Source organism: Prionailurus bengalensis, chromosome A1 (genome assembly GCF_016509475.1).
Source record: "Prionailurus bengalensis isolate Pbe53 chromosome A1, Fcat_Pben_1.1_paternal_pri, whole genome shotgun sequence".
Taxonomy (NCBI): Eukaryota; Metazoa; Chordata; class Mammalia; order Carnivora; family Felidae; genus Prionailurus; species Prionailurus bengalensis.
In genome coordinates this window covers 88,474,926-88,593,629 of record NC_057343.1, presented here as the reverse complement: position 1 = coordinate 88,593,629, position 118,704 = coordinate 88,474,926, and the positions used below count along the sequence as shown (strand labels likewise).

The 118,704-nt window shown below is 57.5% G+C and overlaps 6 protein-coding genes across 14 annotated transcripts; 4 read left to right on the top strand and 2 right to left on the bottom strand.

Moving 5' to 3' along the window:
• The first annotated feature begins 16,836 nt into the window (after positions 1-16,836).
• WNT3A (Wnt family member 3A) lies at positions 16,837-58,176 on the top strand. 2 transcript variants are annotated; one of them, XM_043584665.1, is made up of 4 exons: positions 16,837-17,023; positions 31,269-31,510; positions 50,885-51,150; positions 57,692-58,176. In XM_043584665.1, the coding sequence occupies exons 1-4, from the start codon at positions 16,953-16,955 to the stop codon at positions 58,169-58,171; spliced, it is 1,059 nt and encodes a 352-aa protein (XP_043440600.1). In that variant the 5' UTR covers positions 16,837-16,952; the 3' UTR covers positions 58,172-58,176. The 2 variants fall into 2 exon arrangements, with proteins under 2 accessions (XP_043440600.1, XP_043440593.1); XM_043584658.1 differs by lacking the exon at positions 16,837-17,023 and having other exon boundaries at positions 29,863-31,510.
• An 18,435-nt stretch (positions 58,177-76,611) lies between these two features.
• On the top strand, positions 76,612-92,322 carry ARF1 (ADP ribosylation factor 1). Of its 3 annotated transcripts, none has more exons than XM_043584601.1 (5): positions 76,612-77,114; positions 90,476-90,660; positions 90,763-90,873; positions 90,950-91,074; positions 91,175-92,322. In XM_043584601.1, the coding sequence occupies exons 2-5, from the start codon at positions 90,513-90,515 to the stop codon at positions 91,334-91,336; spliced, it is 546 nt and encodes a 181-aa protein (XP_043440536.1). In that variant the 5' UTR covers positions 76,612-77,114; positions 90,476-90,512; the 3' UTR covers positions 91,337-92,322. The 3 variants fall into 3 exon arrangements, with proteins under 3 accessions (XP_043440536.1, XP_043440527.1, XP_043440547.1); XM_043584612.1 differs by lacking the exon at positions 76,612-77,114 and adding an exon at positions 80,191-80,367; XM_043584592.1 differs by having other exon boundaries at positions 76,985-77,114; positions 90,476-90,873.
• An 861-nt stretch (positions 92,323-93,183) lies between these two features.
• On the bottom strand, positions 93,184-95,419 carry CA1H1orf35 (chromosome A1 C1orf35 homolog). The gene is made up of 8 exons (XM_043584548.1): positions 95,176-95,419; positions 94,874-95,024; positions 94,710-94,755; positions 94,541-94,623; positions 94,357-94,429; positions 94,102-94,190; positions 93,575-93,703; positions 93,184-93,479 (listed from the first exon to the last, which is right to left on the bottom strand). The coding sequence occupies exons 1-8, from the start codon at positions 95,267-95,269 to the stop codon at positions 93,395-93,397; spliced, it is 750 nt and encodes a 249-aa protein (XP_043440483.1). The 5' UTR covers positions 95,270-95,419; the 3' UTR covers positions 93,184-93,394.
• Positions 95,420-97,269: 1,850 nt separating this feature from the next.
• MRPL55 (mitochondrial ribosomal protein L55) lies at positions 97,270-101,074 on the bottom strand. 4 transcript variants are annotated; one of them, XM_043584623.1, is made up of 4 exons: positions 100,926-101,074; positions 99,759-99,949; positions 97,853-98,054; positions 97,270-97,502 (listed from the first exon to the last, which is right to left on the bottom strand). In XM_043584623.1, the coding sequence occupies exons 2-4, from the start codon at positions 99,818-99,820 to the stop codon at positions 97,350-97,352; spliced, it is 417 nt and encodes a 138-aa protein (XP_043440558.1). In that variant the 5' UTR covers positions 99,821-99,949; positions 100,926-101,074; the 3' UTR covers positions 97,270-97,349. The 4 variants fall into 4 exon arrangements, with proteins under 4 accessions (XP_043440558.1, XP_043440578.1, XP_043440551.1 ...); XM_043584643.1 differs by having other exon boundaries at positions 99,858-99,949; positions 100,926-101,071; XM_043584616.1 differs by having other exon boundaries at positions 99,759-99,946; positions 100,926-101,061.
• An 83-nt stretch (positions 101,075-101,157) lies between these two features.
• Positions 101,158-108,407, top strand: GUK1 (guanylate kinase 1). Of its 3 annotated transcripts, XM_043584572.1 has the most exons (9): positions 101,186-101,313; positions 101,656-101,809; positions 105,517-105,630; positions 105,919-105,960; positions 106,769-106,865; positions 107,590-107,728; positions 107,815-107,899; positions 108,016-108,101; positions 108,214-108,407. In XM_043584572.1, the coding sequence occupies exons 2-9, from the start codon at positions 101,764-101,766 to the stop codon at positions 108,247-108,249; spliced, it is 645 nt and encodes a 214-aa protein (XP_043440507.1). In that variant the 5' UTR covers positions 101,186-101,313; positions 101,656-101,763; the 3' UTR covers positions 108,250-108,407. The 3 variants fall into 3 exon arrangements, with proteins under 3 accessions (XP_043440496.1, XP_043440507.1, XP_043440515.1); XM_043584561.1 differs by lacking the exon at positions 101,656-101,809 and having other exon boundaries at positions 101,158-101,313; XM_043584580.1 differs by lacking the exons at positions 101,186-101,313; positions 101,656-101,809 and adding an exon at positions 101,823-101,974.
• Positions 108,408-109,083: 676 nt separating this feature from the next.
• Positions 109,084-117,941, top strand: GJC2 (gap junction protein gamma 2). Its single transcript, XM_043584533.1, is given in 3 exon segments — positions 109,084-109,494; positions 116,538-117,741; positions 117,744-117,941. Coding segments are annotated over 2 exon segments (1,269 nt in total). The 5' UTR covers positions 109,084-109,494; positions 116,538-116,555; the 3' UTR covers positions 117,827-117,941.
• Positions 117,942-118,704: the final 763 nt, after the last annotated feature.

Genomic DNA, 118,704 nt, shown 5'->3' with positions numbered 1-118,704 from the left:
CAACCACGTGGATGGAACTGGAGGGTATTATGCTAAGTCAAATTAGTCAGTCAGAGAAAGACAAATATCATATGACTTCACTCATATGAGGACTTTAAGATACAAAACAGATAAACATAAGGGAAGGGAAGAAAAAACATAAAAACAGGGAAGGGGACAAAACAGAAGAGACTCATAAATATGGAGAACAAACTGAGGGTTACTGGAGGGGGTGTGGGAGGGGGGATGGACTAAATGGGTAAGGGGCATTAAGGAATCTACTCTTGAAATCATTGTTGCACTATACGCTAACTAATTTGGATATAAATTTAAAAAATTAAAAAAATTTTTTTAACTATGATGTCTACATTTTGATGAGAAAGATGTCCTTCAGTGAGGACTGGTGTGGCTGTCCCAGAGCCCATGAGGGAGGCTGTTGGTCGTGTCACTGTTGTCACAACAGCAGGACTGTCCTGACATGACGGTCGTCCCTGTGAGCCTTACCCAGCAGGCGGTCCACCCGGCTGTCCAGCCGGTCCAACCCCAGGGCTGTCTGTGGTCCTGCATTCAGCCAGCTGGAGGAGGGAGGACCCATAAGCGTCCAGCAGAGGGCAGTGCTGAACGAAACCCAATTTACAGGGAATGAATGAGGTGCCTGGGTAGCTCAGGCAGTTAAGCATTGGACCTGTGATCTCACAGTTCATAAGTTTGAGCCCTGCATGGGGCTCTGCACTGACAGCATGGAGCCTGCTTGGGATTCTCTCTCTTTCTGCCCCTCACCTGCTCATGTGTGCCCATGCTCTTTCTCTCTCTCACAATAAAAAATAAACTTAAAAACTTAAAAAAAAAAAAACACTTGAAGATCCTGGAATTGAAGTAAATAAGTAAATAAATAAAAGGAAGGAATTAACTACTTGAAAAAGAGAAAGTCACATCCCCATAAACAATGCTTAGAAGGTATAAGAAAATATAACCCAGTGAGAGTGAAATACACACCTTTCTGTTGATTTCAGGGTGAGAAAGCCCTTCTTAAGCATAAGAAGAAAACGTCAGTGGTCCCAGAGCAAAATGTTGCATGTGTCTGTAGGGCATCTGGCAATAGACCTCCGAAGTCTCAGCCTCGTCAAAGCATTGGCCCAGGTTCTAGGCATTTATGCTAGAAAAATAACAGACATGCACACTCTGGACAGATATGGTGGCTGAAGCAGTACTCGCAATGGTACAAAATTACAAGCATTATAAATGTCCCCCAGAGGAGATCTGTGTTCAGACAATGTTTCCAGGAAATTTTAACTGTTTAGAGATACAAGGAAACTTCTCGTTAAAAACAAAACAAAACAAAACAAACAAAACAAAAAAAATAGCCTTGGAGCTCACACATCGATTTGTTCCTCCCCCAGACCTCACTAAAATATCATAAATGAATGAGAACATATAAGGCCCAAGGGACAGTCTTCAGGAGAAGCCGGGCAGAGATTACAGCAGACTTCTGGAAGAAAGAAAACAGATGAGGGAGTCCGGGGTTCTAGAGAGTAGTCAGGGTGGGGTCCAGCAGACCCCCCAGCTGAGAACACAGCTGGAGTCCACAGAGGCAGCCGTGGGCTGGATCGTTGCCCCAATATCCATATGTGGGCGCCTCAACTCCCAGGACCTCAGAGTATGACCATGTTTGGAGACAGCCTATAAAGAGGTGATTTGGGTAAACTGAGGCCACTGAGGGGCCCTGATCCAAGGGAGGAAGGTGGAGGGGGCACAGCCCAGGCCACACACTCTGCTGCATCTGTCCGTAGGCGTGGAGGCCTCACCTGCCCACCTGCAAAGCGTGAAGCCTGGGCGTCTGAGCTGACATTCTGAGGTTCTCTATTACACGGCATGCCAGGAGGGTAAGACGCAGACGGGTTGTCCGCCCGCCAGCATCGGGAATGTGTGGAGACCGCTCTTCTCTGAGCCTGCGCTCTGATGGAAAGTCCTGGAAGCCACAGCCCTGCCAAGCATCTCCATGCTGTGGCTTTCTTATCTCACCAAAGCCAGCTGAGGGTGCCTGTGCTTGGACCCGGGACCTCAGACCTCAGGGACAGAGATCTCTGGACACCTCACTCAGCTGAGGCTCAGCAATCCCACACTTGGCAGTGTCCTGTGCACCTGTCACAAGCCATACATGGGCCCCAGAAGCCTGACAGGTGTACCCACGGTGCCCACAAAGCTTGGGGTTTCCACCAGGTTTGCATGTGACAACACAGGAGATGAAGTGCCCTCCTGCAGGGCTGGGAAGGAGTCCAGGCAGTCCATGTGTGGGCTACCAGCAGAGCTGAATCCCAAGGGGTAATGGCAAAAAAGTGCTGGCATGTGCTTTGTGGTGGGACAGTGCTGGCATGACCTTCGTGGTGACACTGGGCCTTCAGTAGGTGCTGCTTACCCACCACGTCTCCACCAAACACCTTCAAGCTGGCAGGTGGCTACCTAAATGCAAGCCAAAATTAATTAAAATTAGCTACCACGAAGTGCTGAGGTCCTCAGCTGCCCCAGCCGCATCTCAGGTGCAAAGAAGCTGATGCAGCCAACAGCTCCTCCAGTGGGCAGCACATGCACAGAGCATGCCCATCAGGGCCTCCCTCTGGTCAGTGCTGCTTCAGATGCATTCGTTCACTTCATTGACCAAGATTTATCACACACTAAGGGCTGCGAGCTCTGCCAGGTACCGGTGATAGAGCAGGGAACAGGCAGGCAAAATTTTGCCCTTTTGAAACTTACATTCTACTACAGGAAGACAGATAATAAATCAGATAGGTGGACAGACAGACAGGAGGTAGGTAGTTAAGTGACAGATGATAGACAGATCAATAGGTGATAGATAAATGACAGGTAGATAGGTTGACAAATGATAGAGAGAGAGACAGACGATAGACAATATAGATATGTTAGAGAGATAGATAATATAGATAGATTAGATAGATAATAAATACATAGATACATAGATGATAGGTAGAAATATATAGATACATAGATACATAGAAAATAGAAAATAGATAGATGATGGATGATAGAAATATAATAGATATATAGATACATAGATATAGATAATATAGATAGATTGATAGGTGATAGATTAGATAGATAGATGATATAGATAGATAGATAGATAGATAATATAGATTGATAGATGATAGATCAGATAGACAGATAGATAATACATGATGGATGGATAGATAGATAATATAGAAGGATAGATGATAGATTAGATAGATACATAGATAATATACATACATTAGATAGAATAGATAGATAAGATAGATTGATAGATTAAACACATAGTTGATAGATTAAATAGATACATAGATGATAGATTATGGATGGGTGGATGGATGGATGGATGGATAGATAATATAGAATGATAGATGATAGATTAGATAGATGATTGATTAGATAGATACATAGATGATCGATTAGATACATAGATACATGATGGATGGATAGATAGATAGATGATGGATGGATAGATAGATACATAGACAGATGATAGATAATAGAAGATAGGTGATAGGCAGACAGATCCATAGATGAGCATACAGACTGACGGGCAGGTACTCGAATGACAGGGAGGGGGAGAGCCCAAGTGGCAATGGCACAGGACACTTAAATCAGGGAAAAGTCATCAGGGGTCCAGGGGGAGCCAGGTTAGAGACAGCTTCACTGGGACAGTGGCATGTGCTCCAGCCCAGAAGATGGTGAGGGCTGAGCTCTGAGCAGCCTTGGGGTGGGGCACACAGCATGCTGGAGGTCAGCGGGGAGGTGAGTGAGGCTGGGGCAAGGAGCGAGTCAGACACCAAGAAGGCAGAGCAGGCATGCACTTCAGGGGCCTAAGGTGGGGTCGTTCAGGCTGTCACACTAAGATCGGACTGCAGTGCAAGCAGGGAAGAAGGAACCGGGGAGGCTCCAGCCAGACCTGCAGGGATGCAGAGAGCCAGGTGGCCCCAGGGCTGGGCTGCCCTTGCTTGGCTCAGATGGGAGCACCAGCAATGTGATGCGTGAGGTGTCGCGCTGGTCACTGGCATCAAGGATAGAACTGACAGAAAACAGTCGCTGGCATGGCAGATTAGAATGGGCTGCAACCCCCATCTTGCAAAGTCAGCCCTGGATTCCAGACACCAAGGACACCAGTAACAGACAGACAACGCACTGCACAGCAGCCACAGAACCCCACCAGGATAGGCACACATGGACGCGGCAGTACTAAGGGAGAGGCCACCGTGAGCCTGTGGATCTGCATGTCCATGCACAGGCGGACCTGCTCTGAGAAGCCTTGCCCCCCAAACTCATAGAAACTGGGACCTCACAGTCTGAAACCACCACTCTCTCTTGCCTAAGAGACTGAAGCCCCATGCATCGCTCTGACCCAGGCAAGCAGCATTGGTTTCCAAACCCAGAGTTGTAGGCAGTGTTCCAGGGTGTCTCCGAGATTCCCAAGTCTGGATGTGCACCCCTTGCAGAAACCCCAACCCTTCAGTCAGGGTGAACCTGTGAGTGTAATGGGGTCAGGTTACTGACCAGCTGACTTTGAAAAGGCTGAATAGGGGCGCCTGGGTGGCTTGGTCGGTTAAGCGTCCGACTTCGGCTCAGGTCATGATCTCACGGTTTGTGAGTTCAAGCCCCGTGTCAGGCTCTGTGCTGACTGCTCAGAGCCTGGAGCCTGTTTCGGATTCTGTGTCTCCCTCTCTCTCTGCCCCTCCCCTGTTGATTCTCTGTCTCTCTCTGTCTCAAAAATAAATAAACGTTAAAAAAATTTTTTTTTAATGAAAAGGCTGAATATCCAGGTGGGCCTGGCTCAATGAGGTGACCCTGTACCTGGGACCTCTCCTCCTGGAGGTCACAGATATTGGAGGAGTGTCAGAGGCCAGGAGCACAAGGACACAAGGATGGTTCTTAGCTCCTGAGAGCAGTCCCCGGCCAACAGCAGTGAGACAACAGGGACCTCAGCCCTAGAACCACAAAGACACAGTTCTGCCAATGATGCAGGGGGATTCAGGGCAGCTCCTTCCCCAGTCCAGCCCCCAGATGAAGACATAGGCTGCCCACGTCCTTGGTTTTGCCTGGTGAGATGCAGAGCAGAGGACCTAGCCACACTGTGCCCAGACTCCATCTACAGACTGATGTGATACATTAGCCTGGTGATTGGCTGGCCTTGTGCTGATTTGTTACATGCCAACAGAAAATTCACACACCTGAGCCAAGCTTCGGTCAAGGGGTTCCTTCACAACTTGACTTTCCATGATGATTTTCACTTAGGGTTCCCACAGACAGAGGCCTTGGGAAGAAGGTTTATCCCCAGACTGCACTGCCCACCTCCAAGAGACCAGCACTTGAGGACCACTCCCTCCCTCCAGCCCCCACCCTGCCCCACCCCCACGAAGACTTCCAGGGCCCCAGTTACTGATGGCTCATGACCCAGAGCTGCTCTGTCTCACAGATGCTCTCAGAATCACCCAGCACAGTACCAGGTGCCCCTGCTTCCTCCTGTGCTCTGCATAGGTAAGCCAATGCACTCAAGGATGTCTTGCTATATAAGGGTGCCAGTGGTGGTCTTATATATTGGGTTTTATCCTCAGTAGGAGGATCACTTCTTATGTCTGATCTTGGCTCCGCCCATTTCTCAACCTGCCCCTTAGACACAGACACCAGTTGTGAATCCTGACCCTGGTTCTGGTGTCTCTATATAACTAATCTCAGGGCCACCTGAAAGCTCTGGTGGGGAAGATACAAACATGGTGGGTTGGCCCAGGGACCTCAGCAGGGGCCCCTGGTCTTGCGTTTCCCTGAGTGTCAATTCCTGCCACACCAGAGTATGGAGTGACAGCAGGAACAGTGGCTCACAGAGTTTTGTGGGCCCTGGGCCTAGTGCTCTGGGGCTCAATCTATGCCATCTTCTTAGACTCATGGATCGACCCAGACCAGAGATGGTTCTGGCCTCCCCAGTTCATCTGACTCAACAGGGAGCTTGCACCCCCAAAGGAGCACAGACCTGAAATGCCAGACATCTCACAACAAAAGCCACCAGACACCATCACCAACTGAAGCAGAAGTAGCAGGACACGCTGTGTAAGAAGATGATATGGAAGATTAGTGCCCGGGGAGTTATGAGCCCCCACTTCATCCCTGAGGTGCAGGGGGAGCGTGGTGAGGTGCTAAGTCTGTCCCCTGGGATCAGTGAGGTGGTGCCTCCCCTTCCCCACTGGCTGGTGTCACAGCAGACCTGCACAACAGACTTCAATGTGACACCCTATACTCATGCTGCCAAGAACCAGGAAATCCTCCACCTGAATGATAATCAATGGACATTGAAATGACACAGGCATTGAACTTATCTGACAAGGAATTTAATGAAGCCATCAGAAAAATGGTTCACAAGCAATTACAAATACACTCAAAATAAATGGGAGGAAAAGAAATTGTCAGACAAAACATAGGAGATATAAACAAGAACCAAATAGAAATTTTAGAACTGAAAAATGCAACTAAATAAAAATATCAAAGTGTGGGCTTCACAGCTGAATGGAGAGGAAAGATAAAAGACTCAGGGAATGCGAAGACAGCACAATGGAAACCACCCAATCTGAACATCAGAAAGAAAAGAAAAGAGCAGAGCCAAAGGACCCGTGGACGGCAGAAGGTCTCCTGTGTCACTGGAATCCTGGAAGGACAGGAGAAAGATGGCCAGGGTGGGAAAGATTTCCCAAAGTTGGTAAAAGACTTAAACCTACAGGGGCGCCTGGGTGGCTCAGTTGGTTGGGTAGCAGACTTTGGCTCAGGTCATGATCTCACAGCTCATGTGTTAGATACCCGCGTTGGGCTCTGCACTGACAACTCAGAGCCTGGATCCTGCTTCAGATTCTGTGTCTCCCTCTCTCTCTGCCTCTCCCCAACTCATTCTCTCTCTCTCTCTCTCTCTCTCTCTCTCTCTCTCTCTCTCTCCCTCTCTCTCTCTCTCTCTCTCTGTGTCTCTCTCTCTCCCTCCCTCCCTCCCTCCCTCCCTCCCTCTCTCAAACATTAAAAAAAACTTTTTTTAAAGACTTAAACCTACAGATTCAAGAAGCTGAGCAAGATTAATGGGAAGAATGCACAGCAGGACCCGTCACGGTCAAACTTGAGAAAACTGAAGACAAAGAAAAAATCTTGAAAAGATCAAGAGGAAAGCGACACCTTACTGACCAGGGAAAACCATTCGAATTGTGGTGTATTTATCATCAGAAACCATGGAAACCAAAGGAAGTGGCATATTTTTCAAAAGAAAGAATTGTCAACCTCGAATTCTATGGTCAGCCAAAGAATTCTCCTGTAATGAAGAGAGACTGAAGTCAATCCAGGGGGAGGAAAATAAAGAGAATGTGTCCCCATTACACCTGCTCTGAAAGGATAGTTAAAAGAAGTTCATGGAGGGGTGCCTGGGTGGCTCAGTCATCTGACTTCAGCTCAGGTCGTGATCTTGCAGTGGGTGAGTTCAAGCCCAGTGTCAGACTCTGTGTTGACAGCTCAGAGCCTGGAGCCTGCCTCAGATTCTGTGTCTCCCTCTCTCTCTGTCCCTCCCCTGCTCATGCTCTGTCTCTCTCTCAAAAATAAATAAAGATTAAAAAATTAAAAAAAAAGAAGTTCATGGAACAGAAAGACTAAAAATGTAGGTAAATACAATAGGATTCCCTCCCCCTCTTAAGTTTTTTAAATTGTGTTTGATGGTTTAAGCAAAAATTAGAACACTGTTTTGTGCGATTCTCACAGTCTGTAGAAGGAAATGTTTAAGATGATGATGTTATAAATGAAAGATGACGAAAGGATGTTCTTGAACTGGTAAAATATCTGGCAAAGAGATGGAAGTTTTCTACCTTGTACTCAAACTCCAGTAGACTGTGTGTTACATACATAAAATATAATACGTAGACCAACCAGTAAAAAAGCTTTACAAAGTCATAAGTAAAGCTCTACTCAAAAGCACAGTAGAGAATATGATTTTTAAAACTCATTTGTATTTGGTTTTATTAGCAAGACTCATTTTACTCATATGTGAAATAACTGTATTAAAATTCTAAATTATTTCAAAAACACACAAAAAAACACAAAAGCACTGTAGATAAACTAAAGTGGAATTCTAAAATGTGTTCAAGTAGCCCACAGGAATGTATGTAAAAGAAAACAGAGACACAGAGGGAACAAACAGGAAATGAAAAATAAAATGTCAGATATAAGCCACAACATATCAACAATTACATTAAATATAAATGGCTTACTTTATTTGTAATAGTTAAAATAACAACCAAAATATCTAGGTGAATGCCTAATCAATCTCTAGCACACCCATTAAAGGTAGTACCTACCAATACAAAAATAAAATAACATTTGGTCCACACAACAACTAAGATGGATCTCAAGGACATTATGCTGAGTGAAAAAGCCAATCTGAACAGGTCACATTCTGTATGATTTTATGTGTACAACCTTTGTGAAATGACAAAATTATAGAGATGAAAAATAGATGCATGGTGCCAGGGTAAGAATTTGAGGGCAGGGGTGGATGACTCTCTAAATAGGTAACCTGAGGGAGAGCTCTATGGTGGTGGAAGAGGTCCATAGCTTGGTTGTGGTGGCAGTAAATGACATGTAGAGGAGAAAAGCCATAAACACACATCATACCAATGCCAATTCCATGCTTTTGACATTGTACTGTAATTATGTAACATATACCAAGGAGGGAAAGCAAGTGAAGGTACATGGAAACTTTATGTATTTTTGTGTGTGTGGATCTAGTTATTTTTAAATACAAAGTATTTTTTAATGGGTAAGAGATTTGAGAACATACATCACCAAAGAGGATGCACAAAAGGTAAAGTGATCCATGAAAAGATGCTCACCAACATCAGCCATTGGAAAATGAATATGAAGACCACAGTAGACAATCATTACATACCCATTAACTATTAAGTCAGCTAAGATTTAAAAAAAAGTCCCCGCCAATAAAATGCAAAGTGTTAACAAGAATGTGGAGTATCCGAATTTCTATGTTGCTGGTGAGACATATATGTGTCATTATATGCAAAATGGCGCAGCCAGTCTGTAAAACTCCTAGATATTTATTCCTGGGAGAAACAAAACTTTTGTTCACACAAAAAACATGCAGACTAAAGTTAATAGCATCCCTACTCATGATTGCCAAACACTGGTAAAAACCCAGATGTCCTTTAACAAGAGAATGGGTAAATGGGTCAACAAACATGGTGCCTCCTTATGTTGGAATACTCCCTAGTAGCAGAAAGGAATGAACTATTGATAAATTCAACAATGTGAATGAAGCTCAAAAACATTATGCCGTGTGAAAGAAAACAGTCTCAAAGAGTCACATGCCATATGATTCCATTTATAGGACATTCTCAGAAGGACAACGTTATTGAGAACGGAGAATACATCAGTGGTCTCCAGGGGTTATGGACAAAAGGAATCATATAGGGAGTTTTTTGAGGTGGTAGAGTAGTTTCATAATATTATAGTGGTAGTTCTACACTGTGGGAAAATTTCATGAAACCACACACACACACACACACACACACACACACACACACAGGACTTGCATCCATGATGTATAAAGGACTTCTACAAACAAAAAAGAAGGCAAAAATATCAATGAGACCATGTGTAAAACACCCAGATACCTCAAAGTAAGAAGGTACATAAATGTCTAGAAAAAATCCAGATGAAAACCAAATGAGTCAAGATGACTGACACGAAGACTTTTGCTTCTATCTGACACAGAGGAATAGGGAATGGACTTGCCTTCCTATATAAAACAACCACAACAAAGAACAGAAAAGTGATGAGAAAAATATGTGAAACTACAGAGAGTGAGAGTCAAAACATGATGAGCAGTTATCCCTAAAAGAGGGGAAACAACAAGCTGAGCCCTACAAGTGCCAGGCCAACTGGGGAGAGTCCCCACTGCCAGAGGGAGGATGACCCAGCAGGAGTCCTCAGACTTCGTGGAGCTAAGGGGACACAGTTGGGAGTGGAGGAATACAGATTGGCTGGAGTTCACAAGACAGAGCAGCAGAGATGACAGAACTGTGTGGACACCACTCCCATGGTCTGCAGAGTGCTCCCTCAAATCATCCCTGAGTGTTGATCAGCATGTTTTACCAAATATTCAAGGAAAATACTAACAATTCTCCACAAACTCTTCTAGAACACTAATGAGTTTGTAATATTCATGAATAGTCCATGTGGCCAGAATTATCCTGATTCCAAACTCATATATTATAAGAAAAGAAAATACCACACCAATATCCCTCATGAACACAGATTCAAAAAACCTTAACTAAGGTTTGATTGAACAATATATAAAGAGGACAGTACATCACAAGCAAATGGAATTTATTCAAGGAATGCAAGGTTGGTTTGATATTTAAATATCAATTAATGCAATTTGGTATTTTAACAGACCAAAATAATACAAAGTATCAATTGTCTCAACAGATGCAGAAAATCAACTGACAAATTCTGACATTTGGATAAAAACTCAGCCCACTAAGAAGACAAGGGAACTTCCTCAACCTGATAAAGGGCATCTATACATACATATATATATATATATATATATATATATATATATATATAAACTACCATTGACATCATACTTAAATGAAACACTGCACGCTTGTGCCCCAAAATCAAGAACAAAACTAGGTATTGACCCTCACCACTTTAATTCAGCACTGTTATGGCATTTCTAGCCAATGTAATAAGGCAAGAAAAAGAAATGAAATATATCCAGAGTTGAAAGTGAGATGTAAAAGGGTCTCTATTGACAGATGACAGCATGTCTGTCTAGAAAACCCTACAGAATCTATGGAGGTGGGAGGGAAACTACTAGAACTAGCAAGTGAGTTTAGGAAGGGTGGAAGTTCAATGTAGTAAAATCAGTATTATTTCTACATAGTAGCCACAAGGAATGGAAGTGGAAATGCGAAAACATAGTTCCACTTGAGGTAGCATCTAGCCTGTAGCCTAAGAGGAAGGAGCTGGGCTGTAGGGCAGGTGGAAGATTCAGAGACAGGAGATGGTTGTGGGGTCAGGACATGGGAACACAGGCTTTGCTGACTCTCCTGGGCCAGCTGGACTGGTGGAAACGCTATCCCCTAGAGCAGGAGAGAAGCTACTTGATGGGGAAGCTGGGGAGGCGGGGGGGGGGGGGGGCGGGGGGCGAGTGGGCTGCAGAGCAGGAAGGCAGGGATGGAGCTTTGCAGGATACACGGCACCACATACCAATGCAGCAAAATGGAAGGAGTGGCCAGTGGAGACCCTGCCCTGCCCTGCTCACCCCTTCTGACCCACAGTGCCCACTAGAGAGGTGTGGGGAGGTGACATCTGGCCTCTTCAGACCAGGGAGGAGCGTGGAGGGGTGCATGCTTCCCCCTGCTTTTGCTGATGGAACCGGAGGTGGCACTGAGGGTGCACAGAAGGAGTGAGGGTCTTGGTGTCAAGGGAATCACAGACCGTGGGCAGGTCATGGGCAGCACAGGAAGGGTGCCACTAACAAGGCCCTGACACTCTGAACGCCCACCCCAAGAGCTTCAATCTTGACCCCTGGGGCCTGAGCTGTGACTCATGCCCTGAGGGTTAGTGACACCACATCTGGTTGTCTGGGAATCAAGCAGTTTTCCCGCTGCACCCAATGCAGACTAGCCAGGGCTGTGGGCACTGGTTACCAGGAGGAGAGTGATCTGCACTCGAGGGGGGTGGGGGAGGCAGGAATGCTGAGGACTGAGGAGGGGCTGGGCCTGCCCCACCCACAGCTGAGCCCAGAGGCCTGCAGGCGGGGGATCCGCAAGCGACCCCTGGTTTCCGGACCACACTATCTCGCTTAGCGTTTCCACATGGTGGCGCTGTCGGCCCAGAAGCGCGGCTGTGCAAACCAGTAGCACCCTGGACAGGAAGGCTGGGCTAAATTCGGCATCTGGCAGGTGAGTGAGACCCCAGAGAGGTCCAGACCCCAGGGCAGCTGACTTACAGCACGCACAGTGGTGATGACAGCACTGCCATGCTTATTTGTACCCCCACATTCTGTTTTTTTTTTTTCAACGTTTATTTATTTTTGGGACAGAGAGAGACAGAGCATGAACGGGGAAGGGGCAGAGAGAGAAGGAGACACAGAATCGGAAACAGGCTCCAGGCTCTGAGCCATCAGCCCAGAGCCCATCGCCGGGCTCGAACTCACGGACCGCGAGATCGTGACCTGGCTGAAGTCGGACGCTTAACCGACTGCGCCACCCAGGCGCCCCTTTAATTCTGTTTTTTTATGGGTCTAAGACTCTCCAGCTGTGGCTCCCTGCTTTGGGAATCATATGATGCCAGGATCCAATGGCTCTATTTCCAGCTGCTCTGGGCCTCATGACTTTGTGGCTGGGAGACACCAGCACATCAGGAGCAAATGTACTCCTTCACGGAGAATTCACAGCGTGGCTACTTGGGGACCTAGAACTTGGGGCCCCGCTTCTATGACTCCAGGATTCCACCCTTCCCCCCACCCTTGCCCTCCAAATTCCAACATCATGAGGCCACTTCTGTCTGTCAGAGTGACCGGGGACAGTGGACTCAAGAATAACGCAAGCTTTGGCAAGCACAGTGTCAGCCACGCCTGCTAGGTGGCCATGTCCTAAGTGGAGCAGAGGCAGGAGTCTGGGGTGACCATGGAGTAAGACGCATGAGCTAGGGCTGCACACCCCAGAATGCACAGGGGGGTCTGGGCTGTGGGGGACACACATTCTCTGAGCCTGATGGCGGCCTTCCATGGAACGCCCCAGAGGTGCAGGCTGGTGATCCCCCAGCAGAAAGGCATTGGAGGTGTCTGGAGGAGGGGTCCAGACACCCCTGGGTCCCCTGTCACTGCCCTGAGCCCGGTTCCTCTGTGCAAGAAGGGGCTGACCCAGGGCTCCAGTGTCGGCTGGGGTGGAGTGCCCACTGTGGAGGGTAACTTGAGACAGATGGGTGGGTTCTCAGAAGGTCTGCCCCATCTCCCAGGAGCCCAGGCACAGAGACAAGCCCCAGGGACCATGGGTGCTCCCCGCAAGAACACGCCCCACCACCCCCTCTCCACCCCATCCTGGCTTCTCTCCCCGCCTCGAGGCCCTGAGTCCCACCACTGGCATTCAGATCTGGAGGGCCTTACTTTTGTGGCATATGTAATCCACAGAGAGCCCTGACCTGCCTGGAGTCCTTCTGGAGCATAGGGGAAGTTGGTGGTACACCGCCCTGAGCCTCCTTGGGGTCCCTTCCCGGGACAGTGGGGGACCAGGGCCCCAGAGCATGTGGCATCATCACTGTACTCAGTCTCAGACAAGTCATCTGATGTGACAGCTTACCTTTACAGGGACCTTCTGGAAACCAAGAGGGAGTGAACATTTGACTCGGATCTGGGCTGGGGAGGAAAGGCTCTTAGAACACAACATAAGAAGGAAACTGTGGGCCAGTGGTGACAACGGACCTCCCCCTCCCCCTGCCCCCGCTGCTGTCAGTAGAGCCCTGTTCCCAAACTGTGTGCCAAGGCACCCAGGGGTGTGCCAGCAAATCCCCGAGGGTGTTGGGGTGGGGGGTGTTTTCCATGCTCACAGACACACAGCAGTAGCCTCATCTGTGGGAGAGATACGTACTGCCTCCGCTGGGTTCCTGGCTGCTACTGTGATAAAGAGGAGGTGCTGGTGACATGAGGGGCCTCGCCTCCTCCCCACATAACTGCAGTCATGGGAGAATGACTTACAAACCGTACTTTTTTCAAAGACCTACCGATTACTACGTTTGTTATCTGGACCAAGTCGCTTGCTAAGCCACACCATCAGGTTGTTCTCTTGGCCTGGGTTCTGTAAATGGTGATGAGGGACAGAAAGTCTCCACCTGGCAAGCAGCTGTCCCTGGGTGACCCGTGCATGGGGCAGGATCCCAGGTCCTCCTGATCTCACAACCACAGGCTCCAGGGCTCCAGGAAGCAAGTAAGCAGGTCTGCAGCCTGATCCTCCCCTCCGAGGACAGGAAGGACTGACACCTGACACAGGGGGTTCAAATACCACCACTGACAGGGAGCTCACTACCTCACTAAGCAAACTGCCCTCTCAGCTGGCCTCCCAGACCTCCTGGGACAGTGCCTTCTTCCCCTGGGGGCTTACCCTGGGGCTTCTGAGAGCCCACCATGGGATCCTTCCTACTGGGTCATCCCTGAGTGGGGAATACTTCGACAGCCCTGTGGCGGGGGTCTGCCAAGGAAGTTCCCTCTGCATGACAGCAGGGGGCACTGCCAGGAAACCGTCCTCAGCCACAGAGGGCTCCTGGAGGCCTGGAGCCAGCGGGCCCCTGGCAGGCGCCACAGAACCCCCCAGCACAGAGCAAAGACCTGTCAGGCTGGACTCTACCCTCATGCCAAGATGCAGAATTTCCTGCTGAAAGTCAGGGAGTGGGAAAGAACGCCACCCCACCCCCATGCTTCTGGGGTCTCAGGAAACAGACTCCGGAGCATGGAAGATGCCCACTCCCCCTCTGTGGTGTCTCCCAGGATCCCTGGAGGGCTGGTGGCCCCCTGCCATCCAGACCCAGGAGGCCAAGCCAGGCAAGCCTTCCCTCCAAGGTCTCTGCATGCAAAGACCACAGGTGGGTAAGGAAGGGCTCTCGAAGCCCCCAGCCCAGGGCCACCATCAAGCTGCTCAGCCAGGCTGCAGCCTGCCCAGAGGCTTGCCAAGATGCACATCCTCAGAGGAACTCCCCCACTTTCTCCCCCTGCATCAGAAAGCGCTGCCCAGCTCACTCTCCCCTGCACTCACCTGCACAGCAGAGGGAAGAGGCAAAGGAGGGAGAAACCAGTGGCCAAGGGAGCCCAGAGGGGCCTGGCAGATGAGAAGACTGTGTCCACCAGCTCCATCCCCTCTGTGTGTGCAGAGCCAGCAGCCTCTGGGGGCTCCCCATTAGTACTCTAATCCCCTGGTCCCACAGCTGCGAGGGGGAGCAGGAGCTGCCTCGGCAGGGCCCCCACCCCACTCCCACAGCCCAGGCCCCCGGTAATGCGATAATTGGGTGGGATTTTCACTGAGACAGAGGGGAAGTCCAGAGGCGGGTGAGCCAGCTCCCCTCCCACCCACCCTACTTCATTCCAGAATCTTCCTCCTTGCCTCCGCAGGTGGGGGGCTTGCGGTGACTGGAGGTGAGGGGAGGGGTGCAGTAGAGGGTCCGGGCATGCATAGACTTAACTGGATCCCAAAGGCAGTGTGCAGGAAAGTTTCCTTGAAAGAGAAGGGCTCTCGCTCCATACATGGGAAAAGACTCCTGACGCATCACCCAGGTGACCCACCCCTGGGGCTGACTCTTTTCCCAGATGTGGAAACCAAGGTGGGTGGGGGCAGCAAGCAGTGGGTGTGGCCTGCCTCTGTTTCTCACTGGGGCACCTGGAGGGACGCTAAGGCACCTCTGCCCAGAGAAAAGGCCACATGCACACCCCATGGTCTCTCCATGGGGCCCCCACACTGCAGGCCAGGTGGTGAGGCACGGCTGGAGAGGACTCATGGGAGAAGCAGGTGACGCACAAGAAAAGAGACATCAAAGAGCCCGGAGTTGGGATTTCTACCCACAGGTTGCTCCCCTAAACTCCACAGCAGTGACATGAATTCCTATCATAGAGACTTACAGGTCTCCCACAGGGCGCTTGGCAGGCACAGGCCCTCTCACCTGTTACCAGCTTCCCCAGGGGAAGCTGGGGAGACATGGAACCGGGTCTTCCCCTCCCAAATAAAAGTTCCCTGGTGTCTTTCTGGCATACCCCAGAATATGCAAGGAGGGCTTTGCAGTGGACTATCCGGTGGGTACTGGCTAGCTGCTCCTGGACACTTCGGATAGGTCTCTTTACTCTCTGGTCTGCCCTTTCCCCATCAGCTAAGTCATAAAGCTTACCTAGGTCGTCAGAAATCCCTTCTGGGGAAGACTAGGAGCTCTGGGCCGCCCCAGAGGTTGGAGGTCCCAGGGCGAGAGATGCCCGGCTGCACTGCCTGCCCTCGCTAGGAAGCGCCCGGGACTGGACGTCTTCTTTCCTGGTGGGGTGCGGAGAACAAAGTGGAGGCGTCAACACCTACGCTCCAGACAGCCCGTGTACCAGTGCTGACCTTCAGACAGGGGCCCGTGCCCTGGCCGCCCACCCAGCCACTGTCCCCAGGGCAGGCCGCCTTCATCACCGCGGGTCTCCGCAGCCGAGCTGCGCGGTCAGCTCGGTTCCCAGTGGACCAGCGGGGAGCGGCTCCAGGGACTGGCCTCGGACGAAGAGACCCCCCTGGCGAGGAGATGGAAGAAAGGAAGAGCAGACCCGCCACTTGGAGAGCAGAGACAGAGCGCACTACAGAGCAGGAGCAGGAGCGAGAGCCGGACCGTGCGTCACACGGAGAGCGCAGGGCGCGCAGGGCTCCACACCGCAGAGCGGCCCTGGAGTGCCGGGCAGGCACAGCCCTAGGGCTGGGAGGGGCGCCTGTGGACCACCATCCTGAGCCCCCGCCGGCCGCCCGACCAGCGGCCCATCTGGCACAGCGCGGCCCTGGGAGCTGGCGCGCCCCGCGCGCCTTGCGCGCCCCGCGGCCACGGGAGGGGCCGCCGCCGCCCCAGCTCCAGGGCCCCGCCCGCCCGCCCCCTGCCCGCCCCGCCCCGGCCCTGGCCCGGGCCCCGGCGGGCGCCCCCCGCGGCGCTGCCCCGCCCCCGCCGGCCCGCGCCGCCCCGGGCCCCGGCCCGCCGCCCGGCCGCCGGCCCACCTGGCGCAGCGCCGCCCTCGGAGCCCGCGCACCGGCGCACACCCGCGCACCCCGCGCACCTCGCGGCCGCAGGAGGGCCCAGCACCGCCGCCCGCCAGCTCCCAGGGCCCGGCCCGCCCCGGCGCCCGTGCTCTCGGGGCGGACTCCCGGCCCTCCGCGCTCTCCCGCCCGGCGATGGCCCTGCTCGTATACTTCTTATTCCTCTACGGCCTGAAGCAGGCGCTGGGCAGTTACCCGATCTGGTGGTGAGTGAGCGGCCCCAAGCCGCCGCCGTCCCCTCGGGCAGGGCCCCGCGGTGGCCCGGAGCCCGCGCCCTGCCCCTGCGGCTCCACGGGGCACTGGCGGGTTGTTTTCCTTGGCGGCCACTTTCGACCTGTTCGGGCCAGGGCTGGGACGCGGGTGTCGGAGCTTCCGGGGACAGTGGTGTTCCGGGCCTAGAGGGGCCCCCGGCGTCGGAAAGGGCGCAGTGGCTGGGGAGAGGCGGGAACACTGTCTGCGCAGATGGCACCAACAGCCAGGCAGCGCGAAGCCGAAGCAGCTGGGCGGGCGAGCTGGGCGCAGCGCGGGGGACAAGGACACGTTCCTTACAGACCCGGTCTTACGCGCACGCACACCTTCAAACAAAGTCGGTGAGACCAGACCCAACAGCTTGGGGCAGCAGCGCAGTTAAGTAAAGACAGCGGGACCTGCCCGGAGTGGCGAGCCAGGACCCTGGGGCCAGCACCAGCCTTGGCCTCTCAGGCTCGGGGGAGTGCGGGGGGCGCGACCCTAGGGGTTTCTTCGTGAGCCCCTGTCTGAACCGGGAAGGAAAGAGGGGCCGCTGGGGCTCTCTCTGCATGGTCCTCCCGTCGGAGGCACATTTCAGTTAGACCTTCCTCAATCTGACGATGGAAATGTAGACGAACCAAAGGAAAGGTCCCGAGTGTCTACTGCACAGATATGGTGTGGGGGGGGGGGGGAGGGGGGGATTACTGTTACCATCCCTTCGGGATCTGATTTGGCAGAGCCCCCACCGGGAGGGTCGCCGGCGGTAGGGAAAGGGGGAAGGCAGTATGCGGCGTTGTGCTCTGAGAAGCCCAAGATTTGAGGGTCACAAGTGGGGCATGAGACCAGAAGACCCGGGGTTCCAGAGAAGGTTCCCCACACCCATGCTTGCGGGCGGGCGGGCGCGCGCGCGCGCGCACACACACACACACACACACGAACCTTCTCCGACGGCTTGCCTGGAATTATAATAATTACGCCGAGGGGAAGGGGTGGGGGGAACCAAGCGAGCCGAAGTACATCTAATCCGATAATAATTTTTCTCTTCGAGATGGTTCAGGAGCAGGGGCGCCTGGCTGGGGACGCGGGTCCAGGCGCAGCCAGGCGGGGCGGGGCGGGGTGGGAGGGGAGGCCCGGGCCAGTCCAGGGACCTGGGAGAGGCTGCTGGGCTGCTCTTCGGGGACCCGGGGCGTCCCTCACCGGCGCGCGCCGCACCTGCAGCGCCCTGTGGCCTTGGAGCGTGGGCTGCGGCCTCGGGGACCCTGACGCCCGCCTCGCCGGCCGCGGGGAGCTGGGGGGCACGTCCGAGAGAGCCCCGAGGCCGCCCGCTCCAGCGCAAGCTTCTAATTAGAACCCGCCGCCGCATTCCTGGGCACAGGAGGAAGCGCCCTTCGCCCCCGCGCTCCTCCCGAAAGGAAGGGCCCTGTCACCAGCCTCCTGGCCACCCCACACCTCGGTATCTTTGTCCTGTTGGCCCTGAGGCTCCCTGGCCTTACCACCCCCCCCCAAACACAGGTATGCCCCCCTTTCCACCCCGACCACATGTGTTCCATGTGAGCGCACCCGCACTTGCTCGGGACCCTGCGCTTCCCAGGTCAGCGGGAGAGGCCCTTCCTCCGGGCAATCCACCCCAGCAAGATTCTGGAGCAGCCCTTGGCCCCAGAGAGAAGGGTGCCCCCGGACCCCAACTCTGTTCCTGGTGGGATTCTCACGCTTGGGGATTCTGCTTCTTGAGGAGAAGCATCTGTGGTGGACACAGTCTCAGGGTTCCCTGGGGACAGCGGATTTACCCTCCTGCGTCCTTTCTGCCCCGGCCAGCCGCAGGGGACGGAGCTGTACCCCCACAGGCTCCCAGGCCAAGTAGACCGGAAGGACGGCTCCCAGGGAGAGACTCAGGGTTTTCTAGCTGGGGAAAGCTTTCCTGTCTGCACGCCCTACCTGGAGGACCTTCCCCCCGTGGCCCCTCCTCTCCCCAGCCCTCCCTCCCCCCAGTGCGGCTGAGGGACCCTCTCTTTATAACTTCTCACCTTCACGCTCAGCCTCCCCTAATTGGTTGTTCCGTTTCTCCCTCCCTCCCCCAGCGAAGCTACGGCAACCCCCCCTTCTCCCCACACCTTGCATATAAAAGTGAAAGTAACGGGGGCTTTCTCACCTGCGGGGACGCTGAGGAAACAGCCCAAATCAGGAGTAATTAGGCTTTTGAAGTTGGTGTGGCTCCTGGTGGGAGGGTGGAGGAGCTGGCCGCCGCCCTGCAGGGAATCCCAAAGCCACCGCTCCCCAGTGCGGGGAGGAAGCGCCCCTCACCCGGCCCTCACCCTCGGTGCCAGGGGCAGGTCCCTGCGGAGCCCAGACCCGGTCACAGTCCCAGGACCTGAACATTGAGAGCGTGCCTTGTGGGCTCCTTATGCGATCCTGTGACAGATGGGGGGGGGGGGGCTCCCAGGGAAGGAACCAGAGAGGTGACAGGGCTGCACCACTCCTCTGAGCAGACAGGAGTGTCATGGAATTAGAACTAAGCAAACACAGGATGCTCGGAACACGGAGAACAGTACTCTGTAGGCACCAGAGCTCTGTGCCATGCTCTGAGCCCCTTCCTCCTGTGTCCCTGAGTCTGGGCTGCAGGCATCTTGTAAGCCCCCTGAGCCTAACCTGGGCCCCTAGCAGAGGCCAGGCCCCCCACTGCCCCCACCAGGCTGTTCTGCCCCATTCCCACCGTGTCCTGCCTGTTCTGGCCAGCCTGCCCTCTGCCGTCCACCTCACTCCCTCACTGCCCTGCAGTGACAGCCCCAGTGGCCAGCAGCTAGCTGCCTTGTCTTCATCAGCACAAAAAGCCTCACCCGTCTGAGTCAGACCCTGTGTTCCACAGCCTCTGTGCTGGGAGCAGATGCCACCCGGGCTGACCCAGGACATTCCCCTGTGAAGCCACCGGGGTCAGATCTGTGGCCTGGGACGTGCTCCCACTGCAGTGCTCCCTGGTTCTCCCCCCACCACCAGAGTCGTCTCACCGTCCCTAACCACTGCCCCCACACAGATTTCCTGGCAAGGGACTCCCAGCTAAAAGCGAGTATCTGGCCCCTATGCCTTGTTTGCCACCTGGAAGGCCAACTAAGCAACAAGCCTGCCCACCTCCCAGAGCTTCTTCTGCATGCCCCTGTCCCGTGCCACCCCTCGGGCCCCCACATGGGTATCCTCTGTGTTTGTGGGGTGCAGGTGCACTTGAGGTCAGAGAGGGTAGCCAGCCAGGAGCATTCTGGAGGCGCCACTATGGCCCCAGGGGTGAGCCACCAGGGTGAGGGGTGGCCTGTGTCAGATGACTTGGGACCTGAGGGCTCACCTGCTCAGACAGCAGGGTCCACACACAAGCCTTCCCGGAGCTGCCTTGCCTCTGGTGACTCTGCACCCCTGCGCCCCTCCCCAGGGCACCCCTGCCGCTCATTTCTCCAGTCTGCCTGCCGCTATGTATCTGTCTCTGTCTCTCTCTGTCTCTCTGTCTCTCCCTGTCTCTGTCTCTCCCTATCTCTCCCTATCTCTATCTCTCTGTCTCTCGCTGTCTCTGTCTCTCCTAGTTTCTATCTCTCTCTGTCTCTTGTTGTCTCTGTTTCTCTCTGTCTCTCTGTCTCTCCCTGTCTCTGTCTCTCCCTGTCTCTGTCTCTCTCCCTCTTTCTCTGCCTCTCTCTTTAGCCCTGAGGCTGGTGAGGACAGTAGTGAGGTCATAAGATCAGAGGAATCCAGACACCAGATGGTGTCACTCCTCTGGTGTTGTAGGATCTCAGGGTGCAGGGAGCCCACCAGTGGCCATCCTTATATCAAGGGGCCACGTGAGAAATGGCCACAGGTGAAACACGCATGGTCAGAACCACCAGGTCCACATCTGCACCCCCACCTGGGGCTCCCCTGACTTGACCGCCCACACACTCAAGACTGTCTCTCCCACCCAGGGTGTCCCCTGTGTCTCACTGGGCTCGCTGTTTTAGAAGACGATTTTCTGTTTTATTTGCATAAACCTGCTAGAATCCTTTGTGGCAGGCAATACAATGGAGGAGGAGATGGAGGAAATGGTCTTAGTTAGAGAAAAGCTGTAAAGCTGTGCTTCCCTCCCAGCTCCCGGGTGCAGATCTCCAGCCCCCAGGGGCCGGCGGGCGTGGCCCAGGACAGGAGCCTCAATGAAAGGAGCAGTCATGCTGCAAGTGGCCCCCGGGGCCCATCCTGGGACAGTTGTCCGTGAAGAAATAAGAACAGAAATGGAAGACAGGGGACGCTTGGGGATGTCCTGGCTGTTGTGACCTGTTGGGTTTTGTATTATGTACTGTTCTCATGAAGCATTTCTGTGCACTTTGTAATAGTGGGTTGGACACTTGAAAAACCCCAAACCCAAGTTGTTAGGTCAGGGAACACCTTCTACGTTGCCCGGCAGGCCTGGGTGGGGGATCCTGCCTGTGGACCAGCATCCCTCCACAGTCAGCCACCCGGCACTGTCCACATGCGAGAGTTTGCGTCTGCTCCTTCCAAGCCCGGGTGAAGGGCTCAGAAGTCTCCAGAGGCGGAGTGGCTCCAGATGGGCTTGCTGAAAGTGACAGTCGTGCCCACACGGTGCTGGGAGGTGGTGAGCTGCACTTCATGGGGAGCAGGAGTGGAAGCCCAGGAAGGCAGAGCCCGCCGGCCCGGAGACCTGACACCCCCCCCCTCCAGAGTGAATGATGGATCTTTCCTGTGAAAAACAGAAGCCCCTTGGCTGGGCTCCTCCCGGGACACCTCTTGGCTGACTTCCCAGCTCTGGGGCCGGACCCCCACAGCACAACTTCCCAGCTCTGGGGCCGGACCCCCACAGCACGCTGGGCAGCGCTGCCTCGGTCTCCCTCACAGCCTCCCCAGGTGACACCCTGGAGGTGTCTCACGCTTTGGTGCCTCTGCATTCCTTCCCCAACAAAACGTGCTGCAGCCGCCCAGGGAAGCGGGCAAATGCATGGCCGTGGGCACAGGAGTCTCTGCCCGCCTGCCAGGACTTGTTCAAAGTATGTGTCAGTAATCCTGGCTCAGCCGGCGGGGCTGGGGGGGGTGCTGCAGGCAGGGAGGGGACCCAGCACGGACCAGGGTCCTGCAGCAACCCTCCACGGGCCCTCCCAGTGCCCAAGTTGCACAAACTCCCACAGGGGTCTTCTAGGCAGAAGAGGGCAGGAGCGTGGAGGCAAGTAGGGGTCTCCCAGTGGTCCCCAGTGCATGGAGGGTGCAGAGAGAATGCCCTTGGAGGAGTCCATGGCCCCTGTGGCTCCCAGACGGCTCCATACAGACAGGACAGACCCCTTTCGTCTTCTAGGGAGCCCTCAGGGCTCGGCGAGACCTCACACCTTGTCCCCAAGACAGAGAGCCATGGGACCAGCCAGAGCCCACCTGGGCAGAGACCCACAGGGAGAGTGTGGGCCCCCGACCTCCTTGCTCCCCCGGGGCCCATGTGCAGCTCTGTGTCCTCGAAGGACAAGAGAAGACGTTGCCGGCTTCTGCGGGGCCTGGAGAAGGGGGCCAGCAGGGCGGGGGCCACAGAGCGCTTCCTCAAGAAGGTGCAGATGGACATGCCACCCCACTGCTCAGAGCCCCTTCTGGAGCCTCAGGCAGATGTGGTCCCACAGTCCTTGGGAACTTCACAAAGTCTCTGCTCACCCCGGAGCACACAGGGCCACAGGCAAGGATGGAGCGGAGCCCACAGCCCACAGGCACCCTGTGCCTGCTGAGATTTACTGCAGGAAGAAACCCAGCCAGGTTCACAGACACATAAGAGGCTGCCGCCCCACCAGACCTGCAGGGACAGTGCACAGGTGCCTCCTGCGTCTGTGGGGCGAGTGGGGCTCCTCTGCCCAGAGCTGCTTCTGTGCCCTCCACCCCCGCTGCACCATCGCGATATAAGCCCGCGGGTGACGGCCATCAGCCCATCCCTCCCCTGCGTGTTACAGCCAGCGCCTCCGCTCCACCCTGAGCAGGATGGCCTGGCAAGGCGCCCAGACTTCCACAGCGCTGCCCTCCTGGGAGGGAGAAAACCATTAACGCTGGCGGGCGGCAGGCGCGGCTCACGTGGCCCCAGCCACAGGCTGGGACTGGAGTCCAGGGGCCGCTTTCCAGGCTGCACGCATGTGCGCTCTGGGTTGAAGGTGACATCCCCCGGTTCCTGAGAAACAAGCTATCGCTAAACTGTTAAGCAACCATGTGTTCCCCGGACCCTGGAACACTCCCTAGTGGGCCACCTTCCATTTGAGTGCCTCACACATCTCCCAGGATTGTGGGGGCGCCGTGTCTGCTCTGCCTGAGCCGGCCTCTCCACCACATGTGGTCTGCAGCTCAGGGACCCTGTCCCAGGTCCAAGGCGGGGCCACCGCCACCTGCTCCTGGACGTTGGCCCCTCAGCCGTGTGGACAGCCCTGCAGAAAGTCTCTCAGGGCTGGGACTCCAGGGAGAGGCTCAGAGGAGGAGGACCGTGTCTCAGGGTCAGGGGACTCTGGGTTTGAGGGGCCTTCAGGGTATTGGGCGTGACAACCGGCCAGGCAGCCGGGTGTGGGCACCTTCTGGGACGGCTCCCTGCACTGTGGAGAAGTGCTCTCATTCCTCACAGGCTGAATCACGGCACCAGGTGCAGGGTGAAGGAAGTAGTAGGGTCGGGGCCTTACTGTGACCCAGACAGAGGGACAGAGGTATAAGTGAAAGACGGCTGGCTGCACCCCCACCCCTCCCATCCCTCTCTGGAGCCATTTACACACCTGTAACAGCTGTGAGGCCGAGGGCAAGATGAGGGTTTAACCCAAAGCCCCGACACCCAGTGACAGCTCAGCGTGGTGCCTGAGGGTTGTGAGGCTAGGTCCTGGGCCCCCTCACAGTGCGGGGCAGAGACCCCAGGTTCACCTCCTTGGGACCTGGAGCTGGGTGGCCCCTGTGCTGACATCAGGAGAGACAGCTGCATACCTGCGTGTCAGCAGAGGAAACTGAGGCACAGTGGGTCCTAACGCAGCTGGCTGGGGGCAGGCACAGGCTGCCAGTCACGTCACCCTTCTGTGACCATCCTGCAGGGGACACAGGGCTGAGTGGGGCCCCAGAGACTAGTGGTGCTGAGGGTCTTTAGTGCTGGCTGTGTGTTGCGACATATATCTGACTTGTCACAGACCCATGTTCACACCCACCCCCCCAGATTCATGCATGAGCCCAGGTGACAGTGTTAGGAAGGGGGACCCGTGACAGGCTTCATGTCCTCATAAGGAGAACAAGAGCCCAGGGCTCTCTCTGTCCCCACCACGTGAGGATCTCAAGGAGCCCAGGAAGGGGGTCCCCACAGACCCCGAATGTGCTAGCACCTGGATGTTGGAGGTCCAGCCTCAGACCTGTGAGGGATACATGTGTTTTGTGTAAGCCCCCTGGTCCATGGTGTTCATTGGGGCAGCCTACACTGCCTGAGACTCTGGTCCCTAAATGCTATTCAGCAAGCCTGGAGTTCAATGCATTTTAAGGGCATCGGAGTATGGGGAGAAAGGGGCCCTTAGGAGCTATCCAGTCATATTAACACATGGATGCCAGACAGGTGTCTTCATCTGGGCCGAGATTCCCGGTCCAGGAGGTCCCAGAGTGCCATCCACAAGGTTGTGAGGGTCACAGGGAGTCACGCACTGGGCCAGCCAAGTGCAAGGCCACACAGGTGACATGATGGTGCCAGTGGGGCCTATGGGGGGATAGGAAGGGTCAGGAGAGACCACAAAGGCCAAGGTGCCCAGGTGATGAGGCCCTTCGACTGCTTGGGGAAGTTCTGTCCCCTGGTTGTGAGCAGCTTGTGGGGACAGGTAGCAGACAGTAGGCCCCCTTTGCCGCTTACAAGTAGCCAGACTCCACAGCTTCAAACGGCACACAGTGGCACTCAGCAGGTGGCACATCTGGGTGGCTCATCTGTGGCCCCCACTGTGGTCTCTGGAGCCTCACTCACAGTGCTAGCTCGTCTGGGGGAGAGTGAGCTCCTGACCTCGCCCACTGTCACGTGTGGGTCCTTGGGCTCGGGGGACCCAGTCCCCACGTGCTGGCGACTGCCAGCCAGATCGTTCTAGCTCCTGGGGCGGGGGTGCCTCTCTGGTCCAGGGACGTGGGCTCCTGGCACAGAGCCAGCAGCTGCTCTGGATGCCCCAACATCTCTGACCTCTCCTCCTGGACAGAGGCTGTGCTTTGAAAGCACGTGTGAGATAGGTGATCCTGATTTACGTCTGTAAGTGTGGCCTGGCATCCTGGCTATGGTCACGGTCCCGATGGCACGGCAGCGGGGTGGGGCCTCTGGGGGCCCCTCAGTGTCTGGGCCCGGAGGGAGTGCCTCCTTCCCAGGGTGCACAGCCACGCAGCCCCTCCTAGAAGCTCGGGGTGTGGGACCCCCGGACGGGGAAATGATATCGGTATTTGCACCCACCGTGAACAGCAACCAGACTTGCCTCTGACGAAGGGCAGCAGTGATGGGCCTGGGATCCAATGTCACCAGGAGAAAGCAGATATGACAGCCAGGCATTGATCAACCACCGGGTGGGCTCGCTCGCTTACCCTGTGCTGAGACTCAGTCCCGTTTCTGGCTCCTCTGCTTGGTCAACAGAACCACGGAGAGTCCACCCGAACTCACCCCTGCACTGAAAGCACCATGGAGATCTTCATCCGTCTGTCCCACCCCTACCCACCCCGGCACTGACAGCACCACCGAGAGCCTGCCCCTACCCATCCCTTCATGCTCGCATCGCTCTCATCACAGGGTGGAGTGACCACCGGTGCCTTACTATCAGCCAGCGCAGGCTGACATCACCACCTTCCCAGGATGTCCTTTCCTCCGGGATATGACTCAGGAGTTCAGAGTGCATTCAGTGCCCTTGCATTTTATTGTGCTCAGAGAACTTGGGGGAACAAAAGGCACGGGGATGGTGGTGCCCTCTACCTCTCAGTGCTGCCTCCAGCCCCTGGCAAGGCCCTCGGACAGGCCAGTACATCACCATCCCCTGGAGGCAGCCACTGCATGGCTCGGAGCCTCTCCCTGCCCTCCTGTTCTGCCCCTGGCCTCACCCCAAGCGCCCTGCTTCCTCCCAGGAGGGTGTGGGAGGAGGGACTTAGAGATTGCGGTTTCCCAAGTGTTGATGGATGGAGGACATCTACCTTCCCTGTATATGAGGAATTTGGATCCGGGAGTATGGGGGGATAGTGCACATCCACTGTGGATGTTCTCTCTACCTTTATGGAGACATAACTGACAGATAACACTGTGTGAGGTTAAGGTGTACAACATGATGATGTGATACATGTATATATTATGAAATGATCACCACACTAAGGTTCGTGAACACCAGCTAAATTTTTAATGTGATTTTTTTTAATGACTGGGTTTTGCCTTCGAGGCCAAGCCACAATCCGGTGTCCCGCCAAGCCCCCCTGACCACTTCTCACCCACAATGCCAGCCCCCTTCTGTGTGGGACCGGCAGCTCCCAGCTCTCCACCCTCCCCTGGCCACCTCTGGGGCAGAGGAAACTTTCTGGAAGCAGTCCAAGGGGCATCGGGCATGGGGTCCGGTGTGGGTGTGAGAAGAACCCAGACAGGGCTTGGGGGTGGGGGTGGGGCAGAGGGCTGGAACAGCTGGAGCGGCATCTGGGCTGGCACCCTGGCCTTGATGCCTGGCTCCAGGATGTGGCGAGCTGGGGCCTGCCCTGGAAGGGGGGTGGGGGGGCAGGAGCTGACTCAGCACCCCGGAACCAGGCTGCTGCCAGAAGCTGTGAGCTGGGAAGTCCCGGCTCTGCTCTCCCCAAGGCATGGCCTGGGGGGCATAAGGGAAGCCTGATGGAAGGCAGGCTCTGACCTGGGAGCTGAGGGGTCCTGGGGGGGGGCAGGCTCTGGGCTCTCTGTCCCCCTCCCAGCCTCCACCCGGCATGAGTCCTGGCTCTGGCATCTGGCCAGGAGGCCAGCACCACAGGCCTGACGGAGTGTGTCTGAACTAAGGGGTGCCTTTCTTTTCCACGCGTCCCAAGTCTCCAAGTAAAGAAGAGAGAAATGGAGTGAGTGAGTTTCCTCCTGGCAGACCCTCCCCACCCCTCCTCACTGAAGCAAGGCTGTGACCACAGAGGACAAGCTGGAGGAAGCCAGCCCCCATCGGAAAGCCCCGCACCAGACCGTGACGTCAGACCTTCCAAGTGTTGCCTGTGGAGAACGGCCCACGGTTGGAATGGTTGCGGGAACATCTGTGTGCCCACAGCCCCGGGCTATTCTGCCTGGCTGTCCCGCTGCTGACCACTGCCTCCACGCACCCATCTGTTCATCTCACATTTTCATTTTGACCGCGAGCACGCGGGCCGGCTCATCAGTAGCGAGAGGTCCACATCTGTGTGAAATCACGGCCTGTGTGGTCCTGCATCAGTGACGCATCCTGGTTCATGGAGTGCAGGGGCAAGGGCAACCTCACTGGGGGTGACCAGCTGAGCTTACAGTCCTGGGGAAACTGGGACAGTTGGTCCCCAGCCTCGCCCACCAACTGGCCCCCAAGGCACCTCTCCTGGGCTCCTGGATACTCCAAGGTGCATGGATAGAAAATCATCAGCCTGGCTCCCACGGTCACCTCCCTGGCCAGGACCAGCCACAGCAGTCCTATCTCAGTCGGAGGCAGAAAGGAGCCTCGTGGGTGACCAGCCAGGCCTCCCCCAGAGGGAGACAGAGGTGGACTCCTGTATGGGAGGGCCGTAGAGGCTGAAGAAGGATCCTGAAAGAGTACCCCACCACCCCCACTCAGGTCCCGCCCTGTGTTATTTCCAGCTGTGTCCTCACAAGGCCTGGCTACTTGCTTCTCCGGAACCCTCCCCCTGGGTCCCTCCACTCATTCGGGAGGGTGTCACCTCAACAGTTCCTGCTGACATCCGGTGGTGCAGAGGGGGAAGGGCATGTGACCTCTCCTGGAGCGTGCTGCATGCGTGTGGACGGTGGGAACACGAGGAGGGTTCACTTCAAGACATACCTCACAGTGGAGGCAGACAGCTGACATTAGGCAGGTGTGGGCAGAGCCACCCTCGCGCGGTACACGCACTGACCCAGGCTGGGGTCCCTGGGGCTAGGACAGAGGCAGCATGGTGGGTGGGTGGGAGGCATAGGACCTGGCAGGAATGGCCTGGACATGCAGTGCTGGTGGCAATGTTCTGAAGGAGCACAGGCTGGGGGAGTTCGCCCTGTATTTACAGATTCTCTATGCAAGCTTGAGTAGTGGAGGGAACACAGGACAGATGCCGCCTGTCTCTCCCCACACCGTCCCCCTGCGCCCCCTGGCCTCTCTGCCCGCTTCCTGTGCTCCAGCCTGGCCAGGCCCATCTTGTCAGCCTAGAGGCCTTGCTTGCACCCACAGGCTGAGGGTCCTTCCCCGAGGGCAGAGAACACTGACGTTGGCCTGCATGCCACCGGTCAGCCCACGAGCCAAGCTCTCCTCCCATCCCACCGCCCACCTGCTCTGCCAGCCCCCTGGGATGCTCATGGCCCAGGTTGGCGCAGGGGTCCCCATGGGAGTGGCCCCTGCCTCTGGTCTCCCTTCCCAGATGTCCGTGCAGGCCAGGGTGCTGGAGAGCCAGGCCCAGATCACAGGACACTTTCTGGGGAAGAAAGACCACACAGGGGTGAGGCAGATGGTTGGGCTTTCTGGAAACTTTGAGGTTCTCAGGACTGTGGGGTGGGTGTGGAAGAAAGATGGCCGGGCAACTGGCACTCAGTAGGGTCTGTGTGTAATGAAGGAATGAGTGAGGGAACGAGCCAGCCCTGCTGCCCCATTCCCCCCAAGCAATGACCCGGCCCCACCATCCCAGGCCAGGCCAGGGACACAGACATACTTGAGAATGGTGTGGCCTGCGGTGTCTGGCACGGGGTCCTGGCCGGTTTGCTCATCAAGGCACTAGGGTGAGGACAGACAGGACCAGTGGGGAGCACGCCAAGGGAGGGCCGTCAGATACTAGGGCTCGAAAGTGGAAGGGACCCAAGACACTGAGGGCATGGAAGATCAGGGACACAGGACCCGCTGCCTGTAGCAGGGAAGCGTGGCTCAGGCATCTGGCTGCAGAGAGATAGGTTTTAGTTCTCAGGAGATGTTCTTGGGGAGGAGGGGGGGAGGTGAGGACAGGGTGAATATGGTGGTCCACCCAGGAATGTGGGGGAGCACACGCTGTCGGGAGTTGGCCAGGGGAGCACGAGTGGAGGTGGGACTTCCAGGGCCAGTGGCCTGCTCCCCAGCTGGCTTCCTAAATGAGGCAGAGGTGCTGCACAGGGAGCCCAGGAGGGTGACCCACACAGGGGCAGTGGAGGGCCTGCTGGAGGCAGGGAGGCCAATGTGACTGCACAAGGCCCACAGGCTGTGTGGGGAGAGCAGACAGATCTGGATCGGGCAGGACAGCACTGAGGAAGCTTCTCTCTGCAGCCAGGAGGCAGCCTAGGTGCTGGAGGGCTGGGCTGGTGCCTACTGGCAAGGAGGCCTTGAAGGTTTGGGAAAGGAGGGAAGGACGGGTGGGGGGGAGGGGGCGGGTGGGAGGCGGGCGGGAGGATCTGCTGTGTATTTCCAGAGTCTTTCCAGGGGGGAGGATTGTTTCTCTGACAGTGAGTCCCTGCTTCCTATGGCTCTCACCACAGCTGGTTGGAACCGGGTTAGACTCCACGTAGGACATCTGGAACATCGGTGTCATCATGCAGGGATGTGGACGGCTCAGACATACAGAAGCCTCCCACCTGCCTTCTCTCTGGGTGCTGGGTCCCCACCCCCCCAGACGCAAACAAGAAGAGCCTCTGGGGATTCAGCTGAGGCGTCTCCCCCTCCAAACAAAGGAGAGTCAGGCCTTCCCGCCGGGAGCCCACCAGAGTAAATTACCAGATAAGCAGGGGCCTCCCTGCCAGGCCAGGGGCTGCTCTAGATCTTCATTCCAGGCGTGGGACGCAGCATACCCAGCAGCCCAGAGGAAGCAGAGAGATGGGCTCCCGAGGTGGGAGTGGAGAGCACGTGGGAGACCGTGAACAGGCAGCAGGATCGGCTGGGGTACTGGGCCGAGGAGTATACAGGTGGCAGGATCCAGTGTTCCCCACAGGACTGGGCCGACGTGTCCACAGGTGGTGGGATCCAGCGTCCCCCACGGGTCCGGGCAGGTGTTTCAACTTGTCACCCATACAATTGTAGAAGCTCTTTCTGCTCTGCCCCCAAAAGGACCTGACAGTTCTTTCTTTGAAATCAAGATGCAAGTCCATACAGTAAAACAGACATGGTTTAGTCAGCCTCGAGACATAAACGCGTGTGTAACCAACACAGAGCACTTCCATCGCCCCAGGCTGGTGCTGTCTGATAGAACTTTCCACAGGGACCAAAATGTCCCTTATCTGACCGTCCAGCTCGGTAGCCACAGCTGTGTGCAGCTGGTGGGACTGGAAAGCCAAAATTCCCTCTCTTTTGTTGTTCAACTTAACTTAAATTTCATAGGTGCACAGTGAGTGGGAACCATCCCCGAGACATTCCCTCTGCACCTCCGCTCAGGGGGGTACTCCCACAGGAATTCAGGAGGAACCGCAGCCCTGGTTTATGTCCTCATCTACAACTGCTCATGGCCACGGCCACAGTCGGAGGTGCAGGCACACACTGGCCGAGCCAGGTGTCCCCTTGGCACCTGCTACCTGTCAGAAGCACGCTGGGCTGCATTTCTGAGAGGGAGTGAACAGCAGCTGTTCACCCTTGCGCCCCGTGGGTGCAGACTCAAGTGGCTCCATCCTAATCACAGCGCTGTGAATGTCCGTGGGCACGTGGCATGGAGGGCACATGGCCTTCTGTCTGTTGGGTAAATAGCCAAGAGCAGCTGTCACGCGGGCGTGAGTGCAGGATGATTTTCACCCCAAGGATCAGCCGCTGCTGTGCCCTGTCTGGCCGCCAGCACCCCCTCCTCTGGGCAGCCCCCTGGGGTTGACCGGTCGCACACTGTGCTCCCCACATTTCCAAAGCTCCGCTGCCCTGCTACCCCCACCCTGACAGAAGAGCCCCTATACTTGTGCAGAGCACCAGGCAGGCTTGCACTCTCCATTTCCTTGGTTGCTTTCCCACCACGCTTCATGCACGTCTGGACGATGTTTGGTACCATCCAGGTACAGGGTGCAGACGCTCTTCCTTCATGCAGAATGGCCGCGTGCGCACTGAGGAGCGCGGGCAGGGCGGCTGCACCACTGATCAGGCCTCCTCCCCTCCTCCCCAGGTCCTTGGCCATCGGGCCCCAGTACTCATCCCTGGGCACTCAGCCCATCCTGTGTGCCAGCATCCCGGGCCTGGTGCCCAAGCAGCTGCGGTTCTGCCGGAACTACGTGGAGATTATGCCCAGCGTGGCGGAGGGCATCAAGATAAGCATTCAGGAGTGCCAGCACCAGTTCCGTGGCCGCCGCTGGAACTGCACCACCGTCAACAACAGCCTGGCCATCTTCGGCCCCGTGCTGGACAAAGGTACGCAGGCCCCCATCTTGGCCTTCAGGTGGACGTGGTAGGTCCTTGCAGCTCCTCTTCAGTGCCAGGAGCCGCTCTGCCCTGACCCACCTCAGTGTCTCCCCTGTGCTCAGCATAGGAGCGGCGCCTCCGGCGGGCGGGCAGTGCCCTGCAGACCTCAGCCTCTTAGGGGGCTCCTGCAGCTCCAAAAGGAGTAGGGTAATGCAGAGATCTCTCCTGCTTCCCCTTCCCCAAGGCAAATTGTATGGTCTCAGGAGGACGAGATTAACCGTCGCAGGCTTCCCACAGGAGCCAGGCCTTCAGGGGGGTCTTGGAGAGAAAATAACAAAATTTGTATTAAAACAATAAAACATAGGGAGGGGAGGAGGGGTTGGGGGCCACAGAGGCACACCGGGGGAGTTATCCTGGGTCCCGGGGCCAGGAAGGAGAAGAAGATGAGGGTTGGGTGTTGGTTAACTTTTGGGGAAGAGCAAATTTTCACCAAACATAGTGGTTTATGCAGTAATAACCATGTGCCATATGTCCCGACACCTGCAAATCAGAGGTCAACAGTGCTGCATCTCAGCTGGTCCCTGGTCTGGGACACGTCTGGCAGCTGAGGCTATGCTCAGCAACAACACCCAAAAGTGGCCTCTGCAATATGGTGGCTGGGCCCCACAGACAGGTGGGGAGGGAGAGAGGTGCCTTTCACTCAGCATAATGTTTTCAAGATTCGTCCACACTGCGTGTGTCAGCACTTTAGGCCTTGTTAGGGGTGAGTAATAGCTCTCTGTGCAGATAGACCACATTTTATTATGCATTGGTCGCTGATGCACATTTGGGTGATTTCTACCTTTTGGCTCTTGTGAACAGCGCTGCTGTGAACATTTTTGTATAAGTATCTGTTTAAATACCTGTTTTTGAATCTTTTGCATGTATTCTCAGGCATGGAATTGTTCTGTGTAAGTTCTGGGGGAAACACCACACTGTTTTCCACAGGGGCTGCACCATCTCACGTTCCCACCAGCAGTGCACGAGGGTTCCAGTTCCACATCCTTACCACCCTTGTTATTCTGTGTCTTCCCTTCAGCCATCCGAGTGGGTGCAAAGTGGTATCTCATTGTGGTTTTTCTTTGCGTGTCCCCAATGCCTAATGATGTTGAGCATCTTTTCATGGGCTTGTGGGTCATCGGTATGTCTTCTTTGGGGAATTCCTATTCAAGTTCTTTGCCCAATTTTTAATTGGAGTGCTTGTCTTTTTGTTGTTGGGTTCTCAGAGCTCTTTATATATTCTAGACAATGGATTCTTATCAGATCTATGATCTGCAAATCTTTTCCCAGTTGTATAGGTTGTCCTTTCATTGTTGTAGCCGTGTCCTGTAATGCACAATAGTTTTAAATTTTGGTGAAGTCCAACTTATCTATTGAAATGTCATATCAAAGTAAGCATTGCCTAATCTAAGGTTACAAACATTTACACCTGTATTTTCTTCTAAGAGTTTTATAGTTTCATCTCTTATATTTACTCTTTGATCTATAATGAGTAAATGTTTGTGTGTGGTGTGAGGTAGGGGTCCAGCTTTATTCTTTTGCATGTGGAAATCCAGTTACTCCAGCCCCATCAGTTGTTGAACAGATTATTTTTTTCCCCATTGAATGGTCTTGGCCCCCCATCAAAAATCAATTGACCACGGATGTTCGGATTTATTTCTGGACTCTCAATTCCATTCCTTTGGTCTATACGACTCCCCTTTTGCTAGTTCCACACTATTTTCATGGATTTACCTTTGTGGTGTGTTTTGAAGTCAGGAAGTACAAATCATCCAGTCTGTTTTTCTTTTACAAAATTGCTTTGGCAATTGGGTGCCTTGAAATTCCATATGAATTTTAGGATTAGCTTCTCCATGTCTGTGAAAAAGGTTTTGGGGATTTTGATGGGCAATACATTCAGTCTGGAGATTATTTGGGAGAGTATTGTCATCCTAACAATGTTAAGCCTTCTGATCCATGAACATGGGATGCCTTCCTGTGTATTTAGGTCTTCCTTGGTTTCTTCCAGCAACAATTTGTAGTTTTTGGTGTACAAGTCTTGTACCTCCCTCATTAATGCATTCCTAAGTATTTTATCTTTTTTGATGTAATTGTAATTGGAATTATTCTCTTAATTTCCTTTTTGGATTGTTCATTGCTACTATATAGAAATATAACTAATTTTTGTGTTTTGATTCTATATCTTGCAACTTTGCTTCATTTGTCTTGTAGCTCTGAGAGGTTTTTTGTAGGTTCCTTAGATTTTCTTTTTTTTTATTTTTTAATGTTTATTTTTGAGAGAGAGAGAGAGAGAGAGAGAGAGAGAGAGAGACAGAATCCAAAGCAGAATCCAGGCTCTGAGCTGTCAGCACAGAGCCCAACCCAAGGCTCAAAACCCATGGACCACAAGATCATGACCTGAGCTGAGGTTGGACGCTTAACCAACTGAGCCACCCAGGCACCCCTAGGATTTTCTATATATAGGATTATATCACTTATTAATGGTGACAGTTTTACTTTTTTCTGTCTGATTTGTATACCTTTGATTTCTTCTTCTTGCCTAATTGCTCTGTCCAGCACTGCCACACTATGTCATGTAGCAATGACGACAGCGGGCAAGCTTGTCTCATTCCTGATCTTAGGGAGAAGCACTTAAGTCTTTCACCATCGAGTAAGAGGTTAGCTGTGGATTTTCCATAACTTCCTTTTATCAGGTTGAGGAAATTCACTTCCATTCCTCATCTGTTGCGTTTTCATATCATGAAAGGGTGTTGGATTATATCAAATGCTTTTTCTGCTCCAATTAAGATGCCCATGCGGTTTTGTTCCTTCATTCTCTTAGTGTAATGTGTTATTATTGGTTGATTTTTCTACACTGAAGCACCCTTGCATTCTTGGGATAAATCCCCATTGGTCATGGTCAATAATCCCTTTAACATGCTGGAGGATTTGGTTTGCAAGTATTTTGTTGAGGATTTCTGCATCAATATGTACAAGAGGCATTGGTCTGTAGTTCTCTTTCCCTGTAGTGTCTTTGTCTGGCTTTGGTATTAGGGCAACACTGGCCTCAGAGAATGAGTTAGGAAGTGTTCCCTCCTCTTCTATTTTCTGTAAGAGCTTGAGAAGGATTGGTGTTGATTGATTCTTCTTTAATTGATAGAGTCCACAAGCGAAGCTTTGCTTTTTGGGGATGTTTTAAATTATTGATTTGATCTTATTACTTGTTATTTAGGTCTGTTCAGATGTTCTATTTCTTCTTGAGTCAGTTCTGGTATTTGTGTGTGTCTAAGAATGTATCCATTTCATCTAGGTTAATCTTTCATTTTTGAAGAATAGTCTTGCCAGATGTAGAATTCTTGGTTGACACTGTTTTCCTTCAGTACCTTAAATATATCATCCCACTGCCTTCTGACTCTGGTTTCTGATGAGAAATTGGTTATTAATCTCATGGAGGACTCTTTGTACACAATGAGATGCTTCTCTCTTGCTGCTTAAAGATTTTCTTTATCCCTGTCTTTTGATAGCTAATTAAAATATGTATCAGTGTGGATCTCTATGTTTATCCAAGTTGAAATTTGTTGAACTTCCTGGATATATTGATTCAAGTTCCTTATCAAATTTGAAACATTTTGGCCATTGTTTCTTCAAATATTCTTTCTGCCCCTTTCTCTCTGTCCTCTCTTGGGACTCCCACAATGTGGTGTTTGTTGCTACATTTGATGGTGTCCCACAGGTCTGTTCATTTTTCTTCATTCTTATTTCATTCTGTTCCTCAGACTGCATTATTGCAATTGAATTATCTTCAGGGTCACTGATTCTTTCTTTTGCCTGCTCAGCTGTGCTGTTGAAAACCTCTAGCAAATATTCTGTTTCAGTTATCATGCTTGTCAGCCCCACAATTTCTATTTCATTGCTTTTGTAATTTCTCTCTATTTACTGAAATTCTCTCTTTGTTGAGACCGTGTTCTCCTGGTTTCTTTTATCCTTTTGAGCAGACTTAGGATAGTTGATTCAGAGTCTTCGTCCACTATATCCAATATTTGTGCTTCCTTGAGATACCCTCTGTTAACTTCCTTTTTCCTATGAAGGACCTGTACTTCCTTGTATCTTTGCATGCCTTGAAACTTTTTGTTGGAATCTGTACCTTGTGATTATCATAAATGGTCACTCAGGAGATCAAATTATTTCCCCTCCACAGAGTTCAGTGTGCTTATTGTGGGTTGTGCTAGCTTGTTTCATTACCGACTCTTCTTTAGCTTGTGGTTTGGCAAAAATTTCCTTTGCCTTGGAGGAAATAAAAAGGGAAACAAAGCGAAGAAAGAATACTCCTCTGGTCTCTGCAGATTGGCTGTGTTGTGCAGGCCTTCAACCTCAGCTAGTCTGCTCACTGCTCTGCCTTAGCCTTCGCTTCCTGCATGCACTGAGCAGATCAGCACAGGTGGAAGCTGAAGGTCTCTCTTGAGTATGCATTCTGCCCTTGGTTTGCACGTGGGCTTTAGGTCTCCTGGTCCACAGGAGATTTGCAAACCCTTCACTCCCCAAAGCAGCTCTCCCCCACCTTTCCCCCCAGGCGATCAGTATGTCTATTGTTGGCCCCAACTATAATTTTTTGCTTCACAGGCAGCAGCTTGTTCATTTCATTTTCAGTGTTTTCCAGGAATACCCCTTGCTTAACCACTGTTACACCCCAAGAGAGTTCTGAGGTGGGCATCAGTTTTTCAGGGAACCCCCAGACAGGTCAAATCAGACAAATTCTTCCAGAGAACATCTACTCTCCTCCCTCTGGAACCATCCACCTACGTGGGATCAGTGCATTTGGCCATCTTAAGACCTCTCTTTGCTGAGGGTGGCAGGCTGTGTAACCTTTTCAGAGATACCTTTTCCTGGAGTCAGCATTTGCCTGGTTGCTAACCACCTTGAACCCCTTTTCAGGGCTCTGATGACATTGGCTCTGACAGTTTTTGCTTCACTTTCTTCCATGTTTCTCTGGAGGGTTGGGCCCTGGGAGCTTCTCACTCTGCCATTTTGCTGATGTGACTCCATACCACCTTTTGATAACTGGCCTCAGAGGCCATGCAGCACTACATTCTGTTGCCCAAGACAGTTACAAAGGCCCACCTGGGTTCTAAGATAGGGGGCACAGACCCCATCCCTCAGTGGCATGTTGAGGTCCCCTAGGGAGAACATCCACCAGTGAAGCTGCCTCTGGTATGCCGAGGAAGGCAGGACAAGAGACATTTGAGCCCTGGGACCACTGGTGTGCATGGAGAGCTGAAGGGTTTTCTGAGAGTGCAACCCAACATTCATGAAGGGTTGGTTGTGCTGGATGGCATTTGTTCAAGGGCCTGAGGCTCCACGACTTCAAGTGGCTGTGGCCATGCCCAGGGGCCATGTAGGGGAGGGGGATCACACCATGTGACTTGACTGGTGAGTCAGCTGGCTTCCTTGAGTGTCAGCGTCCCTGTCTATAAAATGGGAGACTAATTGCCACTCAGCTGACTTCACAGAACTGCTGGTTGGGGTAATTACATGGTCATCCCCATAGGGACAGCTGCTGCCATGTGTGGGAGGAGTCAGGGTCACAGGACGCTGTGGCGCATCAGCCATGTGGGGGCATGTGTGGTGGGTGGGTGTGCCTATGTGTGCGTGAGTATGTACATGTATGTGTGTGTGCCTGTGTAAGCACACATGTGTGGTGTGGTTGCCACCCACACAGGTTCTATGGTGTCCTGTGGCCAGGGGTGTTGTGGCCTGAGAAGGCATGTCCAGCAGGTCCCTAGACACCCCCCGGATGGTTCCAGCTGCCCAGGTGAGAAGGAATGTCAGGAAGAAGAGAGGAGCCTGACCTACCTGGAGAAGCTACCCCCTGGGTGGTGGAGGAAGGCAGTGTGAGGCTGGGTCAGACCCCACCAGAAGGCCAGAGAAGGAAGTGTAGGTTGACTTCTGGCCTCTATTCTACCCCATGGTCTACATGTCTGTTCTCTGCTGGTTCTGTCATATGGTTAGAAAGCAGTGTGAGTCCACCAACTTTGCTCTGCTTTTTCAAGACTGCTCAATTATCCAGGACCCCTTATCATTCTGTATGGATTTCAGGATCAGCTTGTCAATTTCTGCAAAAAAGAAAAAGAAAACACCTCGAATTTTTAAGGATTGGGTTGACTCTGCAGATCGCTCTGGGGAGCATTGCCATTTTGATGTTAAGACAATCCATGAACATGGAATGTCTCTCCATATACTTAGGCCTCCTTCAGTTTCTTTCAGGGACATGGGGCAGTTTTCAGCACACAAACCTTACAGTTATTCTGTTTCATTTATTCCAAAGTATTTTACTCTTTTTGATGCTGTTGTAAGTGGAAACGTTTTCTTAATCTCACCTTTGGGTTATTTGTGGCTGTGCATGGAAAGGGATGATTGGTTTCCAATATCAACCTCATGTTCTGTAATGTTGTTGATGGTCTATCCGTTCTGATAGAGGTGTTATGCATTCCATAGGGTTTCCATACCATTTAGTAACAGGAACAGTTTTCCTTCCTCCCGCCAATCTGGATACGCTTTATTTCTTTTTCTTGCTCCTAGCCCTGGCTGGAGCCTCCGGAACAATGTGGGGCGGCAGTGAGCAGAATGAGCACCCCAATTTCCTCCTGATCTCAGGGGCAGCTTTCCATCTTCAACCACTGGGCAACCTGTTCTTAAATGTTAAAGATCCAGGTGTGAGGTTCCTCATTCACACAAAAGAATAGGTAACACAGGAGAGTTTTGCTATGATGCATCTCTCGATTCTCTGAATTTTTCCTGAGTTATGTGTGACAAAAATCACATAGTGATCTATTATCAAGAAGTTTTAAAAATCTGTCAGCTCATGGCTCGGTTGGGTCTGCCTTTCACTGTGGAGAGCAAGGAGTTGGATGTACCTGATCTGCACAGAGCTCCAGGGCCTGGAAGCCTGGGAGGGAGTCCCCTCCTGGGACAAGCTGAGGATGGTGGGTTTAAGGGGGCAGGCAGAGAGGAAGTGAGGATGCCTTGGGAGCACCCATGTGATCCAAGGATCCTGGCCTGTTTCCATGCCCCCCCACCCCCAGCAATACATGGACCTGCCTGGCAGACCCCTGGGGTAAGCCGTCATTCTGCTTGGACACAGCATCACTGCCCCCACTGCCCCCCGCGATACATGGACCTGCCTGGGAGATCCCTGGGGTAAGCCGCATTCCTCTGGGATGCAGCATCACTCTCCCTGGCCACGAGCTCTATCCCTTTCAGACATGTGCATACATCAGGTTACATCATTTCAGGGCAAACCCACAACCCGCCGGTTATGCTCAGACATGCCTGCAAACTCTTCAGGCAGGGTGGCCTCTGAGGGTCCTTGGCCCCTGCACCCATTCCCCGCTGCTCTGCCCTGCATTACCACCACCTCCTCCCCAGCCCTCTCCTTGGGACTTATCCACTCCCCACCCCTTTGGACTGCCGCTACACACAGGCTTTCCTGCCCATGAGACCTGCCTGTGCACCTTGTCCTCACTGCTCCCTGCTCCCTGCAGTCTGAAAGCGGCTCAGCTCCGTCCTCATGGTCTTCAGCTCCATTTCCTCCTTCACCCTCTGCCCAGGCCCCCACAGCTGCTCCACGTTTCCTGACTCTGTCCCCACCATCACGGTCCCAGGACAAGCACCAGGCACTGCGGGGTGCTCTCAGTACACCGTGGGTCCCCCGTCACACACAGCAGATGCTCACGCAGCACGCAAGCAGGGAAGACACTGGGGCAGTGCCAAGCACACAGTTGGTGCTACAGAAGGAAGTGCTGAGTGGTTGGGTGGGCTTCCCAGAGGAGGTGTTACCTGAGCTGGAGAAAAGGGGCATGTTTACAGTGCCTTCTAGGGGCATGCTAAATGTTCGCACATGGAGGGAGGACTTGAATCCAACCCTTATCTGGTGAATGGCGGCTCTGGTCACAAGTGAGGACACTGAGGAGTGGTGCAGGGCCAGGCCAGGACTCCTGAGGACACCCTAGCCTGTGGAGGGGGCTGCAGGGTGCCGAGAATACCTGCCAGGGGTCTGGGATGACAGCAGAGCTCTCTCCAGGGGAGAGCAGGCCCCCAGTGCCCAGGGAGCAGGGACCCAAGAACCACACAAGCCCCCGGCTTCTGGGCTTTAGCCCCAGGGAGCCCCATCCTCACCTGTACCCCCTTGCTTTCTTGAAAGCCTGTGTCCTGGCACCTCTCCTATAAAATGTCCACTTATACCTATGTCTCCCATGTCCCGTCCCCATATCCTCTCCCCATGTCCCCTCCTTGTGTCCACCTCCATCCACTGCCCACATCCACTCCTCCGTGACCCCCATGTCTCCTGCCCATGTCCACACTCCTTTCTCTGCCCTCTGCTCTCCTGCCCCCTCCCGTCTGCCCCTTCTGCCTCCACCCTTCCTCCATTTCTGCTGCAGGAAAATTGTCTCAGCCCCCAGGCCCTCACCACTTGGCTTTGATGGAAATAGAAAGCCCCCTCTCCCCCTTGCCCTCCACGGGGCTGAGAAATGGCGGAATTCATTGTGGCCACAGAGCTGAATGGCCCTCAAGGAGGGAGCTGCCAGGTGCCCCAGAGAGAGGCCAGCTCTGGGAGGCCATTGTGGAGGCCCCAGCCTGCCTGCCTGACCGCTCCTGCAGTAATCAATCTGATTGGATTAGGGTCAGGGCGACCCTAATCGTGTCAGAGGTCACCCAGGCTTTGTGGCGGGGTCCACGGGGCGCCTGGCCACCCCTGCTGAGGCGGCCTCTTGAACGGGGCTTAACGCCGCCCAGCCAGCTGAGGAGAGGGGCCGGGCCCTGTGTGGACGTGTGCGAGCATGTGCATGTGTGTGTGAGCACGTGTGTGCATGCGGGGCTGGGGGCCGGGTGGGCCGGCCGGGCCCCCAAAAGCTGCCTGCACAGAACCTGGGCTTGGGCACTCGAAGTGAGCCCAGGCTGGGCAGAACCGCCCTCTGCTCACCCCAGAAGGGACTTGTGTCCTGGGGCAGAAAGCATGTGAAGAATGTCGAGTGCACGGCCGCTATCTGTGCCTCCAGGCAGGCCCCCAGGCACCTGAAGGACCAGCTCTCCTCAGAGAGCTGGCCAACACCTCCTCTTGACCCCCAAGGAGGTGAGGGGGCCATCCCAGGGCTCAGTGCCCCAGCACACAGGCTGGCTGCCAGCCTGAAGGAGGCCCAGCCAGGACAGGCCCCTGGGGGATCTCGGTGGCCACAGTGGCTCAGGTCCAGGCCTGTGGGCTTTCGGGTAGCATGTGACTTTGCAGAGAAAGGGGCCAGGGGCCTTGATGCCTGTCCCATCAGCACCCCAGCACTGCAGTGCACAGGCATGGTGCGGGCAGGACCCCGAGCCCCAGCTTGCACATCCACTCAGAGCCCCGGTGCCCTGGGGCCGCACTCCCCGGCTCCCCTGGGGTGTCAGGGCCACAGGCGAGCTAGGCCTGCTCCTCAGCATCAGGGAGCAGATGTCCCCAGCAGTACATGGGGAGGGAATTTCACTGCCCATGCAGAGGTGGGCTGACCCTACTGTGGGGTCTGCAGCTGGACCTCACCCATTAGGCAGCTGAGTTGGGGGCACCTGGGCTGATCCCTTACAGGATCGAGTGGTCAGTTCTCTAGGAGCTTCTGGGCGGGGTCCACAGGTGTCCATCACGTTTTCTGCAAGGGCAGTGCCCTCCCTCCGCTGATGCCCACCTTCCTGTTGTCTCCCTGAGGGTCTGGGGATGTGTCTGCCCCGTCTCCAACAGGAGCAGCCCCTCCCCCCGTCCTGGGTCAGGCTCCAGCGGGTGGTCCATCCGCGCACTGTGTGTCCAGGCCAGCGCACAGGCACGGGGCCCGGCACAAGCCGCAGGGCCCAGGAGGGGCCTGGGGAAGAGACTGAGGCCCCTGGGGGGCGGGGGGGGAAGACGCGTCCCGAATCCAGGTTGCGACCCCTGACCCGCATCGGAAAGTGTTTCGGTTGGCGGTGGCTTGGGGGGGAGCCGGCGGGTCTCCGCGGCCTCCCCTGTATATCATTAACTCTGCGCAGCGGGGGCGCGTAGAGGGTCCAGGAGAGACCCCGGCGACGCCCCGCCGCGCCCGGCTCGGAACACAATGTCCCCACGACGAGGACAAGATTAAGCACAAGGCAGAGAGCAATGCTGCGGGCGATTCACACGCCCTCGGAGCGCTGTGTTAAAGCGTGTGAATAGCGCGCTCCCCTCGCGCCGCCGGCCCCTCGGCCGCGCATACCTCCCGGTTGCTATGACTGGCTGGCTATGGCCTAATCGCCGACGAGGGGGAAATTCATATAAAATATCGCGGGCCATTGTGGGCCTAACGCGGCGTGACAGTGGCTCACAAAGCCAGATTCATTAGCCCCAGCAGGTAATCGGGACGCCGGCCGCGCTGCCGGCCGGGCGGTGTCAGGGGCCGCGGCCGCGGTGGGGCGCGGGCACATTCCGCTCTCAGGTGCCCCCTCCTTTGTGCGGCCGCCTTCGCGACACCCCCTCCCGCGGGCCAAGGCCGGTGGGCGTCGTCGGAGGGGCGCACCTGCTGGCCCGGGGCTCTGGCAGGCCTCCCGACCGTCTGGCGGCCCCGCGGAGCCGCAGTCCCCTCCTGGTGCTGGAGCGTCGGTGGGCGGAGGAGGCGCCAGCGCACTCAGTGCTCTGGGGGAGCCTTGGGGGCCCGCGCTGGCCAGAGGGAGGGAGACGGGAGCGTCTGCTGGCCTGTGCCCCCGCTCAGGCGTGGCAGGAAAGGGGCAGGGTACCCTGACCTGCCCTTCTGTGTCCTCCCCTCCCCCGGGCCTCACCTGCCAGGTGGCCAGGGCCCTGGGAGGCCCCAGAGAGGGAGAGAGCTCAGTAAGGCCTGCACCTTGTTTATGCTGGGGGTGCCACATGCACCCCATGTTCTCCCAGATGCTCCAGGCCCTCACCGAGGCTGGGTACCCCCATCCTAGGCTCTGGGAAGGCCCATCAGCTGTGGGCACCATAGATACCACAAGGGATGTGCTCTCCTCATCCAGAGCATCGGGAGGACTCATGGTGGGTGCAGGCTGGGCAGTGCTGGTATGTAGAATGGGGGTTCACCCCACACACCTGGTGGGAGGGAAGCCGCAGCGGGGTGTGCTCAGGGAGCCTCCTTGCAAGGTGGTCGAGTGCTGGGGCTGAGGACTGGGAACCCCTGCCCTGGCCAGGGCCACTGTGGTTGCAGGCAGTGTCCTGGGGGGCTCCATAGAGACAGGAGAGCCCTCCCCCCACCCCCACTGCACTCCTCTGCACACATGTGAGCAGCACTAACCTTGGTGCTTTGGGGGTCTTGCCTCAAGGTCAGCCCTCCTGCCCAGGGGAGAAACACAGCCCGGTGTCCCAAAGGGTCTTAGGGAAGTGAGCTCACCTGAGGGAGGGCCCTTCCTCTGCCTCTGGTCAGCCAAGAAAAGTTCTGATAGGCCCTGTAGCTCTCAGGGGCACTCATACCTACCCTGCCCTGGGCCCAGGTCCCTCCCTGCAGCCATCTGACAGGAGACAGACCCCTAAGTCCCAAAGGCTGGCAATCAGGAGCCAGGCTTCATGTGGGGGCCAGACAGAATGTCTGCCGCACATGCAGGAAGGGGGGATGTCAGAAATCCCCCATATCAGCCCCCTCATGTGCTTCTGATGAGGGAGGTGTCAGAGCCCCCCATATCAGCCCCCCAAGCCCCTCTGATGGGGAAGGTGTCATAGACCTCCATTTTGGCCCCCTCAAGTCCCTCTGATGGGGGATGTCAGAGATCCCCCATATCAGCCCTCTCTTGTGCTTCTGATGGGGGAGGTGTCAGAGCCCTGCATATCAGCCCCCAAGTCCCTCTGATGGAGGTGTCAGAGCCCCTGTTTTTAGCCCCCCATGTCCCTCTGATGGGGGGAAAGCGTCAAAGCCCCTGTTATTAGCGCCCCCCCCCCCCCACTGACGTTCCTCTGATGGGCAAGTATCAGAACCCTCCATGCTAGGCCCCTGCACATCCCTGTTAAGGAGGTGGTATCAGAAATCCCCTCCCCCTTCCCCATGCTCCCTCCCTTCTCCTGGCTGGGTGCCATTTGGGGGCCTCCCTCCACAGGGACACATGCTGGGTCTGGCCACCATCTTGAGGAGGGGGTGAATTTGCGAGTCATGGAGCCCTAGGGTATAATAGAGCCTGTGGGCTCAGCGCAGGGTTTCATCAGAATCACCTGGGGACCCTTTAGAGAAATAGGTGTCCTTCCAAGAACTGTGGCCCGGGGCCCACAGGTGTCTGCACTGATACACTGACTGGAGTGACTGGTGCTGGGGCAGCCCCCAGGCCGTCCTCTCTGCAGTGCTTCCTGAGGGGTCCACCCAGGCAGACACAGAATGTTCCAGAAGCTTCACCTCATCCATCAGTGGTCACATCTGAGCCACAGCCCCCTTCCGGGACCTTCTGCTGCCAGAGGTCACATTTGTTTCTTAGAAAAGCCCTCCCAGTGCACCCTCGGGCTAATAGTCTCATCACAAGAGCATATATGAGTGTCCATATCCTCTCATCCAGTGTAAGCTCCCACAGCCTTCCCCCAGGAGAGGACAGGTGAGCCCAGCCACCTCGAGGCTGCAGCCACCGAAACGGCCTGGTGCAGGAGCCTTACTGGGGGTGCAGGAGCCTCTCCCTCCACCCTGTCTGGGCTCAGCACTCACTACTGTGCAGCCCAGGGTCTGTGGCTGACCCACTCTGAGCCTCTGCATGCTTGGGCTGAAGGGGCCTGCAGAACCTGTGATAGCAGCGGGCAAAGAGGAGTGCCCCTCCTCCTGCCTGAGCCGGTTCTCTCAGCCCCAATAAAAGGATTTGCCAGAGTCAAGGCAGGGTGGCCTGTTGGTCCCTGGTGAAACAGCCCCCCAAGGGGACCTCCCCACAGGAAGGTCAGCTCCAGAACAGAGGCTGCAGCCTTCTTGTCCACTTAAAACACAGTCAATGCTCAATTAACGGTTGCTAACTGCTAGCTACATGGTGAAATGTGCAAGATGAACTTTCTTCAATATAAAGTACTCTGAAAAAACACCCCTTTTTTTCTGTTAAATGTTCTTTCCTGAAATTATGATAGTTAAGCTTGTCTTATCCTCTCATGAAATAGTAAAAGTAACAACACTTGGCAATCTTGATTCAGTCCTCAAATGATCTCTGATACTTGACAAGCCCATGGAACCCAAATCTGGAAGAAAGAATTTGTTAAGGTGCCTAGTTCTAAAGTTCTGGGGGCGCCTGGGTGGCGCAGTCGGTTAAGCGTCCGACTTCAGCCAGGTCACGATCTCGCGGTCCGTGAGTTCGAGCCCCGCGTCAGGCTCTGGGCTGATGGCTCAGAGCCTGGAGCCTGTTTCCAATTCTGTGTCTCCCTCTCTCTCTGCCCCTCCCCCGTTCATGCTCTGTCTCTCTCTGTCCCAAAAATAAATAAACATTGAAAAAAAAATTTTTAAGTTCTGAAACCCAGGGAAGCAAAGTAACTGCCGAAGCCGATCTCACAGGTGACACCTAGTGCCCCACTAACCTAGCTGTGATGGAGCCAGTTGGACATCTCTCCCTGCCCTCTGCTAGACACCCACCTCTCACCACATGGGACTCCCTCAGCTGCCCCAGACATTAACCATCCATCTGTCTATATCCATCCACCCATCCATAAATCCATCCATCCATAAATCCATCCATCCACCATCCATCCATTCATTCACCATCCTTCCATCCACCCATCCATCCATCCATCCATCCACCCATACATCATCCATCCAATATATATCCCCACCCACTCATCCATCCACATACCCATCCATCCATCCATCCACCCATCCATCCAACCATCTACACACTCATTACCCACCACCCTCCATCCATCCATCCACCCATCCACCCACCCACCCACTCACCCATCCATCCTTCTAATATTCATCTGTCCACCATCCATCATCCATCCATCCATCCATCCATCCACTCATCTACCCATCTATCCATCCATCCATCCTTCTACTACCCATCTACCCACCCACCCATTCATCCAGCCAGGCAGCCAGCCACTCACTCACCAGTTAATCTACCCATCCATCCATCCATCCCAAGCCTGCCCCAGAGTTCACACTGCCACTGTGTGTCATTGTTTCCTCTATTCTATTCCTCATAAACTGTAAGATCCCAAAGGCAGGTGACTTAGCACAGCCCAAAGCAAAGAACCTGATCCACAACAGTAGAGTCTCTCACTAAAGGCAGGATTCCCCTGGTTCACCCTCCGCCTTGCCAATGCAGGGATTCCTTCCACTTGATAGTGGGTCATCCAGCTTCTACTTAATTAATGATTAGATGGGTAATTCCTTGAACTTTAAAAATCCTGGGCTGTTAGAAATCTCATCAGAGAGAGCAGCAATCACTATCTTACAGATTTCTTACCATGGTTCTTGAGAATGGGCACCTTACATCTTACTCACCTCATATTCCTAGTTCTGAGCCTAGTGTGTAGCTTCTTATAGACTCTCAGATCCTGGAGGGGTAAATGGCTGGCTGGCTGGTTGGATGGATGGATGGATGGATGGAAGGATGGTGGATGGACGGACGGATGGATGGATGGATGGATGGAAGGGTGGTGGATAGATGGATGGATGATTTGATGAATAAATTGATGGTGGATGGATGAATAAATGGATGGTGATGGATGGATGGATGTTTTGATGTATGTATACATGGATGCTGGATGGGTGAATAGATGGTTGGATGGATGGATGGATGGTTTGATGGATAAATTGATGGTGGATGGATGGAGGGATGGATGGATAAATGGATGGTGGATGGGTACATGGATAGATAAATGGATGGTGGATGGATACATGAATAGTGGATGGGTGGAAGAATGGATAAATGGATGGATGGGTGGATGGATGGATGGATGGTTTGATGGATAAATTGATGGTGGATGGGTGGATGGATGGATAAATGGATGGTGGATGGATACATGGATAGTGGATGGATGGACAGATGGATGGATGGATGGATGGATGGATGGATAAATGGATAGATGGTAGATGAATGGAAGGAAGAATAGATCATTGATACTTTGCATGAACTCCGTAACTAATTAGTAATGAAACAATGGCAAATTTCTGGCAAAGATGGTTTTCCGCATGGAGGATGCTTAACTCACAGAATGACTTTTCCACTAAATTCCCTTTCTTCTTCCTTTTTCCAACCCTGACCTCACCTCCAAAATTATGATAGTCATTTTTCACATATCTTATACTCTCATGGAAAAGCAACAAGCCTTGGCAGTCCTAATTCAGTCCTCAAATGATCTCTGGTGTTTGACAAGCCTGCGAAATCCGAGTCTGGAAGCAAGATGGGTATAGTCCTGAAGTTCTGAGACCCAGGGAGGCAGAGCCCATCTCACGGGTGTGAAGAAGAATCCTGGGGCCAGCAGGGCAGTCCTGAGCAGCTCCAAAGGCTCATGCAGGCTCTGTCCCAGGGACTTGGCAAACTGGCAGCATTGGCCCTTTGGCTTCCCTCCCAGGGGTCTATGCCCCCTCTTCTTCTCTTGACCTGCCGCAGCCCATTGCCAGTGACAGTGACATGATGGAGGTGTCTCCAATCTCATTCCAAAGATGTGATTCCCTTCCCACGGTGTGATGGCTCCCCTCCCACTCCCTAGCTGCCTCTGTTGTGTAAACAGAAGCAGAAATGTCTGACAAAGCAGCTGTCAGTGGCTAAGAACTTTCCTGTGACTGGGGTGGCTGCCAGGGCTCCAGACCCTGGTCGGAGTCCTCACTGTGTCCTCCCCACGCACAGCCTCAGGGGAGCCCTGTCCTACCTCCTCCTACTCCAGCCAGTAGGCTCATGACCTGTGGAAATCTGATAAAAGCAATGGGCTCTCTATCCAACACACACACACACACACACACACACACACACACACACACTTTCCGGCATGCCCTGTGATTCCTGCCCCAGTGAAGCCTAATCCCACACCCCTGGGTCAGATGTCCCTGCTACTGTGAGGTGTCACCTGGACATGCTGGGGGTCTTCCTTCTCCATGACCTCAGCATGTCTTTTAACTTTTTCTTTAGAAAGAATTGTAGACATACAGAAATGTGGCAAGAGCGATGTTCAGGGTCCATGTCCGCTCCCAGACATCCCCAATGCTAGCAAAGCCAGCTGCATCCATCAGCACAAAGATCCGTCCATGATAACTACACTCCCAGGTTTCTCCCATTCTCCCACCCATCTGGTATCCCATCCTGGGTATGCCTGGCCCTGGCCCTTCGTGCCCACAAGACTAGGAGGAACCAGGTCAGGCCTCTTGCGTCTATCTGACGTTTCCTGATTCTTTGCTGAGAAGGCCTCCATGGTGTCCCTGGAGCATCTTCTCAGGAGGCACATTGTGTCAGCCACCTGTCCACTGCTGTGGTCCCCGCAGCCCCAACCCCTCAGGTAAGGTGGGGTGGGCCAGGCGTCTGCAAAGTCAGGGCACGGCCGTCCCAAAGTGCTTGGAGGCTGTGACTTCTGTTTCTAAGCAGACTCTCTTTGCCAGAACAAGCTCTCATGGTTTTCTGGCCATGGGTCTTGTGGCCTCTCCTTAGAGGCTTCCTTTCCTCATGAACAAGTTGGAGGCAGGCTACAAGGTAGCGTCAGCCTTCAGGACCTCATGTGTGATGAGCCCCTTCCTTACTGGGTAGGGGAGATTGAGGCCCACAGGGGAGGGAGGCCAGGGCTGGGTCACACAGCCAGCTGGTGAGAGAGCAGGGCAGGACTGAATTCTTCCTCCAAGTTCAAGGGAGACCCCTCCCCCTGGCCTGAGCACGCCCTTCCCCTCGAGTGTGTCTGGTGACCTGGCCCCTCCTGGCCCCTCTGCCTGAGCCTGTTAAGCGGCCACACCCTTGTTCAAGGAAGGTGCAAGGCCCCAGGCTCGCTGGCTCTCTGCTTATCTCAGAGGAGGGGAGGCATGTTCTCCAGGAGGAGCAGTTCTGGCCCCCTGGGCAGGAGTTGGTACCCAGGGCCTGGAGAAGGGCCACCAGGGGCCCTCAGCCAGCTGGAAGCAGCAAGAGGGCGGAAGGCACCCGGCTGTGTGCACTGAGATCCAGGAATACCTAGGAAACACCTGCCTGGCCCAGCAGCCCACATGCCCTGCCTGGAGGACAGGAGCAGCCCCAGGCCTGGGTTCTGGAGGGGTGAGGACCCAAGGAGCCAAGCCCACCCTCAGGGAAGGCAAAACAAAGGCGTGGCTCCGCTGGAGTGCAGGGACAGAAGGGCAGGGGGTCTACAACCAGGGCACACTGGCCTTTATTCACCATGCCTTGGGCCCATAGAAGGCCACTCCATGCCTGCTCGAGAACTGCTGGCCGTATTATGGAAGCAAAGTGAGGCCAAGGCATCAAGCATCTGGGGGAGGTGGCCGCTGGCTGGCCGTTGGGAAAAGGGGCAGGGAAGGATGCTGAGTGGGCAGGGGTGGAGATCCAGTCTCATGGCACAGGCCTGTCCAGAGTAGGCTCTGGCCCTGCTGGGCCTCCCCGTCCATCCCAGGGCCCGGCCCTCTGCTTAGACCGGGCCCTCGCTCCCCACCCACCATCTACAGGAATTGGAAACCAAAAATGAACGAAACACAGCCCCCCACCCCAGGGAGCTTGCATGCTGGGGAGAGGACTGAAGAGAGAGCTTCCTGGGCCAGGCACCGACCGCACCGGGACTGCAAGGCCCGTACCCTGAAGAGCAGACAAGGGACAGGGCAGGTGCATGTGACCAGAGGAGCAGTGGAAATAGCCTGAGGGAAGGACGAGGGCTGAGTGTGGGGGAGGCCCATGTGCAGGTGAAGCAAGGACATAAGGCCAGGAACTCCAAAGGGACCAAGCACAGCCCATGTGTGCATACGTATGTGCATGTGTGTTTGCCTGCATGGCTGTGCATGCGTGTGCATGTGCATGTGTGTGTGTGTGTGTGTGCAACATATGTGGCACATGCATGTGGATGGGGGAAGCTGCAGGCTGGGAGTGCAGGTTCCAACCAGGAGCCTCTGATGGTGCAGCTGGCTGATGCTGAAAGCTGGACTCACAGGGAAGGGGGGGGCAGTGCCAGATGAATAAATGTGGGATTTTCAGTGACAGGTGTGCTGGGTGCTGAGTGAGTCTCAGTGTGTGCATGCTCCTGGCTGGAACCCTCACTGCTCCCCTGCCTCCACCTGCCTGGGCTTTGGGGCAGGCAAGCCTGAGGAAGAGTGAGGGGTAGCCTACAGCCTCTGCTGGTTCCCCAGGGTGAAGCCCCCACCATCCCCCTCCCAGGACCAAAGTCCCCCCCCCGCCCACCCCCCTCCCAGGGTAAAGTCCCCCCACCCATCCCCCTCCTGGGACGAAAGCCCCCCTGCCCATCCCCCTCCCAGGACAAAGTCCCCCATCTGCCCATCCCCCTCCCAGGGTGAAGCCTCCCTGCCCAACCCCCTCCCAGGACCAAAGTCCCCTGGGTACTGATGTGGGTCAGGAGGCAGCAGCATCCCCGTGACTGTGACAGGAGCCATTGGGAGCCCCAGCACCGTCCAAGCCTGCTGCCCAGGATGGATGCGGGGACACAGCAGGGCACACGCCCCATGCCCGGCATGGAAGGCCAGGTCGGGCCCACCCCCACATGCACGTGTATATACTGCAAAACGATCACCAAAATGATTGTCTGGTGACTACGCATCACGCACAGCCTGGTTACAGTTGTTTCTCTTGTGACCGGAACACGTAAGACTTCTTAGCAAGTTTCAAGCACACAACACAGTATTGCTGACAAGTCACCGTGTGGTGCATCATGTCCCCGGACTTACTGATTTAGTGCCACAGTTTTCTGTCCATTCACCTGTTGATGGACATTTGGAAGCTTCCAGGTTGAGGCTATTACAAATAAAGTAACCATGATGTTTGCTCCCTGGTCTCTGTGACCACCTCATTTCCTCAAGGGGTGAATACCCAGCTGAGTGGCCTGGTCACCTGGTACACATAGGGTTGCAAGAAGCCATCAAACTGCTTTCCTAGATGCAGCAGCAAGTTCCCCAGCAGTGCACAGGGCTCAGATTCTGCACATCCTCTCCGGCACTGGCTCTGATCTGACCTTCATATTACAGGGGTCCCTGTGGCTCTTCGCGGGGAGTGATGTCCAGCATCTCTCCTGGGGCCCGTAGGCCCTCCAAGTACTTTTTCCCAATACCCACCCTCCTCCTTGGGTCCTATGCACAGGGCACCCCTCTCCCCTGCAGCCCTGCCTGGCCTCCAGCACCCATGTCCACCCCAGGTGCCCAGAGCCCTGCCCTGAAAGGGGCAGCGATGCCCAGGGCTCGGCTTCACCACCCCAGCCCTGCCAGGTCCTACCCACCCTGTTGCCTCTCTCCACAGCCACCCGGGAGTCCGCCTTTGTGCATGCCATTGCCTCTGCCGGCGTGGCCTTTGCCGTGACGCGCTCCTGTGCTGAGGGCTCCGCCACCATCTGTGGCTGCAGCAGCCGCCACCAGGGCTCCCCGGGTGAGGGCTGGAAGTGGGGCGGCTGCAGCGAGGACATCGAGTTTGGTGGCATGGTGTCTCGGGAGTTTGCAGACGCACGGGAGAACCGGCCAGATGCCCGCTCTGCAATGAACCGCCACAACAATGAGGCTGGACGCCAGGTATGTTGACAGCTCCTGGCTCGTCCTGGGGGAGCATGGGGCAGTGGCTGTGACCATGACCCTGCACACTCTGGGGTGCACAGGGGGTCATCCATCCAGGCCCAGTGCATCCTGGGGGTAGAGTGGGGAGGCATCCTACCATGGGCCTGTGGGGTCTGGGGGATGCACTGGGAAACCCCTCTGGCCACGTTCCTGAGGCCCCAGAGAAATAGAAGCTTTCTGGGCAGGATGTGTGACCTGGTTCCCTGCAGGGTATGGTTTGTTGGGAGTATTGTGGGAGGACTGACTGGGGTGGCAAGGCCATCTGAAACAGCCCGGTGCAGTTAAGGCCACTGGAAGGCAGGGGGGATAAGGGTCTGCCCTGCAGGAATGCCCACAAGTCCAGGGAGGAAGACAGCGAGGCCACTACAGCACAGCGTGGGGAAGTTCTGTGATAAGGAAATGCACATTCTCAAGGTGACTCAGGCACTGCAGAGGGGCCACACTCCAGGCTGGCATCTCAGAAAAAGCCTCCTGCTGGCAGTAGCATTGAGAGGAAATGTGCAAAGTAACCAGCAGTTATCTAGGTTGGAGGGAGGCCAGGAGAGCCTCAGGCAGCCTACAGTGTAGGACAGGACTGCAAGTGAGGTTGTCTGGAAGAACAGAACACGGAAAGCAGAGGAGGGACAGAGAAACAGGGACCAAGCCGTGAAGGGCTCTGTAAGCCCTGTTCGAAAGGACTGGGCCCAAAGGACTGACCGCCTATGCGAGGGGATCCATGTGGGGACCTGGAGGGCTCCAGCAGATTGATCACCACAAAGATGGTGCTGGCCTTGGAACCAGCGGCTTCACCTGCCAGCAACAGAAAACAAGATGAGTGACTCATCTTCATGTTGGGCACAAAGCACACCGTCAGATGTGAAAGTGCCCTGTTAAAAGCATAGGAAGCCCACCAGTATACAGTCCCCTGACTTATCCCAAGGACAATGAGTCCAGTGCAGACAAAAAAATAGTCTCTTTTCAATAAATGGTGCTCAGTGAATTGGATAACGATATGGTGGAAAAAATTAACCTGACTCCTACTTCACACCATATAGAAAGCCAATTACAAACCCAAATGCAAAAGGTAAAACAAAATGAAACAAAAATGTTAGGAAGAAAACATGAAAGAACATCTCTGTGACCTTGGAGTAGGCAAAGATTTCTTTTTTCTTTCTTTTTTTTTTAAGTTTATTTTCTTTGAGAGAAAGAGACAGAGAGAGTGGGGGGGGGGGGCAGAAGGAGAGGGAGAGATAGAATCCCAAGCAGGCTCCATGCTGTCAGTGCAGAGCCCAACATGGGGCTCAATCCAAGAAACCATGAGATCATGACCTGACCCAAGATCAAGACTCAGACACTTAATCGACTGAGCCCCAAAGGGGCTCATCAAGGGTGCTATCTCTAGGACATCACTCCTCAGTTTAGCCTGGGATCCTGAGGACTAAAGGAAAACCAGAAGTAGCCCAGCCCTTGTACACATGTGCAGGCTAGAAAAATCCCAAGATCTGAGAACAAATTATGGTGATTCCAAATTGCTGGTTTTCCCATGCACCTGGAAAAAGGCAGACAAATCCTCTTTGGAGGATGATAACCTTATTCAATGTTTAAAAAATGTTACTACAAATAATTTTTCAACCACAGTGTCCAGCACATAATCAAAGATAACCTATCACATGAGCTGGTGACAGAATGAGTGATCATCAGCAAAAATCACAGAAATGAGTCCACAGGGACTCCAGATACTACAATTACGAGACACAGATTGTGAAAAAATATACATGCTTATTTGGGTTTACAAAGCCAAAATGCGAGTCTGAATGTTTCAGCAGAGAACTGGAAACTATAAAAAGCATAGAATATATTTAGGAAACAATCACATCGCAATTGTAGAACTGAAAGATGTATGAGAAATCCCAGCGAAAGACAACAAAGTGAACATAAGCATTTCCCTCTGCGACCTCCCAGAACCCCACTAAAATGATAACAAATGAATGCCATAACATATAAATTCATGATAACTCCTGAAAACGTGGAAAGCAGTACCTAACAATGGCAGCCAGAGTTTGCAAACTGAGAAGCAGATCCATGAATAACTGGGTCTTAGGAGAAAGCAGAATCCTCAACCAGTAGAGGAGAACTCTGACAGCCAACCCAGGAACTACTAGTAACAGGTGTCTTGAAAAGTATAGACAGGGGCGCCTGGGTGGCGCAGTCGGTTAAGCGTCCGACTTCAGCCAGGTCACGATCTCGCGGTCCGTGAGTTCGAGCCCCACGTCGGGCTCTGGGCTGATGGCTCAGAGCCTGGAGCCTGTTTCCGATTCTTGTCTCCCTCTCTCTCTGCCCCTCCCCTGTTCATGCTCTGTCTCTCTCTGTCCCAAAAATAAATAAACGTTGAAAAAAAAAATTAAAAAAAAAAAAGAAAAGTATAGACAAATACTGGGTCTAAAAACAGGAAATGGATTGATCATCTATTTTAAAAGCAATTCGGAACCCACCAGGTTTTCTGTCCATCTCCTTACATCCAGGAAACACCCGTCCTTTACAATGGCAGAAGTCTGGGTATGTAGTCTCTGAAAAGGGCAAAGCACAGTGTGTCTGGACTGAGGGACACCAAGCACAGCCTGGTTTCCCAAGTGAAAGTAGTCCCCATCTACACATGCATTTCTCTTCCTAGTCTCAATATGCCAAGGTGAAGCTTGACCCTCCAGACAGGAGTCGAAGATTCTCCCCTGGGAATTGGACCAACCCAAGAGGAGACTTAAAGATACCTACCTGGGACTCCCCCATGGTCACAGCCAGGTCACACTGTAGTGAGGGCCCATGCTGACAAGTCTCCACCAAGCACATGAGCTTCCAACAAGATGTTTAGTGTCCTGCTTTTATTTTATTTTTTAATGTCTATTTATTTTTGAGAAAGAGAGAGACAGAGCATGAGTGGGGGAGGGCAGAGAAAGAGGGAGACAAAAAACCCAAAGCAGGCTCCAGGCTCTGAGCTGTCAGCACAGAGCCCAACACGGGGCTTGAACACACAAGCTGTGATCATGACTTGAGCCAAATCAGGTGCTTAACCAACTAAGCCACCTAGGGGCCCCTGGTATCCTGCTTTTAAATATGAGCAGACATCCAAGGATCACAGGACATCTGAGGAAGGACTCCTGTAACCACAAAGTTAAAGACCAAAACAAACAAAAACAAAACTTATGGGAAAGAGACATTGTAAAGAGAGATGAAAACTTCAAAACTACCACTATTTCAGGCACCTGGCTGGCTCAGTCGGTAAGGCATGCAACTCTTGATCTCAGGGTCATGAGTCCGAGCTCCATGTTGGGTGAGAAGATTATATATTTTCTATTTAACTTATTTTTTTTAATTTACATCCAAGTTAGTTAGCATATAGTGCAACAGTGATTTCAGGAGTAGATTCCTTAATGCCCCTTACCCATTTAGCCCATCCCCCCCCCACAACCCCTCAAGTAACCCTCTATTTATTCTCCATATTTAAGAGTCTCTTATGTTTTGTCCCCCTCCCTGTTTTTATATTTTAAAAATTAAAAAAAAAAAATTGAAACAATTTTAGGGACACCTGGGTGGCTCAGTCGGTTAAGTGTCTGACTCTTGATTTTGGCTCAGGTCATGACCTCAGGATCATGTTGTGGGATTGAGCCCTGAGTCAGCCTCTACACTGAACATGGAGCCTGCTTGGCATTCTCTCTCTCCCTCTCTCTCTGCCCCTCCCTCACTTGCACTCTCTCTCTCTTTCTCCTAATAAATAAATAAACACTGTTTTAAAAAAGAAAGAAAAGAGTTAAAAAAAAACCACTATACCCAGAGATATAAAATACTGTCCCATAAAATTGGAACAGGATGTTAAATTAAAAGAATATTCAGAGAAGGAAAAAATGCCACTAGAAATTGAAAGTAGGATAGCAGAAACAAATCTCCCAGCAGAAAGGTTGGCAGTTACTTGAGACACCCTTCTATAAAGTAGAGGAAAATAACAAAGAGATGGAAAATAGGAAAGAATGGAGAATATGGAGGTTCTGTCAGAGACAGTCAATGGTGAACATGAAGAAGAAATCAGCAAAGAAGGCAGGAAGGTTCCCAGGACTGAAGATCACAAGTTTCAGACCAAACACCCCAAATAAGTGACTGGCATATGAAAGAGGAGACCCATACCAAGACCTAGCATTATGAAGTTCACAGCCCATGACAGAGAAGCCCTCCAAGCCTTGGGTTTCATGCAAAGGATTGGGAATCAAAATGGCATCGGAATTTCCAAGAACAACAATGGAAGCTGGAATAAAAATGGAGTGCTGCTTTCAGAGTTCAGAAGGGAAATAATATTGTAAACCAAGAATTTTATACCCAGCTAAACCATCCTGTCAACTTTTCAAGTAGAAAAACTGTGTCTTCAGACATGTACATTTCACAAAATTTACCAGAAGGTCTCTCAAAGAGATGTCTCCGAGAAGCTGAAATCTTAGAATACATGATATGTTTGAACATCTTGAAGAGAATATTTACACAGTTTGGGGAAAGTCTGAGTCTGAATCCGTGATAAGTACATTAAAAAACAGCAACAAGAAAGTTTTGTAGGAAAGAAAAAGTAATCATGCCCTATAACAGGGCTCAGCTGGGTATGACATTGAACACAGTTCCAATAGCATCAGCACTCGATATCCATGTAACTGGATTCTGCTTTAGTTTTTTGGGGTGGAGAGGGCTGGGGAGATGTGCATTGGCATGTTTGGGTTGATGATAAAGAGCTGACTTCCCACCCTCCATGGTGAGAGGGGAGACATTGCCGAACCCCCCAAACTCAAGGAGTAGCAAGCAAACATTCTATTAGAGATGCAAGATGCACAAGTTGTTGCCTTGGCCGGTCAGTCAGGTGCTGTGTGTGCATGGTCATGGGAGCAAGTCTCAGGAACTCTTGGTCTCTTTAAAGTATATGCATGTATAACTTTGACAAAAGTAAAATTAAAGAGACTGAAGAGGTCTCTGGAGAAAAGAAGAAAATGGAGATGAGACAGAAATTAACTGAGAGGAGGGATGCAGTCATTACAGATACCCCCGGAAAGGGCCAGTATGAGAGGGAAGTGTAGGTGAGGGGGACGGGGTGCAGGCAGCATCTGGACACAGAGCTCACCTTACACTGCCCAACAGGAATATAATGGGACTCATGTACAGACACAGAGCCCACCTTACACTGTCCAGCAGGAGTATAATGGGACTCGCGTATGGACACAGAGCCCACCCTACACTGTCCGACAGGAGTATAACAGGACTCGCGTACGAACACAGAGCCCACCTTACACTGTCCAACAGGAGTATGATGGGACTCACATACATACTTACGCATTTTCTAGTAGCCACATTTAAAGAGGAAGCAAGTGGCATTAGTTTTACCATGAAATTTTATTAAGGCCAGTATATCAACCAATGTGTTATCAGTGCCATAATGGTCACAATCAATATTAAAATAGTGAAGGGGATATTTTATGTACTTTTCTTGCATGAAGCCTGGGGACTCTGTGCAAGCCAGCATCTGGTTTGTACATACAGCACACCACACTGTGGACTGGCCACATCTCAAGGGGTCACAGGTGGCAGGTGCCCACCACAGTGGGCAGTGCAACCTTAGTTCGGATTAAGTCACAGGCCCCTTCACCCCCAATCCCATCCCTTCCCTCAAAGACAGAAGGAAAGAGGGGCACCTGGGTGGCTCAGTCGGTTAAGTAAGCGACTCTTGGTTTTGGCTCAGGTCATAATCTCATGGTTGGTGAGTTCGAGCCCCACATGGGGCTGTACACTGACAATGTGGAGCCAGCTTGGGATCTCTCTCTCCCTCTCTCTGCCCCTCCCCTGTTCGTTCTCTCTGTCTCTCAAATAAATAAATACACTTAAAAATTTTTTAATAAAAATAAAAAGAGAGAAGGAAAGAAACACATTCCTCAAGACCCCAAGATCCCCCAGCCTTGTCCCCCTGCACTACCTCCCTCCTCTTCCTATTCCCTTACAGCCCCATAAATTCAGTTTTCTGGGCCCTGAAGGGGCTCTGCTCAAGCCACCCCCATTATCCGCGCTCAGTTCAGCCCCCAGCTTTGCCACCAGGCCATGTACACATCCTCTTGGCTGCGGTTTTGGGTTCTCCAGGTCAGAATTAATGTCCTCCCTCCTGCATGCCTGAACCTGATCATTACTCTCCGTCCCTTCCCTCCCTCCCTCCCCCAGTCATAAGACACAGCCAAGGAGAGAGGTGAAGCTGTCAGGCACCGGAGGTGCCCTCCGGTGATCTTGGGTCGGCCAGGGGAGGCATTGGCTCAAGAGGTGGCACTGGTGACGCATGGAGAGGGGACTTTATGGAACAGACAGGTTGCACTGAGTTTGCCAGGAGAACATGGGGCGGGGGGACCACAGGCAAGAGCACAGCCCCCGGGAAGGGGGGGAGAGCCCTCCTCCCCCCGCACATACTAGCTGCACTGGGCGGGCCCTGATGCCCCTCATTGGCGCGCTCCTGCAGGCCATCGCCAGCCACATGCACCTCAAGTGCAAGTGTCACGGGCTGTCGGGCAGCTGCGAGGTGAAGACCTGCTGGTGGTCGCAGCCCGACTTCCGCGCCATTGGCGACTTCCTCAAAGACAAGTACGACAGCGCCTCGGAGATGGTGGTGGAGAAGCACCGCGAGTCGCGCGGGTGGGTGGAGACCCTGCGGCCGCGCTACACCTACTTCAAGGTGCCCACGGACCGCGACCTAGTCTACTACGAGGCCTCGCCCAACTTCTGCGAGCCCAACCCCGAGACCGGCTCATTCGGTACCCGCGACCGCACCTGCAACGTGAGCTCGCACGGCATCGACGGCTGCGACCTGCTGTGCTGCGGCCGCGGCCACAACGCGCGCACCGAGCGGCGCCGCGAGAAGTGCCACTGCGTCTTCCACTGGTGTTGCTATGTGAGCTGCCAGGAGTGCTCGCGTGTCTACGACGTGCACACCTGCAAGTAGCGCGCCCGCCCCGCGTGCGGCTCCTGCAGGGGGCGAGCTGCTCCCTGGATAGGGCGGGGGCGGGGCTCCTGTCTGGGGGCGGGGCTCCCATCTGGGAGTCCCGGATGGGGGAGGACTCCTCCCCGGATAGGTCGGGGGCGGGCTCCTCTCTGGGGGCGGTCTCCTCCCTGGATAGGGTGTTGCGGGTGGGGATTGGGCTACTGAATCGGGAAGGCTCCTGCCTGGATAGGGGTGGGCCCCCAACTGAGAGTTCTGAATGGAGGCGGGCTTCTTCCCTGATAGGGCGGGGGCGGGGCTCCAATCTGGATAGGGCAGGGCTCCCAACTAGGGCTCTTGGATGGGTGCCGGACCTTCCCCGCCCCGTCCCTAGTAGGGCGGAAATGAGGGTCCCTGGGAGGGGACTGGGCCACCCTACAAGTGCAGATTTTCTCCCTGAATGGGGCAGGGCTCCTCTCTGGGGGCGGGCCTCCGAGTGGGGCTCCTGGATGGGGGTGGGCTCCTCCCTAGAAGGGTGGAAATAGGGATCCCTGGATAGGGGCGGGGTCCTTCGACTGGTTCTGGTTTCTTCCTTCGATGGGGCGGGGCTTCTCTAGGGAGGCGGGGCCCCAGGACTAGGACTCCCCTGGATGGGATCAGGGTAACCTGTGGTAGGGCAAGGGTGAGGTGCCTGAGTGGAGTGGGGTTCTCCTACACAGGTGCGGGCTTCCTGGATGGGGACGGGGCAGGGTGGAGCTACCCCTGGAAGGGCGGGGTCCGTGGGTGGAGCACGGACGGTAGGGTGGGGAGGGGTCATCTCTGGGGGCGGGGCTCCCGTGCTGCCCCCCTCCTCCCCACCGGCCTACCTGTAAGGTTCCGCTACACCTCGCCCGAGAGAGGTGCAGCTTCTCAGGGCGGAACTCGCCGCGTGGACCCCGTGGGGTGGCATCCGGCCCTCCCACCCCTTCCTATGGGCCCTGGAGTCCACCCTCCAAGTCTGGTGCTCTGCAACAATTCAGGCGACTGGAGGTCTTGTGACACCCCTCCCTCACCCTGGCATCTGCCACAGCTCGCAACCAGGAACCTACCGGGAAGACGCTCACCCTGCTGAGCCCCAAGAACTGGGGAAAAGACAAGGAGTCCTGTAGCAGAGGGGCCTGGCCCCCAAGGCCTAGCTGTGCCCTGGCTGCTATGTGCTCCTGCCTCAGACCGCCCCCGGGCCATCTTCCCAGGAACCCAGGCTGCAGTCAGACCTGATGAGCTGGGACCTCTACTATGCAGACTGCCTGGCCCACCGTCCTCCCTGTCCTCACATCTCACATCCACCGGAGAGGAGCAAAGCTGGAACTGGAAACTTCCAGCCCCACCCTGTCTCCCTCTGAGCTTCTGGACCTCCCTGCACCTCCCTGGTCCACTGCCCTTGTAAGAGGAAGGCAGGAAGGGGGCCAGACTGCCCCAGCAACTCATCTCTGCTGCTGTCCAGGCCCTGCCCTGCCAGACTCCATACCCTGCCTCAGATGCTCACTTGGATTTGGGCTGCATTGTTTGGGAGTTTTGAGGAGGATGGGTCCACACCCATGCTGCAGGCAAAGGACCCACAGCCCCCAGAAGGGTGGTCTTCCCTCCCCTTGCCCCCCACCCCCGCCGTGGCCAGGACTGACCCCAGCTCCTGCTGCTGTGTGCCTGACCTGGCTGCCACTAGCCATTGTTCTGGAGCCTCCCCCTGACTCATCTGCCCTGCCTGGGAACCAGAGGCTGATGGACCCTTGGCCACTGCCCACAGGGACCTCCCACCAGGAGACCTGTCCCCACCCAGCCTCTGCCACTGTGAAATGTGCCCCAGCCCCTGGCCCTGAGGGCCCGCACCCAGGCAAGGTGCCTGGCACACCTCTGAGGACACAACCTCCCTCTGCCTTGAATTGTGCATTTTTGATTTTAATTTTATTTCCGATGCTGCTATATCCACCATACACTGGAGCTAGACAAACAGATGTGTTGTTGTTGTTGTCGGTTTCCTTTTCTTTCTATGAAAGAAACTATTTTAGTCATAGCTTGTGAGTTTTGAACCATGGGGAAAGTAAAAAACAAACAAAAAAAAAAAGAAGAACTAAATGAGCCTGGATTGTACTGGATTTTTGGCAATGGGTTGGCGAGGCACAGGGGCTGGATTGGCGGTGGTCCTCTGGGAGGGGAGATGTCTGAAGGCCATGACAGAGGAGCATGCCTCAGGGACCCCTGGGGCCTCTGCTGTGGTCTCCACAGGCCGGAAGTCCAGGACAAGGAAGAGGGATGGCCACCAAGGAAAAGAGGTGGCCCTGAGTCCTGGGGCAGGGCAGACTGCAGACAGACAGAAGGGGTGCAGAGGGGTGGGGAAGGCCTGCCTGCCTCCGGGGATGTGCGGTGCAGCGCGAAGACCTCACACAAATCAGTGGTGCCGTGGGTCTTCCCCCAGGTCAACTGTAAGCCCCACATGTCCCCAAATATCCATAGTACGCTTCACTCAGTAAACATTCCTGGAGGTCCCCATCATGGCCCAGTCACGGGGTTTTCCAGCAGCCTGGCCTGGCTGGGAGGCAAGAAAGACCACCTCAATTCAAGGCTCGCCAGCTGAGACAGAGCCTGAAAATCAGGGTGCCTCTCTTGGGCCTGGCCTCTCCTGCCTCTGGCCAAGGCCAACTTAGACACCACAGCTCACCTGGCTGGACTCCAGCCTGGAGGCCATGAGGAACATCTCATGCTGGCAGAGAGCCACTGCACGAGGCCCGGATCCCCCAGGGGCCCCCACCTGTTCATGTCCACGTCAGGCCAGGGGCCAGAGCTGACCCTGGGTGCCTGGCCTCCCCTCTGTGGCAGGACACAGCTCAAGTGTGCAAGGCTTGGCAGGGGTCAGCAGCTTCTAAGTGTATGGTGGGCTGCGTCCCAGCACCATGCTCAAGACCTGGGGATGAGGATGGGGTGACCCTGCCTTTGGGGCCCCCTACCTCCTTTCAGGCCAGGCAGGGAGAGCCCCAGGGGAAGCGAGGCATCCTTTTGGACAGAGTCCCACTTGGTCTCTCCGTGGCTATTGCCCACCCACGTCCACTCTACTCGGGGTATGTGGGGTCTGCAGGGTTGAACAGCAGTGGGGGCTGGGGCTTTCCCAAGGCCACACATTCACCTCTCCAAGCCAGGTGCAGGATCCCTCTTCCTGTCTCTGCCCTACTGTGCCCCATTTGTGTGCCGTGCCAGACCAATGCACAGGGAGGGAAAAAGCAGAGGGGTCAGGGGTGGGGGCACAGGCTGGGATGGGTGAGGGATGGGAGAGAGATGATAGGAAGCTAAGAGCTGAAGACCCAGCCCCCACCCTCTTAGAGGTCAGGACCAGCACAGCCACCCTGCAGGGGCCATTTGCTGGAAGGGAGGGGGCTGGGGCAGACTGGAGGAGGCCTCACCAGGGCAGACGGAGAGAAGCCCTGTGCCCGCCAGCTCAGTATCTGGAGTGTCTGGGCCTCAGGGCATCCCTGAGGGCACAGGGGCGAAGAGCTGTTCTCTGCAGAAAGGCCACAGCTGGCTGGACAAGGGCCCTGGACAGGGATGTGCAGACCCAGGGAAGGCAAGGGATCCTGGACAAGGTGGGGGTGCAGATCAAGGGCAAGAAGGCGGTCCCAGACAAGGGGGTGTAGACCCAGGGCAGGCAGGGGATCCCAGGCAGGAAGGTACAGACCCAGGGCAGGAAGGGGTCCTGGACAAGGGGGTGCTGACCCAGGGCAGGCAGGGGTACAGACACAGGAAGGTACAGACACAGGGCAGGAAGGGGATCTTGGACAAGGGGATGCAGACCCGGGGCAGGAAGAGGATTCTGGACAGGGATTCACAGACCCAGGGCAGGCAGGAGTATGCAATCCAACAGAGCCCTGTAGGATTAGAGGGAGGGCCATTAGAGATATGCTGGGGGTGGGGAGTCATGGCCTTATCCCATAGGACAGAACCTATGGGGCCAGGTGGGGCAGTGGGGCAGGACACAGACCCTGCCCTGAACTCCCAGTACTCCTCCCGCCACACCTCACCGGGCTGGCCCTCCCATGTCCCACCCCAAGGCCATGGCCTCCTGCTGGCTGTGCTGCCACCAGGTGTACTGCAGGCTGGGTTGCCCCTGCTCCAGGGCTGCAGCTGACTACTGGGGATCCCCAGCTGGGGCCCCGGGGGGTCCCCTGGGCCAGGTGGGCTGCAGGCCGATGCTCTAATAAGAAGGAGCCGGTGGTTAAGTGCACAGGGCCCAGGCCGAGGCAGGAGCATAGGCAGCCAGCCTCCTCCACAGGGTGAGTCCAGAGCAGGGTAGTCTGAACGCAGCCCGAAGGCCATCCTGGGCCATAAAGCTGGATCAGACACTCGGCACAGTGTCAGGCCCTGGAGGTAGGGGGTGACAGGTGCCCTACTCCAGCCACCCTTGGGCTCCATCCACCACACACAGACATCGTGGCCACACAGCACCTCTGAGTCAGGGCCCAGGCAGGAGCCGCCCTAATTGGCACCTGCTGGGTACCAGGTGCTGGGGGCTCCACAGATGAAAGGGTTGGAGAGGCGGGTGGGGTGGGGGGCAATGCGTGGGCATGGCCACAAGGTCACAAGGGAGAATGCAGGGGCAGGGCCACCCTCAGGGGTCGACCAGACCAGGCTCTGTCCCCCAGGGACCCATAGAGGGCAAGGTGCTGACCTGAGAACACACAGCATATCAGGGACCTGGGCAGGCTCTGGCCTCTGGGTGCTGAGTGTGAGGCCCCCTTGTAGGCCTGGGAGCAAGACCACTGTGGAGATGGTCTCAGCTCTCCCTGGCTTCAGGGCAGAGAGAGGAGAACCCCACCAGAAGGGGGCCAGGATGGGCTGACCCTGTCCCAAGGGGCCGCAGAGCAGGCCTGGTGTTTGGGCGAGGGGGGTGGGGAAGAAGAGCCTGAGTGAATGAGGAGGCAAAACCCTCAACTCTGCTAGCTGGCCTCAGTTTCCCTCCAGTGCAAGAGGAAGTGGGATGAGAGGTCTCCCCAGGGCCTCTCTGCTCCTGGCTTTTGCGGGTGTGGGATATTCCATCCAGAGCCCTGTCTGAAGCCTGGCCCAGCCCTGCCCTGACCCCCACTCAGGAGGGCAGAGCCGGGCAACCAGGCCTGGCCTCTCGGCCTTTCTGCCTCTCCCCCTCTCCAGGGAGTTGACAGCCCCTCCCGAAGCCCTGGAGAGGGCAGGAAATGGGCCGGGTGGGCCTGTTCGCAGGTAGTTGAGACAGGAGAGGAATAACCATATTAAAGGCCCGGAGGTGGTGGGGCCTCACCCCACCAGGCCCCCCTTGGCTCAGCCCCCTGCAAATCTCACACTCCCAGGCCAGTGCTTTGAAGTCCTGGAAGGGGTGTGGCCAGCCCCCTCCTCTGAGCCCCCACCAGCTCTCCCTCCCCCAGATTCCCAGACTCCCAGTTTCCTCAAGCCACCTCCCCATCCTGTGCTGAACCAGATCCTCCCAGTGCTGGGACCCCCAGGGCAGCAGGTGCAGGGCCAGCCCTGGGTCCCCCAGCCTGGCACCGAGTGCTGAGCCCACCCCCCTTACACACACACACCCTGTCCCCAGGCCCTACATGGTGTGACCCCCTGCCCTGCATTGCAGCCTGGGCTGAATGGGCTCCAAGGACCCCCTGGCCAGGTCTTTGCCCCTGCTCTATGGTCTGGTCTGGGGCACACAGTCCTGCCCTGGGGCTTGGGGGACACAGCCCTGGGATCCTGTCTGGGGATCATGACTCTGCCGCGGGGTCTGTTCTGGGGGACACGGCCCTGCCCTGCAGTCTGGTCTGGGCACACAGCCCTGCCCTGGGGTCTCATCTGGGGGATGCTGCCCTGCCCTGTGGTCTAGTCTGGGGGACATGGCCCCGCCCTGGGGTCCAGTCTGGCAGGACATGGTCTTGCCCTAGGGTCTGGTCTGGGGCACATGGCCCTATTCTGGGGTCTGGGGGACACAGCCCTGCCCTGGGATCTAGTCTGGGGATCATGATTCTGCCCCAGGGTCCCGTCTGGGGGACACAACCCTGCCCCGGGGCCCAGTCCAGGAGACACAGCCCTGCTCTGGGGCCTCGTCTGGGGAACGTGGCCTTGCCCTGGGGTCTCATCTGGGGAACACGGCTCTGTTCTGGGTCTTGTCTGGGGATCATGACTCTGGTCTGGGGATCATGACTCTGCCCTGGGGTCTGGTCTGGGGGACATGGCTCTGCTCTAGGGTCTGGGGGACACAGCCCTGCTCTGGGGTCTGGAGGACACAGCCCTGTCCTGGGTTCCAGTCTGGGGGACAGAGCCCTGCCCTGGGGTCTGGGGCATATGGCCCTGCCCTGGGACTCGGTCTGGGATGACCTGGAGTGACCTCACTCCCTCTGCTCCCCCTTACCCCAAGCCCCAGGTCCTCCCCAACCTGCTGATCCCTCTTGACATCCGTTTCCCTGTTGGAACCCCATCTGCCTTTATGAAACCTTCCTGTTATCCTAAGGACAGGGTATTGTGAGGTCTCGGGCTGGCAGTCAACAGCTTCCTCTCTGGAAGCCCCTTGGCCTCTGGCTAAAACGGGAACAGAGTACCTGACCTGTCTATGCCACCCTCCAACCTGGATAAGCTCAGTGTGGACTGTACATGATCCCCAAGGACAACATCCAAGGTTTGAGGAGATTGGGACAGTGCCTCTCCCATCCCACCTGGGTGGGGGCACTGCCAGCCCTAGTGTTCATAGGCACCAATGGGTAAACTGAGGCATGCTGGATGAGGGCGCTCTCCCCTGTGTGAGTGCATGAGGGCCAGGCCACCCCCATGTCCCTCCATAAAGTGGGGGAGATGGGAGCACACTCCCACCTGGCCCAGTGACCTTGGCCCTGGAGGGTTAGGTGGTGATGGCCCCTTCGCTACCTTGTGGGTCACCTGGAAAGGCTTCCAGGAGGACGTGAACATGGGGCACACTTTCTATGGCTCTTTCATCCTCTCCCAGGCCCCTGAGGCCCCCTCCACTTGTGGGAGTCCATCCCTGTAGCTGCCAGGACCAGGCGGGGTGCCCAGGGCACCAGGGAAGCCCTGGGAGGGCCCCAGCCAGGGAGCCGCCACCGCCCGCCTGGCAGCTGGGACAGGAGCTAGTCAGAAGGTGCTAATAGACGTTTAGCTGCAGGCTGGCACCTCAATCACGTCTCTCTCTCTCTCCCTTTTTTATTTGAGTCTCTGGAGTGCACGGTAAACAGTCATTTGGCTCTTGGGGCCCTGCAAATTGGTGTTTATGGTGTGAGGACCAGGACTCGTCCACCAAACAGCCCAGCTGGCAGGAACGGCATCGTCTGCCACCCTCCCCACCCCCCACTGTGGAGGCCCAGCTCTAGGGGTGTCTCATCCCCCCCCAACTCTAAAGGACGAGGCTGTCCTGCTTCCCACAGCCCATCTAAGTGGGAGGGTTGGCACATTGCAGTCAATCCTGGAGGGGCTTCCAGGAGGAGGTGAGACTTCCATGGCAGAAAGACCCCTCCAGAGAGGAAGTCTGTGGGCTCCAGCTTCCCCAGGGGTGCCCGGCATCCAAGCCCAGTCCCTGTCACCTAACAAGCCTCCTCCAAGTCCCAATGGCAAATGTCAGGACCCCCCTCCCCCCCACACACACACCCCTTCCCAGCCCCACAGCCATCTGCACAGCAGACGGCAGGAATGTGGGAAGGCTGGAGCCTCAGTGCACAAGGCTTGTGGGACAAGGGCACTGCCTTCCTGTCTGTCCCTCGCCTGAGAACTGGGTGCAGAGAAGCAGGCAGGCCCGTGCAGAGCCTCCAGAGCATCTGAACACCCCCTCTGTCCACAGTCCACACGGTTCTTGCTAGACCAGTCCCTGCCAGCCTGTAGCCTGCAGTCTGCAGAGAGGCAAGGCGGAAAGTGAGTAGGGCCACTTGAGGTCTGCAGCCCTGTAAGTCACTCTTCCTTGAGTGTGCTTTTAAGTCCCAGGCCTGGGCCAGAACCTTGGGAACTGAGGCGGGGGGCCACACCACCTTCCTGGCCACAGCCCGGAGCTAGCTCCTCCTCTGCTCCAGAACTTTCCATAGCTCCCCAGTGCCCACAGGATGGTGTTTGTGTCTCAGCTTGCACCTGCTGCGATCTGCCATCTGCGATCTGGTCCCACTCTGAGCTGAAGGGGGTCCTCTGATTCATGTCGGAGAGACTGACAGCAGGTAGGGCATGGCTTGCCCACAGGTACTTGGCAGAGTCTCAGGGGAAGCAGAGCCCTTAAGTCATACCCACCCCCCATGCCTTCTTTCACCCTTGCCTCCACCGCTTCAGCCACAGGGAGGCCTGAACAGCTCTGCATGTGTGTGCATGTGCCTTGGTGGCCAGGGGAGGGCTCTGATGCCAAGCCCTTCCTTGCCTTCTCCCTCGAGCTACAGACCAGAGCCTCCAAAGGAGCCCTTCCTGGCTCTAGGGCCCAGCTCTCTGCCTACCGGCAGACCCAGCTCCCAACAGGTCTACCCTCCCCAGCCCCAGCCCCAGGCCTTAGGCAGGCCAGGCTGGATGAGCCACATTAATGTCCCTGTTGGGCCACTGGCGAGCCACCCAGTACTGCCCCAGCGGCCCATATCCCTGCCAGCACTCCTGGAGATGGGGGTGAGGTGGGATGGGGGGAGCAGATGTTTCCTCCCAGTTAGGGAGGACAGATGGCTGATGTGGGGAAGCCGGTGGGGCTGGGGCCCAGCAACCAGCTTGGACCAGCAGACAGCTCAGCCCGGACCTGGGGGCCTCGACTTCCCCTCCAAGCACTGGGACTGCAGCCTGGTTCCAGACAGCTGTGAGGGTAACAGGTATGGTGGGGACTCTGATGGAGGGGGGTGCTGCAGGCGGGGGACTCCCCACCTGTCCCTGTCACAGGGCCTGTCACATGTTTCGTTCCTGGCTCCAGGCCAAGCCCCTCCCCTGGACAGACCCTCCACCATGAGCTGACCCAGTCCCACAGGTCAGGTGCCTGCATCCTCAGCCAGAGGAGGGATGTGTTGGCTTCCTGTGTGCCCTGCCCTGGGGGCTCTGAGCAGGCCCTTGGGGACATACCTGTGCCGGGAAACCAACCAGGGCCTCCCCAGGGCTCCCTCTGCAGCCCTCAGGCAGCAGCCCCAGCAAGATCTCGGCACACCTGTGGCCTCAAGCACTGGCTGTGTTCCACTGTCAGGTGTCATGAGGGATAATTTCTCTCTGGCCATAAACACCACCAGACCTCCCAACGGGACCTGGATGCCGGCTCAGGCTCCCCCAGTCCCAGCCCTGCTCTTCTGGGCAACCCGGCACACTGCCTGGAGGCCCAGATGCTGGGGGTGTGGGCAGCAGCATGATGCTGTGACCTTCTCTCCTCCCATCCGTGGCCAAACAAGGCCAGCTTTTGTCAGGGCCTTGGCCTTTCATGGCCTGTGTCTCCCTCTCTGCAGCCAGGCCTGGGGATATGAAGTCTTTGAAGGTTTGGCTCACAGACCCCAGGGTCACCGGCTTCTCACCTGGTGGGCCTCAGATCCTCTCATCTCCCCATGCCAGCTGCCCTCAGAGAGAACCCACAGCCCTGAACCAGCTGGGGAGCCAGGAGCCCGTCTGCGGCCAGTTCTGGTCTCTTCCTCACAGATATCCTAACAGGGTGGTGGGAAGAGGCTTGAGACCTCCCTCCCCTAGAAAAGGGGCTCCTCAGGTTCTGGTGCACAGCTGGGCCTGTGGGTAGAGGATCTGGGCTGCAGAAGACAGGCCAGCCCACCCCGGCCTGGGAGCCAGAAGCAGTGCCTGGACCCCAGGGCTGGACAGAACCTAACTCAGGCCATGTCCCCCACCCCTTGGTGGGGCCAGAAACTCAGGATCTCTGAGGGGCAAGGTGTGAGGAGGTGGACTCAGGGGCCCAGGTGGGGCGACAGTCTAGGGGGTGGCCCTCAGGGGATGGGGGTGGGGGGGGAGGCGGGTTGGGCGCGGGCAGGCGCTGGCGGCAGATGCCAGGACACCGCGATGCCTTCAACTGGGCTTTTTAATTAACCTCGGCCCCTCTGAAGGGCCCCAATTAAGTGGAGAATGTGATGGCAGAGTGGGGTCAGGCGGAGGGGCGGGCTTTAATTAAAGCATGGAGAGTTCCCAGCCCGGTGGCAGTGGCCTGTGCAGGAGCGCCCCCACCTGACCGTCTCCGCCCGGATCTCCTCGGATCTCTCTCCTCTGTCCCCAAGAGCCAGAGCCACTGTGACCACCAGGTGGCCTTCCACCCAGCAGATCCCAGCATGGCCCCAGGCCCCTCTCTGAGCCTGCTGGCTGCCCCTGAGACCCACCCTGCTCTCCTGTCAGTCATCTGCCCAGGAACAATTGACAAGCACTTAGTGAGTGTCTATATAGTGTGTCCATGCAAATGTCCTGCCTGTCACTGAGGGACAAAAACAGTAAAACAAATAAATGCATCAAATGTGTCGTGTGTAGTAGAAGAAAGCAGAGGTAGGGGCAGAGAGAAGCAGGAGGGGGAGAGCACAGGTACACAAAGGGAGGGAGGGAGCTTACCTGGGGTGGGCAGCCAGTGCAAAGGCCCTGGGGCAGGAGCCTGGACAGAGCTGAGGAGCTACAGGGCCCGGAGGACCTGAGGCCTGTGAACTGGAATGAGCTGGGGGGAAGAGGGCATCAGATGGCAGAGGCCATGGGCACAGAGAGGGGGAGGCTGTTAGCTTCACTTGGTGCCTCTGACCGGGCCACTCACTAGGTATCCGACCCCCGTGGCACCCCTCTCTGCTTGTTGTCCAGGTGCCTGGGCTTTGCATGATGGGATGGTCAGTGAGACGTGTCTGCAGCCCTGAGAGAGCCCATGCATCTTGACATGTGCTCCAGGCCTGGGCCTGCAGCCTGGGTGGGGAGGGTGGCCAGCAGGCAAGGGAGCCCTGCCCCACAGCGGCCCGTCTTTCCCCAGGTAGTTGGCTGAGGCTTGCAGGACCGACATTCTACATGCCTGGCTTCCTGCAGACATGGGGCTTTGGGGGTGACAAGTGAGGGAAGCAGGGTGAGGGGTTGCTCTCTGGTAAGCTAATGCCAGGCCTGCTCTGCTGGTGGGAGCGGGGTGCAGGGCAGGGGATGCCCAGGAGGGGACTGCTCTGTCCCCAAGAGCCAGAGCCACTGTGACCACTAGGTGGCCCTGAGCCCCACAGCCGACTGCCTGCCCAGCGGCAAGAAGTGGGCCACCCTGTGGCTGCTGTGTGCAGGCAGCACCAGGACAGACACAAAGAAGGGACACGGTGTCCACGGGGTCCCCATCCTTCCAGCCCGTGTACCAGCTCAGTGAGTACAGAAGGCTGCCCAAGGCCCTGGGTCTGCTAATGAAGTACCACAAACGGGGGGCCTAGGACAAACCCCCAGGTCTAGAGGCCAGGAGACTGAAGTCAAGGTGTCACAGGGCCTCACTCAGAAGGCTCCAGGAGGGTTCCTCCTGCCTCTCCCGGCTGCCAGGGCCCCAGGCGTTCTGGGCTTGTGGCCATGTCTCCCCAATATCTGCCTCTGTCACCACGTGGCCATCTCAAACCCCCCTCCCTTGTCTCATAAGGACCCACCCTGATCCAGGATGCTCTCACCTCGAGATACCCCACCTTGATCACCTCTGCAAAGACCCCATTTCCACATGAGCCCACATTCTGTGGTCCTGGACCACCGGGAATTTGGGTGACACAGCTCCATCCATTGTAGAACCTGTGGGGTAAACACAGGCACTGTGGCCATCTCCTGCACCTCATGCAAGACCTCAGGCCAGTACATGTCCCCGAGATGCTCCAGGTCCTGAGCCCCAGAATGATGAGATATCATGTATGAAGACTCATCTGAAGCTTTGTGGAGCTTGTGGCCAGGCCACAGAACCAGAACAGGGACCATACAGGCAGGTGGGGGGCCTCGCCTGGGGTCCTGGACACCCTTGCATGTGCAGCAGCAGCGGGCTAGCCCACAATCCACAGCAGAGTCCCTCAGCTCCAAGTCCTCCACCCAGCGGAGCACTGGGCACCTACTGGGCCATCAGGAAGCTGCCCAGTGGCCCACGGCCCCACTTGACAGCTACTTTGGGCTGGGGGCAGTGCAGTCTGGGGTGTGGTCTGTGGGATGTGGCCCTACCTTGGGGGTCTGAAGACTCCAGGAGGGTCCTCCCCACCTCTCACAGCTGCCAGTGCCCCACATTCCTGGGCTCATGGCCAGGGATTCCAGAAGCCAGAATGCGTTCTGTGTCCCCCAGACTCTGTGGGGTCCCTCCCTCCCACTGTCCTCTGTCCGGGTCCTGAAAGAGGGAGAGGGAGCAGAGACAGGGACACAGACACCATCCCCCCTCACCCTTGATGGGTGGACCTCAAGAGAACAGCTTCATCCAGGTGGAGCCTGGGACTGTACCCACAATCTGTGTCCCCCTGCACGACCTGTGGGGGCTCAACTCCTTCCTCCGTCCCCCCACCACCACCTCACTGGGTGCCAGGCCCTCCCCAGCCACACCTCAGGTCCCCATATAAGGTCTTTCACCCACCCCAACTGACCACATCACGAAGGGACCCCTACCCCTTTACCTACGTTGCTCTCCCCCCAACAGGGTATAATATACTCAGATGTTCTCCAAGGACAAAAGGAAGACCCTCTAGTCTAGCTGTTCTCATCATCACATGCCTCTCCCACCTTTGACTTACTTCTACTCAAGAAATAATGGAATCTTAGCTCTAGCTCACCTTGAGCAAGCCTTACCTGATGCCTCCTGTGTTGAAAAACCATTCAGCCTCCTCTGGCATGCCACCAGCAACAGTAGTTCACTCGTGTTGTCCCAACCTATGGAGCTGTTCTCTGCTCTGTGCTGGCCCCTTGCCAACCTGGCTGCACCGCCAGCCCCTGAACATTCCCAGAGAACTCTAACTCAAGCAGGCCCCAGTGCCAACCCCCCAGAGCAGAGCAGCTCCATGTACTCAGCCGTGTTCCCTGATAGGACACTGCAAACCTGGTTCCCAGGAGCTCTGAGTTCAGATACAGGCCCTGCTGGTGGCCACCAGCAGGGTGACCCACTCAGAACCCAGGTAAGAGTCCCATTGGTCTCTTTGCAGGATCCGAGGGAGGATTCCTTCAGAAATGGGAGGGCCCCTCTCTCCTCCCTGGGCCCCCAAGGAGAGAGGCAGGCTTGGGCTTTATTTCAGGTGAGAGGGCAGAGAGCAGGGGTGCCACAGGAGAGGACCAGGACCATCTGACCCCAACAAGGACATTAGGGGGCAAGAAAAGGAGGTGTCCTGTGGACGGTGGGGCCAAGGAGGCCAGGGAAGACCCAGGTCTGAGACCTCCCCCCCCAGGAGAGGAGCCCAGCCTGGCCAGGCCATTGTGAGTATTCACCCCGTCCCCTCTGCTGGGGGGTGCAGCCACATGCACAGCTGCTCCGGAAAGCTGGTCCCAGCATAAAGGGACTGCTGCGCACACACCAGCAACCCCACTCCGGGCACTGTGGAAGTGAAAGCATTTCCCACAGTGCCACATGAGGGTGTTCCTTGCAGCTGTGTTCACAGCTCCCTCTGGACTGGCAACAGCCCCTTCGGTGGGATGCAGCAGCCGGGGATGAGGTGCATGGCAGCTGGAAGATGCTGCGGGGGTGAGCGTGATCTGCACCTTTGTTGGGGTGTGGGTGTTACGGGGTACACACAGATGTGTCCACGTCCCCAGGCTCACTGAATATCTGTGTGTGCCAATTTAAAAGAGAAAAACTCGGCAGAGCATCAGGACTGGGACTCCAGAGACCCCACTGGTCACCACGGCCACTGGTCCTGTCCTCAGGCCTTGGTGTCCTCTTGTGTGGAGGTGGAGGAGGTGGGTGAGTCCTAGGACTCTAAGACAAGCTGACTGTCCCCAGCAGAATGGGAGCAAAGACTGGTTCCCCCTCCCCCGCCCCACCTGGGCTCCTGGGGAAGTGGGTGCCCAACAGACAGGCACCCTGGCCACTCTCCATGGGCATGGCCAGAGGCTGGGGGTGCAATGTGCCCCGGGATCAGGTAGAGTACCCCCCAAATCGGGGCGGGGGAGCCACAGAGCCAGGCCCAGGCATGGATGGGCTGGGGGTGCAAGGGGGCTCTTCCCAGAGTGCAGACTCCTGAAACGCACTGGCAGTCTGCATCCCCATGCATGCCAGACAGCAGGTGCACAGGCAGACACTTGCCAGCGGAAACCGAAATCCAAGAGCTTTGGGGCTGCAGTCTGTAGGTGTGGCACTGCCCTGTGTCACCCACCCTGGCCTCCTGCCAAAAAGGGCCCCTGGGCCAGAAGCAGGGAACCTGTTAGCAGGTTCTTGGACCGCACCCAGCCCTGCAGAGATGGTTAACCTTGCGTCATGTTGACCAGGCTGAGGGCTGCCTGGATGGCCAGGAACATGTCATTCCTGGGTGTGTGTCTGTGAGGGCATTCCAGAGACAGGAGCATCAGAAGCTGTGGACTGAGCAAAGATTGTCCTCACCAAAGCACATGGGTTTCCTCCAATACCCCGGGTTTGAATAGAATGAAAGGCAGAGGAAGGGGAATTCTTTTGCTGCCTGAGTGACACCTCCTTCATCTCCTACCCCCAGACACCAGTGCCCCTGGTTCTCAGCGATTACGATGACACCAGGCTCTCTGGGGTCTCCAGCTTGTGGATAGCGGAGTCTTGGAATTCCTGGGCTCCGGAACCATGGGAGCGAATCCCCATAATAAATCTTGTCTCATCTAGATCTCTGCATGTCCCTATGGTTCCCCTTCTCCGCAGAACCCAGACCGATACATCCGTGGGACCTGGAGGTCCAGCCATGCCCCAAGTGGTTCAGATGAACTGCAGCCTGGGGTGCACGTGTCCACACAGCCTGGCAACAAAACTGACCCCCTGCTAGCTCCCGGTTTCCTCTCCAGCTGGCGGGAGGCATGCTTTTACCTGGTGGATCTAAAACCTTCTGGCTCCTGGGTGGCTCAGTCGGTTAAGTGTCTGATTCTTGATTTCGGCTCAGGTCATGATCTCACCATTCGTGAGGTCAAGCCCTGTGTCAGGCTCTGTGCTGACCACATGGAACCTGCTGGGGATTCTCTCTCCCCCACTCTCTCTGCCCCTCCCCTGCTTGTGCTCTGTCCCTCTCTCTCTCTCAGAATAAATCAACTTTAAAAAAGGAAGCACTAAGTCCTTCTGGCTACAGATTCAGCTGTGCGATCCAGCAAATACACCCATTGCTGGCTGGGGTGGGAGCTAGGGCCAGGTCAACCACAGAGACCCCATTCTAACTACCATGAGGGAGTGGTGCAGGTGGTGGGGCTGATACTGGAACAGGCAGACTACTTGCCACCGTCTCACGAGCGGAAGGGGCATCTGAGACCCGCAGATGTTGGGGGCCACTGTCAGTCTAGAGTGGGGAGGCTGTGTGTGCCGGGGCCCCCTGACAGCCTGGTGAAATGGGCCCTGTGTCAGAATGAGGTTTGATCAGTGCCTAGAATAAATGATGCACCATTTCAAAAGGAACAGATCCAGTTACTGAAAGCTGACAAACATCTGGGGCACGTGACTTTACGGGTGGGATTGTATGGACAGGACGCCAGATCCCAAAATGCAGTAAGGGCGGTCAGAACCTTCCAGACCAACCTCCCAGACCCAACACCTGCAGGGGGTCCTGCTGGCTGCATTCCAACTGCACCCCCAGAAAGCCAGGAGTCACGACAGTGAAGGGCCTCATGGAAGGGGCATGGCATGCAGGACTGCTGTGCCTGGTGGCCTCGGTTAGCAGCACCAGGTGCAGCTGACGCCCTCCCTGGCTTCAGTGGTGTGGGAGCAGAAACATTCCCCCTGCTCCTGCAACAGCTACAATGTGACATCAAAGTATCTGAGGTTTCTGTGGCAAGTCCTGTGCGCACTGCTGTTTGGGAGTGACGCCCACATTCAAAAGGGCAGGAGATGCGAAATGTCAAGCAGAGGGTCCTAAGGGTACCCCCCCCACCCCCTGTGGTGTCTGCTGAGCAGGGCTGAGAACCAGGCTGGAAACAGCCCTGCCCGGTGGAGCTGGCCTGCCAGGGAGAACCAACCACCCCAGCACAGAAGGGAGCACGGCCCCGGGCCAGGAGCCGTTCCAGTCTGTCTCAGGAATGGCAAGGAGCCTCAGGGGCAGGGCTGGGGTGAGGGTTCAACAGTAGGGGTGCAGGGCAAGGAGGGGCTGGCATAAGATGAGGAATCTGAGGCAGGAGCAGCTATGGGGAGGATGAGGATGTTCAAAGGCCCTGAGGTAACACAGGACTCTCATGTGAGTGGAGCTGCTCTGTGGCCATGACCTTCTGGGATGACCAAAGAGGCAAGAGTCAAGGCCTGGTTGGCTGCAGCCCCGGCCCAGGCCCAGGCCCAGGCCCAGGCCAAGGGGCAGGGCAGCCCTGGAGTGGGGGGGAAATGAGGTGTGGATGTGAGGGCTGGGCCCACATGGTCAACCTTCAGGCTGCACCAGGAAGGACATGCAGAAGGGTGGGCTCTTGCAGAAGGGTATGGGCGCTCTCCGTACCCACTTGTCTGGATAGGTTTCGGGGTCCTCTCTGGGTCCAGACACAGGCAACACCAGGGCCCCTCTTCGCATGCTGTCCAGAGAACTCTTAGAGGGGATATGCATGTTGCTGTGGAGGAACCCAGGATAAGCAGAGAGCAGCACAGAGGCAGTGAAGCGCCTGTGTCATGAGAGGCAGTGTGGGGTCGGCCGCAGGCTTGCTGGAGGCCAAGCTCCTCGGGCCCCAGTCGCAGCCTCATGACCTGCAGTTGGGCTTAAGCCTCCCTGAGCAGACTCAGCCTGCCGCGAACACTGCCCACTTCTCAGGGGCCGCAAACAGAGCTGTGTGAGGTGCCTGCCAGGCTGGGGGTCCTGGAGGGTGTGAACATCTGCACTCCCCGTCTTTCCTGCTCTTGCCCCTTTGCTCCATCCAGTCCTTGGTCTCTTCCCTGGGGTGGGGGTGGGGTTCCTGTTTAGCATCCTGGCGTCTGACCTGGTCCTGGGTCTGGGAACCCCCAGAGGAGAGGAGCTCGACCCCAAACCCCAGCCAGCCCCCACACCTCAGGTCTGGCTGAAAGTGAGAATGTGGGCTGCAGGACCCTGTAGACAGCTCGCCTCGCCCCCTCCTGGCTGAAGTTGGGCAGGCGCCCTGCTCCATCCATCCATCCCTATCCCCAGACTCCAGGGAGGAGGGTCAGGGAGGCCCCAAGTAACCCTAGGTAACCTCGGGTGAGCAGCTGGGCCTCAGTTTCCCCAGGTAACCACCTGGTACTTCCTCATTCCCTGCCAGGGGCAGGGATCCTTCCCCTGCTGTGCCTGCATGGGGCCCCCATAAATGTGTGGCCTGGCCTGCAGATGGTCCCTTTCCTCAGGAGAGGACACACCAGGTGGATGGAATCAAGAGGGAAAGTGAATGCCTTTACCTAGAGGTGGATACACAGGAATTAATCTTCCTAAAACTGTGCATGTATCTTTCATGCCTATATATTTTTTCACAGCTTAAATTTCAAAGCAAGCTTCAGAAGACGTTTGGTGGGAGATTGGCTCTCTGGGGGTGGGGAGCCAGCACCAGCAGAAGGTTTTGTGTCACTCCCTAGAGATACAGACTCCTGAGGGTAACTTTGCCTGAGCATTTGTGGCATGTTTAGGGCAGGAGAGACCCCCAGACAACCCAAGCAGATCCATGGAGGTCGCATTTGAGCTGGGAGCCTCAGGCAGAGGAGAGAGGATGATAGCACTGGGGGCAGATGCTGCGGTGCAGATCACAGACTGCTTCATCCATAAGGGGTGAGGTCTGGGGGAGGCTGGGACTGCCAGGTGGGACCTGCAAGTCCTGGCTCACAGGGCCATCAGCCTCTCAGAAGACGGGTTTGTCATTGTTTGGGGCTGGAGGGCAGCTGAGGAGGACTGGGGCAGCCCCCCAGCTTGGAGCAGACTGGGGAGGGAGGCAGAGAGGAGCAGGAGGCTGCTCGACAGGCAGCAAAATACCTCATTCCCTTCTCTGACAGGTGATGGCCCTGCTTTGTGCCCTCTACAACATACGGGTCTGGAGAACCCCTCCAACAATCGTAACAACCTTCTCGAGTGGGAGACCCCTCAAACCAGCACGAGGGGCGGGGGGAAGGAGCCCATGTGGCAGAAAGGAGGGGGAACCGGGGTTGGCAGGAGGCCAGAGTAAGCTTCCATGTGGGGTCTACAGCCAAGCCCTGAGCCTGGAGACTATGGAGAAGGGAGGCGACTGTCCGCGTCTCCCTTCTGATCCGCCCAAGGTTTCCCGGAGAAGGGGTCTCCACCTTCCAGTTTCCTGGGTCTGGGCTCCTGACCACCCCAGAGCAGCACTGTCCCCTGCTTGGCTTGGTTCCTGCTCAGCCTGTCCAACTGGAAGGCTTCTTCATGTGATCTGCAGCATGCTTCCCCGGGGGCGCTCTTCCGGGCACGCGCGCGGCTGCTTGGGTCACTCCAGGACCCGGACCACCTACTGGTGGCCACCATTACCACACCGGGGGTTGGCGCCCGGGGAAAGGGACCGCAGCCCGCTGCCCGCTGGTCCGCTGGGACCTGCCTGGCCAGGGAGGAAACAGGAACCCTCTCTTGCACCCGGGCGCCGTCTCTCCCGGGGCCGCAATCCCCTCTTCGCCTCAGTCTCCCCATCTACAAAATGGACCGGTGGGTTCTACCTGGCACCTCGCCTAAGAAGCGCGACAGAGGCGCGGACGGACTCCGCCCCGAGTCCGGGAAGCGAGTGCGCAAGCGCAGAGGCGGGAGGGGCGCGGCCCGGGGCGGGGCGGAGTCCTTGTCCCGGCACTCCCGCCCCCAGCCAGGAGTCTGCGCGTGCGTGCTGCAGCAGAGGTGGGCGGGGCCGCGGGCAGACCCGCCTCGTTCCCCAGCGTTCCCCGCGGCAGCAGGCACTGACGTGGCCGCCGTCAGAGCCGCCATCTTGTGGGAGCGAAACCAACGCCTGGCTCGGAGCAGTAGCCTCGCCGCGGCCGCCGAGGGTGAGGCGGCGGGCCGGGGGCCAGGGGCCGGGTGGCGGGCGGCGGGGGCGTGCCAGGGCTACGCACGCACTGCCCACTGCCGCGGCGGAAGGGTGTTGAGGGCTGTGGTGAGGACGGGCCGGGCGGGGGCCGAGGTGAGGCTGGGGCGGTGAGGCCCGAGGCCGGGCCGGGGACCGGGGGCCGGCGCGGAGGGCCGGGCCGGGGGTCGAGTGTGGGGAGGGTGTCGAGTCGAGGCCGAGGTCGAGATTGGGATGAAGATCGAGGCGGGGCGGGCGCAGAGGGCTGGGCTGGGGGTCAAGTTGAGGCCGGGTGGAGGCGGGGGGCGCCGCGACCGGGATCGGGGTCGAGGCGCGGGGGGGGTGGGGCGCGGGCTGCGCCGGGGGCCAGGAGTCCCGGGGACGGAGGCCGGGGCAGGGGTCGGTCGCACCGCGGGGCCCCCGAGCCTCCGCCGTGGTTCTCGCGCCCCCCGGAGCCGCCGGGGTGCACGCCCGGAAGTCCGGCCCAGGCCGCGGGCTCCCCAGGAAGCGGTACTTCCTGCTCCGCCTGCTCCGCCTCCCGCCTCGGGGTCTCGAGGACCAGGAAACTGGAGCCCGCGGCCCGGGACGCCGCCAAGGTCACGCGACGGCCAGGGTTTGAGCCCAGTTCCTGTTGGCTGGCAGGACGGGGGCGGGGCTGCGGGGCGAGGTCCCGGGGTCTGAGTGCTGGGCACTTGCTGCCAGCGGAGGATCCGGGCGCTCGGCGGGCGCGTCCGCGTCTGTGCGGGGCCCCTTTACCAAAACTTGCTGCAAGCCAGGGCCTACTTCCTGGTCGCGGCTGGCGGAGATGAGAACACTCTTCCTTCCTAGTTGGCGCCTGCGGAGTGTACCTGTGGACGGGCCGTCGGGGCGTGCTGCCTCCGCGGCCCTGCGTTTACTTGTTGCACAGTTGGGGTGGGTCTGGGCGTGGGAGACGGTAGCTTGCTTGTCAGTGCCGAGTCCCGGAGCCGTGCGGCGGCCCGCCCTCCCGTTTTCCCCAGTCACCGAGTAGTTGTGTGCTGGTCGGTCCCGCAGGACTGCAGCAGCCCCCGTGGCGAGAGGAGAGGGTCCCGGAAGTGGGTGCTGCCGCTCGGGTGTCCCGGTAGGCTTGTTTCAGAACTAGTGAGCGAGTGGTCAGCACTCCTCTGTGTGCCCGCCGTCTGCATGGTCTGACCTGCGTTTCCAGCGGTGCGTGCGTGCGTGTGCGTGTGTGCGAGACGCCGGGCCACGTCGTGGCTCCGCTGACACTGGCCAGGTGTGTGCAGTTTTCAGCAGCCACATGAGTGGCCACAAGTGCAAGCGCTGTTCGCAGAGAGGTCTGCATGGAAGGAATGGAGTGTGTGTGTGTGTGTGTGTGTGTGTGTGTGTACCCCAAGTCCGGCCATTTCCGACGCAGAACTGGTCTGGTTGCTGGGATGAGCGCATATGTCTCTGTCTCCAGGAGGCCCCTGGCAGGAGTGTATGTGTATGAGCCCCAAGTCTGGAGGTGTCCAAGCACAGAGCTGGTTTGGTTGCTGGGTGAGTGCACACGTCCCTGTCTTCAGGAGGCCACCTGGCAGGAGTGTGTGTGTATGAACCCCATGTCTGGTCCTGTCCAAGTGCAGAGCTGGTCTGTCATTGCTGGGTGAGCGCACATGTCCCCGTCTCCAGGAGGCCCCTGGCGGAGTGTATGTGTATGAGTCCAAGTCTGGTGGTGTCCAAGTGCAGAGCTGGTCCGTGGTTGCTGGGTGAGCGCACAGGTCCCTGTCTCCAGGAAGCCCCCCTGGCAGGAGTGTGTGTGGTTGAGCCCATGTCTGGTCGTGTCCAAGCACAGAGCTGGTTTGGTTGCTGGGAGAGTGCACAGGTTCCTGTCTCCAGGAGGCCCCCTGGCATGGTCCCTGTCTGCAGACACAAGACTGGAAATGTCTGGCTTGGCGAACGGCTAACTTACGTGCTGAGCAATCAGCTTCTAAGGAAAGTGCAGAAGGGGAAGCTGGTTCTGGCCCCTCATGGTTCTGCTTTGTAGGTCATGTGGTCTGGTTACTTGCCTTGTGTCATGAACAACTCAAGAGGACACTTCCACTGCACTTCCCTGTCCCGTGGGCTCCGGTAAAGTCAGTGTGGGCTATGAGCAGCGGAGGTGATGTCACAGTCACATGGAAACCCCTGTGCTCATTGGAGAGCCTGGAGGCCGGGTCTCAGGGTTCCTAAAATGAGAGAGTTGAGCTGTGCTCTCTGCTCCTCATTGGTGTGGCAGTGTCCAGTCTTTTAGAAGCGATTTTGACCTGGGAGAGGGGTGGCCAGAACCCTGCCTGCTGGCAAAGGACGGCTTTGCCAAGTTTATGAGTGTGTGGGGGAGGGGGGTAATTCCAGGTCACAGTGTAACCGCTCGGGTGTTTGTTCTGGTGATTATTATGCACTCTTGAAAGCATAGGTGTGTGACAGTTATGGCATTGCAGCTTTATGGCTTTGTCACTGTTCAGGAAGGTGGTCCACACTTGGAGGGGTCAGGTGGCCTGATTAGTGGAAAGCAATGTGGCAAGGTTGGCACAAAAGCATCCAAGCTCCTGATTCCTAGGAGTCCCTCAGCAACCCCCACCCCCCACCTCCTCAGCTTCCTTCCAGGAGTTGGAAGCAGTGGCAGAGCTGACTGATGCCGGGACGTGCCACCCTCCACTGGGTCCCCATGGACCCCTATTTCCTGGTATCTGCACACCGTGGCCACCAGAGCTTGGCATCCTGTCATCGGCAGCCCTGACTAAAGTCGGGAAGCAACCACAAAAACATAAAAGGCAGGGAGATGTTACAGATGTGGGAGTGATTCTGTTCAGGAGGCCGACTTTTCTGTATCTCTTGAGGCCACAGAGGTGACCCTTAGTGCGTACCATAAATTACTGGATGCCCAGTTATGATCCACACACGGTTCTAGAAGTTGGAAGTGCATGGTAGATTTGGGAAACACTAACTAGCGTTTAGTCAGAATTTAATAAGCTTTGCTCCTTGAAGGGGTGCCGGAAAGGGTTCTAAGAGGCACTTCATCTGGCAAATACCTGATGCTTTTCGGTTTGTGTTACGTAGGAAATCAGTTTTGTGGGGTCGTACATGGAAGCTAAACAGGAAGCTTGGGGGTTCTGGTTCTCTAAGGTCCTGAAAACTTTACTGTGAAGTGTCAGTGTCCCATCGGTATGACTTCGGCCAGTGGCCAAGGAAACAATTTCAAGATTCCGTCTGGTCTCCTTCGTGAAGAGTGGGAATGAAGGGTGAGTTAGACGTGCCAGCGTTTTGATCACTGGATCCAAAACAAAGGCTGTCTCAAACATTGCTGTCAACAGCGTTATCCTGTGAATTTTCCTGTCATCTGTAGGTGAGCACGGGGTTCCTAATTAACTGAATCCATTAATTTATACTTAAAATACTGTCTGTTGTGTTGATTTTGGTGGTGAAACTTGGCTGAAGATATTTACAGTTTTCAGTGTTTTTGTCTGTCAAAGTGATGGGAGACTGCCAGTTCCTGGGGAGATGGACGAAAAGGCACTAAGTCCCCGTTGCTGGTACCTGAGGGCAGGTCCCATGCAGTCAACAGTGACTTTCAGTCTTAGTTCCTTCCCTGAAATGTCCAGGACGGTCATATTGCTCCAGTGTGGAGTTCATTGTTGACTGGATGGCTTCTTCCCCACAAACTCATTTTTAGGAGAAGTGTATGTGTAGATGTGTGTGATTAATTTCTGCGCCCTGATAGATGTGCTTTTACAGTTTTTCCTCCTGTCCCTGATGGTCAGTCTCGGATGCCCAGGGAAGTGTGCCTCAGAGGAGGGAACGGGTGGATGTGTGGTGCTGGGGCAGTGAGCAGAATGAGGTGCAGGGTCCTGCGGGTCTGGTAACAGAAAGCCTCTCCCAGGCAGGGGCACGTGGCTGTTTGGAGAACTGTCAGGATCAGGTGAGGAGGGCAGGGGGGCCTGGGGAGACCTGCTGCAGGCCAGTGGTCCTCGTCCCCAGAAAGAGTATGTTCCATGTGCCCTCAGGTCATAAAAAGTCTGATTTCTGGGACACCTGGGTGTCTCAGTTGGTTAAGTTTCTGACTTTGGCTCAGGTCATGATCTTGTGGGTTTGTGTGTTCAAGCCCCACGTTAGGCTCTGTGCTGACAGCTCAGAGCCTGGAGCCTGCTTCAGATTCTGTGTCTCCCTCTCTCTCTGCCTCTCTGTCTGTCTCTCTCTCTCTCAAGAATAAATAAACATTAAAAAAAAAAAAAAGTGATTTCCTACACTCCATCGTGGTTTGTGTACCAAACCACTTTTTCTTTTTTGTACGCAGCCTTGATAGATGTTCTGAATTTTCCAGGAATGCAACTACCTTGTAAATCAAGGGAGATTGCATTCTGTTCTCTGTGGTACCTTCTCAAGAGCTGCCCTTCGTTTCCAGGAGAAAATGGCCTGTGTGGTGGATGCAGCCGCCCTGTGTATGGGAAGTGAGCGTGTGGGTCTGCAGTGGTCCCTGGTCCCTGGTGGGTGGTTCCTCGGAGCTTCCTGTGTGGGGGCTCACACTCGCCAGCAACTCACTGTCCTGTGACTTCCCTGTGATGAGCAGATGGAGCTGCAGGACGGGACGTACCCCAGCTGTGCCGGCTGCCAGCTTCCTCTCGGGATGGTGGGGTAGCACTGTGAAGCTCCACGGGCGTGTCGGCTCCGACCCTTGTGAGGACCCTTCCTGGCGGGTGGTGTGCAGGCATCTGACTTTGCCTAGTGGGCCCCTGCTGGTGCCAGAGGGGAGATAAGGATACCAGGGCACAGGCAGGTACCGGGGGTGGGGGGGCTGCCTTTCAGAGGGTGAGGCAGGCAGATCTGGGGACGAGGGGGATGGAGAGGAGGTTCTTGGTTAATGTTGGGGGTTTGGTGTTGGTGGAGACCTGTGGGGAGGAGTAGAGATGGGGTCCTGTGGAGGGTGGCACCAGAGTGTGAATGCAGGGTGCTGACCTGGTCCGGCCTAGGGGTCGGTGGGGACCCTCGAGAGGCTTCAGGTGGAGAATGCTATGATTAGGCATGTGAACCAGAGTCATCCCCCACCCCCCACCAGGGCTGCCTGAGGTTGCAGACAGGGTCGGAGGAGTGGTTCTCAGAGCTGTCCGGTGCTGGGAGTTCCGGCGGAGGGCCCGCCCCCCCCAAGCTTCCACCAGAAGAGGTGGGGCTGCGGGTTTTTAATTTTGTTCTCAGTAATGGTCCCTCCAAGTCCCTTGAAGACCCAGACCGAGGGTTGAGGATTGGCCCCTGTGCGAGAGAGCTTCAGGACCTCCTGCCACCCTGGGTGGTTTGCAGGAGGGCTTCCTCCTACCTCCCCGTCCTTGGAGGGTGTGGACAGGGGTCTCTGGCCCCTTGGAGTCCATGTGGTAGGAGAAGGTGCAGCGACTGGCCGCAGCACGTTTGTGGGGGACCCCACCGAGAGAGATGCCCCTGACAGTCTGTTCACTGTGCACGTGCTGGCACTCCTCACCCTTCTGCCCCACTCGTGTTCTGCTCGCCCTCCGTGTGTGAGTGTGCTGAGCTTGGAGCCAAAGGGCTGCTTCCTGCGGATGGTGGAGTAACAGACTGAGCGGGCACCTCCGTGGAGAAGGTGCTGGGGGTGTGGCCAGGGTGGGGCCCCAGGGTCTCTGGACACATTCCCCTGTGTTCCCCTGCAGCTGGTCCAGGCTTGCACGGATCGGTAAGGTCGGTGGTAGGACCCTTCTCAGGCTGATAGGTGCTGTACAGCTGCCATGGTTTCTCAGATGCTGCTTTGCCTTGTGCTCACAGATTACTTGAATTTCCCCGTTTTCGGCTCAATTTGTTGTGCATTTCAGTGTTGTCGGTTGATGCAAATTTGCTTTTTTGATCTTCAGTTTTTTTCAGTAACAAGTCTTTCAGACTTGACTGCATTTGGGGTCAGAGAGGGTATCTGTGCCCTTAGGTGTAAGCCAGAGTAGAATGGGAGGCCAAGTGTCCGTCCTATGGGCTAGAATACTGTGGGACCTTCATGACTGCAGGAGCCAGAAGTGGAAGGCCTCGTGGCCAGCAACCAATCAGGAATAAGAAAATACTGTGGAGCGGTCCACGTCTGCCATCAGGACAGATGCAGAGAGCTGAGGGGCTCTTCCACACAGCAGCATCCTGGCCAGGCTCAACTTGTGTGTCTCCTCCTCTCGGGTTGGAGACCATGTGCCACGTGTGTCCAGGGTCCTGCGTGGACCGTGTCTGATCCGTCCTTGTTGTCTAGTTGGAAAGTGTGACACGTGTGTCGAGGGTCCTGCGTGGACTGTGTCTCGTTGGTCCTTGTTGTCTAGTTGGAGACACATGTGACATTTGTATTCATTGGTCTTCTGTAGAAGGGTATTGGTTACATTGGGCTAGCCTACGTAGGATTTTTTTTTAATATATATATATTTTAACACTTAATTATTTTTGAGAGAGACCGTGAGCGGAGGAGAGACAGAGAGGGAGACACAGAATCCGTGGCAGGTTCCAGGCCCTGAGCTATCAGCACAGAGCCCAACGTGGGGCTCGAACCCACAAGCCCTGAGATCATGACCTGAACTGAAGTCAGTGTCAGACAGATGCTCCACCCACCGAGCCGCTCAGCACCCCTTAGGATTTTGCTCCATTGTATACATTTCAGAAGAACAGAAGTTTGGTGAAGTGTTTAGAGAGTAGTTATGTTACAAAACAGTAAGTAAAAGTGTAAGACTGAATAAGGGGGAACTAGGAACCGTAAATATGTTCTTCTGTTCAGTGCCTTGTTTTTTGTAGCTGGTAGTGAGCAGGGTTCGTTGCGTGTGGTTAGACTGTCCCACCGGTGCCTGTTCTGGTGGACAGTGGACAGTGGCCCTTGGGTATTCACATTGCTGTGTTACTGTTGATAGGAGCTGCAAGTGATGAGGAAACTCATTTCTGGGTGTTACATTTCACATAGAATCAGAAGCTGGCAAAGAGCCAGCTAAATTGAATCTCAGTAGTGTTGTGCCCTTGGAGTCAGACCTGCCAGGTCCTGCCCCCACCATCAGCCACCATAGGCTGAGTGTGAAGTGAGGGGTGGGGGTGGGGGCTGGGATCACTGCACAGGGGCCAGCCCTTGGGCCTGACTGGGTCCCGTAAAACACCCTGAAGGTTTGTGCCGGAATGCCCGATGGCAGTCCGTAGGCAGTTCCTCATCAGAACTGGCCTTGGGGTGCTGGTCAGAATGATCTGGTTCTGCAGTGTGTCTTTCATATGGAAAGTTCCTAGTGGTACAGGGTGGGGGCAGGGGGGGTTGGGGAGCTGGGTGAAGAAGAAGGTACACATGTCTTGGGATGTGGTGGTGGGGAGCTGGGTGAAGGTGGAAGATAGACATGTCCTGGGATGTGGTGGGGGAGGGGGAGCTGAGTGAAGGTGGAAAGAGACATGTCCTGGGACGTGGGGGGCAGTGTGGTGAGACCCATTGACAGTACTGGATGGTGTTAGAAACCTTGGAAATTCTCACAGGAGAGTAACATGGAACTGTGTGAGGTGGTGGGTGTTAGCTAGAGTTGTGAACACGTAATTACAGGGAGACACCTTGTTGCATACCTGAAACTAATACAAGGTATAGGTCAGTCATAGGAATAAAACTGATGGAAATAGAGATCAGTCCACTTAGGTGCCTTGGGTGTGCCGGGCTGCGTAGTGTCCCCCTCTGGCTGTGTGGATTCCTGTGTGTCAATACTGCGTTAGGGCTTTGTGGTGTATCTGCCTAGCACTAGTACTGGCACGTTCAGTTTTCCTGGTCCACTGGTGTTTACAAACTAGGTACACTAGGTAATATACTCTGCTGTAGAAGAAGCCCTAGGCTACAGAATGACATGTTGTGCTGATGGGCAGGGTGATGGCCTGAGGTTTTATTTGTTTAGCTGAGGCCCTGGAGTCCAAAGCTGGTGTGCAGAAAGCAGTTTGCAAGAGATTACATGTGATCATATGGCCTACAAAAGTAGAGGGCCCCTTTTATTTATGTATGTATTTTTATTTAATTTTTTAAGAGAGCGCGAGCAGGGAAAGGGGCAGAGGGAGACAGAATCTCATGCGGGCTCCACGCTGAGTGTGGACGCAGGGCTCTATCCCATGATCCTGGGATCAAGACCTGAGCTGAATCAAGAGTAGGACGCTCAGTGGATTGAGCCACCCAGGAGACCTGAGGACCCATTTTACACTTAGGATCTATATGTCAGGGATGGATGGGGCTTTGAGTGATTGACAACCTGTGCACATAGGTGGCTGCTGTGTCAGGGATGGATGGGGCTTGAGTGATTGACGACTGGTGCACATAGGGGGCTGCTAGAAAGCAGTTGCTCATTCATGAGACCCTTAAAAAATGGTTCCTAGTGCATATGAGCTCTGGAAAAATCAAAACGAGGGTATGAACTGTGAGGCGGAACATGTTACTGTATGTAAGTTGAGTCCAATAAACTTGACTTGTAAGAAGTGGGGGGGCACCTGGGGGGCTCAGCCAGTTAAGTGTCTGACTTCAGCTCAGGTCATGATCTTACCATTGGTGAGTTTGAGCCCTGTGTCGGGCTCTGTGCTGCCAGCTCAGAGCCTGGAGCCTGCTTCGGATTCTGTGTTTCCCTCTCTCTCTGCCCATCCCCTGCTCGTGCTCTGTGTCTCTCTTTCTCTCTCTTAAAAATGAATAAAAAAGGTTAAAAAAATTTAAAAATAAGGCTGAAAGATGAAGAGCTGAGAGGTCACCCAGCTTTTCACTCATGTAGGGAACTCAAACATCTGAGCTCCCCTTTATGCAGGAGGCCGAGTGGTGCATCGTGTCCGCAGTGCAGAATGGAGCCCAAACCCCAATGTGTTTGTCTCCCTGGGTCAAATCAAGCTCCAGGTTGGTGGTTGCCTCTTGGCCATGATGGCAAACTGCTCAGGTCATCTTGGTCTTCGCTGGTAGAGATTCTGCTGAGTCGATGATTTCAGAGAAGGTGACAGACTTTGTTCCTTGCTTACTCTGAAACCTCAGAGGCCTGTCAGAGGAGAGGCTGAGGTTGCAGGCGGAAGTCACAGTAAGTTTTTTCTCTTTGGCAGCTAAACCAGTCATGTTGGATTCATTTATTGGAGCGGAACGGGCGTAAACTCACAAAGCTCCATTTCTTTCTGGCTGGACTGGCTTCCCCACGGAGGCCCCATCGCTGGCCTTGACCCGTAGCCACATAGACCTCTTTATCTGAGAACGTGGGCCGCCAAGGTCTTTGCTTTACGTTGTTTCTGGTCCTAACAGAGGGAAAACTTGTTCCCTCGAGGCTGTGGGGCTGGAGGGAGCCCTTCTGAGAAAATCTGTGTTTTCATTGCTCACTGATGCAGAGGGTCATCATCGTAAACAGGAAAGATGGGTTTTGATTTGAGCTTAAGGGATTCTGGTGTCAGAGGGTGTGACATAGGACACAGGATGGCTCCGAGGTCCACCTTTCTCCTGAGGTCCACCTTTCTCCTGTGGCAGATCCTCTGTTAGGTCTTGACATTTTGCAAAACAGTAAATGTGCTGGGGTAGGCCAGGAGCCAGCAGGGTCGTGGGCCAGGTGCAGGTGTAGACGCTTCTCGGCTGGGGGAGACCAAGTGCCCGTGTGGTAGTGTCTTGCACCCGAGACTGCACGCTCACCTCGTCAGTCCCCTTGGGGCTCCAGAGTTTGATGTGTTGAAGAACCACAGGGGAAGGACCCAGACCACATTGGTAACGAGGGCTCAGCAGAGCCGAGCAGGCCAGGGGCAGTGTGTGGGCAAGGGGGGACTTGGGGGCTGGTGGCGGCACGCCGGGGGGAGGAGGCTAACAGGCAGTTTTACCCTGAGATGGTCCGCCTGCCCACATGGGGGCTGGGGAGAGTGCAAGTGACATTTTTACCCCTCGGTCCCCAGGACTCTGTGATCATGGTAAGGACAAGATTACATTAGTGCTAAGACAAGTGGAGATAGCCTGCCCCCTCCTGTCTCCCCGAGATCACCCCTGTCGTGGCTCCACTGCAATGGCCACATCTCTAGATGAGCGTGCTGATGACACCCCCTTGGGGGTCCGCTTGGACAGTGCGGGCTGGGGGAGGGATCACCTGCTGCAGAGCCAGGTGGGGATGGCATATGTTTCAAGTGATCTCTTGTGTTCATTTTCATCCTCGGGCCTTCTGTACCTGTCATCGGTTTTTCCCTTGCCCTGGGATGGCCAGGCCCCACTGTAAAGCCATGCCTGTGGCGTGTTCCCTTCTTGGAGTTCTGCCTTCCTCCTCCACCTCTTTGCAGGGACATGGCCCTTGTTCTGCCCTTCCCCAGCATCGCCACCTTGGCTGAGGGCACTGCTGTGTCACTGGGGTAGAGTGCTGGGACCCTTGGTGTTCTCAGACTGCATCTGTGTCCGTGTCTGTACCCCAGGCTCTTTTCAGGCTAGAGGTTTCTGTGCTCCTGCAGGGTGTCACAGCAGAATCTCCTCCCCACGCTTTCCTGTGTTGTTTTTTGGAGTTTCCATCAGTCAGATGGTAAATTTGTTTGTTTGGTTTAGAATTTCTGTCCTTTCCCCCTCATCCTGCAAGCCTTGGGAGCTGTTTTCAGTTCATAGCATAACCGTGGGGAAGGCACAGACTCCCTCAGGGCAGTGTCCCCACCTGGGGGACCCGCATTGATGTTGCAGCACCCAGGGCCCATCCTTTCGTGGGGAGGACAAGTATGGGATGACATGGACCCATCACGTGATGGCTGTCACCACCCTAACAGCCCAGCCCCCCTGTGTCCCGAGTCATCCCTCCCTTCCCTAATCCCCGAAGCCACTGGGGGATCCTTTTCCTGTCTTCGTGGTTTTCCTTTTCCAGAGAGCTGGGCACTTGGAGTCCCACAGTGCGCAGCCGTCTTGGATTGGCTGCTTCCACTTAGTGACATGTGGTTAAGCCATATCTCTTTAGCGCTGAGTGATGTCGCTTGGTGTGGATGGACCGCAGTCTCTTCACCCGTCACCTCGTGGAGGACGTCTTGGTTCTTCCAAGTTTGGGTGGTTGTGGGTAAGCTGCCGTAAACATCCGTGTCCAGGATTTTGTGTAAAGGCCCAGAAGCTCGACTGCTGGGTCGCACCGTGCAACAATGTTTGGTTTTTTGAGAAACCACCAAACCCTTCCACGGTGACTGTGTGGTTTCAGGTCCCCACCAGCAAGGCAGAGTTCCTGTGACACCCCCCCCCCCCATGCTATGCAGCTTGTGCGGGTGTGGGGGGTTTGGGTCCTTCTCATAGGTGTGTAGTAGGCAGCTGGGTGTTCTCGTTTGCATTTCCTGAAGACATACTGACTTGGAGATTTTTCTCATGCTCATTTGCCATCTGTAGGTCTTCTGTGGGGAGGGGTCTGTTAAGGTCATTGACCCATTTTAAAATTCTTACGTGCAGTTTCAGTCTGCTGGGTATCAAGTTCTAAGTGGTTTTTTTTGGCATTTCTTAGATGGCAGTCCGTGATCAGGCGTGTCTCTTGCAAATATTCTGTCTGGTTGATCTTCCCGTTCTCTTGACCCTTGACCTGGTTGTTCCCGGATTGGGAGTTTGTAGCTTTCACAAAGTTCAGCTCATCAACTCTTCTATTGACCATGCCTTTGGTGTCGTATCTAAAAAGACATCCCCATAGCGAAAGTATCCTTTTTTTTTCCATCAAGTGTGCACAGGTTTGTGTGTTTCACCTTGGCCGTCAGGTCTGCTGTGTTCTGACTCCCCATTCTTGTTTTGTGGGCACCGGGTCCCCACCTTGTTGGCTGCAGCCATGTGAGGGTTGGGGGTTCTGTTTGTTTTTTCCTTTGAAATAGTCTTCTCTCTTCCTTCCCCCCAAATTCCTTCTTTTCTTTTGTTCTCTTCCATTGGTGGCTCTTAGAGGGAGACTTGCATGGTTGTTTGCGGTCATCCAGATGCAGGCAGCCGTGGGTCCTGGCTCGGCGGCCTGTGGGTGTCTGTCCTTGTGTGCAGCACAGTGTGCACCCACACCCTCCCGCCTGGACGTGGGTGGCAGAGTTCCTGGGTCTGTTGCTTCTGGAAGGTCCGGCCACATTCTCATTGCTCCCAGAACTTGTCTCCCCCTTTTTCTGTTTGTCTTTGTCGCTTGGGCACCTATTCATTAGTGATTTCAACAGCGAGCCGAGTTTGAATGTGTGTGTTTGGTCCATTCTGTGTTCCCAAAGGATTTGTCATCCTCTGTGTATATTAGGAGAATGGGCTGTCTGCAGAAAAGGAAGCGTTACAGTAAAGGTCGTTTTAAATTTTAATTTTTTGAATAGGTAATAGTAGCAATAAACTGTCAAAAATGCACTGAGGTGCGGCATCCAGCCGGCTCATTCACTGGAGCGTGAGACTTTTATCTCAGGGTTGTGAGGCCAGGCCCTACGTTGGGTGTAGAGATGACTTAAAAATAAAATCTTTAACAACAGCAACAAGTGCACAGAAACCAGCTTGAAGGCCTCTGCTGGCATGCCCAGGCCCATGGGAGCGTCAGGTTCACAGTGGGGTGGGTGATTTCCACCCAGTGCTGACTGGACTGGCACAGAACTGACAGGCGTCCTGGCGGTAAAGTGGGTGTGTTGGGTGCTGACCAGGAGTGGGAACGTGTGTGGTCTCAGCTGGTGACACAGGGCAGACCTGTACCCTCTGCAACTCCCGCAGATCATGGAGCTCCTGGCTGCTCCTGGGGGCGGGGGCAGGTGGCCAGGCTTCTTCCTGGCCTTGCGGGCACTCTGTGTAAAGGCTGCCCAGCGCCTGGGTGCTTGGCTTCATAAAGGCAGCCAGCCATAAACATCCAGATTCCCAAACAGTGTGCATTTGAGAAGGTGGCCAGCTCTTCTAGGTGCCTGTTTGGAAATGAAAGTGCCCACCTATGGGGAGGTCAGGCCCGGGTGGCTCCTGTGCCCTGGGGGCTGTGGGATGGAAGACCACTCCCTTGGGCCCAGTGTTTCTGCTCTGAACAAGGGGAGCCTGTGGCAAACGCAGTCCCTGATGCGGCCCATGGGGTCGCTCCCCCTGGTACTTCATGGCCTGTGTGCTGCCCAAGAGCCTAGATGCTGTCTGGGTCCGAATCCGGTCTGTGGGTGAGCGCTAAGCTCTGAGCACGTCACGTTGGTGTGGTTGGTTCTGGCCTGTGTCACTGCCGGGATGGTTGTTTCTGGCCCCTCTTGTTGCATGGTTGAGGAGCTTGCGTCCTGTGAAAGCCACAGCCATTTGGTGAACAGCATTCCCTCTGCGGGTTGTACATCAGTCTCCCTTCTGCTGCTTGGGAACCAGGTGTGGTCAGCTTCCACCCTGTGAGCTGTCAGAGGTCAGACCTGTCCTTCCGCCAGAGCGCCCCTGCGCTGCTGGCCCTGGGCGGCACAGAGACCCAGGGACCCCTGTCTCCACAGGTTTCTCTGGCCAGTGTTGCTCCCCCCAGTCTACAGCATGGGAAATATCTTCGCAAACCTCTTCAAGGGCCTTTTTGGCAAAAAAGAGATGCGCATTCTCATGGTGGGCCTGGATGCTGCAGGGAAGACCACCATCCTGTACAAACTGAAGCTGGGTGAGATTGTGACCACCATTCCCACCATAGGTGAGGAGACCGCGGGCGGGGAGCAGGGGGGTGCAGCAAGGGAAGGGCGTGGGCCTCTCACTGCTTGGGGTGGCAGGCTGACTGGGGTCGTGGCCCCCACAGGCTTTAACGTGGAGACAGTGGAGTACAAGAACATCAGCTTCACCGTGTGGGACGTGGGCGGCCAGGACAAGATCCGGCCCCTGTGGCGCCACTACTTCCAGAACACACAAGGTGAGCGGAGGGGCTGTGGCCTGCGGGAGAGGCTGGGGCGCCATTGGCGCCCGTCCTGACGCCCACGGCTCCGCAGGCCTCATCTTCGTGGTGGACAGCAACGACAGAGAGCGCGTGAACGAGGCCCGTGAGGAGCTCATGAGGATGCTGGCGGAGGATGAGCTCAGGGATGCCGTCCTGCTGGTGTTCGCCAACAAGCAGGTATGTGCGCCCGTGGGCCCCGGCCATGCGGGGTGCGAGGTGGGAAGGGGTGGTCCCTGCTGCCCACTGACTGGAGGTCGTCGGCCTCTCCCACCACCAGGACCTCCCGAACGCCATGAATGCAGCCGAGATCACGGACAAGCTGGGCCTGCACTCGCTGCGCCACAGGAACTGGTACATTCAGGCCACCTGTGCCACCAGCGGGGACGGGCTCTATGAGGGACTGGACTGGCTGTCCAATCAGCTCCGGAACCAGAAGTGAGCCGTGCCCCCTCCCCCCCACTCCCTCCTTCCACCCTGCTTTACTCTCATGTGGTGTGAGTGCCAGAAGCTGTCTCCATGGTCGGTCACAGTGTGCTTCACCATGCTGTAAATGTGCAGACGCAGCCTGCAGCCGGGTTTTTATTTAATGTAAATAGTTTCTGTTCCCAACGAGGCAGTTTCTGGTACTCCTATGCAATATTACTCAGCTTTTTTTATTGTAAAAAGAATCAGCCCACTGTTCAGTACTGAGAAGGGATTTTAGGCTCACGGGGCCCCCAGGAGTTGCTGTCAGGGCCAGCCTGGCGCTCGCTTCTCCTATGGGCGTTAGGTCTGTGTTGGACTCGATTTTGGTGGTTGGTTTTTAACCCGAACTCAGTGCATTTTTAAAACAGATAAAAACACAAGGCAAGGAGAACACTTGAACACACGGAAGGGAGAAACGTGCCTGGTTAGGTTCTGCGGTAAAGGGCTGGCGTCTGGTCCACCGGTGATCCGTTTCCTGTCGGGAACGTGACGGGGCAGAGCCGGCCATGGTCTATCCTGCATGGTCACGACAGGGTCCCCGTGATTTGCTGTCTCCGGTGGTCCTGCCTCCCCTAGCGTTTGTCCTCGCACCTGTGCCCACATGGCCGCCCAGGGGGGATGGGCTGGGGGCTGCGGCCACCACTCCCAGGGCCCTCAGGGGGACCCCCGGAGCCCCCGTCCACATGTGCTTTCACTCCCTCAGCCTGCAAGGGTCAGGTTTGCCACCGAAACGACGACGTCTACTTTTTTCTTTCGTATTTTGATAAACACTGAAGAAGCTGGAGCCGTTCAACTTTATCTTGGGGAAATCCTCAGAACTGGTTTATTTGGTGTCGTGGAACCTCTTACTGCTTTCAATACACAATTAGTAATCAACTGTTTTGTATACTTGTTTTCAGTTTTCATTTCGACAAACAAGCACTGTAATTATAGCTACTAGAATAAAGTCTCTTAACTAGTTCACGGCTCTCCAATGCTTGGTGCCACTAGCCACAGCTCATCTCTGGGAACAGGAGCAGGGCACCCAGGCCACTGGCTTCGTGGCAGGTGTGGACGTGGCCCAGTGCCCTGGCAGTGACTGCCTCATTGGCCTCCCTGCTGGCAGTGCCAGGCCATGATAGGGACAGCAGGGTCACTGCATGGGGACTGGGGGGGGGGAGGCTGCTCTAGCCCATATCACCTGGCCTCTTGAGGGGATGGAGGGCAGGAAACCTTGGCCAAGCTCTGTGTTGCTGCCATGTAGGCCATCCTTGAATCCTGAGTGCCCTGACTCCCCAGCCGGCTGGGACTATGGACTGGCTGGAGTCCAGGCTCCCTTGCCCTGGGGATGCCCAGTCTGGCCCTTCCCTCCACTAACAGGTTGAAAAGCCAGGGCCAGGGTTAGACAGACATAATTGTTAGACATAATTTTCAAATCCGAAGCAAAAGATGCATATTTCCTTATTAGGGATCCAGCCTGGGTCCTGTGCTCACTCTTCTGGGTTGTAAGAGGACCCTTCCCTGCAGAGGAGGGGAGGCCTGGGGGAGGGAGCTAGTGCCCCACTTTGCCCCCCTCTCCAAGGAGTCCAGGGGGCAGGTCCCTTGGCACCTGGAGTGGGGTGGGGGAGACTCCAGGTACAAGTCTTCACTCTTATGATCTACATGTCCAGCCTGTCGCCCAGGGTGAGATGTGACCCAGGTTTCCTGGTACATCTGACATCACTGCCCAGGGACAGGCCCACCAGGGTCTCTGGCCGGTCTTACTGGAACCCGACACCGTCGTCTTGTTCTCCCCTGCCCCTTTCTACTGGAACACGTGACAACCTACCCTTGAGTGTGAAATACTTTCCCCTCAAAATAACTTTATTTAAGTACAAAGAGTGAATTAAAGAAAAATAGAAGTAGCTGTACTTGGCCACCCCAAAGCCGCACGGGGGTTCCCCAGGCTATGCCCCCTCCCCTCCGGCCAGGGGCTGTCTCTGGGGCCAGGGCCCCTGCAGGGGGGGCGGGGAGGGGGTCTGCTGGAGGCTGGAAACTGTCAGCAGGTCTGGCTTCAGTCACTGTGGTGGCCACGCCGCGGCCTCTTACAGCTGGGTGAGGAGGAGCTGGAGTCCGAGTAGCGCCTGCGACGCCCGGGCCTGGGGAGACCGCGAAACCGAAACCCGGTGGGTGGGTGTGAGGCTGCCCTGCCTACCCCACCTGCCAGGCTGCCCCAAAGCAGAGGCACACCTACCCAGCAGGAGCTGGGGGCAGTGGGGAAGCCCCCCTGCTCCTGTGTGCCTTCTCTTTCTTCTTCTCTTTCTTGTGCTTCTTCTTTTTCTTCTTTTTTTTCTCTTTTCTGCTTTTCCTGTGGCCCTCGGGGCTGCAGGAAGGGGCAGGGCACACAGTGCTGGGCGGTGAGAGGGTCGCACCGGGTACCGACCACCCTCCTACCACTAAGTAGCGGCAGGTACAGGCAGCTCGAGGGACAGTCCCTTGCGGCAAATGCCACTTGGCCCCCACCCCACCACGTATGCCCCGATAGGTGACAACCCCCACACCCCCTATGCAGGGCACCAGCAGAGCGCAGGGGCTCGCCCTTCCACCTGAGCGCCTCCCTCCAGAGACCCCAGCAGGCAATGGGGACCCAGGCCCCTGAGGGAAGAAGGGACGAGCTGGGAAGGGCACTAACCCAAAGGCAGCCTGCAGCCGCGCCACTAAGAGAACTAGGAGTTATGTGCAGCCCCACCCTCTCCCTGGGAGCTGGGGGGCGGCCCTTACCCCGGCTCCGCCTTCTCGTCCTCAGACCTAGGCTTCTTCCTGGAGGAGGCCGGAGAGGACGCCAGCCGGCCACTGTCCACGCGATGGTGCTGCGGTGGGAGGCCACTTTGGGGGGGGTGCGTGGGAGGCGCCCCGGGATGCCAACGGGGAGGACCAGCTCCGGTTTCCCGGACCGGGGAACGGGAGTGCCCCACGAGCAGAGACGGCCAGCCCCTGACCCTGAACCGCGGGATCCCGGGTGTTATGGGCACTTACCGTGAACACGGAGAGCCCCAGCTTGGCGGCCTCCTTGTCTTCTCGGGACAACGCCACTCGGCCTGCGGAGCCACTGCGGGAACGCGGGTGATAAGCCCCCCTGGTGAGAACGCCTCGGCCTCCCTAATCAGGTCGCACTTCCATTTGGGCAACTCGGGCAGAGTCCACCCCCCTCGCAACACACCTGGAGCTCCCCAGGCCCAGCAGCCGGTCCACTCCCTTCTCCTCGTGGTCCCCTCCTTCCCGCTTACACACCTCGACAAAGTCCTGCGCGGAGGGCCAGACGGTGCTTGCGGCAGGAAGCTCGCGGCCCTGCCCCGCCTCGCCCCCGCCCCCCAGGAGGATCCCCTCACCTCCTTGCTCAGGCCGGTGGGCTGCTTCCGCACGTTCTTGTAACCTCTGCGGGGGCGGCGCGCGCGAGCTTCAGGGAGCGGCCGGCCTCGCCTGGACCCCTGCTCCTCCGTCCCCGCCGCGCCCCCCCACCCGGAGCTCCCCCAACCCCGCGGGGTTCACTCACAGCGCCGCCATGAGCGCCTCCTGCTCTGCCTGCCTCACGGCCGCCAGCTCCTCCTCCCGGCTCAGTCCCGCGCCGTCCGCCCGACCCTTGGCGTACCAGGTGAGGTCGCGGCCCTTCTGCCAGCGGCCCACAGGGGCCATCAGCGAGTTGCCTGTGGAAATGCAGCGCCGAGGGCTCGGCCCGCGGGGTCTGCGCGGCACCGTCGCTCCCCGCACCCGCGGCCCGTGCAGCTTCCGCGCTCCTCGCGACCCCTCGTACCCCGCACCCGCACCCCCGAGACCCGGGCCTGGCACCGCGCTGACCCAGGTAGTTCTCTCTCTGCTTGTCGGTCTTCACGTCCTCCCAGCTGAACTGGTCCTGCCCGCCGCGCACACCGCCCCGGCTGGAGCCGAACATGGTTTCCGGCCGTCCGAAGCCCCGGCCTCGCCGCCCCGGGCGGCGCCGCCGCCGCCGGCGCCCGCTCCCGTGTCGCGTGCCTGAACGTCACACCCGCGCTGGCTCCGCAGCGCCACGCGCGCATGCGCACTGCTTCCTCTCCCGCGCCAATGTTTGGCGCGCTTGCGCACGGCTCACTGCTCCACTTCCCCTGGCGTTCGTTCAGCGCGCCTGCGCCCCGCCCTGGGGAAGGAGTGGTCCACGGCGCTGGGCCTGGTCCTGAGCGTACCGCTGGCACAGCGGTTGTTAGGAGCCACATTGGGCGGCTGACGCCGGGGTCCAGGGCTGCGCTGGGAGAGGGGCGGCCCCTGGGAACCCCCGACCGGCGCCCCCGGAGATCGGGGTGGGGGGGGCTCTCCAAGCGCGCACCTAGGCTCCTGGCGGTCCAGGCTCGCCGCCTGGATCAGCAGTCCCGGAAGGGGGCGGCTCGAAGCGGCTCGGATCCGGAGGAAGCTCCCTAGACACCCCTGCGGCGTCGTGCACTGCCGCTAAGTCGTCTTGGAGTCTGGGCTTCCCCACGTGTGGCCCGGAGAGCCGACGCCTCCCCTGGGCCGGGGGTTGCCCCGTGGGGGCTCCAGCGCGGGAGCGCAGAGCGCCGGTCTGAGACCGCAGGCTCCTCTGGGGAGCGCGTGGGCCACGGGGGCCGCCTGTGGTTGGCCAGGCAGGGTCAGCCACCAGGGTCTGGACACTGGAAGCCGTCAGCACAAAGTTTGAAGTCCCCAAATGGGCCTGGAAGGGGGGGGTGGTACTTGCGGAGGTCGGGAGTTGGGGGTCCGTGTATAGGAAGTCCCTGGGTCCTCGAAGGTTGTAGCGCAGATGGAGTTCTCTGCTTGACCAGACTGCTCAGGTCTCCAGAGCTCTCCAGCCAGGCCTTGGGCCTCCGGTCCGGCTTGCCCAGACCCCTGCCCTCAGTACCAGCAGGATCCCATGACCCCTGGTCAGCTTGCCCAGGCCCGCCTCCTCCCCGCCCCTCCCCCCCTCCCCCCTCAGTATCTCAGCAGGATCCCATGCAGATGTGGGGCTGCTGCCAAGCCTGCCTTCAGCAATGATCCCATTAGGTAGCATCTGCCAGAACGCTCCCTACCTGGGTGATTCCTCTTAGTAATTTCTCATCACCAACACCCACCCTTGCTTTTTGGCTACAAATCTCCTGCATCCATCATTGTGACCCCACTTCAGGTAAAGTGCCTTGCCATCTTCAGAAATGTCCTGGCTACCTTGGGATCAGACAACGCCACTGGGCATCTCACAAGCAGGGGGCTGCAGGGCAGGCACAGGTGCAGGGGCAGGGGCGGTGCATGTCCCTGTAAACCTGTTCAGGGCCAATGTGCTCAGTGGACCAGTGGGGACTCAGGAGTCCAAAGGTGGGTGCTTAGCCCTACATCCCTCTCTGGGAGCCACAATCAGACGCCAGCGCCCCTCTCCAGTCATGCCGGGAACACCTTCCCCACCATCTGTCAGGCAGCGCCCCACAGTCAACACCCAAGGGCAGCCAGAGGCTGGGGCTGGGCCAGCTGCACTTGGAAAGGTTAGGACTTGAGCCTCCAGTCTTGCAAAAGCCTGACCAAGGTGACACCCACCACAAGAGGAAAAAGTAGCAGTCAACCACAGAAGGCTGGTCTGTTGTAGCTGCACCGGGCGGGGCTGCAAGCAGAGTGAGTCCACAACAGGGCCGATGGCACCTCCTGTTGGCATTGGGTATGGCAGAGAGCGCCTCAGTGCTGGGCAGGGTGGGCCAGCCACCAGCAGGGATCCCAGACATCCTGCTCCTTCCACCCACTTCCACCCCTGTGGCTGCCACACTCCCACCAGGAGAGCCTGTGGTGCCCTGCTGGAAGGCAGTGCAGGGGGGAGGGGGCTCCAGGCCCCGAGGGCTGGCTCTGCAGTTCTCACCCGACCCTGTGGCCACAGAGACACCCAAGCCAGACACGCACACACCAGAAGGATAGGCAAGGCAGAGGCGGCTTTGTGAACACACTGTGTTTAAAGGCTCACCCTCCCCACCCACGGTGTCCCCAACCCGTTCAGCTTCCAGGCACAGTCACTTTTTGGTCCAAAACTGCTTGTACCGCTCCACATCAAAGTCATCGCCCAGCTCTGGCTCCTGCTGCTTTTGCTCTGTGAGCTGGGCCATGCGTTTCCGGAACCGGGCCCTCCTCTCCTCTGGGGACAGGGCGTCCAGATCCACAGGCATCTGTGGGGAGGGGCTCGGTCAGAGGGCCCAGAGCCTTGTCCCTGTCTCTGCTTCACCTTGTCCTCCACTGTGTGGTTCAGGTTTTCACATTTCACTAGGTTTGTCTGCCTTCAAAGCTCTCAGTTGTTTTCCCAAGACTGATGCTGGTCAGACACGCAGCTCAGGGCTGCTCTCTGGTCCTGATGCGTGGAGCTAAGTCCACTCTCCCTCCTCCCTCTCCTCATGGCCCCCGTCTCCCCTCACCCATTAGGCTGCCATGGGTGCTGAGGCCACAGCTCCTGCAGGAGCAGCTGCTATGGCCAAGCCTGCCAGGACCCACACCCCAGGGAGTACAGGGGAGGGAGACCCACCTCAAGCATTCGCCGTGGCTCCCGATAGCGGATGTGGATGGTGGAGCCATCCTGCTTGATCAGGAGCACAGGGTAGAGGCGCGCATAGGCTTGCCGGCGCACGCGCGTGAGTGAGGCCCTGTTGCTGTCAGCGATCTGGGAGGACAGGTGCAGGTGGCGACACGCAGGGGCAGCCCCCATCAGCACGTGCTGCCGCAGTAGGCTATAGACACAGACGCGCATGTGCGCGGGTCAGTGGCTGGTGCGGGGACTGGAGTACCCACAGGGCCCAGCTGTCCAGCTCCCGAGGGTGCACACAGTGACCTGCACCAGAACAGGGCATGGTCATAGCAGCTGGGCAAGATCACGAGGCTTTCAGAGGTGTGAAGGCAGAGGTCAGCAGCGCAGACCCCAGTGGGCTTCAGGCACCATCCCTGGTGAGGACTGGCTGTACAGTTCAGGCATTGGACGCCAGCATCGGGCAGGAACCAGACTTCCAGGGGAACAGAGACCTAGTGCTGTGGCCCGGACCTTTGTGTCTCCCCCGGATTCTGACACTGAAGCCCCGACTCCCATGATGTGCTGTTGGAAGTGGGGCCTCTCAGAGGTGGTTAGGGTGAGAGGAGGTCACAAGGGCCCTCACAGTGGGACCGGTGCCCCTATAAGGCAAGAGACCGGAACACTGCTGTGAGGACTTGGAACCAGGAAGACAGGCCTCCACAGAACCCTGAGCTCAGACTTCCAGCTTCCCCACTCCCAGACCCCGTGGCCTGCTGCTGGGGCAGCACAAGTGGACCGAGATACCCAGAGCCCGCCTGGCTTCTGAGTGCGGCAGATACTCGGCCTCCCTCCGTACAGCAGGGCGTGTGCTCTCCAGTGACAGGACAAGGGAAGCCCCAGTCACCCTACTCTGCTGGGCCGCACGACCCCCAAGGTCTACTCCAGTCTACCCTTCCTGCAAACTCGGCTCTAGCCCGGGTCTGAGGATGAGGGCACCTGACCGACAGCAGAGTTCGAGAACTCCCTGAAATGTCTTGCATGCCAGAGGTGGCCCTGTCTGCCCAGTGTTCTTTCACACGCCCATGGCAGGCAGGCATCCCAGTAGCTCCCCACCTGACTTTGCCAAGGCTCTCGCTGCATGAGCAGCCCCATCCAGCCTACACCTCCCACCTGGTCCCCACATCGGCTCTCACGGAGACCCCGTACTCTGCAGGTGGGGGTGTCTTTCAGCTCTCAGGCCTGCCCCTTCCACAAGGCAGGCTGACCGCGTGTCCTGCAACCTCACAGCCTGGCACAGTGCCACCTGCCTTGTGTGGAGCTCCTACCACACCCAGCTTTCCCAGCAAGCCCTCAGGCCGAGGGTACATCTCCTCCCCAAGACTGCTGTTCTCAGGGCAAGAACCACACTGCATCTGCCGTTAAGTCACTGGGCACTCAGTATGGCAACAGAAAGCCAGTCCCTGCCATCAGTCATGCAGATGGTGGACAGGACACAGTCACCTCGGAGGACCCTGGGTTGGTAGACTGGGGAGGCTTCCAGAAGGGCTGGAAGGGATGTTGGGTGTTCCCTCACGGTAACAGCGTTTCTAACATGAACTTTCTTGGGAACGCTGCACTGGAGTCCCTTACCTAGCTTCACACTACCCGCAGCTTCCGGTGCCCCATCCCTCTCCCTAGATGCCACAGAATCGACTAGGACCCTGCTCTCCTTTAGCTCTGTGGCAACACTGTGATCACACCATACTTCTCATCGGGGGAGGACACGACATCAGGGGAAGGGCAGATGAGGACACAGTTCCAGTGGGAGCAGTGGGAAGGACCCAGAGTCAGGCTGGGCTGTGCGATCTGAATAGGAAAGTCACCACCACCACCATGTGTTTGCTGCTAAGTGCTCACAAGTCGCTTCTGTTCTGCCCTTGACACCTACCATATCATCTGTATGTACTTGTACCTACTCTTCAGATAAACACGCTGGCTAGGCGGCCCCATGACAGCAGTACCTAGGGGCCTGGAAGTCCCTGCTTACCCAAGCAGACTGCCCATGGTGGCCATTCTTCCCGGGGGGCCCCTGTGGTACATGGAGGCTCAGGATCAGCCACTGGCCTGGTGTGCAACCTGCTGGACAAGAAGAAAAAACACTGATTGACTAGTTATTTATGTGTTAGGTTTTTATTTCAGAGAGAGATAGGGGAAAGGAGCAGAGAAAGAGAACCTTAAACAGAGAGAGAATAGACACAGAGCTCAAACCCACAACCCTAGGATCATGACTTGAGCTGAAATCAAGACTCAGATGGTCAACTGACTGAGCCACCCAGGCGCCCCTTGAGAGTTTTTTAAAAGACAAGGTTTCCCACCTAACCATCAAATCCCAGCCAGGAAGAAACCACAGACCTAAGGACGTCTACAACAGGAAAGTTATCACCGGGTTTCTGCCAGTCCCTCCCAGTAAACCGTCAGGCTCTCAGCCCTGACTTACCATTAGCATCATCCGTGGGGGTGGGGGTGGGGGTGGGGGTGGGGGGTGGGGTTCCTGAACTCCGGATGCCCAGGTCCTACCTCCCAAGCCTGAGTCCGTAAGTCTACGGCAGGGCCCAGACTCTCGGTAGTGGGTTACAGACGCAGGGAAGCCATTCTGAGGATGCACCTTGGGGGTTTCCCTGGTTCCCAAGGTCACCTACTTCTCACGACACCCCGCGATGTCGGGATTATAAAAGGAGAGCCGAGACCTGGAACTACTGTCCCTGAGCCCTGACCCCCAGGAAACCGTCGGTGCAGAGATCCGTGCACGACAAGCCAGGAATTTGACAGCCCAACCCCTGCCTGGGATGTCGGACACTCAGATCCCTGGCAGAGAGACCTCCCGGCCGAGATGCGCAGCTCTGCTGTGGGGTCCCCTACCTGATGGGCAAGGGTATCTGCAGGCCTCCCACCGCCTCAGGAAGCCACTTCGCGGGAAAACGAACTATCCAAGCGGATGCCGCCCCATGCTCTGTCGCCCTCGAGGACCGGCGGCGGGGCTCGGACCCTCCCTCGGGGAAAGTCCTTCCCACCCCGCGACGCCCGCGCCTTTCCGGCACCGCCCTGCCCTGCTCACCGGAGCAACCTCGACTCCCAGCGTCCGGGCTTCCGCCGGCCACTGGGGAACGAAAGCGACCGCAAGTACAGCGCAAACACTCTGGGCTAACCCAACGCGCCGTCCTGCGCAGGCGTCGCGTCTCGCGGCGCTGACGACACGTACGAGGGGCGGGGCGAGGCCGGCGCCGTACTATTACGTACTGACAGGGCCCGGCGATGCTTAGTGACGTTGACCTCCGCGGGCGCCAGCGGGCCGGCTCGGGGCCGTGACGTAGTCGCTGCGGACGGAGGCGGGCCGGCGCGGCGCTGACGTAGCCCCGCAGGCGGGCGGTGGAGGCGGCCCCTCATGCTGCGACGCCCGCTGGCCGGGCTGGCGGCGGCCGCCTTGGGCCGGGTCCCCTCGGACGGTGAGCAGCGGGCGGGCGAACGTCGGGGCGCGCGCAAGCCGCGGGGCTGGATCGGGGGCCGTTCGCGGTCAGCCCTCCCGTCGCACTGGTGACGCCGCTGTCGCGGAGACTCGGGGGTTGAGCACGCGGGGTCGTGCCCTGGGGCCCCTGCGGGCCGCCCCAGGGCTGGCCGGCCGCGGTCCCCGCGAGCAGAGCAGGGCAGTGTGCTTGTCCATGAATGTAGCTCGGCCCCTGTCACGGGCCGCCCTTCTCGCGTACGCGCGCGCGTTTCCGCGCAGCGCAGGTGCTTCTGGCAGCTGCTGCTCTTGTGTAGAGGAATTAAAAGCTGGTTCCCTGTGTTAGTTCTCAAAATGTAGGAGGGGATTCTCCTGGCTCGTGAAGCTCCAGACAGCTTGTAAATCCCCCGCGGCCTGAGGACCTCACGCTGGATGCCGTTGTGGACCCTGCTGCATGCGGAGGGGCAGAGAGGGGGAGCAGCCTGACACCCCTCCCCAAGGTGGGCCGCACAGCACAGCCGGAGACTCTGGGAGAAGAGGGTTCTGAAGGCCCGTCTGTGGCCGCCACGCAAAGCCCCCACAGTCTTCCCTGGGCTCAAGAAGGGAAACTCTCCTGGTAGTCTGGCTCTTTGTGCTTCAGCTCCCTCCTCCGAGGGCAAACCCAGGGGGGTCCTGGACAGATGGAGCTGGCCCCTCGGAGGTCTCCCGCACCTCCCCCCCGCCCCCGGGATTGCTGCGGGTTCCTGGCCTGCCCCCAGGGTCCAGCGCCCCGAGGCTGTGCGGAGCAGGGAGTTGGTGGCAAACCTTTGTGGCTTATGGGCGTCCTAGGTGGAGCTCAGCTTCCGTCAGTACCTGACGCTTTAGTCTGGGCTGCTGGAAACTGCGCGTGTGGTGTGATTAGACGCTACTTTGGGAACAGGAGAGGGAGTGAGCCTAGGTCATTGGGGGTGCTGGTTTGGGGAGGAGCAGGGAGGCAAGCCACGTCACTGTTCCACGGGAAGGAAGGGCAGCTGGGAGCTGAGGTGTTAGTGGCCAGTGTGGGGTAGGGCCCACAGGGTAGGGCCCATGGGGCGGGGAGGACACAGGCCAAGATGTAGCTGTGAGTCCCCTACAAGGCTCCTGGGCAGCACACCTCCCAAGCGCGGACTTGTGGACACTCTTCTGTCAGTCTTACATATCCTGGACCATGGGCTGGTCGTGCGGGACCCCGGGGGTGGGGGTGGGGGGGACCCTGGCCTTCATCCCCAGGAGGGGCCTGGGATGCATGTGCTTTCCTATCTCACCACCGATGGCTGAGTGTGCCCCGTGCTGCCCCCTTGTGGGAACCTCCCACGTCAGCTGCACACAGCAGGCCCGCTCACAGCCCAGGTGGGGCTTTCTTCAGTCCTGGGAACACATTGTATCGGTGCTTCATCTTTGGCTGGAGCCAGTGGGGCAGCAGTTAAGAGGTATCAGGTTCTGGCAGTTCTGAAGGTTAAGACTCTCCATAGGTTTCTTTTTTGGCCACGCCCATTTTCTTTTTTTTTTTTTTTTTAAAGCAGTGAACAGTTGGCTTCTGCTTTTTGCTGAGTGTTGTGTTGCCAAGAAAGAAGATCCAGACGATGGAAAGAGGAGCAGGAAGGAAGGGGGCGTCCTGATAACGATTAGGAGTGCAAGGACAAGACCCCAGTCTCTAGGAGAAGGATGGTCCCTCCCCTTGGAGGGCCTGGGCTCCTTCCTGCTCTCTAGTTCTTATGCCCCAGGCCCTGGCCAGGTGCCAGAGTCCTGCACAGTGTCAGACAGCCCAGCTTCCTCTCAAGGAGGGACTGGTCCTACCCCACTGGGGACTGGAAGTGGGGAAGAAGACATCAGCCACTTTGTGGGTATCCTGAGAGCTATGCGGTTTCTCAGGGCCTCTTGGCTTGGTTGTACCCCACACACAGCCCTGCCCATGCAGCCTTTTTGGGGACAGGTATGACCAGCCCTTTTGGTCCAGATCCACTTGGGCGACCCCCTTCACAAGAGGACACACTTGAGTGTAGCTGGGGCCTTGGGGCCTCAAGTCCCATCCCAGCTGGGTGTGCTCCTGTCAAAGGTGGCTTCTGTCAGGACTGTGCCACCATGGCCACTGGACATGGGGGCCAGGTAGTGGCCTGTGTTGGGGTGAGGGAGCTCAGCTCCGTGGGCCCCACGTCAGGAAGGACTTAGTGCTCTTGGCTGGCCAGACCCCACCCCTGCAGCATGGCCATGGCTGGCCAGACGGTGTTCCCACCCCACACTGTCAGGGTTTTAGCCCTTGAGGGAGGGCAACAGGGAGGTCTGGAGCCTGGGCTTGAGGGTCAGGTGGGGCCCAGGAGGATGCCCCTGCCGGGGGAGGCTGGTAGGGCATGGCATTGCTTCAGAGCCAGGCAGGCCGCTCTTGCCTTCAGTCCACCCTGAGTGTGCACCTGCTGCCCATGGCATAGCGGCCAGTTCGGGCCGACGGGGAGGAGGCCTGGAGGGTGGGGCTCTGGGACACACACGCCTGCGACAGGGTGGAGGGTGGGGTGGTGAGTAAGACCGTGTGGCACTTCCATGTGTGCAGTCTGGCCCTCACTGAAGACGTGTGTCTCCTGGTGCGTTTGCAGTCCTGGGATGTCGGAGCTGCAGGGCTGGCACCACCGGGGAGTTTACCGCTGGGGGCTACAGGGTGCTTGCAGGTGTGTGGGGGTGGGGGCATCCTGGGGCAGAGGCACCTGCCTCATGAGGTCCGTGGTGGAGAATCCCTAGAGGGAACACTCTGAGATGGGTCCACAGGTTCCCCATATATGTGCTGCTGTGAACAGGATCTGGGCATCCTCCTGCTCAGCTCCCTGACCACCACCCTGTGTCCCCTCTGGGCCGCTCTGCCCAGAGGAACTCGTGTTCCCAAGGCACCAACACACCACAGGCTCCCAGGAAGACCTAGGTGGAGGGCCAGGGCCAGGTGTGGGACGGACAGACCCCTCCCTCCACTCTCATCCCCAGACACACCCAGGGCTGTCCTGCCAAGGAGAGGGCAGCTGCAGTGGGCCTGGGCCTGGGCCTGTGGGCGGGAAGGCAGGACCACCAGAGTTCACTTGGGGGTTCAGTGGGATCCTTGCTGGGAAGGACACCTGGAAGAGGCGTCACCTGAAGGTGATGCTCATCAGCATGTTGACGGCTTCTTCCAGGTCCCTGCCTGTTGTGTCTCCAGCAGAGGGTCCCTTTCCCTCCCATCCTCCTCAGGGCTTGTCCATAAGGTGAGGTGGTCTCAGAATAGCGGTGCTTTAGCCAGATTACTGTGTTGGCCTACATCGAGGATTAGGAGATCGGGGCCCGCCCAGGGACCTGCGGACAGGCCGCCCTGGCTAGGATACAGGGCAGCCAAGGGGAGTCTGCCAGCCACCTTGGGGGCCCCCAGATGGAGCCCTGCAGGGGCTGGCAGAGGAGGGAGCTGCACCAGCCCAGCACAAGTCCCCCTGGGTGCCACTGTGCACCAGGGGTGCCCCAGCCCCCAAGTCTGCACCTGGCCCTGCTCACGTGTCCTGAGCACGAGGTGTCTGGGTGGGTGAGTTGAGGAGTGGCCTTTTCCTGTGCTCAGTGGGCGGGGCTGGCTGCCTTGGGAGGGATTTAGTGCTCAGAGAGTGGGGAGCGAGCAGGGATTACCACCCCCTGCGGGCTCTTCTGGAACCGCCCCAGGCTGGTCCCTGAGTCTGCATCCCACCAGGAGGTGGGTCCTGCTGGGCATGCTGGGGGTGGTCGGGTGGGCACAGAGCTGGGCGGCTGTCATCTGGAGCTCCCCACCCCCCTGCTCCCTGTCTTGAGCCAAGTGCTAGGGGTGGTCCACCTGCCCAAGCATTGGAGGGGTGAGGAAGCTGTGGTCCCTTGGGTTCCCACGTCCCACTGGAAGCTTCCAGAACAGGGCTCAGGTGCTGCTTACTGACCGAGGCTGTCTTGGGTGTGGTGCCTGGAGACACAGGGATGGGGACCCTCCCAGGCTCCAAAGTCCAGGACTGCATGGCCAGGGAACTCACATCTGTGGCTGATGTGTGTGACACCAGCTAGCCCCGGGTGAGGCACAGCTAGGTTGGCTCTGGTTTCCAAGTCCAGCTCCGTCCCAGTCCCCGGCTGACTTCACACAGGGTAGCGGGGGCACCAGCCACCCCGCCCACTTCCAGTTCTGGGTACATCCCTCAGGCCTCGCTGATCCCCTCTCCCTCACCCACAGGAATGTCAGGACCAAGGCCTGTCGTCCTGAGTGGACCATCGGGGGCGGGGAAGAGCACCCTGCTGAAGAGACTCCTGCAGGAACACGGCAGCATCTTCGGCTTCAGCGTGTCCCGTGAGGCCTGGGTTGCAGGGGCAGGGGGCAGGAGGGTTTCAGGGATGCTGGGGGTAGGACCAGGCCACCTCCTGACCCACCCGTGGGGGAGCCCCACACTGCACTCCCTGACCTGGGGCCCCCACACCCACCTGTGGGGGGGCCCCACACCACCCAGAGCCCCACACTGTACCCCCTTACCTGGGGCCCTCACACCCACTCGTGGGCTGAGCCAGGCCCTGCAGAGAAGGCCATGCATGGGTGTAGGGGCACCACGTTCCCAGATTGGTCATAGGTGTTTGTTCCTAGACACCACGAGGGACCCACGGCCTGGAGAAGAGAATGGGAAAGGTGAGCTCACCCCTCGGCATCTGTCTCATCTGAGAGATGGACCCCCGCACAGGGTGGGCAGGCAGCATGCTGGCACCCAGGAAGAGACGGGGTGGGGGCCCCAATCTCTGCATAAGGTCCCTGAAGGCACCAGTCTTGACACACATGCCACTCCACACATGGTCCTCTGATTGATGTAGACATCACAGTTGTGTACCATCAGGGTCCCTCTGATACTGCAGGTATCTTCTGTGTCTTAGTAGGATCATGGGAGTCCCCTGAACCTCCCCTGTCCAGGCCGGTAGTGTCCAGGATCCCCTGTCCAGGTCGGCAGTGTCCAGGCCCCCCTGCCCAGGCCGGCAGTGTCCAGGCCCCCCTGCCCAGGCTGGCAGTGTCCAGGCCCCCCTGCTCAGGTCAGCAGTGTCCAGGCCCCCCTGCCCAGGCCGGCAGTGTCTAGGCCCCCCTGCCCAGGCTGGCAGTGTCCAGGCCCCCCTGCCCAGGCTGGCAGTATCCAGGCCCCCCTGCTCAGGTCGGCAGTGTCCAGGCCCCCTGCCCAGGCCGGCAGTGTCCAGGCCCCCCTTCCCGAGGCTGGCAGTGTCCAGGCCCCCCTTCTGAGGCCAGCAGTGTCCAGGCTCCCTCTAGCCTTCCTTTGGAAGCCAGTGGTTTCCAGGCTCTCCTCGGTGTCATGTGTGTGTTCTGCTCAGCGCCTAGAACAGCCCCTCCGTGTGGGGCAGACGGGTGCACCGGAGATGCTGGTTCTGGCCACACTTGGTGCCCAAGCCCCTGGTGGTCTGGCCATGGGCAAGGCTCAGATAGCCCCTCCTTGCAGATTACTATTTTGTGACCAGGGAGATGATGCAGCGGGACATTGCGGCTGGTGACTTCATTGAGCACGCGGAGTTCTCGGGGAACCTGTACGGGACCAGGTGGGCCACACTTGGCACCTCCACACCCTCCCAGGGGCTCTGCCTTCAGCTGGACAGGACCTCTGAGGGTCGTTTGGGCAGTTGGGAGTCAGGTCCCCAGCCCAGCCAGGGGTCGAGCTCTGCAGGCCCCTCCTCCCAGCCACCTCTGTCCACCTGGCCAAGCCATGGTGAGGTCCGCAGGCTCCTCTAGGGACTGGCGCTCAATGAGGACTCCAGCAATCTGGGTCTTCTAGGACCACAGGCTGTACTCAGCTTGCTCTCCCAGCAGTGGGCTGGCATGGGGGTGCCCCCCAGTCCCCAATACTTCTCTGCCAGCTCTTCCCACCTGGCTGAGAGGCCTACGTCAGCCTGTGTGCACATCCTATTCGTGACCCGCTGGCAAGGGTGAGCCAGAGACCCTATGAGACCCATCTTGCTCCATCCTAGGCTCTAGGTACAGCTGGACAGGACAGTGGGGCTGTGTTGGGTGGGTGCCTGGTGCCCTGGGGCTGTGCAGTGAGCCCTCCTGCCACTTCCCACAGCCACCCTCAGCCCAGCAGAGGGCCTGGCACACGTGTACTTCCAGAAAGGTGGAGGAGGTGCAGGGGTCCTGGTAGGTTTCTGCACTCATGTCCGGCCAGGCCCATGCCCTGCTGAGGCTCCTTGAGGCCATGAGGGGCTGCTGAGCCCCAGAAGCCCCACTGAGCATTTGCCACCCCTCTGTCCTCCCCACTCTGTCCTCCAGCAAAGCAGCGGTGCGGGCCGTGCAGGCCATGAACCGCATCTGCGTGCTGGACGTGGACCTGCAAGGCGTGCGTAACATCAAGAAGACCGATCTGCGGCCCATCTACATCTTTGTGCAGCCGCCCTCGCTGGACGTCCTGGTGGGGGGTGGGCCTGGGCTGGGGTGGGGGGGGCGGGGCTGGGGGCAGGGCCCGCCCAGACACCCTGACCCTCCCCTGTGCCTCAGGAGCAGCGGCTGCGGCAGCGGAACACAGAGACTGAGGAGAGCCTGGCTAAGCGGCTGGCTGCTGCTCGTGTTGACATGGAGAGCTGTGAGTGTGGGCACTGGCCACCTGCCGTCCCCCCAGCCTCCTCACCCACCAGGGAGACCCCCAGGGTCTCTGGTCACCAGAGATGACCCTGCCCTCCCTCTTCCCCCCCTCCCCAGGCAAGGAGCAGGGCCTGTTCGACCTGATCATCATCAATGACAACCTGGACAAGGCCTATCAGGCCCTGGAGGAGGCACTGTCCGAGGTGGGCTCTGCAGGGTCAGGACTTCTCTGTAGTGCACGCAGGGAGAGGGGCTGGGACAGACGATGTGGCCTATCCCCTGGGCCCTCCTGATGCCCTTCTCTCCCTGTGGCAGGAAATCAAGAAGGCCCAAAGGACCAGCCACTCCTGAGAGGGACTGCCAGTTGTGTCCTCCCCGATGGGGACTCCGCTCACATCAGCCAGCACCTCCTCCCCCCAGACTGCTGTGTCTGGGGGACCCTGGCCTCCCCTTTCCCCCTCCTATGGGAGCCAGGCCCATGTCCTAATAAAAACTGCTGTGTAACCGTGTCCCTGAGCCTGTGGGTTGCCATCTTCAAGCCAGGGTGTTAGGGACTGGACCATGCTGTCCATCACAGACCCCGACTCCTGGCTGCCCCCTCAGTGCAGGAGGCTAGCGGTTCAGTTCTTTCTGGTGTCTGCTGCTCTGGGCAGCCCACCCCCAGCTTCCCTGTGCACTGCCTCCCTGGGGCTTCCTTTGCCCCTCCCCTAGGTCAGGGAGGTCAGTCTTGGGTGCTGGGTGGGGCCCTCATGGAGTAGATGAGGCCACTGGAGAGCATTGCCTGGTGGAGGTGCCCTGAGGCTGTGGGCAGTAGGACCTGGGGCTCTTCCTGCCTGAGCCCCTTCTGTCCTGGTCCCTGAGCTGGGCTGCAGTGGTGGCCCAGGATCTGATGCAGGAGGGAGCTAGAACCCTGCATCCTGGGGGCCTGTTTGGGCCTAGGGCTCCCCTCCACCTCGTGCGTGGTCCACTGGGCCCAGAAAGGCCAGCACAGGGAGGACCCCTGGGGGCTCCTGTTGGGGTTCCCAGATTCCCGGAGTCTCACAAGACACCTGTAGAAGCCACCCTTCTCGAGTCAGGGCTGCTGTGGCTTTGCCGTGCTGGGCAGGAGAGCTGCTGTCCCCTAGCCCTTGTCCGTGCCTATGCCACGCTTCTGTGGTGGGACCCAGACAATGGACACAGACTTGAGGTGGCAGGGAGTGGACAGGGAGGCTGGACTCTGTCCCAAAGCCCAGGTGCAGAGAGAAGGGCAGGTGGGGGCCTGGCCTGAATCTGAGGGCTACTGGACACCCCCACCCCAGGCCTGAAGGCAGGTGAGGCGGGGCCAGGCTGATGTGCAGAGGAAGGGGGGGCAAGTAGGGGAGGCCCCTTCCCTTTCTGGGCCCTGTCCAGCCCCAGGGACAATCGGGGATTCAGACCCCAGGCCTTGGGGGGAACAATGGAGCCCTTGAAGGCCCTCCCCCCGCATTGTGCTTGGTGGTGAGAGGTGGCTCTGGGTCGGGCCCACGACTCGTCCAGGCACATGCCCTGGGAGGGCCAGTGTCCGGCCGGCTGGCAGGTGGAAGAGCTCAGGGACTCACATTTCCTGGCCTGGAAAAGGTAGGGCACTGCCCAGGGGCCCAGGTGTGGGCAGCCCTCTGGTGCAAAGCGTCAGGCACTCTGTCTGTGGGCCCAGGCTCGCTTCTCCCGACAGGGCCCGCCCTCCGTTGTGGTGGGGGAACCTGAAGCCCCAGGGGCTGTGCAGGCCAGCTGCTGAGCAGGAAGGGAAGGGGTGCTCTTCGGACATTCCCCAGCAGCTGGGGCTCCTCAGGGCGCTGGTCCCACTGGCCCACGCCAGCCAGGCAGCTGCAGTGTGTCCAGAGGCTGGGCCTTGGGCCTCAGTCTGCTCAGGAAGGCTGGAGAGGCAGACACACCCGGGTGGGTATACCTGTTCCTGACCTGGCCTGGGGCCTCTTTCCCACAAGTCCTCACGGGTGCCTGCTAGGCGTCAGGGGCCCCAGGGGTCACCGAGGGCAGACGAGACCCCTGTTCTCCAGAAGCGGCCCCCAGTGTGCCAGAGATGTCGTGAGTGAGTCGTCTGGGCGGCCCAGGGGAGAATGGGGGAGAGGGTGGGTGGCCTGGGCAGGATGCCAGGCCAGGAGTGGCCCAGGCCTGTGGCAAGCTTATCCGGAGAGGGCAGGTGGGTGCAGCGACGGTGTAGGGCATGGGGTCTGTACAGAAGGGGCTGCAGGGGGTGTCCAGGACCTGGGAAAGGGTGGCAGGAGCTGGGAAGAGGGGGGAAGGGAAGTGGAGGTACCCACCTGGCTGTAGAGGGAGCGCAGCCTCCTGCCCTTGTCGGCGGTGCCTGGGAAGGTCTGGAGGGTCCCAGAGCGGGGTGCCCTTGAGGTCCTGGCCGGCTCCCCACGCCCAGGGCTCTCTCCGGGCCCCTCCGTAGTGGTGGCCCCAGAATCACCATGACTCACTCCCCAGGCACAGCCCCTGTGGGACGAGGACCCCTCCCTTCCTGGGTTGCAGGGGAAGCTAATCAGAGGGGCCCTGGGTCCTGAGCCGGGAGTGTGGCGGGGGGGGGGGGGGGTGTGGTGAGGGGAGGCACTGTGGCCGCAGAGGAGGGCTGTCCTCAGCCTGGCCAAGCTCCCCCAGTGCATCCTGCCTCTGCTGAGCACCCATGTGGTGGGTCTGGAGGAGGGGCTTGTGTGTGTGAGCAGAGGGTGAGGTGGGTGAGTGTGCTAACGCTTGTGTGTGCACCTGTGAACACGTGTGGACATCTGCATGTGGACTAGCGCTGAGTTGGATAGGAGGGCATCAGGAAGGCCCTAGGACCCTGTAAGGGTGGGGGCTTCATTCTGAGTGCACAGGGCTCCTTGGGACCCAGTCCTGTGGGCCTGTGACCCCAAGGGTGGGCTGTGGGGGTGGAACCTATAGGTGGAGTGAGGAACAGGAGGGGGCATGAAGGTAGCACCTCTGGGGGCTGGAGAGGGGAGGGAGAGGGGAACCTAGGGGAGGGCAAGGAAGGGAGACAGGAGGCACCTGGGTGAGGGGCTGGGGAGGGGAGACAGAGGTGGGGAGCCTGGGGGAGGGCCTGGTGAGGGGAGACAGAGAGGAGCCTGGGGGCTGACCAGTGTCCACACTGACGGGGAGGCTGTGGTACCCTTGGGAGCTGCAGGGGGCAGATGAATGTGGCAGAGGGTCACAGGTTTGGGGACTGGGCAGCCTAGGGGTATGCAGTTTCCTCTGGGCCAGGTGGTCCAGGTGGAACCTGACTGGGGCATCGAGGACACTGGTCCAGGGGTCCAGGGAGGGACATGCAGGACAGAACCCCGTGGAACAACCACAGAGCAGACAGGGGGAGACCTTGGGTGAGTCCCACGGCTGGGTGAGGCCCTGGGCTCTGAGCTAACGCATTCAGGGCCATGCAGGTGGTCACATGAACAAGGGGCCACCCAGGGCTGGGCATGCTTAGGAAGGGGCTAGGCTCTGGAGCCCCAAGGTCCCCAGGGAAGAGTCCCACTGCATATTCAGTGATTCTCAGCTGAGCATTCCAGCGGGGGGGGGGGGGGGTGCTGGCAGCCCCACCTCAGTGGGAGGAAGCCCCGCCTGCCCTGAGAGGGGCTCCTGGGAGGAAGCTGGGTCAGGGATGGGAAGGAAATGGCTGGGCAGGCCCTGGCCCTCAGCCCCTTGCACACCCCCTCCACTCCCAGGACCTTTGTCCAGACCCAGGGGTGACAGGAGCTTGAAGTGCAGAGCCCACCAGCCTCCTTCCGAAGTCCTCCCTTCCCCGAGCCCCACTGCTGTCCCCTCCCAGATCCTGACACCCAGCCCGAACACTTGCTGATGGATCCCGCTGAGTGCGATCCCACCCACACCTGCTCTGAGGCATCTAATCTGAGCAAAGGCCCCTGCAAACCAGCACCCCTACACCCCCCAGGTGGTCACCCCTCCTTAGGGTCAGGGTCCTCCCTGGGCCTGCAGCCCTAGGAAGCCATCAGCCAAGGTCCCTGTTCCCTGCCTGCAGCCTTCAGAGACATACCTGCCAGAGGTGGGGCGGGGGGCACACCGGGAAAGGGGGCTCCCACTGATGGGGCAGGAAGGTACTGCAGTGTGGTTATTTTACAGCCTCTCATCAGTGCACCGGTGTCACTACCACTGTCACTACCCTGTCATGAACATAAGTCCACGTTCTTTCTCTGTGTCCTTCTTCTGCCCTGGAGTCCACCAGGGGCACCAGAGCATTTGCCCTCCAGCTCCTCCAGCCCCCCAGGGACATGTGATTGCTTCTCAAGGGTCCCCCCAGGGTTTCGGGAGGTATGTGGTCGTCTCCCAAGCATCCCCGCAGGGTCTCAGGAAGCATCTGGTCATCTCCCAAGGGTCCCCCCAGGGTCTCAGGAGGTATGTGGTCATCTCCCAAGCGTCCCCACAGGGTCTCAAGAGTCATCTGGTCGTCTCCCAAGGGTCCCCATCCCGGGTCTCGGGAGGTATTTGGTCGACTCCCAAGCGTCCCCGCAGGGTCTCAGGAGGCATCTGGTTGTCTCCCAAAGGTCCCCCCCCCCGGGTCTCAGGAGGCATGTGATCGTCACCTGTGGGCCCTCCCCCAGGATCTCAGGAAGCATCTGGTCATCTCCCAAGGGCCCTCTCCCAGGGTCTCAGGCATGTGGTCGTCTCCCGAGGGTCCCCCCGCTCAGGGTCTCAGGAGGCATGTGATCGTCTCCTGAGCTCCAACCCCTCCCCCCCAGAGTCTCAGGCATGTGGTCATCTCCCAAAGGTCCACCCCAGGGTCTCAGGCACGTGGTTGATATCTGGTCATCTCCTGAGGGTCTCAGGCACGTGGTTGTCTCCTGAGGGTCACCCCCATGGTCCCTCCTGGCATGTACTTTTCTGCAGGGTCTCATGTGACATTTAGTCATCTCTTAGGATCTCCTTAAGGTCTCGGGTGGTATTTGTCTCCTGAGCGTGCCCCCAGGGTCTCAGTGGCTCGTGGCCATCAGGTCTCCTTGTCCACGCTGCTGGGTCCAGCCCTCAGTTCTCTTGTGATCACACCCCTAACTGTGTTGATGTCAGGTATCTGTAGCCGCCTCTACAACTGTTTCCTGTTGTCTCTCCATTACCTGGGTGCTTTCTGCGGAACACCAGGGCGTCTACACGTGTGCTACAAACCGGCCTCTCACTGGGGTGGGGACTTGGGCCAGCGTCCACTGTCCGTCCCTTCTTGCGGTGCCGGCTCTCTGGAAGGGCCCTGCCGAGGAATGGGGAGCCGTGTGGCATGGGTTGTATAAACTGTGTAGAACTCCCTTCTCTTTCACTTTAATTCGTTTAGTCGTTTATATCAGTACGGACTCACACTTATTTTATCGTCTAGTTTAGACGCTAGAGTCCAATCTGTAATACTGCCTTATTCCGCTATCACCCAGATAGGTGCAGCTTCCGACACACGGCACTCCTGCGACGTGCTTCCGGCTCCCTCACTGTGTACGTGTGCGCGTGTGTGTGCGTGGCTGTGAACTCATGTGTGGGCGCGTACGTGAGCATGTGCGTGCTTGTGGGCATGAGTGTGCGCGCAGGCATGCTCACGTGCGTGCTTTGTGCGTTGGTGTGCGCGTGTCGGTGCGTGGGCTCCCGCTTGTGGGCACCGGGGCACACGCGTGTGCGTGCTTTGTGCATCAGTGCGCGCGTGGGCGTGCGCACGTACATGTTTGTGGGCATCGGTGCGTGGGCGTGGTCACATGCATACTTTGTGTGTCAGTGTGCGCGTGTCATTGCGTGGGCTTGTGCTTGTGGGCATGGGGCGCGCGCGTGTGTGCGTGCTTTGCGAGTCCGTGCGTGGGCGTGCGCACCCCAACTCATCGGCTCTTTGCTCTCCCGCCCAAGCACGTGCCCTGGCACCTTTCTTGTCCCCAACCTGGCACTGGTCGCTTCTCCAGGAGCACAGCGTCTTTTACGGAGAGTGGGACCGTGGTGCGTGTGTTTGCTGCTAAGAATGTTTGCGCATCTCCACCCTGTCAGTTGATAGGCAAGGGAATACGCGTGTGTACAAACCCTGTGCACACTCGTGCCGGTGATATTCTCTAGGGAGCCATCTGTGTCATGTTCAGCTAACACGGGTTCACAACCAGGTCTCCCACGCTAACCCACGACCACATGGGACATTCCAGCACCCCCCCTCCGCCAGTCTACAACCCCCAAGCAGTGAGAACCCTAAATCTGATGGGTGCCGCCTGTGAGTCTCTGCCCCCCTCTCAAAAGCAGCCTGCCTCCCCCAGTGCTCAGGGGATGGAGGAGAGGAGCCTTGCTCCCTACAGCTCCTGCTGGCCTGATTCTCTCCTGAGCTGAGGGTCTGGAGGGCCTGCTCTGATGTGCCCTCTCTCCAGGGCAAATCTTATCTCTGGGGCTCTGACCCTGTGGGCTTGCCCCCCAGGGCATTCCGCCGTTCCTCACACCTCCCGCAGGGTCTGCCCCAGTGCAGAGTTAGAGCTAGTCCAAGAGTCCCCCATGCAGGCCCCTCCACTCGGTCATGGGCGTGGTGGGCACACATACACCCGGGAATTGGCACACCCTACAGTGAGGTTCCCCCACATGCCTAGAGCTGGTTGTTAAATACCACACACCAAGGGCTCTTCCTCTTTCCACTTCTGGGGCACCCTCCTGGCAGGAAGAGAAGAGGTGGAGGCCCCTCTGCCACCCCTTTCCTGGGTTCTTGTGGGGTGGGGCTGTGGGTGTCAGCCTCCGGTGATGTGGTCCAGGGCAGGGACATATACTGGAAGAGTTGAGGTTAGAACGAACTGGGGGGTGGGGGTGGGGGGAAGAGTCACTGCCTTAGATGGGGGTTGGAGAAGGCAGCCTAGGAGGGCTGGGTGTGCATGTCTGTGTACCCGAGAGTGTGTGTGCATGTGCACCAGTGTGTTTGTTTATAATTGTGTGCAGATGTGAATGTGCACGCCTAGTGCTTGTACAAATATCTGAGTGAACCTCTGTACATTTGGGTTTTAAGTTTATTTCTTTTGAGAGAGAAGGGGAGGAGCAGAGAGAGAGGGAGACAGAGGAGAGAGAGAGAGAGAGAGAGAGAGAGAGAGAGAGGAGAGAGCATTCAAAGCAGGCTCCATGCTGTCATGGCAGAACAGGGCTCAAATTCACGAACTGTGAGATCATGAACTGAGCGGAAATCAAGAGATGCTCTACTGACTCAGCCACCCAGATGCCCCAAACCTCTGTGCATTTGCTTATAAGTATGTGCACACACAAGCATGCACGTGTGTCTGTGGGTCCATGTGCCCTGCTGTATGCACATGTGTGTCCAAGTGCATGTGTGGCTGTGCATTTGAGAAGCGCGTGTGCCTGTGTGGCTCTGAGGGGCGCTGCGCACAGATGTGAGGAAAGAGGGTCACTTCCCCAGGAACCCAGGCTGCCCTCTCTTCCTGCCCCCACCCACGGGGAGAGGCCCCAGCTGCATAAAGTGGAGCTTCCCTGGAGCCCCTGCCCGCCTGCCTCTGCTGCGCCATCCCACACCTGCCCATGCTGCCTCCCGTGCCCATTCCAGAGGGAGGAGACCAGAAGCATTAGGCACCCTGGGGTCTCCTGTCCCCAAACTACTCAGCAGCAGGTACTGGCCTTGGTAGTGAAGGAGGTAGGGTGGGCGGTGGGAGGCTGTAGCCCCTCCCCCCTTCCTGGAGGCGCAGGGAGGTGAACGCAGTGGCCTTCTCTTCCCCGGCAGGGGCCCACCCAGGGATCAGCTGATCTGCAAGGGGGCACTGGTCTGGGACAGTGGTGAGTGGCCCCGCGGCTGTCTCCAAGTGTCACAGATGCCCTGGTGTCTGTGTGCCTCACGGACCGGTCGGTCCTGGACAGATGCCTGGCCTCACTTGTCTTCCCCGAGGGGATGTCTGGGCCAGGAGACAGCAGAGGGCAGGGTAGTGTCGGGACTAGAGAGAAAAACAGCCCAGAGGGCTGGGCAGCAGCCTGGGGCCAGCAAGTCCCTTGGGGGGGCATGAAGTGTATGGGGGTCCCCTGTACAGACGGAGGAAGCAGGGTGTGGAGGAGGGAGGGGGGAGGGTTGCACTGTTGGGGGAGACTGGGGACAGATGGTTCTGGGCGAACATGGGGCTCCAGGGGGTGGGTCTGGGGGATGAGGGCCAGTGGGGGGGGGAGGGAGCTGAGGAGCCCAGATCCTGGAGGCCTCCGGGATGCTGGGAACAAGACTCCATGAGACCCTCTCCAATGACCTGCGCGCTGCCTGGGTGCGGTGAGGGCCATGGATCTGAGCTGACCCTGAGTGGGGCGGGCCTTGGTTTCCCTTTTGGCCCCATGGCCCTGTGGCTCTCAGGGCCTGGGGTGGGTGGGGTCCCCAGAGCTGGGGGACGGGCGCGGCTTATAAGGCGCTGGGCTTTCTTGGGCGCTGGTGCTGCTGCAGGCTGGCTGGTGCCCAGTTCTGCTCACGGAGGCCCTGGCTTCTCCCGGTATCCATTCCCAGGATGTGGCCAGGACCGGGGGGTTGGGCACGGCGCTCCTGGAAGGGCTAGGCAGAGTCCCAGCTCCGGGCGCCCGAGGTCCGCCCCCTCCCTATCCTCCCGCGACGCCCCCCCCCCCCCTGCGTGCGCCCCTCCTGGCCGACGGTGCGTCTCCCCCTGAGGCTGAGCTCTGCTCCTGCTCCGCAGGTCCCACCCCCCGCCCCTATGACCAACATGAGCTGGAGTTTCCTGACGCGACTGCTGGAGGAGATCCACAACCACTCCACGTTCGTGGGCAAAGTGTGGCTCACGGTGCTGGTGGTCTTCCGCATCGTGCTCACGGCGGTGGGCGGCGAGTCCATCTACTCGGACGAGCAGACCAAGTTCACGTGCAACACGCGCCAGCCGGGCTGCGACAACGTGTGCTACGACGCGTTCGCGCCCCTGTCCCACGTGCGCTTCTGGGTCTTCCAGATCGTCGTCATCTCCACGCCCTCCGTCATGTACCTGGGGTACGCCGTGCATCGCCTGGCCCGCGCCTCCGAGGAGGAACGCCGCCGCGCGCCCCGCCGCCGTCCGACCCGCGCGCCCCTGCCGCTGCCCCTGCCGCCCCACCCCGGCTGGCCCGACTCCGCCGGCCTGGGCGAGGAGGAGCCCATGCTGGGGGGCCTGGGCGAGGAGGACGAGGAGTCGGGGGCGCCCGAAGGCCTGGGCGAGGAGGCCGAGGCCGAGGACGCGGGCGCGGCCAAGGGCGCAGGCGGAGACGCCAAGGCGGCGGGGGCCCCGGGTCCCGCCCGGCAGCACGACGGGCGGCGGCGCATCCAGCGCGAGGGCCTGATGCGCGTGTACGTGGCCCAGCTGGTGGCGCGGGCTGCCTTCGAGGTGGCCTTCCTGGTGGGCCAGTACCTGTTGTACGGCTTCGAGGTGCGGCCTTTCTTCCCGTGCAGCCGCCAGCCCTGCCCGCACGTGGTGGACTGCTTCGTGTCTCGGCCCACCGAGAAGACCATCTTCCTGCTGGTCATGTACGTGGTCAGCTGCCTCTGCCTGCTGCTCAACCTGTGCGAGATGGCGCACCTCGGCCTGGGCAGCGCGCAGGACGCGGTGCGCGGCCGCCGGCCCCCGCCCGGCGCCTCCGGCCCCGCGCCGCGCCCGCCGCCCTGCGCGCTGCCCGCCGCGCCCACCGGCCTGGCTTGCCCGCCCGACTACAGCCTGGTGGTGCGCGCGGCCGAGCGCGCGCGCTCCCACGACCGGGACCTGGCGAGCCTGGCGCTGCAGGCGCTGCGGGACGGGCACGCGTTGGAGGACCGCGAGAGCCCGCCGTGCCCCGGCCTCCCCGCGGCCGCCCGGGGGCCCCAGCGGTCCGGCGCCCCCGCCTCCGGGTCGGGCAGCGCCACGTCGGGGGCACGGGCCAGGGCAGGCCGGGCGCCAAGCCCAGGGCGGGCTCAGAGAAGGGCAGTGCCAGCAGCAGGGAGGGGAAGACCACCGTGTGGATCTGACGGCCCGCCCCTGAAGTGGCCCGATCCCCTGCAGGCCACGGCTGGGGCGGGGGGCTGGGGCTCTGGGGGAAGGCCAGGGCGCAGGGCGAGGAGCACCACCTGCCCTCTCTTTCTCCTCCGCCTGCTCCGGGCCACCCGGGAGGGGCGCCAGGTTGAAGGCATCACCCGCTCAGCGTCACTGCCCCTCCCTGCCTGAGGTCTCCCCTCTGTCCAGGGGAGAAGGAGGAGGAGGGACCTGCGAAGGGTCCCCAGCTCTGATCCCTAAACCCGAAAGGGTTTATGGGACTGTGGCTGCGGGGGGTGGGGGCAGTCTGAGCCTCACCTGTGTGTGTGTGTGTGGCGGGGGTGTCTTGGCCCTCTCCTCCCCCACCCTGCTCCCCTGATCAGCCCATGTGTGTCATGGCAGGCCCGGCGCTCCTCCATACAGCCTGCAGCAGCAAATGGGGTTCCCTCCCAAACCCCCCACCTCCATCCCCAATCCACTTCCTGTTTCCTACAGAGCTGAGAGCACTCCTAGGTCTTTCTGGTACAGAAGGGGAAACCGAGGTCTGGACGGGAAGGGAGGGACAGAAGGGGAGTGCCGCATCGTCCTGTGGGAGGGCAACCCCCCCCCCCCCCAGTTCCCTCCTGTGCTGAGGCCCTGGGGTGGGTGGAAGGGACTGCACTCTCTGGAGCTTCTGTACCTCTGTGGTTCGGCCCCTCCCCCTGGGACAGACGTGTGGTTCTGCAAAGAGGCCGCTGGCCTGTTGCCAGGGAGTGCTGGGACTCCGGTTTGGGCCATTCTGGGGGATGGGGATCCTGGCTCCCATCTACCCCTTCTCTGCCTTCCGTCCCCCTCCCTAATTCAGACACAGCCGCCAAAGCAAAGGAAACAAAAT

Excerpts from the sequence above, each read along its gene's own strand:
- WNT3A (XM_043584658.1), top strand. The coding sequence starts at position 31,129 with ATGCACGTCTGGACGATGTTTGGTACCATCCAGGTACAGGGTGCAGAC. Across the intron at positions 31,511-50,884 it reads CGGCCCCGTGCTGGACAAAG|CCACCCGGGAGTCCGCCTTT; the intron begins GTACGCAGGCCC and ends CTCTCTCCACAG. Across the intron at positions 51,151-57,691 it reads ACAATGAGGCTGGACGCCAG|GCCATCGCCAGCCACATGCA; the intron begins GTATGTTGACAG and ends GCGCTCCTGCAG.
- ARF1 (XM_043584592.1), top strand. The coding sequence starts at position 90,513 with ATGGGAAATATCTTCGCAAACCTCTTCAAGGGCCTTTTTGGCAAAAAA. Across the intron at positions 90,874-90,949 it reads CTACTTCCAGAACACACAAG|GCCTCATCTTCGTGGTGGAC; the intron begins GTGAGCGGAGGG and ends ACGGCTCCGCAG. Across the intron at positions 91,075-91,174 it reads TGGTGTTCGCCAACAAGCAG|GACCTCCCGAACGCCATGAA; the intron begins GTATGTGCGCCC and ends TCCCACCACCAG.
- CA1H1orf35 (XM_043584548.1), bottom strand. The coding sequence starts at position 95,269 with ATGTTCGGCTCCAGCCGGGGCGGTGTGCGCGGCGGGCAGGACCAGTTC. Across the intron at positions 95,025-95,175 it reads GCAGAGAGAGAACTACCTGG|GCAACTCGCTGATGGCCCCT; the intron begins GTCAGCGCGGTG and ends GCATTTCCACAG. Across the intron at positions 94,430-94,540 it reads CTGGGCCTGGGGAGCTCCAG|TGGCTCCGCAGGCCGAGTGG; the intron begins GTGTGTTGCGAG and ends GCGTTCCCGCAG.
- MRPL55 (XM_043584623.1), bottom strand. The coding sequence starts at position 99,820 with ATGGGGCCGCCTAGCCAGCGTGTTTATCTGAAGAGTAGGTACAAGTAC. Across the intron at positions 98,055-99,758 it reads AAGTACATACAGATGATATG|CCTACTGCGGCAGCACGTGC; the intron begins GTAGGTGTCAAG and ends CTGTGTCTATAG. Across the intron at positions 97,503-97,852 it reads AGCCACGGCGAATGCTTGAG|ATGCCTGTGGATCTGGACGC; the intron begins GTGGGTCTCCCT and ends CCCTCCCCACAG.
- GUK1 (XM_043584561.1), top strand. The coding sequence starts at position 101,253 with ATGCTGCGACGCCCGCTGGCCGGGCTGGCGGCGGCCGCCTTGGGCCGG. Across the intron at positions 105,631-105,918 it reads CTTCGGCTTCAGCGTGTCCC|ACACCACGAGGGACCCACGG; the intron begins GTGAGGCCTGGG and ends GTTTGTTCCTAG. Across the intron at positions 107,729-107,814 it reads CGCCCTCGCTGGACGTCCTG|GAGCAGCGGCTGCGGCAGCG; the intron begins GTGGGGGGTGGG and ends CCTGTGCCTCAG.